Source organism: Setaria viridis, chromosome 2 (genome assembly GCF_005286985.2).
Source record: "Setaria viridis chromosome 2, Setaria_viridis_v4.0, whole genome shotgun sequence".
Classification (NCBI taxonomy): domain Eukaryota; kingdom Viridiplantae; phylum Streptophyta; class Magnoliopsida; order Poales; family Poaceae; genus Setaria; species Setaria viridis.
Genome location: NC_048264.2, coordinates 4,375,344 through 4,516,195, shown reverse-complemented (window position 1 = coordinate 4,516,195; position 140,852 = coordinate 4,375,344). Strand labels below are relative to the sequence as shown.

Below are 140,852 nucleotides of genomic sequence, written 5' to 3'. Positions count from 1 at the left end.
TAATTAGTTGTTTAGGTAAAGAAAAACGATAAAGCAGTCAAGGTCCGCAAGTACAGATCAAAGTTACCCGATTCTTCAGCTCAGAGACTCTAGTGGCTAGCTAGTAGCCTAGTACTAGTGATACTGGCGATCATCCCTTCAGCACGCAGTTTCACCCGATATCCATATTCCAAAGCGAATATAAATTCGGATCCCGAGATTATCAACAGTACAAAACACAAATTGGATACATTTACGTGAGATCAACGATTTTGGAGGGAAAAAAATCAATTCTACAGGTAGAGATTGAAATCAATGCATTCCTATACATAACGATTGCTCGTGTAATAAAAATATGCATTAGTCCTATTGACTATACATTGTGCACCAATAGTCTTATTAATTAAAAATACACAATAAGCCCTGTACATCGTTAGTAATATTAACTTATCATTAGAAATAGAAATAATTTTAAAATAATTTCACAACAGTTAATCATTAGTCACATGTATAAGGGTGTGGGTGATTTCATACCTGATGATGGGGGCGGGTGTGGGTGCACGCCCCCCACCGGGTTTCGTACCCGTTGCCTTCTCTAAGTAGCACTGCTGCTACGTAGATGAACATTCAAGAGAGTGAAGTCAAGCCTAGAGGCCACTTTGAATATAAATGATGTCGAATATTCATCCATACATTTGTATCACACACGGGTCAGAATTTGGATATTGAAAAATGATGAAAACCTGAATTCAAGTGCATCTGTATTATTAAGTATTTATTTTAGAATCATATTGTTAATGCCGAGATAGAACCCGGATCACACACCAGCAAGGCTAGCACGTCCGCGGTTACAATCAACCGTGATCGCAGCGAGAACGCAGCGAACCGAGGAAACTGATCCGGGATTGGTTAGGTTGATGTTGAACCTGTTCTTCGCGCAGTGGACTCCTGAACACCTCCCGGGAAGACCCGTCAGGGAGGAGCACGTGGAGGTTGTTCTAGCAAGACCACCTAGAACGTCACCATATCTCGCCGGGAGACATGACGAACAGCAAAAGAGAGAGAAGGGAAAATAGGGTAAATGTTGTGTTTTTTGAGGTTTGAAAGTTGGGATCCTCAATCTCAATCGGTCGTGATCCTCTCATATATATAGACGGGGTGGTATTATCCCAATAGGAAATCTTTACCTATTATTAAAGCAAGTAACGTTTCTGCCTGGATTTTTTTTGTCTGTCGGGCTATTTTTCAAAAAACCCCTGACATTTCATGATATCAACCCGCAGTCCCGGGGTCGGATGCGCCCGACCCCTTGAGGGTGGAACTCCGCCTCGCCCGACCCTTTTTCCCGGGGTCGGATGCGCCCGACCCCTTGGTCCCGGGGTCGGATGCGCCCGACCCCTTGAGGGTGGAACTCCGCCTCGCCCGACCCCGAGTGAAGCTCCGCCTCGCCCGACCCTGAGTCCTGGGGTCGGGAGTGTCCGACCCCTAAGCGGAACGTTGGAGTAGTCCGAGGCGAAGTCGAATCCGACGCGTAGTCGAACTTGAAATGGTTGACTTTGAACGTCTCCTCCTCCTCCACTTCCAGGAGGAGGCTCCCTCCCATCGAGAATGGCCACAGTCACGACAGCGCGGCCGTCACCTCCAGGAGGTCCTCATGTCCATCGACGACATCCCGCCATCCTCCGACGTCGACGCCATCATCCTCCGATTCTTACGCTACTTCAGGGACCCGCACGACGCCAGCCGTGTCGACCAGGTAATGGCCACCGCATCCTCGAGGCGGCAGCGAAGTGGGCAACGATTGGAGTGGAGGCCAGACTGCCAGGAGAGCTCGCTTCCGAATTGGATCGGAATCGAAGCTGACTCGGGGCCAGACTGCCAAGAGAGTTCGCTGCCGAACCGGATCGGAATCGAGGCCGACTCGGATAGAAATCTGTATAAATAGCTGCGGGGTTGTGGCCAGGAGCCCAGGACCTCCTCGCCATCGAGAAACTGCTCAGCAACACGCGCATAGATCACCTCCATCAACGCCAACACGTGAGCAAGTAATGACCCGTAGCAACGCACGGGCATTTCTGCTAGTAATCCTAAAACGCATTCTCCAAGTTTCCCACATCAAAAATAGAGTCAAAACCGATTTAGAAACCAAATCGGCTCGAACTCATTAGGAGAGTCGGCTAAGCTAGTTTTCGCGGGCTCAGGCACTGCGGCCAGGCCACAGACAGGGGCAGTTGGCTTAGCTAACTTGGAGACTCGGCTAAGCCGACTTGGGGCTGATGAACCGGCTTAGCCCACTTTGGGAATCGGCTAAGCCGACTTAGTCAGGGCAAGCACCATCTTCTTTCTTTTTGCTTGTTTGTTTCGTTGTTTGTCACTCCAAATAATTTCTAGCACGTCCTTGATGTCAGGAAGATGATGGTCCAGCCCACTCTTCATGTAGAGACATTTGTGTGTCAACATATGCCCCCTCTTTTTAGTGAATAAAGTATGAACCTGAAAACATAATAAAGCACCAAATAGCAACGATGCCCAACTCATCAGCTATCTAGCATCTAAGGGCAATGTATTATGTATATATCGGCCATATTTGTTCTAAGAGCGATCACGTAGGTACATCTGCTCCTGACCAATACGAGCAACAAGCACCACGTAGGTAGTATCCTCACAAATCTCCCACACCTGCGAGCCTATGCTCTGGAGGTACGCAGACATGCGTATCTTCCAATACGGGTAATTTGCCCATTAAAAAACAGCGTCTTGGCGAAACTGCGCTCCATGTCGCCTTCACGGATCAAGAAGCACTACTAGATAAACAGCTATCAGTATAGGTCCCAAAACTCCAAGGGCAACCGGCACTCCAAGGGCAACCGGTACTAGCCATCCGGTACTAAGGTACTAACAGGTACTAGAGGGTGTTAAAAAATTAAAAAAAATCAAAATCCCCCCAAACCTGCCGCCACCGGCCCCCGAAGCTGGCACAGCACCGGCCCCGCCGCCATCCACCGCCGCCCCTCCCCTCCAATCTCCTCCCCTCCACCACCTCCGCCTCCACCGCCCCCGCCGCCAAACACCGCCACCCCTCCCTTCCCTCCCATTCGCCTCTCCCCTCCCTTCTACCGGCTCCGCCTCCACTGCCCCCGCCGCCATCCGCTGCCTCGACCGCCTCCACCACCATCCGCCGCTACCCCTCCCCTCCGCCCCTCCCCTCCACCGCCTCCGCCTCCACCGCCCACACTGCCATCTTAGAGAGAGAGAGAGAGAGAGGCGTCGCTGCCGCCATCCGAGCCACCAAGCCGCTGGGCCTCGCCCCACCGAGGCTCCTTGCCCCGGGCAAGAGGTGAGGGGCGACCGGAGGGGGAGGTGTGGGGAGGCCGAGGGAGGACGCGTGAGAGGGAGAGGGAGGGAGGGAGCTGGTGGAAGGGAGGGAGGGAGAGGGACGCGGCACTGGTGGAGATTTAGAGACTAGAGGAGCGGGCCGGAGGGAGAAGGAGGGGGGAGCTAGGGAGAAGGAGAGGGAGGGGGCGTGGCTCTGGAGAGGATAAGGGCGCCACGCCGGTGGGATTTGAGGAGGGAGGGGTCGTGCACAGGAGAATAAGGGGGTATTCGATACACCCCGCTAAACTTTAGCACCTGTCACATCGGATGTTTGGATGGAGTATTAAACACAGTCTAATTATAAAACTAATTGCACAAATGGAGTTTAATTTGTGAGACGAATCTATTAAGCCTAATTAGTCCATGATTTGACAATGTGGTGCTACAGTAACCATTTGCTAATGATGGATTAAGTAGCCTTAATAGATTTATCTCGCGAATTAGACTCCATTTGTGCAATTAGTTTTGTAATTAGCTTATGTTTAGTCCTCCTAATTAGCATGCGAACATCCAATATGACCCTGCTAAAGTTTAGCACCTCGTATCAAACACCCACTAAATTAAAGAAGCACGCGTGGATCGAAGCTAACGGTAAAAAATCTAAATGGTGGTCGGTGTAACCCTCTAGGTTGGTGCGGTCACCCTGTACTAAATCCTCTAGTCCACCCGGTACTAGAGGTTTGGAACCCCCATCCAATACTAGAGGGGGTCCGCGAGATCTCAATTTTGGAACCAGTACTAATGCTAACATTAGTACCGGATCCAAAAACAACCGGTACTAAGGCTAGGGACGAGAGGTCATTTTTCTATTAGTGAACCCATTAAGGTGGATTGATCCTTAACCCGCTTTGATACCAATTGAAGGACTCCAGTTTTGGGAAGTCACGCAGAGTCATTTAGGGTACTTTAATTTAATGACTTTAATTTTTTTTGATACACTAGAGAATTATATGATAAAAAGGATACATGTGTCAACACATACTTCTTTGAATGAACTGTATACAACATTCCAAGTGATCCAGCGAATAAGACCATGGCAGAGTGCTTTTAACACTCTTACTGAAACTTTTTGAGTGATGTAATACATGCAGAGATAGTCTCGCTCACAAGAAAGAGGTGTTTTGAGACTATGATGCCAACGTCTCGAGTTATCTTCACTGTGGGATACAAAACTATTTAAGAATGGATTGAGAACAATGTGGTGGTGAGATACAAAGCAAGACTAGTAGCACAAGGGGTTTACACAAAGCCCATGTATTGATTTTCAATGCAAATTATTCTCCATAATAAGTGTTATAATTTTTTTATACTATATATCTTATGATGGGCAGTAAAAGCATCTTTCTTTGCAGTTGATAGATGTAGCGATCGAAAGGACCTAAATGGCTAGAGGGGGTGAATAGCCTATTAAAAAAATCCTACAGTTTACTGCTACTTTTAGGTTCAATACGTTTTTGCAAAACTCCGGTGGTGTCTTTTCACCCTCTTATTACTACTTGACTATCACATTTTGCAGCCACACCTTTTCTTCCAAATAGACCGAAAGAAAATATTACGAATATGAATTACAATCAGCACCCTATGCTACACCTGTAAGTAGGCAGTTTGTTTCGTGTTGCTTTCAATGGTTATATTTTGTTTGCTCCTTTTAAGAACTCTGTTTCTAAATGAGCAAATTATAATTAGCTTCGAAAAGTTAAGGTTATGCAGATTAAGAAAAACTGGCAACTGCCCACGTTTCTTTGAATCTAGGACCTTCTATAGCGTATAGTGAAACAATGACTGGTTCTTACGAGAAACGCATAATTGAGTTTAATTTATATGATAACATAGTGAATTTTCTAACAAATCATTACTAGGTACAATGGACCAGTGATCTGAATATCACACTACACTGGACTTGTTGATGCTAATATTCTCGCTGCACGGTAATGGTTAGTTTGTTTGTTCTGCAGTATGCAATGTCTTCCCTTCGCTCTTATTTGTTTGAAGCACAAATGAACACCCTCCACGGCTCCACTTATTTGAAGCACAAATAAACACCCTCCACTAGAGTAAGCAACACATCTCCACTTATTGGAAGAAAGGTGCATCTTAGGGCGTATGTATTGATTCTGTTTGTTCAGTTTCTTTTTTCAGCAGTGTGTTTAACACATGTACCAGCAGATCATTTTAGCCGTCGCTACCTTCTATTCTTTTATGTTTATGTTATGTTTATGGTGCCACAAGTGGATTACATTCATGGCACGCACCATGATCAGGTGCATTCGCCAAATGACGGCGGCGCGCGAGTGCGCGCCACAGCCACTAGTGGATATGTCCAAGAAAACATGGGGGTTCTTGACCTTGGACATGGTTGTGCCCCCACACCTTCTAGGTCACCTGCAGGCACAACCGCAAAATGCACAAGGACACTTCATCAACGTCCAAAAAGCAAGGCATTAATCCATCAAAAACTACTAGCAGACAAGTGCATCTCAAACTAAGCTTGCGATATTATGCGAAATTGTCTTAATTAGGCCCCTGGCGGCATCAGCAGGAAGGTCGAGGAGGAGTCTTACCGGGGAACGCGGATGGACCTCCACGGCCCCACACCCTGCAGGGAGACGGCGGGAGGAGGAAATCGCGAGGTGCGGTGGTGATGGTGGGTTGCGTCGTGCTTCGGCGGCGCAGGAAGGCGAGATGGACGACGAGGCGTCGGCCGGGAAGGGAAGGATTGCTTTGTTTCAAGGATGACGGCGGTGGCGTGGGTGGGCCGGACTAGTCTGACCGTGGGCCGTGGGCCGAGAAACTCGGGCCTCCAGGCCGAATTTGTTTCTGCTAATCAAGTAGCGGATGCTCCTGTCCAAGTCTGAATTCCTTTGCCTCCCCACCAAATTCTTCAGTGGAAGCCATGTATCCTTTTAAAATCGCAACAGTATAACCTTAAAAAAAATCGCAACTGTATACTCGAATTTCGTAAATCCGCTCAGCAGAGTGCCTTGTTTGAAATTCATATTTTTTTTTCGTGAAACTTCGTTTGGAGTAAAAAGTACATGTTTTTCTTTTATCAACGACGAATACCCTCATCTTGTGCAGCACCTTGTAGCCTAAATTGAGCTGTGTTTTCAGAATTATGTATGTAAATATATGCCTTTTGTCCTGTGAACGAATTAAAAAAAAATCAACTAACTTAACATTGCCACGCATTGCGTACATCATTATTCCAGCACCATCTATCTATCGATATCTTTGTTAGTTTCTTTCTCTCTCAGCGCCAGCACGCTTGACCTAGGCAGCTCCCACTGATCACCAGCTAATATGAGAACTAACTGTAATTAAGTTCGTCATGTGGGCAGGCTGCGGTTTCTTAGGGTCTCATGACATGCGGTAGCTAGGTCGCCATGCATGAGCCGAGCGCTGTGGCTGCATGACTACCTCATGATCACTTGTTGCTTTTTCCAAGTACAGTGTGTTGGCCTACTGTTCCATGCACATGCATGAAATTGAAACTACTCCCTCCATCCCAAATTACTTTTCATTTTAGCTTTTCTAGATTCAAAATTTTTGCTATGCACCTGAATATATGGTATGTCTGGATACATAGCAAAAATCATGAACTTAGAAAAACTAAAATGAATAGTAATTTGGGACGGACCTAATTTCAAACTGTGAGCAAGACATACATGCTGCGTTGTCACTTTCTTGTAGCCTGGAAGTTGAAAAATAAGGGCGATATCTTTGGTGAACGTGGCATCCCCCTAATTTGTGGAGTGTGGGTAATGTTATATCTTTAAGTAATATCTAGCATGTAAGAGGGGTTAATGTTCAGACTTTATATGATCTAGCACTAGCAGGGTATGGTTGGTTGCATCTGATGTAGGGATGAATTGGTTGAAGAAAACGACTAAGATCGAGGTGTATCATGCATGTGCATTATTGGCCGGCCCTTTATCACAAAAATTGCGTAGCATCCAGGCATGGTGATATTGAGATTTTTTTTTTTGCGGCTATATTAGTATATGAAGGACAACAAATATCTAACATGGACAGGCTCACAAGCACATGCCATGCTAATTGTGACATCAAATTTGGTCTCATCAGTGCACATTAATCAAATTAATTGCACTGTCAATTGTTAATCTCCCCCACAGACGATCGACTACACAGCATAGTACAATTTACAAAGCAAATTGCATCATTAGCTGATGAGATAGAATAAATAAACCCTACATTTGGTTGTTGATGACTTTCCGTTGTGTCCTCCTAGCTATATGTGGTGCATCACTTTTCAAGGACCAATGATTTCTGTAACCCAGATCAAGATTCGTGGCCTTGCAGGCCATGTACGTGTACGTCCCACATGCGCATGTATTGTACACACGCGCTCTCTTTCTCCAGCATCAGTACTGCACGCCACAGCTATACACAACAAACAAATTAGGTGTCCACATTACCTTTTGCAACATGCATGATATGATATATAGTATTTATATGTATGTATGTATGTATGTATGTATGTATGTATGTATGTACAACGCCAGCTATTGTACAGATGACAGAATTCAATCCACAAGCGTGCATCTCGCTTTCTCCAGAATGGTTTGCTTGTGACCAAAACTACCGCGACTACTTTGCGTGAAAAAGGAAAGAAACGGAGAAGGAAAAGATCACCACCACTTCCCCAGAATCCTACTTACCTCTTGACGTTGTTTGCGTTAATTTCATTGCTTTCGGAATTGAAAAGCTACGTTCATTTCTTTCAACAAGGCGTTTTTTTAGGGTTATCAACAAGGCCTTCCATAAGAACCATATATGCACACAATGCCTAGCTTAGCAATCCACAAGACAACAATCAACAAAATAACAAAAGGAACTTTTTTGATTTATAAAATATACTCCCTCGCTCCGTTCCAAATTGCAGGTCGTTTTGGCTTTTTAGGTTCATAGATGGAGCCTAAAAACTAAAACGACCTGCAATTGGAGCCGAGGGAGTAGTTGTTGGTTGGAAACTGATGGGAGACTCAAAAGGCTGTCCATAAGTCAGGTTATGATGCCCTATGTGCATATATATACTATAGCTAGGATCATAGAGCTAGCAGCTATAGTTAATGTGAACACTGTCTTTTAATTATGCATTTCTGTAGGTTGATTAGTAAGTGCAGCAAGTTAAATATTTTTTCACAAAGCCTAACAGAAAGGTGGTGGTTAGGGGGGGAGGGTTGAGAGTGACAGAATGTATGTAGTATATGCCGCCGTTGGGACCACCACATTAGTTAGTTGTTACATCAATCTAGCTAGAGCTAACTATAAGCAACAATCTGACCTTTCCTCCTACATGCATAACCACCAATATCAAAGATTGGCCAATCACATGAATTGGTGCCACTGCTATATATGCTACCCCCCTCTTCCCAGACTTCACCTCCTCGCATCCTCCTCCTCCTCCTCTCTTCTCCTCCTCCTCTCTCATCATGCATCTCTCTCCCTCTCTCATCATACACCTCTCTCTCTCTCTCTCATACATCTCTCTAGCTCTCTCTACAATTGTTGTGGTGCGTCCTCCAGGAGCTGAAGCTGCCAGCATGATCTGACGAGTGTTTAGCTAGTTGACGACTACAGCAATGATGACCGAAACTGCTAACGATCAGATCATGCTGCGCAGTTTCATCTGCTCGTGGATGCACGGAAGATACATACTTCGTCGGTTTGCAAGGGTAATTCACAAATTTGTCGCAGCATATGATTCTTTCGTGCTTTTCCGTAGTTTCTTGGAGGTTCATGGTTGTCGGTGAAGCATCAGTCGTCGGAGCACCAAAATGAACAGCTAGCTTCTTTTCCAATTTCGAATTCCTCCTCCCATGGCTTGCATTGTTGATGCATGATTAGTTTCCCGAGCTATTTTTTCTTGATTCACCTGTATATGATTTGGAGGCTTTGCAGTGGTCTTATTGTGCATCAGATTGTTCTGAAGGCGCTATACATGAGATCATTAATTGGAGTGGAACCTGTTCTTGGAGTTGGATGGATTGTCTACCCTGAGTCTCTGATGCAAGGAAGGATACTCAATTGAGAAGTGAATTGATTCATGATGAAGAAGTATTTCTTTTCAGCACATCATACTTTTCAATTTATATGTGTCACTCAAATTTTTGCATACATACTTTGTGATGTAAATGAACTTGTAACTTTTTGTATATATCTATATAGTACACACCTCTCCTTCCTTTCATCACTGACATCACTAATTTAATGTCACAGATATAAATCAGCTCGTTTTTGAATTAAATAGAGGATCTATGATAATTAAATAGCAATTAATTGAGGTTGATTGATTAGGCGGTTGATTGGTGTGTGTACAACATTAGATTCTCTGTCCCTTTCTACTACAGCCCAAAGTTTGGTGTACTCTTAATACCCCCATAATGCCAGTCCTACTCAGTGGCATGTGAAGGAGATCCGTGGCTGATTGGTAGCGTGGATTAATTAAAGATATAGAAATAAATGGAGAGGAGATCGACGGAAGCACTGATTGGTGATGAAAAGATCGAAGGGGGGGAAATCAAATGATTATTGTGGCAGCGGTAGCTCACGTACTGCATACGGCTACTAACTCCTTGCAATTATTTGTGTAGCGTCCTAATCATCGTCCAAGTCGAGTAAATGATTGCGCATGCGCCCTAATCTTTTCGCATTAAAGTTTGAAGAGAAACAATACATGAGAGTGTTGCCATTACACACCGTACTTTTCTCCATTGTCCAATCTCTATCTTCTGGAGATCGCAGCGAATTCTAATGATTGCAGTTCATTCTTTTTCCTAATTTTATGAACTCCGGGGGCTGCATTTGTCCCTTAAATTAAGTGGTAGTATTTTTTTTAAAAAAACATTTTTCAGATTTCTAGTGGAGTTTGTATGTTTCCTATGAAATTACCACATTTTGAACAGGCCCTAGGTAATTTAGGAAATTAAAGTTGCTAAGAGTCCCATATATATCATAAGCATAAGTAGCAATCTCGTATACATGAAGAAATTATTGTGGCAACCGTGGCTCACGTACTGCATACGAGTACTACCTGCTTGCAATTATTTGCAGTGTCTTAATCGTCCAAGTGAAGAAAATGATTGCCCATGCACCTTAATCTTTTTATACTAAATTTAAAGAGAAAATACACGAGAATACTGCCAGTACATAGTACTTTCCATTATTGTCCGATCTCTATATTCTAGAGAAAATAATACCAGTAATAGTTGCAGTTCATTCTTTTTTTTTGCGTAATAAAAGTATTTTCGGATTTCTACTACAGTCTACATCTTCGTTCATACGAAAATTTTGCGTTACTATAGATAACATAAGAAAAATTTCGAGAAGGCCCAGATATATCATCAATATAGCAATCTCATATGCTAGAAGACCGGTTAATATGTTCGAAGCACTTGAGTTTGAGTTGCTTTTAAGTTGTAAAACTTTACAGCCATCTCCATGGTGTCCCAAAAAGACTTTTTTTTGTATGGGGCCAGATCCACTTGAGTTCGATGTTGCTTTCATGGTGGCACGAGAGTCCAGCTTACTTTGTAGCGCGAGCAAGCATGTATGCTTGACCTTTCCCAAATATTGGAACCTAACCTTTTTCCCTATGCTCCATCCTTGTGTTTACGGCGACATTCATCCCTATTTTTGAGCATATGTAACCTAGTCAAGCAAGCAAGAATGTTCTATCGATTAACAAATCCCTCTCGCTTTGCGGCAATTAGGAATGCATGTTTAGTCTTTGCCTGCCATTAAGCCTGACGCTGATGGACATAATAGCTATTGTGCTAAGCTGATTGAGCTATCAATTCCATCTGTTTTTTTCGGCAATTAGGAACAAAGCTTCCTTTATGTAAAAACATGTCCTAGTGCACCAGTGTCTGGCAAGGTAAAGCTCCTATACCCTCACTCTTAACCTCAAACCAAGCAGCTTTCTTCAGGGGAAATATTTCACGCACAACCCATTTGCAGAAGGTGAAGTTGATAGCCCCAGTTACTCTATCAACCGAATTGTTCGGCACATCTTAATTCGATACGGCCAAGTGGTAGCCTTGGTGCTGCCTTTTACCAGTTCAATTGTTTTGTCTTTCATCATCACCACTAGCCAGGGCTATTTTGAGCAAAGTCTCATCCAAAAAGTTTTTGCGGTTCAGAGAGGTTATCCCAAGTTTCATCTCAATCCAAGTCTTCAAGAGGTCTCATCTTAGTTTCGGGGAGTTTTGATACAGGTTATGTTGCAGCAGGATGCTGTTCCATAGACTCCCCATTCAGCTGGTGGTATCTCCTCTGCAGCGACAATGACATGCTCATAAATAATCTGTAACGATAGAATGATAGATCAATCATCCAAGGTCCTCATCAAACAGTGTCCATGCATTCCTGCTGCTTAAGCTAAGGCACATGAGCACATTCAATCGATATCGGCAGTTTCATGTTTGTAGATATTGAAGCAGTGCCTTATAGCATGCCACATGCATGCAAGGTGTTCGTCCAAACGGCATAAAGTTTTGCCCATTTCAGTTCCTACAAACTACCACTGAATCCATGGTGATCTACCAAATTCAAGTAAAACAGAGTAAACAAATAAGTAACCATCTGGATTCTTTTAAAGTTGCCTGCACATTCTGCATTTGTTCTCAAAGTCTATACAAGACTACATGTAGCATCATCCTATCACCAAATGCCATCCAAAACTTCTCATCAACTCTTGATGGACTGAGGTTCAGAAAACAAAGAAACAGCGAACAAATCCATACAGTACATATTTGTCCCAGGTTAGAAGCTGGGTCCCACTAACGATCAACGACTCACATCGCAAAGCCCATGCTCGCAAATTATTGGAACAACCAAGAGGAATCGTATGCAAACATCCACAGCAACCCACCAGCATCAAGATGCATTAACACTTATACCTAACGCTATGTGCCAACAGTTATGCCCATGTCTGGCATGCAGCAGATTATCCTCAACTGGTGCTTCAGAATGGGCAGAGAAATCACACTTCTGCAAGAGAAGACGGCAGACGTTTAGTATCTAACTAGTGTCCTCAAGCATATAAGGTTATCTAGCAACAGTGACATATCAACTGTTATATATGATGAGGGCAAGCAAGGCTCCTTCACGAGGACTGAATTAAACCATAGGAGTTCTAGGCCTTGACCAGAATTAAATCTTTTATTCTTTAATCAGTTCAAGGGTAACAGAGTGCGATGAGAACAAATCAATGGGTTCAACTTCTGGTCTCTTAAGAAATATCCAGATTACCTCTGCATCAGCCTTGTAGGTTGCATAGCATGGATCTCACTTCGCTATTGAGTGTCAACCAGCCAGAATTACTTTCTTCATATCATCCAGGGGATGCCCAAACTCCAGAGATTGTACAAGGCAGAATAGGGACCAGGATCAAGGAAGCACTTTTCTGTTCCTGCTACATAATATGTTGTGTGCGCCTAAAGCACTGTGAGTACAAATGCCAATGTGGATACAGAAATAAACGGTACATTGCCAGACATGGTTAAACTATTGAGGCACTATTGCAAAAAAGGTTCTTAAAATTGCTTAGCTACTCCTATGTATTCTAAAATTTTAATCACTATAGTACCTAAAGTAGTTCATCTGTATTCGGATATTTTTCTTCATGCACTCCTAAATTTTTCAATGGTGATTCTAGCTATTGTGTGATACAATAATTAACTACCTCCAAGTTTAAAACCTAAGGTATAATTGACTACAAGAAAGGGTAAGTTCAATTTTTCTAATCAAGAGGCCCATAACAGAAGTGTTTTTCTTTTTCTGTTGAGAGAGGTTATACATGAAGCTCCAAACAATGATGAGGCAGATATTTGATCCAATCAAATCTGATTTTACTGAAGAGGTTATACAAACACATATATAATTGGTTACAAGACTAAAATCTCGGTTGTGGATATAGATAGATATACACTTTCTCATTGTAAAGAGTTTGTACATATATTTTCAATTTTCAACTATTTCAGTGTGTTTTCTAAGACTGAAAACTGGAGGGATGATAAATTGCTTCTGAATTTCTGATCATAGATTATGACCAAGTGTTTGAGAGTGGGGAACCAATAGCTCAAGTCAACTCCAGTTCTCATCATATCTTACAAACGTCTAACACATGGCGCAACAATTCAGCCTAGTATAATACTTGCTATGTGGGTTGGTCATGAAATATAATTCAAGGACCAATTCTGTAAGTGAATACCAAACAGAATAAGGAGGAAGGGGCAAAGAAGGCTTACTAAGTGAGAAGGCAGGAAACAGTGTACACAATACACTAATGATAAGCTAAGTTTTATTCACCTACACTCCATATTAGAGAATTTACATACTCCTGTTACTTACTTTGGTGCTATGCCACGTTCTGGGAAAGGGTGTTCTGCAGTTTGGCAAATAATAAAGTAACATGATGAGGTCCATCCATCTGTGTCCCCAGTATCTAGTAAACAGCACACTGGGTTTGGAACTTTGCTTGTCCCACAACCTTGCCCAGGTATGATTTTACAAATATCTGTCAACAATGATATGGTATTAGAACCTAATTAGTATAGTAACAATAGGAATCATTTAACAAAATTAATGAAGAGGTCCCATCATTATCACAGCTATGATAATTTCAATTAAATAGATCACCACACATTAATCCACCATTATATATGTGACCTCATCCATTTGTTAACGTTAATATATGCTTAGAAACATATCTAAAATCTCCATATGAATGAAAAAATATCAGTAAATACTTTCACCACCATGTATGCAACTTCACTACCCCTATAATGGCTTCAATGTTTCAAGTGATTATGAAATATCCATGGAAAACACAAAATACTGATCAAATGCATATTCCCTTTAACATAGTTATGTGATCACTGACTGTACAGGACACAACCAAGCAGATGAGGTAACTAAAGCCAACTTAATAAGTTCAGCTAGAGTTCTTGCAAGTGAACATCCAAAATTATCCAACCTTGTCATGTTTCCTAAATATCATTGACTTGTGTTATTAGGAGCATGTCAATACCTCAGATATGGACGTCCCATGGGTACCATACTACATGACATATAAAACCATGAATAAGTTGGAAATTTTTGAAAATTCAAGGCAAGCAATCACATATTCACTTGTAGAAGAACTAAGTTAAAAACATAGATGTGCATCTAACATTTAAAATTTGAAATCAGAAGTTAAGAGAAGCAGATTGTACCGAGTAAGTCCATAAATATTTCTTCAATCAATTCTGCTTCTCCATTTCATTTTTGATTCAAGGTCGAAAAGCTTCAACCCAGATATCACCAAGTCTGCAGTGACCTTCTTCAAGTGCTCGTTCAGCATGTCCTCATAGACAATAAAATTGGCTTCTGACAGGATATTTCGATCTCTCATAATAGTGAAAACCTGTCTCGCCTCGGTTGAACTTGCATACTTGCAGAAGCCATACATGATAGCAGAATAGATAATTTCGTCCATTGAACAGCCTACTTCAATAATCTCTTCCACCACACTGATGACTTTCTCTGGGCTTTTTGACCTGCAAGCTTCCAGAATAGTCAAGGTGTATTTGAATTCAGTTGGCCCGTTTTCTACATTTCCAAGGCAATCTTTAACAAGTGAAATAGCTGCATTGATTTCCCCAATCTTGCAAAGCCCTTTCACAAGAGCACAATAGGCTGGCATACTTGGTATCCAGTTTTCCTTCATCATGGAGTTGTAGCATGAGCAGGCCTCTTCAACATTTCCTTCATCCACAAAACATTGGATCATATGACTATATGTACAAGAGTCTGGCTTGAAGTGAACTGAACTTTGCATTTCTTCAAACAATAAAAGTGCTTTCTTCCTGTCCTGGATCTTCAGCAGATTTTCTATAACAATGTTATAAATGCCCACACTACAATACTGTTTTTGTCTCAAGGCATCAAACACTTCCAGAGCCTTTACTTCCCTACCATCCTTGCCTGCAAATAGCTTCATAAAGTCCACTAAGAATTCAACAACAGGCAAGTCCAGCTCAGCCAGTTTGTCGACCAATCCAAAAAACATAACCAGTTCACCCTTTTCAGCATAACAAGCTAGCAATGGCGAAACGGTATCAGAACTTGGCATGAGCTCCTCCTGAAGAACAATCTGAAACATCTTATGAGCCTTATCCTCCCTACCTATGCCACACAGACCACTAATAAGTGTGTTATAGATCTCCAGGTCAGCCCGGTAGCCAGCATCAATCATCTCCTTCAACACCCTACACCCATCCCCAACACTCCCAGCGGAAACATACCCATCAATGAGTGACGCGTACACCATCCTGTCCACCAGTAACCCCTTGCTCCTCATCTCCTTGAACAATTCTGCTGCCTCCTCCACCATCCCTGCCTTGCACAGCCCCCCAATCATCGTAGCATACGCCATTGTGTCCACCTCCACCCCATCCTTCTCCATTTCCTTCCACACCCAGATGCAACCATCCATATACCCCCTCCTCACCATTGTCTTCACCAGTGCGGTGTACACAAAGATGTCAGGCCGGCACACCTCGTCCCGCATCCTCCCAATCATCTCCAGAAGCCGCTCCGTCATCCCAGCGCGTGCCAGCGCACGCACCATGATCGCAAACGTCACCGGCATAGGCCGTGTTCCAGCCTCCGACATTTCATCAAACAGCTTGAGCGCGTCGTCGACGTGCCCCGCCGCAGCCAACGCACCAAGGACGCGGTTGCACGCGTGGACCTCGGGCTTGACGTCGAACTCGTGGTGGAATCGGCGGAGGGCGTGGAGAGCGCGGAGCGGGCGGCGCGCGGCGGTGTGGAGCCGGACGAGGAGCGTGAGCTGCGGGTGGGAGACGGGTCTTCCGTGGGCGCGCATGAGGTCGGGCAGCTGGTCGGCGGCGCCGGGGAGGCCCGCCGCCGAGAGCAGTGAGGCGAGGGCGTGGAATGCCGGGAAGCAGTGGCGGAAGCCCTTCTGGCGGCCGGCCCAGAGGAAGAACGGGAGCGCCAGCGGCGGCGGCGGGGGCGGGCGCGCGGTGAGGACCTCGGCGACGAGCGAGGGCGGCACGCGGCGGAGCTTGGTGAGGTCGGCGACGACGGGCGGGCCCCAGCGCTGGTGGCGCCGGAGCGCGTCGAGGAGGAAGCGCGCGAGCGGGGAGAGGCGGCGCGCGGACGCGGAGACGGATGCGGAGGCGGAAGGCGACGACGGGGAGGGAACGGATGACGACGACGAGGGCGAGTGTGGATCCCAGTCGGGGAGGCGGAAGGGGGTGGCGGTGGTGGAGGGGGAGGGGGAGGCACGGGGTCTCGGGGACGGGGAGTGGAGGTCGGTGAAGAGGCCGCCGCGGACGGTGGGGCGGTGCGGCGAGGCGCGACGGTGGCCGTGGTAGATGGTTTGTTTGCGGCGGCGGCCGGCGGGAGGGGACGGGGAGGCCATAGCGCCGGCTGGTGGTGTGTGAGGAGCGGCGCTGGTCCGCCGCAGTGGTGGAGGAAGAGAGCAGTGGTGAGGATGCCAACTCTTAATGGGCTGGGCTTCGCATGTACAACGGCCCAGACTTGGTCCGAAAGCTCTATTTGCATCCAACATCTTGCCATGCCTACTCTATTTGCACTATAATGGCAGCCATCGTTCATACAATCATACATGGGCAATCAGAATATAATGGTTTCAGAAACATCAACTCAAATGCAGCAAAAAGACTTAAACAGGTGGGTTCAGAAATATCGACTCCAAGTCTGAAACAAAGCAAATCCAGTTTCCAAACTATGGCTGGTGACATAGACAGGGTTCAGCAGAATTAAAAACATCTCCCGGCAAACACATGATCAGTTTGAAGAACTGATCATGCCATGCCTACTTTATTCCGGAGAGGGAACTCAGAGTCTTCCCCTCTCACTTACCTTTGCTTACTTGTACTAGTGCCGCATTGCTGCATGCGCTTCAGCAACTACTCGCGGGCATTGTTCCCGTTCCTGTCATACCAGAACAGGAAATCGCCCAGAAGATCATACGGAATCTTAAGGCCATCAAGGTTTCCCAAGCCATTCATGCTGCCACCTTCTTCGCTGGCGATAAGCGATGTCCCTGCATCATCATCATCTGCGGCGGCGGCACCGCCACCAGTTAAGCAACCCAGCATGGCGTCTAGATCAACGACGTCGTCAAACTCGAACATGGGACCGTGCAGGTCACCAAGAAGAGCTTCATCAGGAGGGAACGAGGTGTTGTCCTCGTACTGATCAGAAGGAAGCATAGCGTCATCCCCATCCATCACCGCGCCAGCGCCCTGGCCTTGAGACCCCATGACCGATCCATAGGTGTCGTCGTCCTGTGCTACCTGATCACCATTCGGCGCTGCGCTGAGATCCTGATCACGAGGCACCATACCATTCGGCGCTGCGCCGAGATCCTGAGGCGCCGCCATGAATGGTGCGGGACTAGCGTCGCCAAATGCTCCACCTGCCATTGTTAGGTCACTCACATCCAAAGCCATGAACGACGCGGCCTTGCTGCTGCCACCATTTGGCATCGATCCAAGATCCTGATGAGGCACCATGAACGATGCAGCATTGGTGGTGCCACAATCTGGTATTGCGACGAGATCCTCAGGCGCCATGGACGATGCAGCATTGGTGCTGGTGCTGCCATATGCACCTCCTGCCATTGTTGTTGGCTCATCCACATTTGAAGCCATGCCAATAACCTGATTATTAGGCGCAACCGCTGGTGATGATCCACCGACGTAGTCGTCGAAGTCATCGCTGAGCAACCACTCCATTGTCGCACTGTCTATTGCACTGCTGACGGGCTGGGGCGCCATGGGTGGATCGGCCATGCCGGCGTGCGTGTCCATGCCCACCGTGCCTGCAAGCTCTTCGCCGCCATCTTGTTCTGCACCAAGGTTCGGAGGCTGAAGAAATGACAAACTGACATCGTTGCCGTACGCTACTGCATCTATGGCAACTGCAGCTGAAGCTCCTCCAGCCATGCCGCCGGTGAAAAGATCACCTGCCGCTGCCGGTGCGAGCACGTCTTGCTGCATCACAGACGGCGGCGGCGGGGGGGGCCCTGGTATGGGAATGGCCCGAACATCAGTAGAGGATGGACATCCGGCGGCTGCTGGTTGCCGATAACTTGGGAGAACCGTGGCTCGTATGTGGCAGTGGCGGCGGCGGCCATGGTTGGTGCTGTTGCCGGTGGCATGTTGTTGCCGAAGACGATGCTGTGTGCCGCCGGAGGCAGTGGTGATGGCGCCGCTGAGTACACATGATGCTGTGCAGCTGGTAGAGCGGAAGCGTTGCCGGCGCCGGCGAAGGTGCCGGCATTGCTGCTCGCCCCGGCAGCGTCCGAGAAGAATTTGGACTTGTAGGGCAGCACGCCGAGCGTCCGGAAGACAGGATGCACGAACAGAGACGGCTTCGGCTGGTGTTGGTTGAGCTGCGGACCATTCATCATGGCTTTATTGGGTTGCAGAAGCTTGAACGCTTCACCGCCGCCGTTCTTCTGGGCTTTCTTGCCTCGGCCATGTTTCTGTTGTGCAGGCTGCAAAAGAAATGTAATTCAGTGATTTGTTAGTATTTAAATTAATTGTTAACAATGGAATACTAGGGAATTCACGGAAACGAGATGAAAGTAGTACAGTAACAAGTAACTATATTCCTCGCAGAAGAAAGTAACTATATGTGCCTTATTTTTGTAGTTCTTTATCTATGAAATTTAAGATCAAACGAGAAGTTCTCTATCTGTTGTGAGACTTGTGACCCTACATAATCCGGTAAAAAGAATTGGAGTTTTTGGACCTATGCAAGTATCCAAAACATAACTTTGACCAATCGATTTTGGACATAAATCTAGCAAACCGTGCAAAATTATAATTTTACATTATAAGCTTACTTTTCGAGGAAAATTCTATACATATGCCGATTATGACTTACTTTTTTAATAAAGGGAAAAGAGCTACCGGGGCCAATATAAAAAAAGAAAAGGTAATTCTAGATTGGACAGTAAAACAGCAGGTGCAAACGAAGCAGTGACAAAGGTAACAGCCGCACATCACTACAACAACATCATTTCAATATCCAGTGGTTGGTTGCTTTTTTTCTGGAGCAGCTTGTTGCCACAAGATTACTAGATGAACCAAGGATGCCTTGTTGGCACAAGTTTAATTACTAGGTAAACCAAGGGTCTCACCAGGGGTCGATCTAGAACCCTTCATAGTTTGTGGTGGTCAGTTGCAAGTCCAAAGATGTCAGCTAAAGAAACAACATGGTTCATCAGAAGGCCTGCACTAGCCCGGGCACATGATGTTCAAGCTGCTAAGCGGCTCGTTGGCTTCGTTCGCGTACTGTTCTTTTGCATACACACTGATATACCCAAGGCCAATCCTGGGCCCACCCCTGGATCTCATTGCATTAACCATAATAAGACAAGCCGGCCGGAGAGAGTCTTGCGTCACTGCCTACGTAAGAGTTTACCCAACGATTTTCATGTAAAATTACAATTTTATATTACCTAACTTCTATTCCTTAGATGAATAAGGTAAAAAAGAACTGTCCATCAAGGAGAAAAGGTCCAAACTAGGCAGTAAAAAGGGGGCAATAAAGCAACAAGCCACAACACTCGTTGCACGAGGCACACCAAGACCATTTTATATTCAACACTCTTGCACGAGGCACTAGCTCCAAACCACTGCTAGTCTTGACACAAGTCTAAAATCACTTTTTTTTACCCGACAATAAACTCGATTCAACCTGCCCAAAAATAGCCCAACTAATTTGTCGCAACTCCACCAAGTGCATTAGGGAGAAGATTTTTGGCCCATATGCCAAGCTCGGACCCATAATTCTGACCCAAAACCAAAGAAAACCCGAAAAATACTTTAGGCATGACCAGACCCCACCCAATCGTTAGGTAGGGCCTAGGCCAGGTTCGGGCTGGCAAAAACGTTGGGGGGGTTTTCTGGCTCAACCCGGCCCAGACTATGAGCAAGTCAAGAAAACCAATTAGGGTGCACCGAATTAAAAAAACTGTATTAGGAAGATCACAAGTTGAAGATAGTCTTGCATCATGCGCACTTCTAGAGCTTCCCAAACCATGCATTATGCATATATGCCTTCGGTAGCAGGAAGCAGAAACGGTATGAAAAATTACGTACTCTACGAGGAGGCCAAAATGAAAAATTCGAAGTCACTGCAGCCACATTCCAGAAATTTAATTTACCACTGTAAAATTGGTAAATGCTAGAGAACCCCAGCAGGAAGAAGAAATTGGCACCTGTTGCAGGCTAGCGGCGTTGTCCTTTTCCTCCCCCTTGGCCGCCGGGTGGCCTCCTGCTAATTAATGAAAATAAACATAAATGAAGGACAAGTTAATTATTAAAAATGTATAATACTAAAAAAAAGATATGTTCTTGGAGTTCTACTAGTAGGATACACAGGAAATTAAAACTATTTGGTGTTTCTAGTGCTCGTCACGAGATGGATCAACCAACCTGCGGCCGCGGTGGTGCCGGCGGAGGAGCCGCCGGGGTTGCTACTGCTGCCCTTCCTCTTCCGGCTTGCTCCCTTTATAACCTTGAAGTGGACGCGGTCTTCGTCCTCCCCTGCGACGTCCAGGCCTGCTTCGCCGCCGGTGCCGCCCCTTCTCGCCTGGGTCTCCAGCTCGCACTTGCGATACGCGATGACCTTCCACAGGAGGCTGCGCACCTCGTTGGTGTCCACTGGCCTCTTGATGACGTAGGTCCCCGCCTGCAGCGCCCGCAGCAGCTCGTCGGCCGCCTCGTCGCCGGTGGCCTCGTGATCCTGTGGGAGGACTGCCGCCAAATCATCAAGATCCATGGTTAATATTTTTGTATCCTACTTGAGATCCCATGCACGGAACGCAGCTTATCACGTACAGTAGATGACGGGGATGAGCAGGTTAGCCTCGACGATGGCACGGAAGTTGAAGCCGCAAGCGGCAGCCTTGGCAGCGTGAACGAGGATGACATCGAAGCCTTCGAGATTGCCATTCGTGAGGGACTTGAGGGCATAGGCGACGTTGCTGCATACCACCACTGCAACGCGCATGAAGATGCAAGTTAGTGAGATGGTGTTTTCAAGAACACCCACAAATTAGGACAAAATTATCTTTGTTAGCAAACAACTCTAGGACATGGAGAAAAATTGTCCAAAGGTGGTCTAAATTTCCAGAAACAAATACTTACATGGCAAAATTAAAAACTTTCCAAACAAATACTTACAAAAAAACATATGTTCACATGATTTATAAAAAGGGGGGATTTTGATTCACAAAGGCATGTATGCAACACTTGCAAATCTAGTGCAAAAATGATTTGCGGCCAACTGAAACATTGCTAATCGAGAAAGCACCAGAATGCACGTACCATCGAAATTCAGGATAGAGAGCAGCCTGGAAGCCGATTTCAGGAACTTGGCGTCATCGTCGACAATCAAGGTTCGTATGCCGTTGGGGAACATGGCGGCCATGTCATCCTCCATTGCGACAACACACGGGTGTCTTTGGTTTTTGAGTGGTAGACGACTGATGGGAGGAAAGGGACTGAGAGGCTATATTTATAGGCTAGAGATTTTGGAATGCACAGCTGTCTAATGTTTAGCCGGGCGGCGAGACTGCATGGCCTGCACGCTCTTCCTTCTTTATTAACTATTGAATGAGTAACATCACTCTATCTCCGTAGATCTCTCTTTCATTGATCGAAAACATCTCCCACCTACTTATTTTGGCCGATCTCGATTCCCGTGCAGCCTAGAGGGTATCTTTGACCTTCCTAGTAGTGTCGCAAGCATAGCCATAGTATTAATAGCTTGGGCCTCTTAGGAAGTGGCGGCGAGTTGTGGTGACACAACAAGGGCGCGGCAGTGCTCCTCTTCGTATCTGCAGTTTGGCAGGAATCCATTTATCGTTAGGATTTTTTTATAATTTACCCTAATTGTGTTCACCCAAGTGGTATAGTAACAGGGACACAAGCTGTCAAGGGTCTTGGTATAGGGGTATATTGAAGTACCATATACAAAGCATTACATATTTGTAAATTAAAGAAAGTATTTACTAGTATTTTGCTCAATCATCGATATAAATACACTTAACTTCATCGTAAATCAAACTTTTCTAACTTGGCCATCAATATCTAACACTTTATACAGTGACAAAACAAGATTGATAAATTCATTATGAAAGCTATGTTTTTTTAGAAAATATTACTATTTTCATTTTTAAATTATAGACACTGCTAATGAAAGTCAAAAAGTCTAACTTAGGATAAACATAAATGAACCTATATATTCGTGTAGCAAGTAAATGTTACTTGTATCACTTGAAGCCACTGGGCGCTTCATTTCCAAATAGATACTTAGAACATGAGAACTATGACATCCATGGCTCATTGTAACTAAAACTCACAAGTTCAAATTTTCCAGATGAATAAATTTCTATTTCAAATATTAAGTTAAGGTTGTGGCCTCTGTGTAGTGATGCATATTAGGTGCACGCAGTATGTTCATGTGTAAGAAGTAGACGATAAAGTGGACGTGGACTAATAATTAAATTTAGTTATAAAAAAACCCCTGAGCTTTGTTTCATTTCACCTTGAACTTAATTTCAGGGCAAAGGTTACCATCTGTATTGAGCCATGACACCCTCGTGACCTTCTACTACCAGTTCACGATATTTTACCAGCCGTGTGGGCTAATAGTTCATCTTGCATTTTACTCTTTTATGCCCTCCCTCTATTCAGGCATGTCATGACTTTTAGGAATTTTAGAATATCTTATGCATGGAGGGAAAAGACACGTGCACCGCTAAATCAAGCACATTCTGCTTGTGCCCCCACAAAGAGTGCTTTTTTATGATTTTCTATTAGTCATGAGAAATGACCAGAATACCCCTAATTAAAATAGTTAACCAGCCAAATCCTAAGGAACCAAACCTTGAAAGCAAAAATGGTCACACAATTAAATGTGCATGCACTTTGGGAAGAGAAAAATGCATTTGGAAAGGAAACAAATCCATCAATTAAATGTGCATGCACCTTGCTAAAAGAAAAAAAACTATGCAATTAAATTTGCATGCAATTAAATCTAGCTACTCCAAAAGCCACAAATGCATTCTTTGTGGGACAAATGTTTAATGGTAGAAATGCACTCATTGTGGGATCGAGGGAGTAGATCAAAGTGATGGAATGAATCCTGCCTATTCTAATAAATGCTGAAACATCATGTTAAATCTTGCATATTTAGGTAATAATCGATGCAATAAATGGCAATGTTAAATCCTATCTATTCTGCTGGATTTGCTGGAAATCCTTACATTTATGAAAAGATTTTGAAATCTAGAAGTCGATATCTTTGTGGAGAGAGTGAATATATTAATATTGATCAATCTTTTTAGATTCGATTGCATGTATATGTAAGCGTTATTTATTCGAGACCAAGTGCCTGTTTAGATCTCTAAACTCATTTTGGTTTCCAACAAAAAGAAAATATGAGCAATACGAAATATAATCCTAATTATTAAATGCCATCTTTAAAGAGATTTAGTTGTAGAAAAAATAATTTTAAATAACTTTATTAAAAGAATAACAACTTTTAGGATATAAAATTAATATTATGATGTCGATTATGATATAAATTTTCATGGCATTCATCTTTGATGTGGTAAATGTTCATATTCTTAGAAGATTTAATTGGAGCAAGTCCATAAATTTTAAGATCTAATAACCTCGTCCCTTAGATGTTCATGAAGGTACAGTGTTTTAAGAAAAATCAAAGCTTTGGACGATAATTATATGGTGGTAGCAGAGCCATTAAGCTACAACTTAACACGTAGAATATGAAGGCAGCTTCCGTATCGCAAAAAAAGTTCATTTCAAATTTACATGACTATTTAATAGAAATTTTTTGCAAAAAAACTCCACAGTTAAATTTTGTGAAAGGAGTCCTGCAATGTTTTTCCTGGGATGTTACAATATTTCCATACTGCTGTACTCTCTCCATCTCAAAAAATTATCCTTCTAGTTCTGTCCTAAGTCAAACTATCTTATGTTTGACCAAGTTTATATAAAAATTTGTTAATACTTTTGATGTCTAACAAGTTTCATTAGATTCGTTATGAAATATATTTTCCTAGCATACCTATTTAGTGTTATAAATATCGATACTTTTCATTGTAAACTTGATCAAATGTAAAACAGTTTGACTTAGGACAAACCTAAGAAGACACTCTTTCTTTGCAGGACGGAAGGAACACGTAACAGCTACACATACATACATTTCGTATACACAAACTCCTCGATTTACAGCTACACCCCGTAACATATCTGCTCTATTTACGCGTGGATGAAGGGCGTGCCGATGAGGTACTTAGTGGCCGCAAGCGTGACGAGCCCCAGCATCGCGAGGCGCCCGTTCCAGAGCTCGACGTCGGCGGTCATGAAGCCGCCGCTCCTGCCCTCGACGCTCTCCCCTTGGAGCAGCGGCGCCAGCGACACCGCGGACAGCACGACGGTGGTGTACGCGAACCACGTGAGGCCGCTGCTGTTGCCAGCCTGCGTGAGGAGGCCGTCGCCGCGAGCCGCCTCGACGGCGAGCGCGGACAGGAACCCCACCATGGCCAGCCGCCCGTTGATCCGCTCCGGCGCTGGCCCGCTGAACGCCAGCGCAGCCCAGAGCCCCGGGCTCCTCGCCGCCGGCTTGGGCATGGCGGCCGTGCTGCTTGTCTCCGCGTCCTCGGTCTGGGCGGCCCCAACGACGAGCGGCGCGTGCCGGCGCAGCGTGAGGCAGGCCGCCGGAAACCGGGCGGGGAAGCGGCCAGCGCGCGCGCAGGTGGTGGTGGAGGCGAGGGAGCTCGCGGCGGAGGCCATCACCGTGGTCGCCATTAGAAAGGATGCACGGGTTGATCACTTTAGGGGGTGCTTGGAACACCGTGCTAAACTTTAGCACCTGTCACATCAAATGTTTGGATGCTAATTAGGAATATTAAACATAATCTAATTATAAAACTAATTGCACAGATAGAGTCTAATTCGCGAGACGAATTTATTAAGCCTAATTAATCCATAATTTGACAATGTGGTGCTACAGTAACCATTTGCTAATGATGGATTAATTAGCTTTAATAGATTCATCTCGCGAATTAGACTCCATCTGTGCAATTAGTTTTGTAATTAGCTTATGTTTAATCCTTCTAATTAGCATTCGATGTGACCCTGCTAAAGTTTAGCACATCGTATCTAAACATCGTATCAAACACCCCTTAGTAGCTGTGAGACTGTGGCTTCATGACCTGCTTCTGTTGCTGTTGTGCTGTGATATGGCTGGGTGGGAGAGTGTTGGCGGCTTTATAGGGCAGGGTAGGCACCCCGACGAGGTTGGCGGCGGCGGCGGGGAAGTGGGCCACGTCGGCGGCCGATTCACGGCCGCAGATTTGAGCTGATTGAGCCAGAGGCACCAGCAGCCCAGCAGGCGACGTTCGTTACGTGGACGCTGCCTGCAGGTGCATTCAAAGGGGCCTGGGTGATTGTCGACGTGGACGGGCAGGCCGCCATGCACGCAGCTGCAGAGTTGCAGAGAGGCTGAGGGAAAGTTCCAGAACCACACGGGTACATCTATACACAGTCATGAACTCATGATCAATTCGTGTACAAGGCGACATGGAAATGGCCGGAGACGATCGATTTGTGGCTGGTAATAATTTGGCGTGTCAAATTTAACTACGCGAGGAATTTTGGCTCTCTGATCAACCTGCCGAGCTCATGCTCTCGGGCACTCTCACCTTGTACACGAATGATCATGACTTAAGGGAAAATTTGAAGGAATCCATTGACAAATTTTACATCTTGTGCAAAATTCTTCCATTAAACCGTCATGTAAATTGGAAAAAAAAATGTAAACGTGAAGTGAACTCTATTAGTAATACTAAAGCTGTCAAATGGCCTGATGCTAAGTATTCATTGAGTTGTCAAATTTGATACTTTTTTTTTTTCTTTTTGAAACACCCTGCCTCTATATGAGCACCCACAAGATATTGATAATGATTAATACCTTCGTTAGTTAGTGCAGTCCACCTATTTAGTAAATCACATCATTAAGATTGGAAAATTAGTTTTGACCACTTGATTAGACATGCAAGTTAATTAATTAAGTATGCCTCACCTGTTGTCAAAATTTACGTGTTGTGCAAAATCCTTTCATTAAATCTTCATGTAAATTGGAACGGACTGAATTCAAAAAAAAAAAAATTAAATGAACTTTACTCGTGAAGCTGTCAAATGGCCTGATGTTCGGTAATCGTTCAATGTTACCATCGTCAAGCAAAGTTTTATTTTTTTTTCCTTTTTAAACACCTCATCCCTCTATGATTACCCACAAGTATTGGACTGGTACATACTGAAATCGATGAAATGACAATGTTCAGTGTTCATCTCTGTACATTAAATGTTTGATGAACCATCATTTAGCTGGATATCATGTAAAAATATCAGTTAATCGAGCTAAAATTGATGTTTAAATAGACACAGCTGGCAACCGGCAGCGTACGTTTAAATATGCTAAACGGCCGGTAGGGCCGAATTATAGTCACAACAGGAATCATCGGTTAATGGGCACAACACCTATATCACTTAAAGAATAATTATGAGCACATCTTCAGTCAGAGACTTTAACGAGTGAATTAGCATGAACTTCAATTGCTAGGTGGTATTGATTTTCTAAACTGTGAGATTACAAATTTGAAACGAAAAGTGACACATTTAGATTTTCGTTTAAAGCTTCCTACTAGCTTAAAATGGCCTCTAAGACCTAAAATTCTAGTTAGGATATTTACAGTTAAGTCACATTAGAGTTGCAATGATCGTTTGTTGTAATTTCTGTGCAACTAAAAATTCGGGTGACCCTAAAAATAGCTGAAATTTACAACACCTTTTTATCTGGATGCTAAACAACTAAAATATACCTCGATTTTTTTTCTTTCTAAAAGGAAGTTGCATGGGTGGCACAAAATTCAGGTGTAGCTAATAGAAACCAATATCCAGCTTGGTGTAGACATAAATTGTTACAGATGAGGTAAGTGATGCTAGTGACTTAGTAAGAGTTGGCCCTAGACTCCCACGTTGCATCCAAAAATCGTCTTACCATGGCTACTCTACTTGCACTTGAATTTGTAATGGTAGCCAATCGTTCAAACATGGATCAAAATAAGATGGTTCACAAACATAGACTCAAACACAGCAAAAACTTAATCCGATGATTCAGAAATTGATATCAACTCAGACACAAACAAACCAGTTTACAAATTACGGTGGCATGCATAAACAGGTTCAGCAGAATTTAAAACATATCCCAGCAAACACATGATCACTTCAGAGACAGGGTCACTCTACAATCATACTGTTGAGAGCTGGCATTTATTTCAGAGAGGGAACTCAGTCTCTTCCTCTCCCTCACTAACCTTCTCAGTTACTTCTCCTAGTACCAAGTTGCTGCGCTTTAAGAATTACTCGCGGGCATTGTTCTTGTTCTTGGGCTGTGGGAACGGGAAATCATGCAGCTGCATGACATCATGCGGAATGTCAATGCCAGCAAGGTTGTCCAAGCCATTCTCCCTGCCACCTTCTTCCCCGGCGACAAGCGAGGTCCCTGCACCACCATCTGGAATGGCGTCTAGATCAGCGTCGTTGAACTCTAGCATGGGACCGTGCAGGTCACCAAGAAGAGCGTGAAGAGGGAATGAAGTGTCGTCATCCTCGTATTGATCAGAAGGAAGCATCGCCACCGTGAGGCCAGCATCGTCGTCCCCTTCCATCGCCGCGCCAGTGTCCTGAACTTGAGACCCCATGAGCGATCCATTGATGCCGTTGTCCAGTACTAGCTGATGAGGAGCCATGAACGCTGTATCGTTGCCCCTGCTGCCAAATGCTCCACCTGCCAATGCTGTTAGCTCATTCAGATTCGAAGCCATGCCAGGAGCCTGATCATCAGGCGCGACGAGTGACGATCCAGCGTTGCAGTCGTCGTTGAAGTCGTCGCTGAACAGCAAATCCAACATTTTTGCCTTGCCTGATGCATCATCGCTGATGTGCTGCGGCAGCATGGGTGGATGTGGATCGGCCATGCTGGCATACGACAGATCCATGGCCATCAGACCTGCAAGCTCGTCATCTCCATCTTGTTCTGCGATGATGTTCGGAGGCTGGAGAAATGATAAGCTGACGTCGTTGCCGTATGCTCCTGCCTCTGTAGCAGCTGCACTTGAAGATCCACCGGCTGTGTCGCCTCCGGCCATGCCGCCGGCAAAAAGATCACCTACCGCTGCCGGTGCAGCCGTGTCTTGCTGCGGCGAGCCCAGGTACGGGAACGACCCGAACATCAGCTGTGGTAGGACGTCCTGCTGCTGCTGGTCGCCATTGTCACCATCTCGCGCTGCGCCGGGATCTTGAGGCGCCATGAACGTTGCAGTGTTGCTGCTGCCACCATTTGGCGCTTCACTGAGACCCTGATGAGGCGCCGTCAATGATACAACGTTGTTGCTGCCTAATGCACCTCCTGCCATTGTTGTTAGCTCATTCAGATTTGAAACCATGCCAAGAACCTGATGATCCTCTGGCACGACGAATGACGATCCAGCGCTGTAGTTGTTGAAGCTGTCGCTCAACATCAACTCTAGCATTGCCACATCATCTAAGGCATTGTTGACGACGTGCTGGGGCGCCATGGGTGGAGCCATGCTGGCATACATGTCAGGCTCTTTGGCGCCATCTTGTTCTACACCAAGGTTTGGAGGCTGAAGAAATGGCAAATTGACTTCGTTGCCGTACGCTACTGCCTCTGCAGCAGCTGTAGCTGGAGCTCCGCCAGTCATGCCACCTCCAGCCATGCCGCCGGTGAAACGATCACCTGCCGCTGCCGGCGGTGCGAGCATGTCTTGCTGCGCCACAGGCGGCGGCGGCGGTGTCGGGCCCTGGTATAGGAATGGCCCGAACATCAGCAGGGGATGGACATCCTCCTCCTGCTGCTTGTTGCTAATGCCTTGGGAAAACTGCGGCGGCTCATATGCGGCGGCGGCCATGGTTGGTGCCGCCGCCGACGATGGCGCGATGTTGCCAAAGATGACATTGTTGTGCGCCGAAGGATGTTGCTGCTGGCGCGCCACCGGATGCAATGCTGGTGCTGCTGCTGAGTACAGAGTACGTGATGCTGCTGCTGGCGCGCCACTGGTGGTGGTGATGGTGTTGCCGAAGGCGGCGGCATTGCTGCTTGGCCCGGCAGCGTTCGAGAAGAACATGGGGTTGTAGGATGGCACGGTAGCATTGGTGAAGAACTTGGGGTTGTTGGGAGGCGCGGCGAGCATCCGGAGGACGGACTGCATGAACAGATCATCAGAGGGCTTCCGCTGGTGCTGGACATGCTGCTGTTGACCATTCGTCATGGTTGTGTTGGGTTGGGGAAGGTTGTACGCTTCACCGCCGCCATTCTTCTGGGCTTTGTTGGCTCGGCCGTCGTTTTGCTGTGCAGGACACAAAAAAAATAATAATTACTTTGATAATATCAAATCAATTGATAACAATGAGTAATAAGGAATTCCTGGAAACGAGATGAAACAGTACAATAACAAGTAACTATATAGTTTAGACTTTAGAGTATGAACAATGCAAGAACTATTTGGATAAACGTTTGCAAGAACAAATGCAAGTTCCTGTCGATCTGTTGTGAGAATTGTGACCTTACATCCTCATGTAAAAAAAGTGGCATTATTGAAGTAATGCAAGTATCCAAGACACAACTTTGACCAATCATTTGTGGACATAAAGCAAACAACAACCATGCAACGCCTTGCTCACTTATGCTTCAGCTGTTTTGCTGCAGCTAAACAGCGCAGCTGCTCGGCTGCCCAGCCAGGTGCATCCAAATAATACATGCCCGGCCTTATTTTGTGTTGTAAAAAAATTTGTACCCGCATGCTAGCTACAGCCGCTGTAGCAGCTGCTGGCTTCTACTGCAGCCGCAGCGCCGCTGCAGCTAGCTGTTCCGATCAGGACGAATCAGGACGAATCTTTTATATTATAGGGGTGTTTGTTACCTTTACTTATTTTTAGCACGTGTCACATCGAATATGTAGATACAAATTAGGAGTATTAAACGTAGACTATTTACAAAACTGAGGTTAAACGGCGAGACGAATCTATTAAGCCTAATTAATCCATCATTAGCAAATGTTACTGTAGCAACACATTGTCAAATCATGGATTAATTAGGCTTAATAGATTCGTCTCGCCGTTTAGCCTCCACTTATGTAATAGGTTTTATAAATAATCTACGTTTAATGCTTCTAATTAGTATCTAAACATTCGATGTGACGAGTGCTAAAAGTAAGAAAGAGGTTCCTAGCAAAATTCTATACATATACTGATTACGACTTTTTTTTTTCTAAAGGAACAAGGTAAACGAGCTGCCAATACCATATTAAAAATAAAAGTTTACTCCCAAATTAGTCAGTACACCACTCCCAAAGAGGGGCAACAAAGCAACAACCACCACCACAACTAAATATAACAACACCAACAGCAACAAAAAACAACATTTCAATCTACTTCTGTTGATTGAACAAGAGGCCACAACACGGGAAGCATATCTCACTACCTCCACACCACCACCGATCTTGATACATCTCTAACATGGTTTCTTTTTTTCTTTCTCAAGTAGATTATTGGTATAAGCTCACTATATGAACCAAGGATGCACTGCATTAACTACAATAAGACAAGCTAGAGATAGTATTACATCACGTCTATGTAAACATCACAACTGATGCAAAATATAATTTTATATTTTGAGCTTACTTCACAAGAAAAATTTTATACATATACCGATTATGACTTACTTTTACTCTAACAAAAAGCTGTCAATTACATTAAAAATAAATGCTTACTTCAGACTGGCCAATACGACATCCTAAAAAGGGGGCACAAGGCACTTCTATTCACTTAGCTCCAAACCACTGCTAGTCTTAGCACAAGCCTAAAATGACATTTTCATAACTTGGTGCAAGTTTACTAGATGAACCAAGTAGACTTCGTCAAAGGCTACCCGACCTAATAAACTCGATCCGACCTGCTCAAAAACACCTCGATTCGAAATCCAACCGCAAAGTACTGGGGGCTCCTATGCAACTTCCGTGTGTTAGAAACATCAGGCAACAAACAGCCCACCCACGGCCCAATTTGAAACCAGCAGCGCAATAAGCAGCCCACCCACGGCCCAATCTGCAACCAGCAGCGCATACCCCCCAACGGCCCAATCAGGCAGCACAGCAGCGTGACAGAGAAGAATAGGACGGACAGTTGTCACGCTGGTGGTAGGTTTTTTATTTTTATATATCCCGTATCAATGATTCAATAATTTTTGTAAAATATATTTGACCTAGTATTTTTAACATTTTCAGCTATCAGATTCAACATATATACAAACTTAGTTCAACAATTTCAATGAACTAATTCAACATTTTATATGCAAATGTTGAAATAGTATATCCAAATTGTTGAATACATATAGTCAAAATGTTGAAACAATACATTCTGAATGTTTGTTTTTTAAAAAATATTTGAAACATCAAAATATATTCATATTGGATCTTTTTTTTTTGCATAAATTCTAATTAAGACCATGGTTTAAACGGATTCCAAAAAGATGCATAGTTTGGAAGAAAAATGAGTTCAAAGGTCACACCTAAAAGGAATCTCGCCAATTCACTCATCCGATCAACCTCCCATGTGCAGACAGCTGTCCAATTGCACTTTTGCTTGCTCTCCACCGGTTTCAATCATGTCCGTTCATCCCACTTCGTACAAATCTCAAACAGTGGAAGTTGTAGAGATAAAAATTATGTGGAAGCTCAGCGCAAAGTACCGCACCGCAAAATACCTCGATTAGGCCGGCTGAGGCCGAGACCTTTAGCCCATATATATAGTGTTTACTGGGCCGAGCTCAGGCCCATAATTCCGACCCGAAACCCAAGAAAACCGCAAAGTACTTACCAATCATCGGGTAGGGCCAGCGGGCCAGATTTGGGCTGGCAAAAAAATGGGTCCAGCCTGGCCCGGCCCAGTCTACGAGCAAGTCAACAACCGTACTAGCAATACGACAAGTATCGCGTCATTGTGCACGTCAACAGTTTCCCAAACCACATGCATATTCGGTAGCAGTAAGCAGTAACGTATGACAAGTTACTGCGCCTGTTGCTACACGTACTCTACGCGGAGGCCAAGATGAAACAAGTTACTGCTAGCTGCTACATTCCAGAGATTTTGCAGTAACTGTCTCAAAATCATACTCATTCCAAAACAAATGTACCACTGTAAAATAGTCAAACGATAAAGAAATCAGGAAGAAAAATTGGCACCTGCTGCTGGCTACCCACTTTCTCCTTTTCCTTCCCCTTGGCCGATGGGTGACCTCCTGCTCGATTGACAAATGGAAGAAATTAAGTCAAATAAACATTGTAATTAACTGCATGATAAAGCTAAAACAATCTTGTCAGGAGATGGGATCTACCTGCGGCGGCCGCTTTGCCGGAGGAGCCGCCGTGTTTGCTGCTGCTGCTGCTGCCCTTCCTCTTCCGGCCTCTTCCCTTCATCACAACCTTGAAGTGGACGCGATCTTCGTCCTTCCCTCCGACGCCCAAGCCTGCCACGCCGCCCCTGCTCGCCTTGGTCTCCAGGTCGCACTTGCGAAACGCGATGACCGTCCACAGGCGGGTGCGCACCTCGTCGATGTCCAGCGGCTTCTTGATGATGTAGCTCCCGGCCGCCTGCAGCGTGCGAAGTAGCTCATCCGCCTCGTCGCCGGTGGCCTCGTAATCCTCCTCGAGGACTGCCGCCATAGCATCAAGATGCACGATTAGTTATCTGTATCCTGCTCGAGATGCAATTCATATATGATAGCTTATCACGTACAGTAGATGACGGGGATGAGCAGGTCGGTCTCGACGATGGCACGGAAGTCGAAGCCGCAGGCGGCGGCATTCGCGGCGTGAACGAGGATGACGTCGAAGCCTTCGAGGTCGCCACTTGTGAGGGACTTGAGGGCATAGGCGACGCTGCTGCATCTCACCACTGCAAGCGCGAGAAGAGCCAAAGAGGTGGTGTTCGAGAACACCCACGAGTTAGGGCAAAGTTTTTTCATCACAAAATAACGGCGAGATATTGAGAAATTCATCCAGACGTGACCCAACTTTCCATGAACAAATACTTACATTAAAAAATTAAAAACTTTCAAAACGAATGCTCACAAAAACACATGTTTACATAGATGATTCATATAACAAAAACTAATGAAATAGTAAATTCAAAATGCACGTACCGTCGAAATTCAGGATAGAAAGCAGCGTGGTAGCCGATTTCAGAAACTTGGTGTCGTCGTCGATCATCAAGGCCCGGATGCCGTTGGGGAACATGGCAACCATATCGGCATTCATTGCGACGACTTAGGAATATCTCTGGTCGACGAGTGGTAGATGACTGATAAGAGGAAGGGGACTGAGAGGCTGTATTTATAGGCTAGGGATCCTAGGATGCACGGCTTGACTAGCCGGCCGAGACTGCATGACCTGCTCTCTCTCTAATGAACAATTGAATAAGTAACATCATTCTATCTTTAGTCATATCTTATTCATTGACTTTAATCATCTGCCACCTACCTATTTTGGCCGATCTTGGTTCCCGTGCAGCCCAAAGGGTGATATTTGACCCATTCTTCTTATTAGTGTCGTAAGCATAGCCATAGTATTAATAGCTGGCATGGCCGAGGGAGCAGCCCAGTGTGGCGGCACATCCAAAGATGCGACGACGATTTTGATATCCGTGATTCGGCTACCCATTTATAGTTATAGTAGTTGGGCTAGTCTCTTCCTAGGATTCCAATCATAAGGAATTCCCTCACTTTGCAATGTTGGTATTATAGATTTATTATGAAAGCTATGACTTTTTTAAAAAAAATACAACTATTATTTCATTTAAGTTATACATACCGCCAGTCAAAGTAAAAAAATTCTAACTTAGTACTAACCTAAATGAAGTTTTATTTGTGATCAAAGCAAGTAAATGCTACTCCTATCACTTGAAGCCATTCGTCGCTTCATTCCCAAATACTAGAGACTTAGGACATACAAACTACGACAACACCCAAGGCTCGATGTAAATAGAACTATCACAAGAAGAGCATGCATTAGCTAGTACGCACATCATCTTCTAGATGAAAGAGCGAGTATCTATTTTAAATATTAAGTTAAGGCCGTGGCTTTTGCACAGTCACCCAGATTACTCCGTCAACACATGTAAATACCTTTGCGACTTTTAGGACAACTTAAGAAGAGAGGGAAAAGATGCATGCACCCCTCAGTAAAGCACATAGTAGATCACAATGAGTCAATGATGCAATGGAATCCTGCCTATTGGGATAAATGATTCAATATATAAGCAACAACCTTAAAGCGTTCCTATTCTGCTGGACTATGCCGGAAGTCCTTACATTTATTCAAACAGATTTGAAATCTAGAAGTACTTACATTTGGGGACAGAGGGAGTTCATTAATATTGGTCAATGTTTTCAGATTTGATATCGCACGTACACATGTAAGCATCATTTATTTGAGACTACGTGGTTGTTTGGATATGTAAAATATAAAATCAATTAGTAAAAAACTAGTTTAATCAGGTTTTAGAAACCTAGTTTTAGATTGGTTAGGTAGCATGAGTTTTACAAAAAAAAAACTCTGTTTGGATTGAGTTGGCGGTGACATACATTTGAGTAAAACCATACTTGGTTTGGCAAAGTTGAAACATGTGTTACCATTGGTCATAGAGTTCACTCCCTCTATGCAACTAAACATAGCTTAGGTTCCTTATGGTGGAATCTACCCACCCGATTTGAGTCCTTAAGTCGGTACAAGTGCTCATGTTTCCTAAATTTATTCTAGGAATTAGCGACGGTATACTTTCAATGGTAGACGACGTGTCCATCGATAGTGATGTGACTGTGGCGATTTTGCTAACCTAAAGATCTGTCGGCTCAGTCTCTCAGAGGTGCTCACAGGGGTGAGTGTGCGTGCATGTTCGCGAGCGTCTGCGTGTGTACTATGGTTGTAGAAAAAAAGGTTCACTCCATCTATCCCTCTTCTCCATTTCCCTCCCTGTCGGTCCAAATCAAGCAATAAGGCAGTCCCAACCTCCGTCGCCGCTTATGTGATGCTTCAAGGCTAAGACATGTACCGTCATTTGTTCAGCTATCTACATGTCAACATAGTCTATCTAATTTCTAACATCGAAATTCCTATCTAAAACCTTGCAAGATTGCTGCTACATTGGAATTTGTACTTGCATATCCTAATAAGAATGCATTATCATACAATTACTGATGAAAATATGATTTCATTGATTTGGTTTCTAATGTACATCTCTTAACAAATTATCCTGATTTTACACTTATTACTTTATTAGTAATTTATAGGGCTATTGTGAAGATGAGAAACCAATGGACTGGAGATTTACTCTCTTTGTGATGAGCGATTAACAACACGAGTGCTTTGATGTATCTGTTGGATTGTTATGTGTAGGTGTTGAATGCATGCAGTGGTGATCGATGACAAGAGGTTAAGGTCAAGTGAGTGTTTATACTGAGGGACTGTGCACGACGAGGGATGACCAAGGGATTGGGACCAAGGACTCGATGATTCTGTGCGAGGCCATGGTGGTCTACATCATGCATCTTCATACATGTACATGGTAATGGAAACGGCGTCGACCAAGTCAAGGAAGAAGAATAAGGTGGCAAGATTGAGTAGGCAGCTTGTGCGCGTGAGCGTGAAAAAGTTGAAGGCGTCAAGACTTGGTGGGAGGTTGAACATGTATCTACATTGTGGATGATGCATGCATAACGGTTATGTGAAAATGGATGGTTTGATGGTTTGGGCCTCAAAGTTTTACGGTTCAGATAACAAAACCAGTAGGGACACGTCCATTGAGCCGGAAGTCCCAGTTGGAGGACGTGTGGCACCATCGCAAAGCTTCCGTCAAGGTGAAGCAAAGTTTTGGTGATGGTGACGAGTCCGTGTGATGCATCTGGATTGAGTTGACCAAAATACCCCTACTCGTGTAGTTATCCTAGTTTTAGACTTAGGTGTAGTTTCATTTATCGCCATGAACCTACAGAAATGGATTGGATGGCTGGTTGGAGAGCTAGTTCTCTTTCCACTTCCAAACCCTAGTTCATTTGGTAGTTGTTCTCCCAAGTAAGAGAGAGAGGAGATGAGAGGGTGAGCATGTCTATTTTCTTGTTCTTCCACTTCTAGAGGGATGATGGATCTTGTAGAAGTTTGTACAGGTGAATTCCTTGTGATGCTAGTGAAGTTTGTTTGGACCTCGTACTCCAAATTCATATCCTTCTAGTTTCTTGCTTCTTTGTATTTTTGCTATTTTTGGAGCTATTTCTTCTAGAATTTTGTTCTTGCGATTCAAGGCATTTTGGTGTAATTGTCCTAGGGAAAACAAATATAGTACATGTGCAACAACATCAAGGGTGATCCCTTACAATATTTGGCACGAGCTAATAGGATTTTGGAGTTCATAAAAAATCCCAAATTTCTAGGGTTTTATTGATCAAATTCATGAAATTAATTGTGAAATCCTGATCTTCTCGTATATATACTTTGGACAAAATTTTACTATGTGTATATGGAGCTACGGAGGAACTTTTGTTGGATTTGGATCTCGTTTGATTGGATTTCAAGTTTTGGAACTTGAGGTTGTTATTGAGTTCATCACTTGTTTTCTTGCCTCTTTTAAAAAATTATGAATCTATTGGTGAATTATAGATCTTTTTGAGGAGATGTTTAGTGGAGAGATTCACCATGTTGCTGAGAGCCTACAGCTCAAATTACAAGATTTTTGGAGGTCATTTTGCTAGATTTCAAAATTTGGATCTTGAGGCTAAGATTGCGACTCGTTGTTCGAGCGTACATTTCTCCCTTATACCCCCAGACAATCCGCCATTCATTCTGTTGACACCTTCATTATATTTCTGGTCTTTTTGAGGTTTGTGAGGCGGACAGTCCGCAAGTCATTTTGTTGATCGGCTTTGGTTTTGTTGGTTTTAACTTTTGTGAAGTGGACAATCTGCGCTTCAAGGCTGGACAGTCTGCCATTCATTTCGAGTTTCCATCCTGGTTCAGGTGAGTTTATATACTTGTGTCTTCTCCATAGATATCTGGACAGTTTGCCACCAAGATAACGTGCACATCACCTTCGGATAATTCGCAAGTCACTAGGGGGCCCATTTGGATACTGCAAGATTTTGAGAATCTGGAAGCTAGAAGCTGACCTGCTTCCAATCAGGTCGGATTCTGGAGAAGATTTCAGAATCCAGATTCTAGGATTCTCAAAATTCCAGAATCTTCTTGTCAATGAAGCGGTGCTAATAACTATTTAGGCAACGAGGATGTCGATATGAATGCGTTTCGAGATTTTATAGCAAATGCTTTGTTTGCTAACGAAAAGTAGAGTTATTGTGAGAGGGTGTTTGTATTGACAAATATTCATATTCAGTCGTGACGCATGAGTATTTGGCCTGAAAATGAAAGTATGCATGAAGTTGTATGCCGTTGCATATTCATGAACTGTGGATTGTGTTTTTTTGTCTTGTTCAGTGATGTTGAGCAGAGTAATGTTGAGCAGTGCTCGTTCCGGAAACAACTGGTAGCAAGGGCATAATAGGCATGTATCAACAATCAACCATAAAATCTGACTCTGGAATCTGGGATCCAAACAGGTCCATCCAGATTTTGGAAATCCAATCGAAATCCAGATTTTGAAAATCTATGTAGAAAGTGCTGGTTGGTCCATTTTGTTGCGATCTTTGCTTGAGTTTGCTTCTACTCTTTGTGCATTTGCTTCCTAGCCTGATTCATCGTAGCTACATGGTCTTGATCTTACCAAAAGAAAAGGTTATAGGAGTTGCTTTGTTGTGTAGGCCGAGTTTCTTTGAAGAAATTTTGATCTGCTCCCATTAATCCCCCTGGAAAGGGTTACGTGGGTTGCTTGGCTCCCACAAGGTAGATTCATGCGAGACCCAAAATTCCTTGCGTAATTAAAATTTGAAACCCCAAATTACCAGCCACAAATCGATCGTCTCCTCCCATTTCCAATGTCGCCTTGTACACAAATTTGATCATGACTGTGTATCGATGTACCCGTGTGGTTCTGGAACTTTCCCTCAACCACTCTCCAAGTACTCTGCATCTTCGTGCATGGCTGCCTGGCCGTCCACGTAACGAACGTCACCTGTTGGCTGCTGCTTCCCCTGGCTCAATCATCTCAAATCTGCGGCCGTGAATCGCCCGCCGACGTGGCCCACTTCACCGCCGCCGCCGCCAACCTCATCGGGCTGCCTCCCCTGCCCTATAAAGCCGCCACCACTCTCCCAACCAACCATATCACAGCACAACAGCAACGAAGCCAGTCACAGTCTCACAGCTACTACAACAAACAAAGCGATCAATCCTTGCTCACTAGCCCGTGCATCATTTCCCATGGCAACCACGGTGATGGCCTCCGCCACGAGCTCCCTCGCCTTCGCCGCCGCCGGCGGCTTCCCTGCCCGGCTCCCAGCGGCCAGCCTAGCGCCGCGCCGGCGCGCGCCGCTCATCGTCAGGGCAGCCCAGAACGAGGATGCCGAGACAAGCAGCGCAGCGGCCAAGCCCAAGCCGGCGGCGAGGAGCCCGGGGCTCTGGGACGCACTGGCGTTCAGCGGGCCGGCGCCGGAGCGGATCAATGGGCGGCTGGCGATGGTGGGCTTCGTGTCGGCGCTCGCCGTCGAGGCGGCCCGCGGGGACGGCCTCCTCGCGCAGGCCGGCAACAGCGCCGGGCTCACGTGGTTCGCCTACACCGCCATCGTGCTGTCCGCAGCGTCGCTGGCGCCGCTGCTCCAGGGGGAGAGCGTCGAGGGCAGGAGCGGCGGCTTCATGACCGCCGACGCCGAGCTCTGGAACGGGCGCCTCGCCATGCTCGGGCTCGTCGCGCTCGCGGCCACCGAGTACCTCACCGGCTCGCCCTTCGTCCACGTGTAGTGTAAATACGGCGTATACTATACGGGTGTAGTTGTAGAGGTGCTAGTATATACGAAATGTATGTACGTGTAGCTGTTAAGTACTTAAGTACAGTAGTGGAAACATTGTAACATCCCCTGAAAAAGAAAATATATTGCAGGATTCGTTTGACAAAATTTAACTGTTATTTCAAAACAAAAAACTTCCGTTAGACGGTTATATAAATTTGAAATGAACTTTCTTCGCCACACATAAATTGCCTTCGTATTAAGGTGTACTCCTTCCATTCCAAATTGTAGGTCATTTTAGCATTTCTAAATTCATAGCTTTTGCTATACATCTACATATATATTATGTCTAGGTACATAGCAAAAGCTATAGGTCTAGAAATACTAAAACGACCTACAATTTGGGACGGAGGGAGTAACTTATTAACAGCTCTACCACCACATAATTTTCATGCAAACTTTTAATTTTTCTTAAACACCCTAACTCTATGAGGGCTTAAGAGTGATGTCCATACAAATTATAGTAACACACGCTTTTCACACAAATTTGCAAATAATGATGATGTTAATACAATTTAGTTGGTATCTTAGTTGGTATCTACACAAGGTACGCTGCAAACCACGAGTCAGGCGACTTTTCATGCGAAATAATATAACATATGATATATAAGATTCGAACCGAGGATCACGCATGAAGTTGCCTTACCATATAATTTACAACATGCATCTTTAACCATATAATTTACAACATACACCTTACCTATATAACAGATCATTTCCCGTAAGATACGTTTTTCCAATCTTCATTCCCTCGCTCATTTAATAGAGCACCACATCACCTAAAATTACGTTGTGCCACTGCAATTAATAGTAAAGAATCATCCTAGTTGGAGGATTGCGATGGTAGTTTAGTTAGAAAAATATATGTATATCTACAGCATTAAATTTGCTTCAATGAATACACTATGAGAATAGTTTATAGAAAATACATCATCTATAGCATTAAATTAGTTTCATCGAATATAGCATATGAAATGTTTTTTAGCAGTGCATTTATTTAATATTGTACATGTTATATATTTTTTATACACTTAGTCAAAAGTTAGATAAGTTTGACTTATGAACAATATGAAAATATATATTATAATGGATGCAATAGTATTAGTATTATATCATAAATGTTAGTTTTTTTTACAATAGACTACTCCTCGTGTCTCATGAAGAGTGCATTCTAATTTTTTCAGATAAATTAGTGGTGGCGTGAAAAGACACCTATACCTTAATTTGATGGCCACATGTTGTTAGTTTTGGAATGCAAATTAAATCTAACCACTTAATCGAGCAGATGTTAGATCTAATTCGTAGAATTGCACTATTTTTATTCTTTTCAAATGTTAGGATTGTACTTTTTGTGGTATAACTTAACTTACGATAAACTATATATATATATACATATATATATTAAATGGAGAGAGTATTTTTAATTATAGAATAGGGTGAGTAGGGATTTCTCAGAACTGCTAGAAGGAGGTCAAACACATAAACACGAGTTCTTCTGGTCCATGGTGAAATGAGATCCTCGAATTAGAATACACGAAAAACTCATCGGACAGCCGTAACTTGATCAAGTTTTAGAAGTTTGATAACCTCACTCTCAATCCGGTTCTCATTCGTTAAACCATGCAAATTACCTTCATCTCGAATCCTCGACTGAAATCAGTGGCGTAGGGGGCGGCTGGCGGGGCCCATGCCCCCCACCCAAAAAAAAAGTTTGAGCAAACACTAAGCATGTACTTAGTGCTAATGTATTTTTAGTAGGTAAGAACACACAAACTAATGATTGATTGAATGATTATTGGTTGTTGATCTACTTGTGACTTGTGAAACTGGTATTAGCCATTTTGTGCACAAGATAAAAAATAAGTAACGCATTAAGTATTGAAGTTAGCCTCTCATCATATGTTGTTTACGTGACTCCCCTACGCCAAAATCCTGGCTACGCCACCGACTGAAATCGCATTAGCCACACACGACAGACACCTCCCCTTTGTCGTCCTTTTCCTATGTCGCCACTCGCCGCCACTGACCCTCGCAACTCACACGTCTCGCGCGCTCCCTCCGTGCGTTGTCCTGGAATCTTATGCCACTTTTCGGCGGCAGAGCGGACCACCTCACCATCCCCAACCCTGCGCGGCGGCCTGTCCGTCCACGTCGACGGCGACGTGGCCGCCCGGCTCGCTGTGAACCTGCCTCCCTCCACGACTCCACGTCGCGCGAATGTACACGGCCCCTCGTGCTCTCACCAGCAACTCTATCGTCAGCTCGGTCTACGGCGGTGAATCTCCCGCCGACGTGGCCTTTGCCACCGCCACCACCGTCAACCTCTTTACGGGCAGCCTCGCCACCTCGCCGGCGCCTATATATAAAGCCGCCATGTCGCTCACATATCCAAGCACAACAGCAACAGAAGCAAGCGATCGATCCCTGCCCACAGTCCCCAGCTACCTCTAGACACTTCTCCCAGCGATCGGCATCCTAGTTCACTGGCCCGTGCATCATTTCCCATGGCAACCACTGTGATGGCCTCTGCCGCGAGCTCCCTCGCCTTCACCGCCGCCGGCGAGCGCGCCGGCCGTTTCCCTGCCCGGCTCCCGGCGGCCAGCCTCGCGCCACGCCGGCGCGCGCCGCTCGTCGTCAGGGCCGCCCAGAACGAGGATGCCGAGACAAGCAGCGCAGCCGCTACGCCCAAGCCCGCGGAGGCGAAGCCGGCGAGCATCTGGGACACGCTTGCGTTCAGCGGGCCGGCGCCGGAGCGGATCAACGGGCGGCTGGCGATGGTGGGCTTCGTGTCGGCGCTCGCCGTCGAGGCGGCCCGTGGGGACGGCCTCCTCGCGCAGGTCGGCAACGGCGCCGGACTCACGTGGTTTGCGTACACCGCCGTCGTGCTGTCCGCGGCGTCGCTGGCGCCCCTGCTCCAGGGGGAGAGCGTCGAGGGGAGGAGCGGCGGCTTCATGACCGCCGACGCCGAACTCTGGAACGGACGCCTGGCTATGCTGGGGCTCGTCGCGCTCGCGGCCACCGAGTACCTCACCGGCACGCCCTTCGTCCACGTGTAGTGTAAATACGGCGTATATTATACGCGTGGCGTGTAGCTGTAGAGGTGCTAGTGGTATGTACGTGTAGCTGTCTGTTAAGTACAGTAGTGGAAACACTGTAACGTTCCTTGATTAAAAAAGAAAAATATTGCAGGATTCCTTTGACAAAATTTAACTGTTTTTCCAAAAAAAATCAAATGAACTGTCTTCGCCACACAGAAGTCGCCTTCGTATTCTAAATTGTAGCTTATTAACATGCAAAATTTTGATTTTTCTTAAACACCCTAACTCTATGAGGTCCTAAGAGTGATGCCAATACAAATTATAGTAACACATGTTTTCACACAAATTTGCAAATAGTCATGATGTCAATATAGTTTAGTCGGGATCTACACAAGACACGCTTCAAGCCACGAGTCAGGCGGCTTTTCATGCGGAAATATATGATATATAAGATTTGAACTTGTAATCACTCTTCATGCGTAGTTGCCTTACCATATAATTTACAACATACATCTTACCTGTTATGATATTCTTTTTAACTTGTTTGAATTTTGTACCAATACAAAATTTTGATAGTATCTAGTGTATTAGTTTTCTCATTAAAACCATTTCTGTAAGATACATCTTTTTCCTATCTGGCTCATTTAATAGAGTGTCACATCACCTAAAAGTAACTGCAATTAATACTAAAGAATCATCCTATTTCGAGGATTGCGATAATAGTTTAGTTTAGAAAATATATCTATATGTATTGTATTAAATTAGCTTCAATAATACACTATGAGAAATAGTTTATAGAAAAAATACATCAACATCTATATCATTAAATTAGTTTTTTTAATATATGTAGCATATGGAATATCTTTTAGCGGTGCATTTATTTAATATTGTAGATGTCAATATTTTTTTTATACACTTAGTCAAAAGTTAGATAAGTTTGACTTAGAAACAATATAAAAATATATATTATAGTGGATCCAATAATATTTGTATTATATCATACATGTTATTTTTTTTTACAATAGACTACTCACTAAGTCCTTCAGACAAATGTGGTGGCGTGACACCTGTATACCTTAATTAGTTAGTTTCGTATGCAAATTATATCTGACCACTTAATCGGGTAGGTAGTTATATTAGATCTAATCCGTAGAATTGCAATTTTTATTGGATTCTTTTCAAACGTTAGGAGTGTACTTTTCATGGTATAGCTTACTTATGATAAACTAGAAATATTTATATTTTTTATGGAGAAAGTATTTTTTAATTACAGAATAGGGTGGGTAGGGATTTGTCTTAACTGCTAAAAGGATGTCAAACACAGAAACACGAGTTCTTCTGGTTCATGGTGGAACGAGATCCCCGAATCAGAATACACGATAAACTCGTCGGACGGCCGTAACTTTGACCAAAGTTTGATAACCTCACTCGTCACTCATTCGTTAAACCACGCAAACAACCTTCACATCGAAGTCCTCGACTGAAATCGCATTAGCCCCACACGACAGACACCTCACCTTTGTTGTCCTCTTCCTAGCTATGTCGCCACTCGCCACGGACCAACGTCTCGCGCGCTCCCTCCGTGCGTTGTCCTGGAATCTTATGCCACTTTTCGGCGGCCGAGCGGACCACCTCGCCATCGCCAGCCCTGCGCGGCGGCCTAGCCGTCCACGTCGACGGCGACGTGGCCGCCCAGCTCGCTGTGATCCTGCCTCCCTCCACGTCGCGCGCATGTACACGCCCCTCGTACTCTCACCTGCATCTCTATCAGCTTGGTCTACGGCGCCGGCGGTGAATCACCTGCATCTCTATCACCTGCATGTATGAGTACCTCACCGGCGCGCCCTTCGTCCACGTGTAAAAAAACTAAAATTACAGCGTATATTGTACGCCTGTAGCTGTGTAGTGGAGATGTGTATACAAAATGTATGTAGCTGTTAATTACAGTAGTATGGAAACATTGTAACATTCCCTGGGAAAAAAAAGAGAAAAAATATTGCAGGACTCCTGCGACAAAATTTAACTGTTTTTCAAAACTTCCATTATACGGTCATGTAAATTGAAAATGAACTTTCTTCACGACACACAAGCTGCTTTCGTATTCTATGAATCTATGTATTAAGTTGTAGCTTAACGGCATTGCCAGCACGTAATTGTCATGCAAAGTTTGATTTTTCTTAAACAGCCTAACTCCATGAGGGTCTAAGAGCGATGTCAATACAAATTAGTAGCACATATTTTCACACAAATTTGCGAAGAGTGATGTGAATACATCTTGGTAGGTATACACACGCCGCACGCTGCAATCATCCGATTTTTCGTACGAAATATGTGAGCATATAAAATATAGGCTTGGGAACCTCTTTTCATGAGTAGTTCTTTACATTTACTCTCTCCGTCCAAAATTATAGATCGTTTTAGCATTTTTAAATATAGCAAATATCTAGATGCATAATAAAAATTATGAATCCCAAAAGGCTAAAATGACTTGCAATTTGAAACGGAAGGAGTAATTTAGGCCAGTCTCAGTGGGAGTTTTGTGAAGAGTTTCATGGATATTAAATTCCATACCACATTATTAATTTTGTTGACTTGGCAATATCTTTACGAGGAGAGAGAAGGGAGAGTTTCATCATATGTGAGAGGGGTTTCATCCCCATGACACTGAATATGCACAGCTACCTAGTTCCTAATCTTGGTAACAGTACAATGAAACTGTGTACCGAAACTACCCTTACAAAGCACATCTTTGTGGATGATATTATTTTGACCACAATTTTTGAATATTGTATTGCATATTTGGTAATCTTTCCTAATAAAAAATTGCTAATATCCGGTGCATTGGATTTTTCACCAAAATCATTTTCTTGCATGATACGATTTTTGTATGATCTCTCCCTCATTTAATATAGCTCCACATCACTTAAAAGTACATTGTAATTAATACTAAAGAATCTTCCTAGTTCGATGATTGTGACGGTCCTTTGGTTGATAGAAAAATACATCAATATCTGCAGCATTAAATTAGCTTCATTGAATACATACATGCAGTGCATTTATTAAATACTATAGATGTTAATATATTTTTATACGCTTGATCAAATTTAGATAAGTTTAACTTAAAATAAAAATTAAACATGGTCCTTCTAGGAATGTATTTTATATTTTTATCCTAGTCAAAATATATTACATTTGAGCAAGTTTTTATAGAAAGAAGATCAACGTCTACCGCATTAAAGATGTACACTGTAAAAATATATCTTAATGGATCTAACCTCTAGTACTAATACAAGCTTTGTTATAATGGTGGTGAGGTACCAATTATATCATAAATGTTATTATTTTTATTATATATTTATTTAAGTTTAGAATAGTTTGACTTATGATACAATTAGAAATATTTAAATTTAAATAGAGAAATTACTATGTTTTAAAATGGAGTGAGTAGGGCATCTCGTAACTGCTAGAAGGAAGGTTGTCAAAGCAAAGATCGGCATAAACATAAGTGTTGGGGTACGCCTTAGGTGGACTAAGGCTATAAACCCCTTGTGTGTAAAGGAGGCCCAAAACGGGATCTAAGAACTTATTTGTAAGGGTTAGAGACTCGGTTGCAGCATCCAGGAGCCTTAATGTAATATTTTAGGAATCTTGTTGTAATATTCAACCCCACCAATGGAAAAATTATAAACAACCTCCTCCTGCTCCTCCCCCTCCCTATAAAAGAAACCAAGAGGTGAGAGGAGAGGACTCTTGACCATTTGCTTATTTTGATTACTCGGCTCACCTGGTTCCATCTCTCTCACTGTTCCGAAGCCAAGGAAGAATGTTGCTCGTCTGTTGTTGTGGTCCAGCTTCTCTCGAGGACAAACCCTAACATTTGGCGCCCACGTGGTTTCGGTACGAAATAAAATTCACAATCATCATAAGAGACAAAGAGCTATAAGCAATCCAAGTGAAGCTGGCGGTCCGGTTTGTGTTTTGCCCGAAGCTACCCGGGACATCCGAACAGCCGAGCAAAGCTAACAAGAACAGCGAGCGAGCGAAGCTATTTGTTACTATCACCCAGCATACAACTGCATGTCACGGACACGGTGAGAGCAAGTATAGTAGCGAACTTCGCAGCCTGTGTCTAGAGCAACAACGAAGCTAACAACAACGAAGATGCTGAACAACAACGAAGCAGACAACAACGAAGGTGCTGAAAACTCATCACTGAATAACAACTGCATGTCCTGCATACAACGAAGCTAACAACTGCATGTCCGAAGCTAACAACAATGAAGGTGCTGAAAACTCAAATCAATAGCGAAGCTAGCCTCGACAGCAACCGTGCCTGGGTCTTCCTCAAGCCGCTCCGCTACGACCTCTGGCTCGTCAGCTTCGTCTTCCTCATCTTCACCGGCTTCGTCGTCCGGGCAGTTCCGTGGCCCCATGCCTTTCTTGTAGTGCCTCCTGCAGATGACGCGCATACCATGCAAGCGCGTGATCACGAGTCATGGGCGCGCGCCATACAGCTTCGCGGAGAAAAGAAAGAAATAAAGAGCCTGGTCCTCACCGACGAGGACGACGACGTGCTGTGGCGGACCCTGAACACCATCGGCGACGTCGTCGTGCTCCTCAACTCCCCCACTCCAACCTCGTCCTCCGGCGGTACTCGAAGCCCATGCCGGCGTGGCAGAGCTTCGACAACGCATCCGACACGCTGGTCCTCGACCAGAACTTCACCGCCTCGTCGCCGCCGCTCGTCTCCAGCAACCGCCGGTTCGCGTTCCGGCTCGGCAAGGCGTTATAAACAATCGAAACGAAGATACAAACCCTCCCGAAGCTACTAGGTGCCTTTACCGAACGAAGCTATTATATTAACCAGCGGCAACCGAAGCTATTTGTTACCCCGACATGCAACCGAAGCTGTTCATCACCTCAACATGCAACCGAAGCTGTTCATCACCTCAACATGCAACCGCATGGCAATATGGCATGGAAGCACCCAAACCTATTATAAGGATCAGCGGCAAACGAAGCTATTTGTTATCCTGCATGCAACACGAAGTCACCGTAGCCTCGCGGCCTACGACAACCTCAACGGCAAGCCTGCCCGAGGTCAAGAGCTGGTACCCGTCAATCACACTCCCGAGGCCACAAGCATTACCGGCCGCATGCAATTACACGGCACCGCACAGGCCCTACCTTCGCAGGCAACATGTGCATGCAGCGGGCATACAACACCTTACTACAACTCACATGCATGTGCATCCCCGAAGCCAGCTGCCCACCAAAACTGCTGGGCTGCTCCCCCTCGCAGCAGCAGCAGCTACCGAAAGCCAAAGGAGAAAAATATATAGAGCGAAGCACATTTTTTTTCTCCCCAAGATAAATTATTTGATCACGTCACCTTCGTTCATTTCCATCTTGTATTACAAGCAAAAAAAAAAACATCACCTGCTTTGGCAAGAGGAAATAAAGCTATGATGACCGTCGCTAATTTCTGGCTAATGACAACCAACAAATCCAATCCAAGCTCACCCATGATATCAAAACAAAGAAAAAGCTTACAACTTTACCCTCCATCCTTCAAGACATCATGACATATTGACAGGATAACTAAAAGCTGCTGATCAAGCAACTTAACGACGCGAGGCTTGAGCACAAAGCCACCTGGCGCGCAGTAGCGAAGCTACCAAGCAACAAAGCGGCCATCGATCGGCCACAGAAGCCGCATGCAGTGACGTTGTATCTACACATGCACTACGGGACACAGGCAAATTGCCGAGTGCCAGGGGCACTCGGTGAAGGGCAGAATACCCTCGGCGAACCGTTTGCCGAGTGTAACACTCGGCAAACGGCACACGGCAAATATCGAGTCGGCAAACACTAGTTCGCCGAGTGTTTTGTGTCGGGCACTCGGCAAAGACTTTGCCGAGTGCCCAGAAAACACTCGGCGAACGATTATTGAAAAAATAAAAAAAAACATGTTCCAAACCATCCGCCGCCGCCACCTGCTCCTGCTCCGCCACCGCCGCCACCTGCTCCGCCGCCGCCACCTGCTCCGCCGCCGCCGCCACCATCCACACCGCCGCCAGCCACCGCCACTGCTTCCCGCCGCCACGCCATGAAGCAGATCCGGTGGAGGGGCGTCGGGCGGCGGCGGATCCGGGGCTGGGGGCGTCGGGCGGCGCCGGGCGGCGGCGGATCCGGGGCCGGGGGCGTCGGGCGGCGGCGGGGCCGGGTGCGCCGGGCGGCGGCGGATCCAAGGCCGGGGGCGTCGGGCGGCGGCGGATCCGGGGGCGGCGGCACCGGGCGGCGGGGGGCTCCGGGCGGCACTGGGCGGCGGGGCCGGGGGCGCCGGGCGGCGCTGGCGGCGGGGCCGGGGGAAGGTGTGGCGGCGGGGCCGGAGGAGAGGAGAGGGGAGGGGGCCCGCCGAATCCGGCCTCGAGGCGGCGGCAGGAGGCATCCGGCCTCGAGGCGCGTGCGGCGGCTGCGGCGGCGGCCGGAGGCGTGCGGCGGCGGCGGCAGGAGGCGTGCGGCGGCGGCGGCGGCAGGAGGCAGGAGGGGAAGAGAGGAGAGTGGGGGGAGGGGGCCGGCCAGGGGGGGTGTTTTAATTGGGAAGAGAGGAGAGTGGGGGGAGGGGGCCGGCCGGGGGGGTGTTTTAATTTCTTGTGGGTGTCTATTTGCCGAGTGTCCTACGTGGACACTCGGTAAACGGTTGATTTGCCGAGTGTCCACCATAGGACACTCGGCAAATGTTTTTTGAAAAAAATTTAAAAAATATCCAACAGTTTCAAAAAAATACCAAATTTTCACACGAACCAATATAGGTTCTCTACTGACTATACAAAAAGTTTTGTAGTCAAACCGAACTCGACCGTCACTTCGACTCTAAATTTAATCGAATCCTTCTCAAAGTTACTATTCTTCTTCTGAGATGCTTCGGTTTGTAATCATCGTACATGATGAAATGTGCAAAACCTTCTCAATTTTTTTCCACAGCCTCCACGTATTATATCATCACATCATGGCAAATCTCATAATTTTCAGACTTTGATTGTTTTTTTTACAATTTAAAAATACTACTGCCACACGTTCATGGTCGTGTTTCCTGAACAAGATGTTCGAAATTTCTTTTCATTTCATGGGTCAGGTCTCAAATTGGTCCAAATAACATGAATATCATTTTTCTACTCATTTTATTCCATAATTTGAATCACTTGCAGTTCAAATTTGACTTATACCAAAAATTCCCTTGAAATGCAATTAATTAAATAAATATAGAAAATAAATTCAAAAATATACCAAATTTTAACATGGAGTACCACATGTTGTATGTGGGGAGTAGAAAAAATTTCATGGTGAAAAGAGAAAAAAAATTATTTTTTTGCCGAGTGTAAAAAAACACTAGGCAAACCCCCCTCTTTGCCGAGTGTTTTTTTTGACACTCGGCAAAGAGGGGGCTTTGCCGAGTGCTTTTTATTTGACACTCGGCAAAGCCCTGATTTGCCGAGTGTTTTTTTTTTTGCCGAGTGTTTTTGGCTTGGCACTCGGCAAAGAGCTTGTTTGCCGAGTGTCCGAGAAAAAACACTCGGCAAAAAGAAAACACTCGGCAAATTTAAGGTTTCCCGTAGTGATGCAAGCGTGAATTATCCCCCGCGGCGAGCATGAATATCTGCAGCAACCCTCGCAACGAGCGTCGACCTTCACAGCAAACGCCGATATCCGCGACAAGAGCACCCATCACCGTCGATCGTCTTTAGCAGATATATAAAGAACAGAACATGCTTGTCACCCTCGCAGCTGCCGGCCATCGCGTCCATGGCACCCGTGCCGAGCGACACATCAAAATGCAGGATCGAAGCTGCCTGGCAAGGTCAAACTGCAAATGGGTGCTGTCTCCCTCAAAAATTCGCGAGGTTGGCTGTCCCCCTCAAGAAAGCAAAGGCCGACAACCTCCAAAAGCTGCATCAACACCTCTACTCAGCCCCGAAGCTGCCCATCATCAACTACTGATCACTACCGCAAGCAGTCAACACCAGCTCTACTCACACCCTCGCAAGAAGCAAGCAGAACCTCGCAGGCTCAAACCTCCGTGGTGACAGCTCAAACCTCCATGACAAAATGTTTCATATTTTATTCAACAAGATTTGATCAGTCCAAATGAAGTCTATTTGATGGTTTGTGCTCGAGATACCACAAGACTTTTTCCACGTACTCCACATTAACTCCAAATTGCACACTTTAATTGTTTAATAGCTTCCAGATATCAACCTACAGATTTGACCTTTCAGAATTCCATATTTTGTTTTTAAAACGAGTCAGAGAAACAATCACAGTTTTTTTAACACGCCCATGATATTGCATATTTCAAAACACTGGACATGTCGTATGTATTTGCATTGTGCGACTACAGGTATACACCACAGTTAATCCTGCACCATAATCAAAATAGATCCTAAAGGGCACACCCATGTGTATTTTTATTGTGAAGAAGACAAAGCGGAATGGGTTCTGATGCCTGAATCCATGAACTCAAGAATGTGCAGAAGCCGATGATTTCAGACCAGCTATATCTTCAGGTCAGTGTTCACTTCCTCCTCGGCCTCTCCATGATTTTCTTTCATGCTCTTTGGCCCATCTTCGGAGGCCCCCCATGGCTGTTCTGTGTCCCCAGACGGGGCTTTGTCTCGTGCGTAAACCGCAGTGGAAGGGTCCATTTGAGCAGGCACTGGCAGTACCTCTCCGCAAGGGTAAGGCATTGCTGCTGCACTCTCCACCCTGCAAGAAGCAAAATCAAAGTGCAACAATTTCCCGAGACGGATTCAGCACGAGACAATCTGATTGTCCCATTCATCGGATCGGGAACAAGATTACTAGTAGCGATTTGTTTTCAGCAAACCAAGGCTGCAAAATTACTAAAGTTTTGAGATAATAAAGATTGAAAAATAATGACATGAACTAGCAGTGCTGAGTGGTGTGCTCTTGCCTTTGCTTGCGTTTATGCAGGAAGCGGGCAAGGGACGCCGCCCTCTTCGGTAGAAGACCTGGAGCAATCAGATCATCCCGGCATAATTAAGATGCACATCCATACAGTGTATAGTATACACCGCTGCAATCTTCAGAGGCAGGGAAATTGCTTACTATCATTGGCATTAGCCAAACCCAAGAGCATCATCATCTGCGCTGCACTAGTACTTGGGATTGGGAGTGCAGCAGCTGGTTCTGGCTGTTGGAAGGCCGGGGTTTCTGCAGCTTGAGCCTCTTTTGCAGTCATATACAGAATCTTCTTAGCCTGCAGGTAATGTCATATGATCACAACCACACACTACTTGGCCACCAACGTGTCGTCAGAGTTAGGGCTGACATCGTACCTGTTCCATCGGCACACTGTCAAATGCGCGCACGGAGCCAGCGTAGATTATCGTTAATGGCGCGGTGGAATGATCTGTATTGCTGCTGGGCGCCGCCGCGGAACCCTCAAAGATCGGCCATGCGGCGAACGGCGGTGGCCTGCCAAACCCGTTCGCGGCGGGAGCGCTGACGCCATGCAGCGGCGGCGGCGCAATCGTGGCCATGTCGTGCACCTGGGCGTGGCCGGCGGCGGCCAGATCACCTGGCGCCGATGGAAATATCCCCCTGAAAAAACCGAGCTGAGAGGCTCGTGGAGATCTTGTTAGTTTGATCTCCATTGGATTTGGCCAATGGCCAAGTCCGACCTTGATCCGCGTTCTGATCGGGGATGCACAACCAACTCATTGTTGGTGGGCTCCCGTCGCGCAGCGCATATAAAGCAGAGGTGGGAGTCGGGGGTACGAACGCCTAAGTGCGACGCCGTGCCCATCAGACCCACCAACAACTTTAGTATGCAATCTACTTGCGCTGTCAGCAGCGGGAAGCTCTGCCAACTCCTCGTGCCGCCGCCGCCGCCCCTGCGTCAACGCAACATCATCTTCACCGCTATGGCGACCTCAAGTGTTAAGCCTGATGGTTGGTGACCCTCTCATTCTCTAACCCTATCTCTCCCTCTCGGTTGTATCTCTGTTTAGATTCTAGCACACTGATTTAATCTGAAGAATGAGTTAGTTACCTACCAGTTGAGCTCCTACTGTTCCTGTAAATCTATCAGATCTGTCTCCAGCGGCGCCCGGAACACGAACCTGCGGGGACGGCGCCATCGACGGGGGATTCGGTCGTCTGTTCGCCGGAGGTGCATGGACGTCGTCAGCGTCAGCGTCCACGGGGCGCCCGCGCATGCGCGAGCGCACCAGTGGAGGGGTCTCGGCCGTGGCGGCAGCCAGACGCAGGGGCTCGTCGGAGCCCGCCTTCTCGAGATCAGGCCGCTGCACCGCTGAATCTAAAACGCACAGCGATCAGCGAACACCTCACGCTCCTGCTGCACAACAATCACGTCTCTGACGAGAGCCAATAGGGGCCGAACGCCGTGCTTGATCTGCTCTGGAACTGATGTGAGTGACGGCCGGTGTGCATGGTAATGGTATGGTTACCTCCGTGGCCGGCCGTCGCCGGCGGCAAGCCGAGTCCAAGAAGGTCTAGCTCCATATATCCTCGATCCTCGATCCCCGGAGCAGCCGGGGATCTCTTCGCGCTCAGTCGCTCACAGGGTCTCGTGCGGCTGGGTACTCGTCGAACCGAACGACGCCGGCCTGTGCCCTGTGCCTTGTGCTGCTGGTTAGGGACGATGTCGGAGTCGGAGTCGGAGGCGTGGCTAGGCTGGCTGCGCGCCTGTATAAATACGCGCGGCTGTCACACCCCCGACACCTCGCGCTCGCGCCGGTGCCGGGCGGCCAGCCGGCCAACGTTTTCCCGCGAGAGGCTAGGAATTTTTCACACCCCCGGGCCCCGGCCGCGTGCGCGGACTCGCCACCGCACGAGGCCGAAATCCAGAGGAGGAGGGCGGCCGGCCGGGCGGTTCGCGGATCGATCGATTGGGAGGCCGGCCGGGCACCACGGGTAGGCCCAAATCGGATCGGATCGGCGTGGAATGGAGTGGCCAAGCGCAGTGCCAGGAAATATCGACCCCGAACAATCCATTGCCGCATGCATAACCCAAACGTGATGGTAAGCGTGACGCTGTTTGGATTTCTTTTCTTTCTTTTTTCCGTCAGTAGCAGGTCATTTGTCAGGTTGGCGTTCGCCAAGTCAGGATGGTAGCTACTGCTCTACCGGATTTACCGGCCGGTGGGTGCTGCCATGATGTTTGAGCTCTGACCTTATTATCCCATTTATGAAGCAATTGAAACTAGCTACACGTACTCACCTGTCCATGAGAATTGCACATATCAGATCTAGAAGGGATATGAGGCCTGGACAATAATCTTTTGTTCGAATAATCTGAACAATAGTACTAGTACGCTGGAATAATTTCTTGCCATCATGTAACGGCCAACTGGTGTCTGGTGGTGCCAAACGAAATTGTTCATTAAGGTCAACAAATAGAAACAATGAATAGCTGCGCTGGGTTAGTAGAAGTTCTGGCCTTCTGAGGGCCTGAAACGAACTATGCATTATTGCATTACGAGGGCGGCGGGGAGTGAGATTCAGAGAACATCCCTGAGCCTGAAGGCTCAAGCAGTCGCACGGAGTACAGAAGATGTTCGAGGTCGTCTTGTTGGTTCTTCTGACTTGGGCGGATTGTATATACGAGGGTAGTAGGGTAGGTCTAGGTCAGATACTCAGATCCTTCTGCATGTGCAGGTTTACCGGTGATTGGCGGCGATAATCTTTATCCGAATCCGGATGATCGGTGGCTGATAAGAAATGCTCACGGTGCAGCGACGCACGACTTTGCATTGCAAATGATGCTCTTGCACGTGCTGAGGAATGCAGTTGAGCAACGCCTCCCAATAATTCCTCAACAGACGATCGACCAATTCAACTCAACGGACCATTATGCGTAGAGAGATTGTTGTGCATTATGATCCCTAATTCTCGTTCCAAAATCATGCAGGAAATGGATGAGATGATGGCCGGGCATAATGCAGAGAACAGATTGGCATCTCTAATCCGTGTAGTGATGTATGGATGCAGATGCACATGTTGATGCTGCCCTGTGTCTAAGATGAAACTACCCAGCGGCAACCATAGTCGACCTGAACAATTGGCTTACAAATGACAGGCCATATTGGGCGAATAACAAACCACCAAAGAGAAGCCAGCAATAGGAACACGCAGAGATTCGAGAAGGCGGAAGGAAACATACTAGCAGTCAAACACGGTGTCAGATCATTGGATCAAGGTGAATTGGGAGCCATCGGCGGCTTCTCATCTTCAAACCATAGCTGTTTCGCTCAAATGAGCAATGGAAGAACAAGTACAGCCCCGCCTGAAGATAAGTTTACAATTCCTTATCTCCTGGCCTGACAATCACCAAACACTGGAGTAGATGAACACGAACCAAATGCGCAACGCGATCTAAGTACAAATGGGCATTTTGGTGCATTCTCCAATCGTGAGTTTAGGGATTTCTTTTTTGTGTTGAGCATTGCACGTAACAAGAGATGGGATGGATCGCAAATCACGTTCCTCTGTCGCAGCGTACGTGCGAATCTTGCTGTGCTCGTGCCGGCATGGGAACAAACAATAATGCAATGCACGTGGGGGATGGGGTTAAATCTGTGAGCGAATGAATTACCTCCTTGGTGCGTGGCAGCGTACGTGGGCCACCGCCGCGGCGTCTTCGCCGGCGCCGGCGGCGGGAGCATGAACCCGGCGCCCCACTCGGGCGTCTTGGCGAACCGCGGGCTCCGCAGTATCCCTGGCGGGCGCTCCGGTGTCACCCTGGCGCTCATCATATTGCATATTTTTCCACTCCACATTAACTCCAGATTGCACACTTTAATTGTTTAATAGCTTCCAGATATCAACCTGCAGATTTGACCTTTCAGAATTCCATATTTTGTTTTTAAAACGAGTCAGAGAAACAATCACAGTTTTTTTAACACGCCCATCATATTGCATATTTCAAAACACTGGACATGTCGTATGTATTTGCATTGTGCGACTACAGGTATACACCACAGTTAATCCTGCACCATAATCAAAATAGATCCTAAAGGGCACGAGACGACACCAAAGCTTATAGGCACCACAATCGCGAAGCTAGAGCCCAGCTAGTTACCTGCGAGTGCATGCTCAAACAACTACCGTCCATCACCTCAACTCTCAAGTGCCAAACAAGCATGTGCCAACATACCACGAAGCCGCCAAGACAAGCACAGCTCGAAGCTGCCGGCAAGACCGTAGCAGCGAAGATGCCACGAAGCCGCCACGCTGTCATGGCAGCCACAGGGTACATGTGCCAACTCCGCAAGCCAGAACCCTCGCTTAGGCCACCCCGTGCCATCTCAGAGCAACACCGAAGGTGCTAAGCAACTCAAGTCGATAGCAAAGCTACTACCCAGCAAGCTCTCCCGAAGTGCCCGAGCGATCGAAGCTGTAACCTCTCCCGAAGTGCCCGAAGCTGTAAGCTCTCGTGAAGTGCCCGAAGCTAACCTCGAGTTCCCAGCCACTGGCCGAAGTTGCTCATATGAGAGAACCCTCGCTCACAGAGCCCGCGAGGTTGCGGTACCTTCGCGGCAAAATCGCCCCTCGTGGAAGCAAGCCTCGTGATGGTTCCTTTTAACCTCGTCATACTGCCAAAATAGCATGCATCTTGTTATAATTACGTCGCCACTAGCATGGCCAACGAAGCTGAGCCTATCCTGCCTGCTTGAAACAAGCGAAGCCATGTGTTACCTTCGATGCCTTTAAATTAGCCTCGGTAAAAAACTGACAGAAGCTAAGTCTTATATTAACCTCTAATCAAACTCCAATTCAGCGAGGTTGCAAAACACCAGCTGAGCCACCAATGCAAGCTTTTGCAAGTATCAAAGCTGCTAGCAGGTAGGCAAACTGTAACCTCCGAAATAGGGAAAATTGGCAAACTCTCCTAAAGCTGCCCGGCGCCTCCAGTAGCTACGATCAAGTTAAGCACGAAGTTGCCCGTCATGCCCCAGATAAGCATTTCGGCACCACTTTAAGCCTGCAAGAGTTCTGCTTTCGCAGTAACCTGCAAGCTGCAGTTAAGTTTTTTGCAGTTATGTTAACTCTGCATACTCTGCCTAGATTCTTAGAGGGGTTACAATTAGAAACTCATTTCTTCTCCTTAGAAATCCTTCTAACTTGCAGGACTTCGCTAATCTCATTTTCAATACAATGTCTTATCCCTCACGAGACTAAGTTCAAATTGATAGTCGAAGCAACCAAGAGTTGGTATATCGACTAGAGCTTGACGCTTGAGAAGTAAGTCCACAAAAGCTTGAGCACGAGCAATCTTTTATCGACTTATCTGTTTACTTGTATTACTACTATCTCACGGACCTTTATCATACAGGTTACAACTCATATATTGAAATTCCTTTTGTCTAACATGCAGGTTCTCACCATTGTAAATAGTTTGTCCGTTTAAGTTAACCCTTGTATACCATACCCTTGTATCTTTTTATAGGAATATTGGTTTTCACCTGGTAATCAAAATTAAAAATTGGGGGCATGCTATATTGGTTTCATTGGCGCGTTGGTTTTCATCAAGCGACATATCTCATGGACATTTGGCTCTCATCAACTATTGGAATTATCTTTATTGGCTTTCATCAGCCATTGACCTTCCACCATAAGTGGTTTTCAAAGCATCAAGTCACAACCTTCAGAGGTTGATCAAGACAGTTTAGAGAACCACTCTATCACGTGCTCAAGTTCTATCGAAACTACCTTCTCTTATAGGGCTGATGATATGATAACTACGATATATACCCTCGCATATGCAAGCATTTCATTCATATGCATCAAAGCATGCATCAAATCATCGCATTGCATGGACGCATTACTTTTATCCATGAATCGCATCAACAACAAGTTGCGTAACCTCGCGCTGGTATGCGGAGGAGAGTGTAAATTTCCATGATTAAGTGCAATAACAAGTTGCGTAACCTCGCGCTGGTATGCGGAGGAGAGTGTGAATTCCCATGATTAAGTGCAACAACAAGTTGTGAAGCCTCGCGCTAGTATGCGGAGGAGAGCGTCAATTCCCATGATTAAGTGCAGCAACAAGTTGCGTAACCTCGCGCTGGTATGCGGAGGAGAGTGTGAATTTCCATGATTAAGTGCAACAATAAGTTGTGTACCTTCGCGCCTTTATGCGGAGGAGAAAAGTGTGATTCCATCAAAAATTCAGTGCAACAACAAGTTGCATAGCCTCGCGTTTTCACGCGGAGGAAAGATAGCAGCTCCGGGAGAGCCTAGCAATAATAATATATACTATACTACAGACCAAAGCACGCTATATGCGCACGAAGGCATAGTTTTCACACCCGTTTTTCTCTTTTACAAGAAGAGTCAGCCTCGACTACCGGAGATGGCATCGAGCACGAAGCAACCTTCGGGCTGAGCATCCTGTCGCGCGAAGCGGCAGGAGGGGGGTGACATTTTTTCAGAAAACAGTTCACTTTCTACCTACGAGTGCATGGCCGCGTGCCCAAGCAATTAAACGGTGCTCCATCCATCACCTTAACCCTCGGCTGCCAAGCCTTGTAACCTCGCAGCAACCTCACTAGTGTTACCCTCGCAGCTAGGCAGCTAGCAGTAACCTCCGTGGCAAGCTCTACCCTTGCTGCAAGAGCCGACCCTCGTGGCAAGCGCGGACGTCCACCACAAGCCAACTTATCCGAGTTCCGGAAGCTGGCGAACCTTCGTGTAGCAATAGTGCACGTGGGAGACACAAAGTGCCCAGGCTCGCCACCCACATGCGTATGCTAAAAATGCATCAGCAGGCATGCATACGCGCATGTATATTTTACCTTCGCATGTGTCACCCTCGCATACAGCCACAAGTGTTGTTACCCTTGCATGCGTACAGGCGTAAGCCAAGCTAGGCGTCACGGCCAAGCTGTTCCCTGGAAACTCAGTCGCATGGAACAAGAAGCTAGTGTGCCCAAGGATAAGACAAGTAAAATAAGTGACAAAGAGGTTAACCTCGAGGCTCCTAAACCTTGGGGTACTTTGCACGTTTATGTATCTTTAAAGTGTTTCAGTTGCTACTAACCTTTAACATATTTGCATCCAGGTATTGCATCAAGCCAACCTCGCTCAGGCCGGCCTCGCAGCTCGCGGCAATCTCTCTCACGCCGACTTCACGGCATCCTCGCGTTCACAAACGGGTTAAGAAGCCCGCGAGCTGATCCCTCAAGCTCGCGGACATCGTGGACCTCGATAAATGGCTCAAACTTCTGAAGCCAGCTGAACACCCGAGCCTCCTCAACTACATGGCAATGTACCTTTGCGTGCATTAAAGCAAAAAACTTTCGCACTTGTAGAAACTCTACATGCATGCGCTAAAGCTACCACTGCCCGAGTAATTCAGCTAACTCTCCCGAAGCTAAAGCTACCACTGCCCGATTAATTCAGCTAACTCTCCCGAAGCCAATAGCAGCCTGCTGAACCGGCCAAAGCAAGTACATACGCAATTATGTTACCTTCGATGGTTAAAATCCTATTCCACACCAGCAATTGCCAAGCACTGTTGTGCTAATCTTTTTTACCCTTGATCGAAGGTATCTAAAGGCATCAGGATGCAGCCAACATGCTAAGTTAATTTGTCACCATGACATGCGAAACCGATCAGCCAACCCGCTATTATTGATATCCTTGCTATACTAACCTATCTCAAAGGTTTGAGTTTTCCGAAAAGGTTAGGTCTATCAAGGGGCTCAACCTCGGCACCATCTGCTACATCGGCTTGAGGAAGACCTACCTCTACAATGTCCGAGACTTCGCGTCCTGCCGCTACGTCAGCTCGAAGGGCTCAACCTTGGCATCACACTCGACTTCGCCTCCGCTACATCGACTTGAGGGGCTCACCCTCGGCATCGCCGTCAGCATTGAGGTCATCACCGACTTCACGTGCAACTCAACCTCGGCCACCGCTACTGCATCGACTACTTCGACTACTTCCACTCCATGCGGAGCTTCTCCCGCGAACACATGCAAAAGGGGGCTTGGGCGTACTGGAGGACCGGTCTATCCTAGTTGCCTGGTGCCCGCGAGAGAAGGTCCGAAGGTGTTGCAACTACCATCGATGACGACTACTTCGACTACCTCAGCTTCTGAAGCAAGTCCCGATGATCGAGACTCAAGAGTGAAGCCACATGCAGATCAAAGCTCATCGCAGCCAAGAGTCTAGGTTGTAATTGGGCCTCTTTTAACAGGAGCAACTATTAGGTCTTGTTGTGTCGGCCAAGAATGAATAGTTGAGGGGCTACTGTTGGGGGTACGCCTTAGATGGACTAAGGCTATAAACCCCCTGTGTGTAAAAGAGGCCCAAAACGGGATCTAAGGACTTATTTGTAAGGGTTATGGACTCGGTTGCAGCATCTAGGGGCCTTATTGTAATATTATAGGAATCTTGTTGTAATATTCAACCCCACCAATGGAAAAATTATTAACAACCTCCTCCTCCTCCCCCCTCCCTATAAAAGAAATCAGGGGTGAGAGGAGAGGACTCTTGGGCCATTTGCTTATTTTGATTACTCGTTCCATCTCTCTCACTGTTCCGAAGCTAAGGAAGAATGTTGCTCGTCTGGTATTGTGGTCCAGGTTCTCTCGAGGACAAACTCCAACAACGAGCTCTTCTGGTCGATGGTGGAACGAGATCGCCGCAGAACAAACGAGAAACTCAACGGACGGCCGTAACTCGACCAAGTTCTAGAAGTCTGATGATCTCACTCCCAAGTCCCAAGCCGGTTCACTTCATCGTTAAACCACGCAAAAATCACAGTAGCCACACGACAGCCACCTCCCCCTTTGTCGCCACTCGCCACTGACGCTCGCAACTCACACGTCGTCTCCCGCGCGCTCCCTCCCTGGTCCCTGCGTGGTTCTGGAATCTTCTGCCACTTTTCGGCGACGGAGCGCGGCCACCTCGCCACCGCCAGCCCTGCGCGGCGGCCTGGCCGTCCACGTCGACGGCGACGTGGCCGCCCAGCTCGCTGTGTTCCTGCCTCCCTCCACGTCGCGCGCATGTACTTTTGGCGCGCGGCGGCCTTGGCGTCCACGTCGACGGCGACGAAGTAACCGAGCTCGCTGCGATGCTGCCCCCCTCCACGTCCCGCGGATGTACTCCCACCTCCGCGGGTCGATCAGCTCGGTCTGCGGCCGTGAATCTCCCGGCGACGTGGCCCCCGCTGCCGCCACCATCGCCGGCCACGTCGCCGACCACGTCACGGGCGGGCTAGCAACCGCCGCCTACCCCTATAAAAGGCCGGCACCCTCCTCGCTTCCATAGCACAGCTCGAAAGCGAGAAAAGGCGAAGGAAAGCAACAGAGACATCGACACTGCAGCGAGCATCTTGCTGCTAGCGAGCCTACACCTGCATCTCCGATCCACCGCACCCGAGCACCACCAACTCCGATGGCAGCCACGGTGATGTCCTCCATGGGCTCCATCGCCTTCGCCGCCGCCGGCGGGTTCCCCGTTCGGGTTCCGGCGTCCGCGCTCGCGCCGCGGCGACGCGCGCTGGTAGTCCGGGCCCAGGCCGAGGACGCTGAGCCAAAAACGGAGGAGCCCAAGGCGGCGAAGAAGCCGGCGAGCCCGGGGCTGTGGGACGCGCTGGCGTTCAGCGGCCCGGCCCCCGAGCGCATCAACGGCCGGCTCGCCATGGTGGGCTTCGTGTCCGCGCTCGCCGTCGAGGCGTCCCGCGGCGGGGGCCTCCTCTCGCAGGCCGGGAGCGGGTCCGGGCTCGCCTGGTTCGCGGCCACGGCCGCCGTCCTCTCCGTGGCGTCGCTGGTACCTCTCCTCAAGGGGGACAGCGCCGAAGCCAGGAGCGGCGGCTTCATGAGCGCCGACGCCGAGCTCTGGAACGGCCGCTTCGCCATGCTGGGCCTCGTCGCGCTCGCCTTCACCGAGTACCTCACCGGCGCCCCGTTCATCAACGCGTAGACGCGTACGGATACGTGTAGCTGTGCAGAGGAGCTAGTCTGACATTGTGTAGGATCTAGTCCTGGAAAAAATATTTAGGACAAACATTGCAGGACTCCTTTGTAATATCTCTCCGTTAAATGGTCATGTAAGTTTGAAATGATAACTTTCAAATGGCCCAAATGTTTCGGTTTTTTGGTTTTCCAAACACCAGATCGACGCGAACCCTCTAAGAGGTCCGGTCAGCAGATTTTAGAACTAATGGTCTTGCTGTTTAGACATCCAATTCTAAGTACTCCCGGTGCTTGAGGTGCTTCCATGCGCCTGCCAATTTGCATCCATGGCAGATACATCATCTGCGGTGGAGGTGAAGGAGCGGTGCATCATGTGACACTTTGCATCTTACCCCTCATGTTTGTTGGAAATCGAGTCCAGTCCAAGCGTAGGCTTCACATGCGCCATGGATGACATATCCGATGGATGCAAGTGGGCGGGTATGCCAACTCCCAGTAAAAAAATAATTAGCCATCATCAGTAAAAACTTCTTGCCGTCAATGGGTATGTCAAATCCAACTAAAAAAAATAATTAGCCATAAACATGAGGTCTTACTTAGTCAAGGACTTGGAAGGGATGAACTGCAGGTTCCATCATAGAGGGGTCATTTTGTGTATTGTAATGTATTGGTTTTGCAGCATGTAATAATCCCAAATTTTGTATTGGGGGCACCATTCTTTGCACGTCAATACGAGATAAAAGGAATTGTAACATTATAAGTGCGTGTTTGAAGTATCTCCTGTATAATAGTAGTTAGACAATCCGATTTTATACTTTTCTTTTTATTTTCGAATTACTAACTTTATATGAAACACGCTGCATTTAGCTTTGGTTCAAAGCATAGAACAAAGAACGTACGGACCACATCATCGGATGGACTAGAAAAAATTGTGAACCGATCGATGACCCTACCGGTTTAGTTTACATAAAAAAATCAGTTGCTAAAAACCAAATCTGGAGAGTATATTCTCGGTGCTTTTAGGGTTAAAACTGGCCTTCAGCTGGCTAATAATGAAGCAAATAGAGGCCCAAAGCCATCTCACCAAGATTTCTTATATGAACGGGGAGAGTATACAGCCTATTTGAACCGGGTTGAACTGATCGACCCACTAGTCGAACCAGTGAACCAGAGTCTCATCGGTTCGATGACGGTCCAACTTTTCTTCTACGGTTCAAAGCTTCCTACTAACTTTGCAAACATGTTTAGACCTTGGCTAGCTAAGATGTTAGCGAACATAGCTAACTTACTTTGTTAGGTGCTGTAGTTAAGTGGAAGTGACACTGTTTTGTAACTGTACATTTTTATTCTACGCAGCTGGTTCTAATGAGTACATGTTTGCTCCAAATTTGAACTTTGTTACAAACGGAGTACTCAAAAACAATGTGTTGAATGGGGCTTCTCGAACCTGGAGACCAATCTAACGTAAATTGTTAAGATGTATGGTTGTCGAAGAGGAGGAGTTTTTGCTTTGCCTTGAACCATCTTTTGTTAGTATGCTGATCCATTGCTTTGTGCAAACTTGGCGGCTTCTTCGTTGTCGCCACTCGCCACTGATGCTCGCAACTCGCACGTCTCCCTGCGCGGTCCTGGAATCTTCTGCCACTTTTGTCACGCGGCGGTCTTGGCGTCCACGTCGACGGCGATGCAGTAACCCAGCTCGCTGTGATGCTGCCTCCCTCCACGTCGCGCGCATGCGCTCCCACCTGCGCGGGTCGATCAGGTCGGTCTGCGGCCGTGAATCTCCCGGCGACGTGGCCCCCGCCGCCGCCAGCAGCGCCCACTCCGCTCACGGGCGGGCTACCAAATGCCAACCGCCCCTCCCACTATAAAATGCCGGCACCCTCCTCGCTGCCATCACACAGCTCGAAAGCAACAGAGAGACACGGACACTGCAGCGAGCATCTTGCTGCTCCGCGAGCTTACAATTCGATCTCCGATCCACCGCACCCGTGCACCACCAACTCCGATGGCAGCCACGGTGATGGCATCCATGGGCTCCCTATCCTTCGCCGCCGCCGGCGCTCGTGCCGGCGGGTTCCCCGTTCGGGTTCCGGCGTCCGCGCTCGCGCCGCGGCGACGCGCCCTGCAGCTGCAGGTCGTCAGGGCCCAGGCCGAGGACGCTGAGCCAACAACGGAGGAGACGAGCGCGGCGTCCTCCACCTCGCCTTCTCCGACCACCCCATCGGCGGCCACCCCGACGCCGAAGCCCAAGGCGGCGAAGAAGCCGGCGAGCCCGGGGCTGTGGGACGCGCTAGCGTTCAGCGGCCCTGCGCCCGAGCGCATCAACGGCCGCCTCGCCATGGTGGGCTTCGTGTCCGCGCTCGCCGTCGAGGCATCTCGCGGCGGGGGCCTCCTCTCGCAGGCCGGGAGCGGGTCCGGGCTCGCCTGGTTCGCCGCCACCGCCGCGGTGCTCTCCGTGGCGTCACTGGTACCTCTCCTAAAGGGGGACAGCGCCGAAGCTAGGAGCGGCGGCGTCATGAGCGCCGACGCCGAGCTCTGGAACGGCCGCTTCGCCATGCTCGGGCTCGTCGCGCTCGCCTTCACCGAGTACCTCACCGGCGCGCCCTTCATCAACGCGTAGACGCGTACGTACGTGCGTAGGGTCGGACCCCGTACGTGCTGTGTACATTGAATCTGTACCTTAACAACTGTAGGAATGCAGTACTGAGCATGGTAGGAGTCCTTTTTTTTTCAATACATCTCATCTACATACAGCTGTGTACAGTGGCGGGCGCAGGATATGAATATGGTATTCAAAATCGGAGATGGTAAGAAAAAAAATTAAAATTGACAGACTGAATTATAGTTTTATAACACAGAATTAAGTGGTACTATCATTGATTAATAAAATTGATCATAAATTGAATTTTTCCAGCTACTAATCAGCTACTAATGATCAACATATCAAAGTGGCAACACGTGAAATAAATAGAGGCTAAAACAGCAAAATGGTAAAAAAGATTACAACTTACAAGCTATAGGACAACTTTCTGTTTTGCAATGCTTTGAAAATAAGCGATGATGTCCTTGTCCTTAGCTTGCATGAAGAATTCCCTTTCAATCAATGTGACCGAGCAACCATTCAAATATTTCTGCCCCATCTTACTTCTTCTCTTATTCTTTATCAAATTCATTATAGAAAAGACTTCTCAACACCAGCAGTTGCAACAGGGAGAACAAGCACCAATTTGAGAAGTTTATAAACAATTTCATACCGAAAAACCTTTCCTTCTTTAACTAGCATCATAGACAATTCTGCTAGACTTCTCAAATTTTTGAAGTTTTCATCATTTCTGACATCATTGATATAGTGGTGCAACTGAAAATGAAGCTGGTTTATTTCTTGAAATTCAAAGTCATGTGGATAGAACCCAGCAAGCTTAACCAAGTTCTCAACATTAAAAGCAGAAAAGGAATTGGCTGGACTGAATGATGCCATGTATCTAAGTAGCTCTGTGTTTACCTCATCAAACCACCTCTTGAACGTGACCTCTTGGACGGGCGACCGCTGCGATACTGACTATTGCACTCGAGGCAATTATCGGCCGACGGTAACCTGAGGTTGTTTTCCCAGCAGTGGATGAAGAACGGGCACCGCCAGTGATCTTCATGTCGGCGCATCATCTCTTCGCGGTGTCTCGAACTTTCTTGCTGCTGCTGATACTTGCTGAGTAAGTATTTGGAGGTGATAGGTCTACGTGATCTCTCTGATCTTTTGCCTTCGTCCTCGATCCGTCCTTTTCCTTTGACTTCCTCGACCGTGGCCTGATTTCTAGGGTCCACAGTGCCACTTCTCCTGGCCGATTCTGACGTCAGCACTTTGGTTTTGAGCGTGTTTCTTCCTGCATCGACCATGTTGGTGGGGAAAGGATGTTGATCGATCTTCATTGGTTTAACTGGATTTGTCGGAACTTTAAACTTGAGTCTCCCTTGTTCGATTGCGGATTGTATTTACTGTCGGAAGATCTTACATTCGTTCGTGTCGTGGGATGTGGTATTATGCCATTTGCAATATTTCATCTTTTTGAGCTGTTCGACCGACGGAATCGTGTGATAAGGCGAAAGCTTGATCTGCCCTTCTTGGAGAAGTAAATCGAAGATTTTGTCGGCCTTCGACGTATCAAAGCCGAATGCTTCTGGTTCTTTCTTTCCAAACATGCACGGTATCAGCTTTTTTTTTCCTTTTACCCACTCTGCCAGGCCGATTTCTGCCTCTTCCTCCGATTCAGACCCCTTCAGGTATGCCACCTTTTTCTGAAAATTCCTCCATTGGTCGAAGGGGCGCACCTCTTGGTCGGACAATCGGTGGACGATCTGACTTAAGCTTTCGAATTCCTGGGAGGCGTACTTCTCTTTGATGTGTGGCAGGAGACCTTGGAAAGCGATATCGGCTAGCTGAGCGTCAGTCGGGACTAGAGTGTAACACTTGTTCCTGATCTCTCTGAACCTCTGTACGTAACTGGTTACTGGTTCATCGCTTCTCTGCCTAAGGCTGGTCAGATCTAAGAGCTTCATCTCGTGGACTCCCGCGTAGAAGTACTTATGGAACTGCTTCTCCAAATCGGCCCAGGTAACGATGGAATTGGGCGGCAGCATAGTGAATCACTGGAAGGCCGATCCGGATAGGGATGCCGAGAATAATCGCACTCGCAGAGCATCTTGCGTAGCGGCTTCTCCGCACTGGATAATGAATCTATTCATGTGTTCCACAGTTGACGTGTCATCCAGTCCTGAGAACTTGGTGAAATCAGGAGCCTTATACCGATGGGGAAATGGCAACAGGTCGTAGCCAGGTGGGTATGGTGTATTGTACGTATAGGTTTGCACCTTTGGTTTCAACCCGAACTGATTTTGAATGACTTCTGCTATCCTTGCGGTCCAATCCACCTGCTGCTGATGTATGACCGGTTGAGGAATCGGTACTTGCTGCTGGACCGGGGGTGCCATGGCTGGGTGATGGATCAAAGCGTGCTGCAGATATTGCGGTTGCATAATCGGCTGAGCAGCCGATAGTTGATGGCGTAGGGGATCTACCGCTCCATTGTACAGTATCATCAGAGTCGCACCCCTAAGTGTTTCTGCAGCGTCTGCCCCCTGCTGATTTCTAACGTAGCCGGCTGATATTGTGGGGCCGTCGACCGGGTCGCCGATTGGAATGATACTTGGACTGGAGAGTTTCCGTAATTGGTTGACTGATCCAGCCCGATCGTGGTTGTTGGTGCCCCCCAAGGCACTAAGTTTAGGGGCAGCGATTGTATGGAGGAAATTTGAGCAGACCGCGACGGCACTTGCGATTAGTAGCATGGCGCACCGTTGTACCCCAGGGGTATTGAAGTTTTGTACCCTCCATGTTGCATCGGTATCGGCTGAGGAGCCGAGTGAGACGCGCTTGGTATCGCTGAGGAGCCTCTGATTGGAGCTACGATGGGCGGGGCATACGCTAGTCCTTGATACCCCTGAGCTACTCCGCTAACCAAGGAACTGATGACGGTGTTGTATACCGTGTTGGTCATTACTGTGGACTGGTCGATCATAGCCTGGTAGACAGACTGTTGAATCATGTCAGACATCTTCCCCGAGTCCTCAGCGATGGTGATGTGGCGAGGGGTTGGAAGAGGAGCATTCTTGACGGTCTCCCCGCTTCTGGTACAACTAAAGGATTGCAAGCATGTCTATCTGTACTCTTCCAGGTGTCTTGCTAATTCTTCCTTCTGGTCGTCCTTGAGATATGATTCAGTAATCTCGATGATGTTGTCTTCGGAGATCTCGGCCGCCTTCAACATGCTGGATGTTGTTTCGGTCCCACCGGGCATGCCAAAAGTGTGTTGGTGCTAAAAATTGGCCGATGATCCTTAGCGTCGGACACACGACCCGCGAGAATCTGCTTAACTCCTATTCAGGTTATTGCCATGGTGCGGTTCGCGCGACGTGCCAGTCAATCTGACCTGTTGATTGACAAGGAAATAACAGTATTAAATTCCAAGGGTTGCGATCGGCTAGAGTTCTGATCTATCTTCAAAGCGTGTCGGCGAATCGGCCGATTCACTGTAGAGGTAATCAGCTATAAAACAGTTGATACCGCGTAGCGATTGTGAAGAAAAACTACTAGAGTAAACTAAACAATGCTAGAAAAACAACATTTGGGATGAATCTAATCGGTTGTATGATAGCGAAGAACGAGAGCAATAAAAGCCGATAGTTCGTATCTCAAGTTGGATAACTGGTGATAAAAACTAAAACAATAGGTATAACCTACGATTCTAGTTAATATCGATAACTGGTGAATAAATCTAAACGAAATAACAGCGATGCGCCCAAAGTTAAAGCTTAAATATTACTCGATAAGCGGAACTTACAGAATCGGCCGAAGATCGTGTCGATGCAGCCCTGCCAACCTGTACGAACTCGTGAAAGAAAAAGGTATATTGGCGAAGTCGCCAACTTGAAAGTAAAGTACGAAGAAAAAGTAGATTGGTTGTATTGGTTGATGTATATTTTTTACAAATCCCTAGAGGTGGCTATTTATAGCCCGTTACAACTGATTTCCTAATCGACTAGGATCTATCTTTAATTTTAAATGATAACAAATATTCACAAACACAACTCGTATCAGAGTTGGTTATCATATCCCCACGGGCCAATCTCTTTCTTTAGCTATCCTTCTCTCTGGCCCACCTTAGGCCCATACTAGCCAAGCCGCTCTAGCTTACAACCGGCCGACCTTTACCGACCTCGTTTGTCAATCGGCCGAAACACTGTAGCGTCAACCGGCCGATTCCCAACTGTAGCTTTTAGCTTGCCGCATCGGCCAATCTTTTCCTCCCTCGACGCCGATTCAAAACACGTGTGAAAATCCGACATCAACAAATACTGTGGCGGATCCACTTCGGATTTACTTGGTTAAACATGATTTAGCCGTCTGATATGCGACGCTCATGCCTAAGCCGAGTTAACACGAAGTGCCGTCGGATTTTCCTCCGATTTAACCACTTGAACAGGACCGATTTAGCAGACTCACACGAAGGTGAGCGGTTCCAGAGAGTACAACAAGTCCACCGAGTTAACCACTTAACCATTGGATTTAGTTGCGAAGTAAACATCAGAGTTTTACAGGATTTTGGAAAACAACAGAAGGTAAAACACTAGCGGAAGCCATCGTCGGGGGTCGGACGTCCTGGTGAGGCCAGCCGGGACATCACTGATCTCTCTCCTCGCCGTCCGAGGAGGGATCCCACTCGACCGTCCAACCCGGAGGGAGCTGGGGCGGCCAAGTGCCAACAGAAGAGGGGTCGGGGGCAGCGACTTCACCTGAAAAACAGGAGCCACAACAAGGCTGAGCTACTAAGCTCAACAAGACTTAACCAACAGGAGAACTGCTCCACACTTCTAGACATGCAGGACTTTTTGGCTGAGGGGTTTGTTTGCCAAAAGCACTGAGTAAACCCTATTTTCAAGTTTTAGCTCCGATTCTAAGTTCTTTAACCAGTCTAGGTTTTGCAACCTATTCTAAGCAATCATAGAGCCAAACAAGCTATGTATCAACAAATCCATGTCATCATCAGATTCCTCATTTACTCAGGGTGACATAGCGATCAAGCAATCTCAAACTGTGAGAGGCAGACGAATCGATTCGAGTTCTTTAACCATGCATGGTGAACCTAGCCTCACAACATCCGCGCACCCGGAGGTCGCTTCCTGTGTCGGCCTTCCCCATCAATCCCCTAACCCGTGTCGGGCCCATTTCCTTTGGTGCAAGGTTCCACAGACCCGGCCTCTGCCGTTCTGTGACCACGCATGCCACCACGTGCGACAACCAGCAGGGGAAACTCCGTTCCAAGAACAATGGGGCAACCGCTCATGTCTAGGTTCAATCCGGTACTAGGCTTCCTCATCCCATACTAAGTATGAGGCTAGTAGTTTCAAACACTTGATCACGAACACCACCACTGTCGGGCCTTAGCAAGTTTTCATAGACAGACGGGGCAACCATCCAACCACCAAAGAGTTACCCAAACCCTGGCCCCGTCCATCGTCCTTATAGTTGTAACAAGAGGGTAGACATCCAACTCCTACATCTCGCGAGTGACAGGGAATCACTCGGCTTTTACCGTCTCCTAATTAAGCAAGGCAACTATTCGGTCCAACAGCTAGTGTTCAGATCAGAGGAAACTAGGTCATGCATCTAGGGTTTCAAACAACTCCTATACGTAAATGCACAAGCATGTTACAGAAGGCATGTGCAAGTCTGGTAAAACACACAGGGTTTTCATGCAACCGGGGCTTGCCTTCGAGCAAAGAGGAAGAGAACTGCTCGACTTCGGGGGCGGCTTCGGTTTCTGGGAGCAGGAGCTCAACTACAGCGTCGTCTTCTGGCACCGGGTGTAGCTCGTAGAAGCCGTCGGCGAGGCGCAGCTCTACACGAATGCAATGCAAGAGTTAGCATAGACGGTTATTTCAACAACAACACTTGCTCGCCTGAGCCCAGAAACTCGCGACAAAGAGCAGGAGGGTGGGGAGGTTCAAAGGAGCTGGTGGAGATCAAGAGGTGAGGGTTGGAAAGGAACTTGTGATCTGATCTTGGAACTAGAGGATGTGGTACACTAGGGATCCTCAGACGCAAGCGCTGAAGGGTTCCTAAGTTTTACACATACACCCTCGGGTTGAAGAAAAAGATCACAGCCGAGCCCTCGGGCGAGGCGGATAAGGGTCGGTGGAACAGATAGGGTTGGGCGAGACGGAACCGGGGTCGGGTGGACAAGAGGGGTCGGGCGAAGCGGACTGGGGTCGGCAGCTTACCTTCTTCCTACAAGGAAAGCTTGGGGTCGGGAAGAAGCAGACTTGGGCGGAGTGACTAAGGCTTTGAACAACGGCTAAGACCGGCAGTGCTCCGGCGGCGGTGGTGCTTCTTGTGGATCACAAGTGAGCTTTTACGCAGCACGGAGGAGCAAGCGGCTGGGTGGCTTGGGGAAAACGGAGGGGAGCTGAGGGGAGAGTTCCTCAAGAACTTTAGGGTGTGGTGCTAGGAGCTTGAGCAGGGAGCAAGAGAGGTGGCGGAAGGCAACAATGGCGGAGGGAACTCCGGCGGGCTTGCGCATTCCCTTTTATAGCTGCTGGGACGGGGAAGGGAAGCGGCGCGGGAGAGAGAGAAGGGGAGCGGCGCGAAGACCGGGGAGAAGCAATGGAGTGCTCTGCCTGGGCGGCGATTGAGCGACGGGGGCGGTGGTGCAAGACTTCGGAGATGATGCCAGCGGTCATTGGGTTCTGGCGTCAGGGCGACGCAGGAGCGGGTATGCCGGTGGTTGAGATTTGGCGGAGGCGGGCGTCGCCGTGCGGAAGATTTGATGGATGCGACCGGGTTAACGGCGCTAGAATCGAGGGCGCACAGGTGAGAAGACAAGCAGCCGCGGGCGCGCGGGCGAGCGCGGAGCAACAAATTGTCGGGCGGCTTCTGACAAGGCGGGGAAAACGAGCTGTCACTGCCGTGGTCGGGGTTGGCGATGGAGGAATCGTCGTGTAGCGGAGACCAGGCGGCGCGACTGTGTTCGAAGTGACGGAAAAGACGGGCGACATTGGGCTCTGCGGCCGGGATCTGGCGGTGTGATGATGGGCGCGGGAGGTGAGGCGTGGCAGAAAGGTTGCAGAGGGGCTTCCGCTGCCATTGGGGAAGGGGGCGCGAGAATCCATTCGGTCGCGAGCCAGAGACAAAACTGAGCGGCGGGCGTTGGAGAAGATGAGCCACGCGGCGGGGAGACTCTGAAGCGGGCATGCAACTCGAGTGCGCCTGTCGCGGAAGATCTGGGGGAAAAGATCTCAAGGGTCCACCGGTCAGATAGAACGGACGTTGGGGAAAGACTTAGAAGGATCTGACGGTGAGCTGGGTTTGGCGGGGTCGGGATCGGAGCGAAGCGGGGAGGGGTCGGGTCTCAGGGGTCGGGATCGGGCGGAGGTTGAACTTTCAGGTGCGGCAAACAAGACAGATGACTATGATCAAGGGCTAGGATAAGATTAACCCGGAAAGATTAGGGGCCGGTCGTCACACATACCTACTGGAACAATTGGCTCTTTGTTTGCGTTTTGTCAATAAAAAAGGAGAACCAGTTGAGCGGTTTCTAGGTCTTGTCCAAGTTGAAGATACTACATCATTCACTCTTAAAGAAGCAATTCAGTCCTTGCTTATCAAATATCAATTGCCCCTATCCAAGGTACGTGGTTAAGGGTATGATGGAGCTAGTAATATGAAGGGTCATGTTAATGGTTTGAAGAAACTAATTATGGATGAGTGCCCTTCTACTTATTATGTTCATTGCTTCGCCCATCAACTTCAACTAACACTTGTAGCAGTTGCTAAGGAGAATACTAATTGTGATTGGTTCTTTGGGCAACTTGCTTATTTGTTGAATGTTCTAGGGATGTCTTGTAAAAAGATCCGCATGCTTCGCATTTCTCAAGCTGAATACATGATTGAAGCATTGAAATTGGGTGAAATTGAAACCGGGCAAGGATTGAATCAAGAGATGGGCTTAGCAAGACCAGGTGATACACGATGGGGATCTCACTACAGAATTGTAATGCATGTTATGGTCTTGTATCCTTCAATCAAGAAAGTTCTCTTTAGGATTGGGAATGAAAGTAAAGGGGCTGAGGCTAATGGAGCTCAAACTATGCTCACAGTATTTAAGTCCTTTGAGTTTGTTTTCCTGCTACACTTGATGAATGAAATATTTGGATACACAAATGACTTGTGCAATGCTTTGCAAAAGAGGGAGCAAGATATCGTAAATGCAATGGATCTTCTGGAGTTCACAAAGGTAGAACTGGATGTTTTGAGACAAGATTCTGGATGGCAAGAATTTCTTACCAAGGTCACTTCTTTTTGTGAGAAGCACATTGTTAAAGTTGTTGACATGAATGGGAAGTATATTCCTATGCAAAGATCAAGGCAGTTCTGCAGAGGCGCCATTAATTATCACCAATTTAATGCTGATATGTTTTTGGGTATCATTGATAGACAAGTTCAAGAGCTCAATAATAGGTTTGATGAGGTAAACACAGAGCTACTTAGATACATGGCATCATTCAGTCCAGCCAATTCCTTTTCTGTTTTTAATGTTAAGAACTTGATTAAGCTTGCTGGGTTCTATCCACGTGACTTTGAATTTTAAGAAATAAACCAGCTTCATTTTCAGTTGCACCACTATATCAATGATGTCAGAAATGATGAAAACTTCAAAAATTTGAGAAGTCTAGCAGAGTTGTTTATGATGCTAGTTAAAGAAGGAAAGGTTTCTCGGTATGAAATTGTTTATAAACTTCTCAAATTGGTGCTTGTTCTCCCTGTTGCAACTGCTGGTGTTGAGAGGTCTTTTCTATTATGAATTTGATAAAGAACAAGAGAAGAATTAAGATGGGGCAGAAATATTTGAATGGTTGCTTGGTCACATTGATTGAAAGGGAATTCTTCATGCAAGCTAAGGATAAGGACATCCTCGCTCATTTTCAAAGCATTGCAAAACGAAAAGTTGTCCTATAGCTTGTAAGTTGTAATCTTTGTTACCATTTCGCTGTTTTAGCCTCTATTTATTTCACATATTGCTACTTTGATACGTTGATCATTAGTAGCTGGACAATTTCAATTTGTGATCAATTTTATTAATCAATGATGGTACCATTTAATTCTATGTTAAAAAATTATAATTTAGTGTGTCAATTTTTTTCTTACCATCTCCAATTTTGAATAACCATACTTCATATCCTGCGCGCGCCACTGGCCCAGGCCGAGGACACGCTGAACCAACAACGGAGGAGACGAGCCCCGCGTCCTCCTCCTCCACCTCTCCGACCACCCCATCGGCGGCCACCCGGACGCCGAAGCCCAAGGCGGCGAAGAAGCCGCCGAGCCCGAGGCTGTGGGACGCGCTGGCATTCAGCGGCCCGGCCCCCGAGCGCATCAACGGCCGCCTCGCCATGGTGGGCTTCGTGTCCGCGCTTGCCGTGGAGGCGTCCCGCGGCGGGGCCTACTGTCGCAGGCCGGCAGCGGGTCCGGGCTGGCCTGGTTCGCGGCCACGGCCGCCGTCCTCTCCGTGGCGTCGCTGGTGCCGCTCCTCAAGGGGGACGGAGCGGCGGCGTCATGAGCGCCGACGCCGAGCTCTGGAACGGCCGGTTCGCCATGCTGGGCCTCGTCGCGCTCGCCTTCACCGAGTACCTCACCGGCGCGCCCTTCATCAACGCGTAGAGATGCCGGCGATCGTTCGTAGAGTTGTACCCCGGCCGTGTGGTGTACACTGAATTTGTGTGCCGGCCTGGAACTGCACGTCTGCAGTATGTAGCTTGGTAGGAGGACTGTGTATGGTAATGCTAATATTATGTCCTGTCCTGATGCATCAATTAGCTAGGAAACATATTACCCCAAAACAGTTAATCTGTTCACTAATGAATTCTGTACGATCTGGGAATGTTAATATAAGTGTTGGTCTCTGAATGTACAGTTAACCTGATGTATAAGCAGACAAGTTTCAGTAACTGGTACTACGGCGAGCACGTAAGCAGTAGCACCGGTGGTCAGGGAAACAGAAGAGAATCCAGAATTTTCAGAAGGGGAAGGAACAAGAGAAACAAGAGAAAATTCAGAAGAAAGAAACATCACATCATATCGTCAGTCATGTACTCATGTATGCAGCGAGCTTAATCCAGAATTTTGATGCTCCCCCTCTTGTGTACTCGCGCCGTGCGCCGGCGTTGTGAAAACTCGAGGTTTGCCCCGGTCAATTTGAGTTCAGGTGGACGATCTCCGGCCACCGTTGCCGCCTCAAAAAAAAAAAGAAAAGAAAAAGACCAGCCTTCTATTATTCTCCCAATGCTCTCCTCTGTCGCAAAACTGATTGCCTGAACACACTGAAGGCAGGCCTCTGCCTGTACCAGCTCCCTTTCTTTCCCAAGGACAAGGATGAATTTGTCGGCCTGGCGTTCTGCACCGGCACAGACCCTTTGATCAGAGCGAAACGCAGCAGTAGATGCACAGCACAGGAAAAACCAAGGCCCGTATGAAAGAAAAGCTGAAGAAAGTTATGCTACTTCCTGCATCAAGCCCTCCCACTGAAGTAGTTGCCAACAGTTTTTTTTTTCTGTTTTGCATTTCGATCAGGAACACATGCCCTCCGTCTTCATCAAACCATGGAAAATTCAAGTGAAGAGGGAGCCTCTGCTATGGAATATTTGAATTTTGTTTGGGCAAATGGGCATCGCACCTTCCACAGGTTACTCCAATTCAGTTGCGATTTGTCAATCTATTGTCAGGCCGATAATACCACTCACAGTGGCACCGTACGCCAAAAAAAGAGAGAGGAATTAACAAGCTCTACATGAGATTATCAAAACTGTTGGTTATCAGATTATATCCTCTCCCAGAAAACAAGGTCTACATCATATTTTCAAAACTGTTGGTTATCAGACTATCCTCCTATATAACTAAACATATAAAGGCATCATAATTTCAAAAATATGATGAACTTGTGATTTCTGCAGGTATCATCAATGCTGGAAAAAAAAGACAGATAATACGATTTCGCTTATGTGCATTCTATTGTTTCTTGTATATACAGAACAATATCTACTGAAACTTTTTGTAATCCCTGAAATTTGAAGTATCTTATGGTGAAGTTGTAGATTTAACTAAACATAAAGAAACTAGTGATCAACACGACAACACCTGTAAGTTGTTAAGTATTAAAAAAGAAAGATAACTTTTTTGTCTATAGGATGTGAACAACGGGGAAGGGGGGGTAGAAGAGAAACTGTGGGCTGAAGGGATACATCATGAACGACATCAACCAACTTAATTTTTCTACACAATTTAGTATAGCACAAATGAATACGCAAAATTGAACCACGCATAAATGTAAATCTGACACGACGATCCCTAGCAAATCATAAGAAGATCATAGAAACATATCATGTATTCCCTTTATTTGTTGAGTTGGTGAATTAGAACCAAAAATTTACTGAAGTGACCATGTTTACTAACATTCTTAAACTGCACAACAAAAAAAGCGCTTAAAACATCTGCTCCTGCAGATTCCAAAATCTGAAGGTTGTTCCTGCAGATTCCACAAGGAGATGGCAAACAGCCCGGAGCACATGCTGAAAAGATATATATTAGATTAAACCATGCTATAGTTAGGGACAATAAATAAGACACTCTAAATATTTACAGAAAAACAGGCACAAGGTAAGGTATAGCACCTGGAGCACAAAAGCTCATGTAGGGACCTCCCTTGCCTACCTTCTTCGTCTTCCTTGACTTGATCTCGAGGGTGAAAATGGCAACATCTGTTTTCACGCTTGCCCAGGTGATACACTCGTGGTCGTCGGTGCCCACGACGAAGACCACCCGGAAGGGGCCGAGGGTGCAGTCGAGGTGATCACATCCTGCCACCGCGCTCACCGCACCGGTGTAGTAGCTGAGCGGGTAGAGGGGGCTCCGGCAGCTGCTGCCGCTCGCCGGTGACGGGATCCCACAGAACGAGGTCGTCAGGCCCGAACCGGTGGACGAGCACCCGGCCGTGGCGGGAGTCGAGCGCCGGCTGCGAGCAGGGAGAGGCGGCGGTGGAGACGAAGCGGGGGATCGGGCCCTTCTCGTGGAGGTAGAGGTTGTGGATGAAACCAAGGAGGGACAGCCTGCGGTGGCGCTCGCGGTAGCCGCGGTGGAGACGGGGTCGGAAAGGACCCGGAGCCAGGGCTTGCAGAGGAGGGCGGCATGGACGAGGTGTGCGGGCTCGTCCGGTGGGATCCGGAAGAGGATCTCGCCCAGGAGCTCATCCATCAGCTCCGGCGGTGCGGGCGGGCGGCGCGGCTGCGGCGACATTGGATTTGAGTGGCAGCGGCGGCGGAGTGGGGTTTGGATTTGGAAAATAGCAGCGAAAGATTACGACTTCTGAAAAATACCATTGAAAGAGCTTGTCCCCGTAAAATAGTACTGAAAGCTGCAAACTTTAACTGAAACAACTATACCAGTTAGATTTGTTCATCCAAAAACTTAGTTCATATTCTTTTATATAACCATATATAATATGGACATAAGGTGACGCTTGTACCCCCAGGCTCAAAAGACCAACAAAAACCAAGGTTCCCTCGCCTCCCTGGGCTAAGCTCGATGGGCCTTTGGTCTGCGACTATCCAGGGCATGCCATTATCTATCGGAATTGCTAAAGATCTGTTTAATTTTCTACTACTAACCCTTATCCTCCCAAAAATGAACCCACTTCGATGATTGCAAGGCACCGTGTTGCCACCATCTCGCCCAGTGATGCGTCAGAAGCTCAGAACAAGGGAGCAGAAAAGCGGCAACCGATTGGAGCTCCTGTCTTTAACTTGCATGCGAGGGGATGCATCAACCTTTGTAGCTGTACAAAACAGGCATAGAATGGCTACCAATGTTCAGACTTTGGCCCTTGCTTTGCTGGACTTCCGTAAGATCAATTCCAGAGTTCGCACTGCAAGTTTGCAATCATGCCTGCAACACCAAAAGGCTTTCAGACTTTTGATGAGATGGTGCTAACCTGCTAGCTCGGCTACCCGGCTACCGCTTTATCCCAGGAGTAGCAACACGGCAACACCCAATCGACCGGGAACGTAGCTGGTGTCCCCAGGTCGGCGCCCTCCACCCGGCGTCCCCCGATTCCCAGGCAGCCGCTTTCTAGCACTGCGTACCAGGCTGCTGCTTGCAGCCAAGCATGAACACCGAGGTTGGAGATCAATGTTTTAAATAGCGGTGCGGTAGGATGCTAAAACAGCTTATATTCAGCTATAGCGGGATATAGCAGCTAAACTGTAGGTAAATAGCGGTACAATGACTTAAATAACCTTAGTGAGCTATAGCGGCAGCTATAGCGGGAGATTTAAAACCTTGTTGGAGATGCACAATTTGAGGTATTTTTGTCCAAGTTAACAGAGGTAGCAGCAAAACCTAATGGAATGTTCTAATTAACTGTTATAACTTTTAGTGGTATTTTATAGCGATGAATTTTTTTAATAGTATTTTTCGGAAGTCGTGATCTTTCAGGACTACGGAATTAATTTTCCCAAAATGGAAAGAGAGCTAGGCTATGTGACCGCTGGCGGGGCCAACTACTCAGGAAAGGAGAAGAAAAAGGAATGGAAGGAGAGAAACGCCTGAAAATGGGCACCTATTCCGGCCCAGTAAGATGCGCGTTGGGCTTTCTTGCTCACACCCACTTCTCTGGAACTCTAAACTTGTTCATCAGTACGTCAGGTGCCGTCCTCCCCTCTTCCTCTTTGATGCTGCAGCAGCTTGGTTCATGACAAACGGGTATACTATTGCAAGCACGTAGGCCGTAACACCAATGCTCAGGGAAACAAAAGAGAATTCAGACATTCCAAAAAGAATAGTGAAAAAGAGAAAGAAGAGAGAATATTTCCCATTATTTCAGCTAGGTATGCAGCGAGCTTGATCTAACTAAATTCAAGAGTGAGTTCATGTTTACATACTGAAAAATAAGACCGACCAATATATCTCGACTTCTATAGCTGCGCTGATAGTAGAATGCAAACTTTTAGTAACTCTGTAAAATACTTTGTATGAGCATTGACTAATCTGTCGTTCGGAAGGGAAAAAAACTACTGAAGTTTTTAGGTTGCATACTAAACATTTTGAGTTTAAGATCTTACAAAAATGCAAAAAAACCAGTATATTTGGTGTCCCGAAAAGAATGCCTGAAGGGCTAATTTGCTCTGGTATTCAGATTTTCTGCACAAGCACGCAGCCTCAATTTGTCTCATGGTAAGTTGGTAGTAACTGAAAAGAATTATATATATATGCCGACAACGGTCAGGCTCTTTCCCAAAAAAAAAAAAACTGACGGACCTCCATTGTTGGAGGGGGCGCGGCAAGCCTAGGTGATATCAGAACACTTTTAAAGGATCATATATGAAATTGAGTGAAGTAGCAAACTACCACAACCTAATTAAAACTAAGTGGTTTTAAGTTGTCTCTTTTGGATTAATTGGGTTAGGCCCATTTATTTCAATTAATCAAACATTTATTTCAATTAATCAAATAAGAATTAAAATGCCCATGATAAATGCTAATTGGTCAATTTTGAAAGGGAAGTTGAGGAGAGGTGATTACTGTTGTTTATGATAATTGAATTACTCAGTTAACATAACCAATAAAATGCTGAGAGTTACTAGTGCTTGATGGCCAGATTACACCTGGTCTGCCCGGCGCCTCCGGCTACTGAACGTGGAGGACTACAAGGGATGGATAGGGCTATCACCACCTGCCGCTTACCACCTCTCAAACTGTGGGGAAAGGTAGCAAACAAAGTTAACCTCAAGTCTAGACATGTCTCGATTACTATTCTAGCTTCAGCAAGAATTCGTCTTAGACTCAAGTCCTTAAGCTAGAGCACCCATCACAAGAACGAACGATGAACCCGCAAGAAAATAAAGGATAGAACTTATCTTACCAAGAGACTCACCAACATAGGAGATCACGAACACTTACTTGAATAAGGAAGCATCCGGTCGAGGTACAAGTGCGGGGAAAACTGCTGACAGGCCGGCACTTCCCCGAACTACCCCTCACTCTCTCCCTATTTTCTAAGCACTATAGAGGTAGGGCTTTGCCTTGAAATGGTGGAGCTCTTCTTCTCTTGTGTTATTGTTTGTTGAATGGAGAAGAGGGGGTCTTTTATAGTGGAGAGGGAGTCTTGGGGGAGTGGATATGCCAAAGATCCCATAGAATATTACCTCCATCCCCTCCACTTGTGAAGGATCCCACGCCCAGGTTCGTTGCTTCGTGCTAACCACCCACAACTGCCTCCAGTAAGGCGGTGGGATATTCCACGCGAAAGATGGGCTCGATCGGGCCCAATGGTGGATCAGCCGAACCATGGGTTCAACCGAACCCCTACTGGTTCCGTTTGGGCCCAAATTTGATTGGTGCATCCTTGTGGGCTCCTCATGTGGGTCCAGGGTGGCCTGCATCAAGATAAGACGGTTTGGTATGTCATGTGGGCCCTTCTTGTCTCATGCTCTATTAGGATAGGCTGAAGCATGTGTTTCTTCATGGGTTTGAGCATGTTTTCGCCCGTATGGAGATGCGATTCCTGTAAATAGTGATTCATCAAAGCTTGTGGAAATGATTAGAGTTAAACCCCTATCTCTAGTTTGGTTCTTGTTATTTCACTGTTCTTTATTAGAGTTGATGGTCGGATATGACATTTAAGGACCGTCAAAAGCTACCAAGTTCTGGAGGAATATGCCCCGTGAAGTTATTGTGTGACATGTTAAGCATATTGAAGGTCAAGAGGAGCATATGGAAAGAAATGAAAAGAAAAGGATCCGCACACCTGAAATAAAGAAGAATGGGCTCAAAAGAAAAATAAGCTGCAATTGGAAAAGAAAAGAAAATGAAGAAAAAAAAGAAGAAACATCTAAAATGAAGAATCCCCACGCTTCGATGTCAAATTTTAATGGAAGAAGTCGGGAGGGGAGACTATACCTAAATTTTACTGGTCATGCAAAGCTGTACACATGAGAATCGAAAAAAAAAATAAAAAGAGAACGAAAAGGAGAGTGCTACACAACTTTCTTTGAGTCCTAGGTGATATCACAACTTTTTTTTTATTACCTCAAAAAAAACTCTATTTGAAAACCACTAATGAAATTCAGTAACTATTACCAATTGGAGGCTCCTTTAAAATCTCAGGTGAAGCAACTTAGAACCTTAAATGGACACTTGAAAAAAAAGAGAAATAGTATAAGAGAAATGCTCCGGTGGTCTTTTTTTTTTTTAAATTAGCACACGTTTCAAAGCAACAAGATTAGTTTTTTCTTAATTATTTTAGCAATGGGATAATCTTGGGCCTCGCCTCGCCCACTCCTACCCAGCCAATACAATTGGATTGGATTGGATACAGACAATATCATTGGCCGACAGAATCAATAATGGAGGTGGACCCTGCTCGTCTTGTTTCCCATCGCTGTGGGCAACGGGCGGCGTGGAGCTGCCCGACTTTTTTTTATTTTAGCCCTTTTCGTGAAATTTTTTTATAAATAGGTTCCTGTCGAAACCAATTTCAAAAATGGACCCTTAACTTGGCGCCAGGATGGCTGGCGTCAAGCTATAACATCTTGGCGCCAGCCTCCATGGCACCAAGGTCCCCACCATGGCGTGCCCACGTGGCATGGCATGGATTACGTGGCGTGTCATCGATTACATGGCGAGCGGGCGGGAGCTTGGCGCCAAGATCGGTGGCGCCAAGCCGTGGCGCCACAGATCTTGGCGCCAAGCCGTGGCGCCAGGGAGACTGGCGCCAAGCCTTTTACCACAGCTCCGGGTCTTTTTCCTTTTGCGCGTCCGTTTCAATTCCCAATCTTGTTTAAAAGTCGCGCCGCCGCCCTCGGAGCCCGCCGCCGCCGCCGCCGCCCTCGGAGCCCGCCGCCGCCGCCGCCGCCCTCGGAGCCCGCCGTCGCCGCCCGGAGGCCGCCCGCCCCCGCCCGGCGCCCGCTCGCCCCCTCCCGGCGCCCGCTCGCCCGGAGCTGCCCCGCGCCCGGTCGCCCGGAGCCGCCCGGCGCCCGCGCCCGGCCGAAGGCCACCCGGCGCCAGGAGCCGCCCCGCCCGGCGCCCGCTTGCCCGGAGCCGCCCCGCGCCCGGTCGCCCGGAGCCGCCTGGCGCCCGCGCCCGGCCGAAGGCCGCCCGGCGCCAGGAGCCGCCCCGCCCGGCGCCACCCGCCCCCAGCCCGGGCGCCCGCAGCCGCCCCCGCCGATGGCCCACGGCCCGACGCCCGCGCCCTCCACGGCCAGAGGTTGCCCGACCCCCGCCCGGTGCCCGCCCCCACCCCTTGCCGCTGGTGTGCACCAGTGAGGTAAAACTGTAAGAAGAGTTATAGTCAAATAGATAGATAAAGAAGGTAGAATTTAGATAGGTAGGTAGAATTGTTAGATAAAATAATTAGATAGATAAATTGACAGATATATAGAATTGTTAGATATGAAAACTAATATAATGTGGTAGTTTTTCTTGTATGAATTGCAATGATAGAAGGAATAGAGAACACTGATGACACTTTTTAACTAAGTGGATGTGCAATTTTGTTTACGTAGTTAGATGTATAGTTACATAGTAAAGTAGTTATTATGATATTTACGATATTTTGCCTTACGAAGGAGAGGACGCACTTCCTTTTGCCGTTAGCTTCATGTGTGCGGCCGACGACGATCTATGCACGATGAAGTGCCCTCTCATATGTTTCTATGCTGTCGAGTACCACCTGCCAGATCGAGTAGCACGTCAGTTTGGGATCAGGCAGATTTGGCCAACACCTGCGACCTCGACTAGTGTGGAGTTACACAGGTAAGTCTTTTCCTATTTGAATTATTTCCAATACCATTAACTAAATTTTGCCTAGCAGTAACATCTAACGTGACGTGCAGCGTGGATCGTAAGAAGAAACGAAAGCTCTCTGAGTGGCACGCGTTCCACCAGGCGTACATTAAGGAATGGGAGCAGGTCGACGAGAACGTGGACGAGAACGACGAGCCGCATACAAACAGTGAGTATTGGCAATACCAGACTTGGTACCAAGGTGCGACACGTCACAGGCTGAGGGTACAATGGATGCAAGATGACTACGCCGACATCCACTCGTCTGACGATGAAGACACGGTGTACGATTAGAGTACTCGTGCTGGAAGGCACTCGTGCTGGAAGGCAGGTGGAGACAGGACCAATCCTGGATAGGATGGTAAGACAATTCCTTCACTTTTCTATAGAAAGTTCTATGTTAAGTTACTTAGTGATTTAGATAGTTAGATAAGGACTTAGTGACTTACTGACTTAATCATTTAGTCATTTAGTGACTTAGTGTGTAAGTAAGTTAATGACTTAATCATTTATTGCTTTAGTGACTACTGACTTCTGAAAATTTGTTGTAGGGTCGTACCCTCCAAAGCTCGGTTAGAGATATTGAGCATTTCCGTCCTAGAGTTACGGACCCCGAGATGCGAAGCTTTCTAGACGTAAGACTCAAATTATTCTTTCAAATACTTTATTAATATGTTACATTCTTTCGTGTAACTAGTTTTTTCACAACAGCGACTGTCAAGTCGGCTTCGCCGTGCAGCTGCTCATTGTGGTTGTAGGACTGCCACGACGCGAGACGTGCACGTTCTATCCCCACGCGAAGGAGGCGTCGGCACGTCTAGGAAAGGCCCCTCAGGTTCGAAAGCAATTGCATCTGAGGATGAGGACGACGACGACGACGACGATGAGCAGAGGCCCGAGGAGCTTGGCCCGTCTCAGCTCCATGAGGCTCCCTTGAGTCAGCCTACATAGGTTGTAGGCACTAGACTACGTCGCCCACGTTCTCCTTACACTCCAGGCACCGACGCCCTTGGTCACAAGGGTAAGGGTAAGACTAGGAGGCACTGAGGGTACTTATTGCGAACTATGTGGTATATGGACTTTGTGTTATATGGAATATTTGTGTATATGGACTTTCATTCTGAACTATTGTGGATTTTATTATGAATGTGTCATATGCTTTTATGTTTGTATTTATGTTCACTATTTATCTCGTAATTTTGTATGGATTGCATCAAAAAATAGGGGAAATTCTGCCGAAATTTCACTAACAAGTACCTTTTTATTTTCTGCGAAAATTTTAATAGAGTACAACTTTGAAGTGCATTACATTGCAAAATAAACATAGGTCGTCTACCACTTGCATATCCATACTTAAAATGCATCATTACATGACAACATAATAAAAGTCTCATAGTAAAAAATATTGTTCATAAATAAACTATAGAACTAGAAACTAGTTATGACTACTGAGTGCAATGAGGCCACTTTCCCTTCCTCAAGGCATCGGGATTCTCCTCAATCGCTGCTTTCGCTCGGCGTGCATGCTCAAGCTTCTTCTCCCTCTCCTCCCTATTCGCAGCAACACGCCTCCTTTCCTCCTCTTCCTTGTGCTCCTTTTCCGCAGCCTCCTCTTTGAGCCTCTTCTCGTACATCTCCTTCCTCTCTGCATCCCAACGCAACATATACTCCAAAAACTCCTTGTCTTCAGGATTGATCTCAGTGTCGATCCACTGCTCAAAATCACATAGCGGTGGAGGGGTATACAACAAATGCAATTGTTATAAAACAAAAAAAATATGGTCAATAATTATAAGACAACAACAATTCCTTACCAACATGTTAATGCGGTGCTGACGAAGTGTAGGTTCAAACGCAAAGTTGGAACACATCCAATACCTCTGCCTATACGTGGCATGTTCATCGGACTTGGCTACCTTGCAAGGATCGCCGCAAAAGCACATAGGCACTGGAACACCACTAGGCAGAGGCAATGGATCGAAGACATTTCCGGTCATCTTGACGCCATAACTACAATTTAGTTTGTTTCGTTGTAAGAACCAAATGCACTTAACAATAAACCTACAATTAAGGTTTTTTCATTTGATCCACAACAATGAGCACATAACATAACTACGTGCGTTGGGGTTACCTTAGTTTCTTAGCTTTTCTACGCCTCGGCATCCTACATTTGCATGAAACCCTAAGTTCAAAAATGCAACAAATACATAGCGAATCGATGTGAAAAAAAGCTACGAGGGAGAGAGGTTACCTTGCTCTTCAAGATCCACGGATCAAATGAAAGTTTCTAAGCTAAAATATCGATTCGTAGTATAGGGTGAAGTAGGGAGAGTAAAAACTCGAGAGAGTGAAGAAGAATGAGGAGGAAGTTTTGGGCAGGAAGAAGGGTCGGCGCCTTATGTAGGAGGCTTGGCGCCAAGCCTTGGCGCCACGTCAGATGCCCGGTCAGCGGCCATGGCGGGGACCTTGGCGCCATGGAGGCTGGCGCCAAGACGTTGTACATCCTGGCGCCAAGCTAAGGGTTCATTTTTGAAATTGGTTCCGTCAGGGGCCTATTTGTGAGAATTTTTCACGAAAAGGGCCAAAATAAAAAAAAGTCGGTGGAGCTGCGCTGCCCGTCTCGGTGTTGGATAGGAAGTGTTAAACTTTAGTCGTGTTATATTGGATGTTCAGATGCTAATTAGGAGGATTAAATATGAGCTAATTATAAAACTAATTGCAAAACGTCTGTGCTAATTCGCGATACGAATCTATTAAAGCTAATTAATCTATCATTAGCAAATGATTACTGTAGCACCACATTATCAAATCATGGACTAATTAGGCTTAATAGATTCGTCTCGCGAATTAAACTCCATCTGTGCAATTAGTTTTATAATTAACTTATGTTTAATACTTTTAATTAATATCCAAACATCCGATACGATAGGTGCTAAATTTTAACATCTTTGCCTGTTGGTTTCGTTTCATGGTGAGGGAAACGGCTGCACGGAGAGAGAGTCGATCGCCTCGACAGCTCGACGTCCTTAGCACATGTAGCGGGGCACTGTCTCCTCTCGTCAGGCAGGTGTAATTGTGCTACCGGACGAGATGGACTGTAGTGACACCGGACTTCCCAAATCCCAACCTGCTCTACATATATACGGCGCCCGCACATTGCTACTTGGTGCATTATTCCTGACCGTTTTGCGGACGTCGTGTCCGGCGGCTCATTCCACACATTCATGAGAAACACTGCAGATGTTGTACCTTATTCGCGAGAAACACGTTCACCTGTCCGGTGTCTCGTTCCTATCACATCTAATGTTTATATACTAATTAAAAATATTAAACATAGGCTAATTACAAAACTAATTGCACAGGTGGAGGCTAATTCGCGATATGTATCTATCAAGCCTAATTAGTACATAATTTGATAATGTGATGCTACAGTAAATATGTGCTAATCATGGATTAATTAGGCTTAATAGATTCGTCTCGCGAATTAGCCTCCATCTGTATAATTAGTTTTATAATTAACTCATGTTTAGTTCTACTAATTAGCCTCCGAACATTTGATGTGACATGAATTTTAGTCTGGACAAAAAACCAAACACCCCTTCACAGAAGGAATAATCATGAAAATGTTTCAGTTCAACCACATGTTGGATGCTTCCACCGCCTTTATGATGTGCCACTGCCATGGAGCACCGCCACAAGCCATCGTCGCTCTGTTTTTTTCGCGAGGATTATGAGCTGCCGTTCAGAGCGACTAAGGGATTGTTTGGATATCAGGGGCTAAACTTTAACTCTTGTCATATCGAATGTTCGGATGCTAATTAAAAGAACTAAACATGAGCTAATTATAAAACTAATTGCAGAAGCCTTAGGCTAATTCGTGAGACGAATCTATTAAGTCTAATTAATCGATTAATAGATTCGTGTTACGAATTAGTCTCCATATGTGCAATTAGTTTTGTAATTAGCCTATATTTAATACTCTTAATTAGTATCAAACATCTAATATGATAGGGGCTAAAATTTAACCCCTGTGAGCCAAACAGGCCTTAAAACAGATCGGGAGGAAACAGACTCATCTGGGCATGGGATGGACATGGACTGGGCTGGCCCAGAAGAGATCCAGCATAAAGATAAATAAAAAAAATTTAATTAATAAGTTTGTCTCGTGCAAATTTTATAGAGAGGACCACCAGAGCATTTCTCATCATAGAAATTCTAAAAAGAGCAAAATATTTGACCATCAATCTGTTGTAGACTCAACTCGTCATAGCCACTAGATCTATTATGTGTTCTAAAAAATTACACACCTATACCATTATCAAAATAGCTTAAAGTAACCCCTAAATTTATATCTAAAATACCCACCTCTGCCATTATATAAACTAAACTAAAGTACCCCTAATCTTTATCAAAATTACCCACTTATACCATTATAAATAATATTTAAAATAACCCCCTAAATTTGTAGCTAAATTGCCCAACACTAATACTTAAAAAATAACTTAACATGACCTCTTAAATTTGCATCTATATTACCCACATATGCTATTATTAAAAATAACATGAGATAACCCTACATTTGAATCCAAATCACCTTAATTAAAAATATACACCAATATATGATTCTAAATCATCTATTTCTTACACTATAGGTATATGATATAATAATTAAGGTATAGGCAATGATGTGTGCAACCATTTGTAAAGATATAGAGAAAGTGATGGGAATATAAATTTCTATGTTAAAATGATATCTCAAAGTTAGGATCCATTAAACAAATTCAAGTGCATATTTGCAATGAAAAGTGAAAAATTAAAAATTATAAATGTGGATGAAAATGTTAAAGAGAAATTACCAACTAAAACCTATCGCAATTGGGTGAAGATAATAATTATATATCTATATAAGTATTGTGTTTGGATATTTAACAAATGAGAAGTAACTCAAGGTAATAGATTTGTAGCAATGTGGCCTCATTTTTTTTTCATTTGAGACTCTGCATTAGTTCTCAAGAGATACGCTAAAAAACAAAAATCCTATAAATTCTCACAAAAATCATAAATTTCAAATATAAATCACGCAAACTATATTAATCATAATCATTGGTCTATTATATTTTCTAAAAAGTTACCCACCACTATCATTACAAACCCTAAACCTATATCTCAATTACCGAGCTCTGCTATTATAAAAAATAATGTAAATAACCTCACAATCTTCATCCAATTTACTCCTGCCTATCATTATAAAGCATAACTTAAAATGCCATTCTAAATTTGTATCTAAGTTACCCAGGTATGTTGTTTTTAAAAATCACCTAAAGTAAACACCTAATTCTTAATCTAATTATCTTCGTGCATGTGCATCATATAGAAATGTTCAAAAATAAACTAATATATGATTCTAAATTACCAGTTTATGTCATTGTTAATATAGAAATATTAAGTTAAGGTATATAGACATGATGAGTGTCACCATGTAGACCATTTATACATGTATGTTTGGAAGTGATGAAAAATATTAATTTTGTTGCTAAACACAATGTATGGAGGTGCAATATAAAATGAAAAGGTGTCAATATGGATGAAAAAGTGTATAGAGTAATTACTAATTAAAAATCAATTACAACTGGACAAAGATAAATACATATCTATATGAGTACTACGTTGAAGTATTGCAAAAATGAGAGAGTAATAAGTAAAAAAATTTGATTATTAGCTAGGAGTTTAATTTCTAAATAATTTTCAAATACACCAACTTTTAAAAATATTGGCATGTGCGGAAGTACGGGCGTAATTACAACTGAGTGGATTTAAGTTGTCTCATCTAATAACGAGTACAACACAAACATACAAAATTATTCTTGTTGAAAACTTATATTACTATTACAAATGCTTGCAAAACCATTCTTCTATGTGGTAAAAGGGACCGAATATGATTGCCAATGCAAAACCCACGCCAAAGCCCAAGCCAGCACAGAGGAACAAAATGATGGCATCAAGTCTATCCTGCCACAAAGTATTGCGTTCTGGAGCCAATGTGCTTGAGTTGGTTGAATCTGGACGAGTGTCACATTCCTTGGAAAGTTGAACTCCACATAGGCCAGCATTGCCTTCAAACGAACTGCTGGGAAATGACAAGAATTGGTTTCCCTGCAGTAATCTTCCTGTCAAGTTGTTGTACGAAAGGTTCAACCAGGAAAGAGAAGTTAGAGAGGTAAACTCCATTGGAATTTCTCCTGAGAGATGGTTGCATGAGAGATCCATTGATTCCAACCTTGTTAGGTTCCCAAGTTGTGATGGAATTTCTCCCGTGAAGTTATTGTGCGACATGTTAAGTCCGTGAAGTGAAGCAAGCCTTCCAATTGAACTTGGAATGGAACCCTCAAATGAGTTATTTGAGAAATCAATTATTTTGAAAGAAGTAAGGATTTTGGTGAAGCTTAAGGCAGCATATTTGAATGTGATAGTGACAGTATCTTGATAGAATGATGCCGTTGTTACATTTGTATGGTGCTCTAATATCTGCCCCTCATCATTGCTGTGATTCATCATTGAACTAAAATTCTCAAACCATTCACAATGCAAGTCACCAGAGAAATGGTTGGAGGCCAAATCAATTATTTGCAAACTTGTGAAGTGTTGGTAGCCCCTGTGAAGATCCCTTATAGTGCCATAGAGTTGGTTAGATCTCAACACAAGAATTCGAAGCTTCAGAAGAGTACCCATCCATGATGGAAATGAATCTACAATATGATTACTGCCAACATCAAGAACCTCTAAGTCTTGGCAATTTGCTAGTGATCTAGGTAGCGCACCTTCAATTTGATTTTCATTGAAATCAATTGTCTGAAGCTTACATCCTTCTCTAATATTTTCAGGTAGCACGCCATGTAATTTGTTTCCTCTTAACTTCAATATGCTAAGGTCAACTCTTTCCATAAGACATGATGGAATTGGTCCGCTAAAGTTATTGTAAGATAGGTCCATGAGCCAAAGTTTGTTTAAACTACAAAATGAAAGTGGTACATGGCCACTTAATTTATTTTTTGACAAATTGATGTAGATGGCATTTGTAAGATACCTGCCAAAGTTAGGTTCAATGGTAGAGAAGTTATTATTTGAGTAATCCAACAGAATCAGGTCGGATGGAGTTGATGGTATTGGTATGCTTCCTTGAATTCTATTAGGACTGAGATCAAGAAAAGCTAAATGTGCCATCTGAACAGTAGGAGACTTCTCTAAAGTAGTAAACATGTTGTGTGAGAGGTTCAACCTAACCAGGGGTTTCTCCCACACCCAACTTGGTATGACCCCTTCGATTTGGTTATTAGAAAGGTCGAGATATTTAATAGTGTCAAGATATTTTAATGGTTCCGGAAATTTTGTAAGGTTGCAAGATGCAAGGTATAAGGTCTGAATTTTAAGGGAATACGAGAATATCGTATCACCTTCTTTTTCTACGAGTGATATCATATTGTTGCCCAGGTTGAGATAAGTGAGATTTTTCAACCTCCATATAGAGCCAAGTTCTATTGTGCCTGTCAATTTATTCGAGCCAAGACCGAGTAGCTCAAGATTCGTGAGCTGAAAAAGTGATTTTGGTATTGGGCCTGTCAATTGATTACCACTTAAATCGATGGAGCACAATGGTGACGATAAAGGAGCAGGAATGTCTTCTAGTGAGCCAACAAGCTGATTCCCAATTAGAAGAAGCTGCTGCAGGACTGGAAGAGCGAACAAAGACTTCGGAATTTTTCCTGCATGTTAGGGTAGAATACCAACAGTCAGAATGTTGCAGACTAAAAGTTAGAAGGTAGCAGACTTTATTAATGCTTTTTTACACTGAAAGCGCCAGTATGAAATTGAAACAAATTAGCATCTCATTACATTGGGGCTAAACATATCAGAATGTTGCTGCAATCTAAGGCCAGTCTCAGTGGGAGTTTTATGAAAAGTTTAATCAGCATTAATTTCTATACCACATCAGTAATTTTTCTGATTTGACAAGCTCTTTATGAGGAGAGAGAGGATGGAGTTTCATGAAATGAGAGACAAGTTTCATCCCCATAAAATCTAACAGGCACAGTTACCAAGTTTGCAGCTTTGATAACAGTGCAATAAAATTGTGCATTGAGACTAGCCTAAAGAAGCAACCACACTGACGGGGCAAGGACACTGAAGTACCTGTGTTCCGGAGGAAAGGAAAGTACTGTTTGGATTTTGGAATTTGGGAATGCACCATCCAATTCCAATTCCACAAGAAAGGGTCCACTTCCTTCACAAATCATAACAAGTAGAAAATCCAGACCACGCTTAGGTTTGAGACACTACCAGAATTTGGAAGTTTGCCGTGTGTCCACGTCACACGGTAAAGGCCAAAAAACACTCGGCGAAGCCTTTGCTGAGTGTTACACTCGGCATACAGCACACGGCGTACACAGTGCTGGCAAAAGTTTCTTTGCTGAGTGTTTTTTATTGGGCACTTGGCAAAGACTTTGCCAAGTGCGAAAACCGACGCTCAGCCAAAAAAAAAAAGCAATGTGACGGCGCGAACATGGTCACAGAGAGGGAGAGAGAGACCACGCTCAGGTTTTTCAAAACCTAGTCCTTTCTTTTGTTGTTCCTTTGTTCCAAAGAGGTCTTAGACCGGAGAAAGTCGAACAACGTTAACACAACATATTCAATATATATTTTACAGATCCAGTGTTTCGATCTACAAATGATATATACTAAAGTTGATTTCTCGTTAGAGAACATTTACATGTAAATCTGGTCAAAATAATAAAAAAGGCCTGTCCGAAAAAAAAATTAATATTCCTTGGTATATTTATAAACGGACCAATACTGTATTATATAGTATCTGAAATGAATCATGTCAAGAGAGAAAAAAAGAAGGAAAAGAAGACCTGAGTCGTGACTCGTGTGTACTAGTGTTAAAGGCATCTAACCTTCCAAACTGCTAAACTATGGAAATTTGGTCATAGACGCAAAGTGAAAATATCAGGGTTTTTCTTTTCTCAACATTGCCGAAAATTAGTAGCCAAAGCCTTTTTCTTGTTTTCTGAAGGTCACTCTGTTGATTTGGTAGTGTTAAATTTTCTTCTTCACTTAAATTCATTTTTATTTTTTTAACGGTGTATGCATGACGTGTCATATAGTAGGTGTATGATCTGTCTACAGTTGCAAAATAAAAGGAGGTATCTAGAAAGAAAGTAACTGGGACATAGTCTCACCGCTGATGTCAGTATGCCAGAACGCCAACTCTTCAAGTTGGATCAGGTTCCCAATTGTTGAGGGTATTGGCCCAGATAAACTGCAACGTCCAATGATCAAAGAAGTCAACTTTGTAAGATTGCCTATCCATGATGGCATTCTTTGCTCCGAGAAGTCGCAACTATAGAACTCCAGCGCTGCCAATTTAGTAAGATTTCTAATCTGGTATGGTATTGGCACGGAGAAACTGGAATCCCGTATCGTCAAACTTTCCAGCCTTGTCAATTTGCCGATCCAAGTGGGAACCGATTTAGAGAAGTCATAACCATCAAGCAGCAGGTTTGTCAATTGGGTAAGATTGCTGACCCAAGATAATACCGGGTTCTCCAAACCTGACCCAAAGAGTCGCAGGTCATCCAATGCTGGAAGCTCAGATATCAAAGAGGCGAGTTCATTATCAATGCCCATCGTGCTAAGCCCCAATGTCTTTAAAGACTCCAGATTGCCAAACGAGGATGACGTGTCATAAGAGAAATTGGTCTCTACTAGATTTAATCTCACAGAAAGCATGGGGTTACCGGACAAATCAAGCGTCCTCAAACTTTTTAGCTGGAATATTTTTGTTGGAAATTGCCCTTCAAATTGATTTCCTGATATGTCTAAAATGGTCAAGGAAGATAGTTCAGAAAAGTACTCCGGGACTTTGCCGGTGAGTCCATCATTGTATCTGAGGTTGATCACCGTAAGTGAGCGAAGCCTTGAGAATGAAGGGTGGATCGAACCTGATATATCACAGCGGGACAAGCTAAGAATCTGTAGCTGGGGAACAGAGTCTGCTAAAACAGTGGACCAATTCGATCCGATGTTCTGTAAACCCACACCATCAAGATAAAGCTCCCTCAGATTGCTCATATTTGCCATGATGGTTTGGAAACTTGGCCGTTCAAAATACAATTCGTAATCATAAGACAAGTCAATGGTCACAAGGTTCTTGAGGCACGCAATTCCAATTGGGATCTTACCCGTAAAATAGGTATTAGAGAGGTTGAGGTAAATGATATCCGTGAGCCGCTCAAACCCGAAGGCCGGGAGCGAGATTCCAATGAAGTAAACAGTTGCAAGGCTGAGGTTCCTGAGAGAGGTGAGGTTGAAGAGCGCAGGATCAAGACGCCTGCTCACTAGTTGGAACTCACTGTCACTGAGGTCAAGAGAAATGACTCTTCCAAAGGCCATGTCGCAGGTGACGCCCTCCCAGTGGCAACAATCTGTTGCAGCTTGCCATGATGGTAGGTTGTCACCGATGAAGGAAGCTTTTAGCCGGAGGAGGGAAGAAGCTTGATCCGGGAGGCAAGGCGCTGTGGTGTTAGGCTTGGCGGCAGCATCTATGAAGAGGCAACCTATGAACAAGAGCAGGACCAGAAGGTTGTGGAGGCGATCCTTGGCAGGAGCCATTGCGCTACTGGTATGCAGTTTCCAAATTCCAATCAATCGTGTGTAGATATTCTGTTCTCTGGTTGCTCTGAACGTCCACACATTCCGGTCGTTGACTCGAGAGGAAGACCAGCGAACTGGGATATCTGCCCCCAACCATAGGTCCCGTTTTCTTCCACTGACTTATTTTTAGCACCCGTCACATCAAATGTTTAGATACTAATTAGGAGTATTAAACGTAGACTATTTACAAAACCTATTACATAAGACGAATCTAAACGGCGAGACGAATCTATTAAGCCTAATTAGTCCATGATTTGACAATGTGTTGCTACAGTAAATATTTGCTAATGATGGATTAATTAGGTTTAATAGATTCGTCTCGCCATTTAGATTCGTCTTATGTAATGGGTTTTGTAAATAGTCTACATTTAATACTCCTAATTAGTATCTAAACATTCGATGTGACACATGCTAAAAATAAGTCAGTGGAAGAAAACGCCCCCATAGTTACGGAATCTTCAATTGTTATTACAATTTGTTCTCCTTTATGGTCAGTCAACTACAGTTTGCTCTCCTTTATGGTCAGTCAACTACAGTTTGCTCTCCTTTATGGTCAGTCAACTACAGTTTGCTCTCCTTTATGGTCAGTCAACTACAACTTGTTCTCCTTTATGGTCTATAATTTGTTCTCCTTTATGATCAGTCAACTTCTACAGAAAACATGATAGGATGTCACAACCTCTCATCGGTCACGCCAAGCTGTATGAGAGTCAAAAAAAATATATGCGAGTCAAAAAAAACTGCAAAATTCCTCCAAGAATTGGTCGGCATTGGCCCAGATACCAAGTTTCAACGTGCTTTATCAGCCAGGAGAAGAATATCAAATTAAATATCAATAAATACAATATACGAGCTTAATTCTCTGAACGAATATGGCTGCTCCCCGTCATACAGAAGTAGCTACAAATCAATACTTACAACAACCATTTGTGCAACCCAAGATTTTGTCATAGGAAGAAGAAGAAATCAAAGGAAAAATAGAAACAACAAACCATGCACAGGAGGCTTCTTTCCTCTTCGATCTCCACTTCTCGCCACCACCATCGTTGGCACCCTTATATCTCCTCTATCTTCAGACACTTTATGTTTAAATTAGCTTAGGTCTCACGTTGGTATGAGATTATAACAAAGCATCATGTATGCCTAGTGTGCTTTGCTTCCAATAGAGGATGCTGATAGCCACAATGATTTTTACCAATTTTTCCTGCCAAAATCACCATTTGGAACATCACACAGTTCACAATGAAGATGGAATCACAGTTTCTTGGGCCTTGGTTCCCTTCGGCCTCCACATGGTCCGGGCTTTCACCATGGTCGGACCTGATTCAAGGCTCACCAGATGCTCACAGTGCAAGGTTGTTTCTCCAGACTCGGCCTCCACATGGTCCGGGCTTTCACCATGGTCGGACCTGATTCAAGGCTCACCAGATGCTCACAGTGCAAGGTTGTTTCTCCAGACTCGCTGTTGCAATCAGTGCGCACGGTAGTGTGTGACTGCAGCACACTATCCCGGCCACACTCCCTTTTGTAATCCAGCACAATGCTCGCCAGTTCATGGTTCTCAAGAATGGAGATCGGTGCACTCTGATAAAGGTGAATGTAAAGTTAACTGGTGTATGTGAAAACACTTGTGTGCTAGGGACTTGTATACTAAACTGTCTTCTTTTTTTCGTTTCTTTACCAATCCTATCAGTTCCATATCAACTTTATTTTACCCCTTAATACATACAAGAAGGCTGCCAACTAATTAAGCAGGAAGGAAATCCGAATGATAAGTTTGTCATAAAAATTTGTGCCCACCAATAAGTGCATGGGACCAGCCAAGAATATATAGCATATCACCAATCAAGCAAATAAGAACACGTATCAGTAGAATCCAGATGGAAGGGGCTGCCTTAATATAACCCCTGCAGCAGAATAGACAAGCAAACTCAGAACACGTATCAGTAGAATCCAGATGGAAGGGGCTGCCTTAAGCTCACAAAACACAAACTTATAATATCTTTTAGGAAACATGAGAAAATATATTAAGAGGTTCAATGAGGGTATCCGTATCAATTATTAAAGTCTGCAAACTGCCTGAAGTGACATATAACCACGCTCCTCCAAAAAGTTATTGTCAAACAGCACAAAAGACCAGGGACCTTTCCTTTCACATTTATTGTCAAACAACTTGAAAACTCCATTCAACTGATTACTCAATACCCAGCACCAAGGAAACAAGCTGTAATCAAAATCATTATGTGCCCCCACACTGTTGGCATGTCTCCGAGAGTAGCCACATGATGTCAAAAGCTAGGGGGTACATCTTAATTCAAGCTCAAATGACAATTAGAAAACTGAAATAACAACATGCAATTCTGCAAACCATACCAGCATGGATAACGCTCGACAATGGCCTGCTTTGGCTAACCACCCAGAACAAGTTTCGTTTACTCATCTCTGGTGTGGAGCCGAATCCATCACCTAGCAGCCCAGCAGTCTTCACATGGTTAAGTGCAGTTTCCTGCATCAAATGCAGACTGTTTCATTGCCCGATACTAATTCACAACAATCACGCCTGAAAAGTAACAAATTCTCACCTGCAAATGGTTCATCAGTGTCTCTATAGACGCCATCCTATCCGCCTCAATCTCATAGGACCTAATGGAGAAGTTCTGCCTGAACATGAGCACATGAAAAATAAACTCAACATCACAAATATAGCCAGTAAATGAGATGTAGATACAGAAGCTGCAAAGTGAAAGAAAGATGGCCTGTTCGTTGAATATATCTATGGAGGTTTAGGCTAGAAATTTCAAATTAACAGCCTAATATACTCGTCAGCTTTAATTATATTTATTATTTCCTCATTTTCTATTCGAAGGACCAAGCTAGAACCATTTTCCTCCCTCCCATGCAGGGTAATAAGCGTGCTTGTAATATAAGTGTAGGATCAGATATTTCACCTTTTATACAAATAACAGAATCTATTGGATGGGAGAATATACATAGAACCATCTAGGATGCAAAAGTTAATGGTAAAAATGCTTCATTTACATACTAAAAGCTCTGAATCTAAAATAAGAGGAAAACACAAACTCACCTGATGTATGTAAGAACTTGGTTGTTTGTAGCCAGTACCTTCATAGTGGTGCTGAGATACAACCAGCACCTTGGCCGACTTTCAGTTTCAGTTGCTATCAAGTTGGAGTGCTGTCAAAACACCAATGGCTAATAGCGGCTGATGTGTTGGTCAGTCCACAATCCAAACCACATGGATGTATGAGAGGTATGGTATGACGATTTCAGCATACAGTTCTAGGTGAAGGACTTTTACTTCGTAGAGCTAATAACGTCAAGTACCTGAAATGCATGTGTGAGTATGGTGGTAGTGCAAAATGTATCCTTATGGCTGTGGTCCATATGCATCGCAATCTACCTGATCTTATAGCTACATAATGTTCTGAGTGCACGTGGGACACACACTTGTTTTTGAAAAACAGTAGATAAGAATTTTATATTCATATTAAATTTAGATGGATGCACAATTACTTTCATCCCTTTTAAGTTCTCGCGAAGAAAATAAGATGCAGCTCTGGTGCTTTTGTCTTTTTTACCTTTGCTAATCTTCCCCTCTAATGCGGCCCGAGTGTCTTCTCCTTTGTCCCCCCGAGTGTCTTCTCCATTGTCCTTTTTCACCCTCGTTTTGTACATTATTATTATTATTATTATTATATTATCCATAAGTGATAAAGATGGATGCACCACATATAAACCTACATTATTTGAATCAAAAAGCCAAACTCAATCAAATTAACCTTAGAGTTATGTCAGGCACGTTTTTATAAGTAACTTAGTAAATAAGAATTCTATATTCATATTAGATTTAGCAAAGTGCAATACATAGATATATAAAAGAACTTCAAATTTTCAAGAAGTCAATTCCAATTAAATTTCCTTGATCCATACATATGAGCCATTAGCTCTACAGTCATGAAACAACGAAATTAATGGCATCTGTCTTCACAGAGCTAGCTAGAGCATTGCAAGAGATCAGAATCCTTAATGTGAAAATTAAATTTCCGAGATATAGTGGAACACAGCTGGCTGTCATTATTGTTGACAAGACTTATTTTCCTGAAAATCGTTCTCTTCAAACACCCAAAAGAGGAAAGTACCACATGGGTAAAGAGAAAAAAAGGCATGTAATCAGTGGCAAAAGTTTACTTCAAGATAAAGAAATAAGGCAAACCAAAAAAAGAAACCAACTGTTGTACCAAACCCCAACACATCATATAGCATTCTTTAAAAAAAAGCACTCAAGTTCACCACCATGTATCTAGCATCTCATATCCGTATGTTAAATAGAATACGTGTATCTATCTTCCCATATTTAACAATAAAAAGTCATACAGATAAGAAGTTACAGTATTATCATGAACAGACCTGAAGCGGTCATTTGTCGGCAGTGGAGCAGCATGGGTTCTTTAGAAACGCCTCCATATTTTAAGGCTACATGAATCTGTTTGCACAACTGCAAATTATCTAACGCTGGGCTTACTTACCAAAAACAAAGAAATTGATCCAATTGACAAGCTGACACAATCTGTCGAACACAACACGGGCATCGCTGGCAGCACCCTCACCTTGCTGCGTGGTGGCCAGCATGAACGCGGAGGCGGAATCAGCCCTGGTGAGGATGACCAGCAGCACCGCCCCTTGTGGGATTGATGGCACCTCTGTAGAGAATTATTTACTATGTTATCACATATGAAAACGAGAAAGAACCAAGAAAATGAAATCTGATAGGCAGATGCATACCCTTGCCAACAATATTGTTTTCGAGGAGTTTGGCTCAGTTGGATTCTGTCTAGGAGTACCACCTGAACCTCCAACTTCAGAGAAAGCCACCATGATTATGAAGTGACAATAAATTGTCAAAAGCAGCATAATATGGACTGTTCGGTGTTGACACCAACTAATACGCAGAATCAAGCTGCGAGTAGACATATCTATGGAATTGTAGAAACTTACCACATAAGAATAAAATCTTTTATTGCTTATTCGTCTTCCTAAGTATCAGATATGATAGCTCCAGCTCCAACAGATGGACAGGAATATAATTAGAAAATTAGCACAGAGTGTGTGCATTCAGCAGCTACCATTGATAACATACTGGAGCCGCATCGTCAGTTAGTGTCAGTTAGTGTGTGCCTCCAGCAGATACATAGAATTAACAAATTAATAAGGAACCCAAAAGCTACCAAGTGGAAGTCATGAGTGCAGGAGACAAAATTGCAATAGCATTGTGGTACTCAAATAATTCATATGGAGAAGAGATATTATAAAAGTTCCAGTTCCCTGTGAAACAACAAAATAGTCAAAAACTCAAAATTGTAGTCATTAAATCTTCATTAAAAATGCATAGCATGTAGCTCCCTTGATTAATCTGATTAATTAACAATTTAGATATCACAAAGGTGATGAAATGGTAGTGAGAATAAATGAATACACTACAGCTAATCCAACAATGTAACCTAGCACAATATGAGGAGATTCTGGCTGAATTCTATCAACAATGTTTTCCAGTTAATATCTACATTGCGATTGCATACCATGTTGCTTCCCAAAAAAAGCAAGATATATAAGTCAAGTAAAACACTGAGAATTAGTAGAATCGATTAAGACATCAACAGCCATACTACCAAAAGAAAATTATGCAAGCTGGAGATACCATTTCATGGAGGCACTCCTATGTATTGAATCGAAGTTACAACATTCTGGGGGAAGTTCTCTTAAAACCATTTCTTCCCCCTTAACTGATAGCAATCTAAACCACAAGTCACAAAATATTCCGAGTCAAGTAAATTTCTAATGCAAGAATTTTGAGTCTGCATACCCTAAACTTTACGTCTTTACCAATATTATGAATTTGAGGCCAAAGATTTATTTTAAAGAGAAAAGCCTAAACCTTGAAGCTTTTAAACCTGAAATCCTCACATCTGAAGATTTTTCATCACTACTATGTGGAAGACTTCATCATAATTCAATCATCCAAAAAATACAGATTATCAAAATATGACTGCCACACTTGACAATTGTTGTTCTTACATGCAATAATGTATACCTCGAGTCTGAGAAGCAGGGGATTCTAGGTTCAGACAACCCAACCTGATTCATATATGTGCCAATATCCAATCTGATATATTGCAGAGAAATAAGGTTAACTTGAGTCTCCTGATGCTCTTTAAATCTCCATGCCGATCAAAGTAATCCTTGGAATTATTTCCTGAGCACGCAATCTGGAAAGACAGCAAAATGAGTTTCAGAACAGAAAAGTTGTACATGCAATTAATTATTTGTCAGCTCATCGGTACTTCAGTTTGTGCTTGCCTGCTTGACATACATTTGGCAACAAGAATAATATAGTTCAATCTTGCCTGTCTATTGGAGGACAAACATGATAAGAAAAGGTCCGTACAAACAGAACAGCTCACAAGTTCAAGCCTGTATATTGGAGGAGAGGGTCACCTGTGCTATTGGCGGTTAAGGAAGAAGGGGGTGACGAATCAGCTGGACGGAGGGGTGCTGCCGTCAACTTTCCCCACATGTTCTCCATCCTCGACGCGCCCGCGGCGACCACCCTTGCGCGGATGCCGTCATACCATAGGTTGGGGCATGCGGAAGCAGAGGCGGTGGCGATGACCTGATGGTGCCATGTGATGCCTGATGGTGAGATGTGAGGATCTGGCTGCCATGTGAAACCCGTACCTGGATCTTCACCGTACTCAGGTCGACTTGACCCAGACCTTGAGGGCGCGTGCTTGCGGCGATGGAGGCCTCCGTGTTGTTGCCTCTCCCATCTTTCCTATGGATGCCGACGGCTTGGCACGAGTGGCTGGGCCGAAAGCACTGGTGGATGGGGTCGGGAGCGGCGGCTCGGGCCAGACGGCAGAGGACGGCACGCGGTGTCGGGCGGCGGCGCAAGCGAAGCAGCGGAGGCGGATCCGGCGTGGCGGCGCATGGCGGCGGCGGGGATGGAGTCCACTGGCGGAGGGCGGAGGAGAGGGAGGAGGAGGACGGGCGGCCCCGGGCGCGGGAGGAGAGTAGGAGGGCGGGTGGCGGCGGCGGCGCAGGCGCGCGACGAGAGGAGGATGCGGACGGACGGCGCAGGGCGAGTGAGCGGAGGGATTTTTTCGTAGGCCGTGCGAGGGGAGGAGCGGAGGGACGGCTGGAAGGAAATCAGCTGTATCGCACGGAAGAAAACTCTCGCGGCAGCGAGGGTCATCGAGCGGACCGGAAGGAGAACCACGAAAAAAAATCTCCCTTTTGGTTTTTAAGGGGGTGTTTGAGAGATAGCACGTCATATCGGATGTTTGACACTAATTAAGGGTATTAAACATAAATTAATTATAAAATTAATTGCACAACCCCTAGGTCAAATCGCAAGATGAATCTATTAAATCTAATTAGTCCATGATTTGACAATGTGGTGCTACAGTAACTATTCGTTAATGATGGATTAATTAGACTTAATAGATTTGTCTCGTGATTTAGCCTAGGGGTTCTGCTATTAGTTTTGTAATTAGCTTATATTTAGTCCTCCTAATTAACATCCGAACATCCGATGTGACAGGGTTAAAGTTTAGTCCCTGGTATCCAAACGCCCCCTAAGTTACAGTAGATAGCATAAGTATTCAAGAAACCTCTCCAATATGCTAATAGGTAGAAACAGCACAAAGTGTCGAAGGAACCATTTTAACGTGCTGAGCTGGATATCGTTTTAGAGACGAAGATAGATCAAAAGTCGAATCTGAATCCACGGATAGCAAGAATTTAATCCAAAGCCCTTAGGGTACAATATCTAGTTCAAGATCTAAAGGGTAGAACATGTTCTATTCATTATTCATAAGGTAGTGGGTACATCAAAATCAAGTTACAAACTCGAGGCTTGCCTCTATTTATAGGCTCATAAGTCTTACACAACTCACTCACAACTAATATGACAACTAGATAACAACTCATATATGACAACTATCACAACTAATATGACAACTAGATAACAACTCATATATGACAACTAGGTAACAAGTCATGTATAACTAATAGATAACTAAGCTTCAAGATACTTCTTGATCACACTAGTGTAGTAATATTGTAGTAGTAAAAACCAAGAGGTCAAGAGAAGCATATGGAAAGAAAAAGAAAAGAAAAGAATCCGAATCCGCACACCTGAAATAAAAAAGAATGGGCCCGCGTCAAGTTAAGGCAGTTTGGTATGTCATGTGGACCCTTCTTGTCACGTGTTGTTCTATCAGGATAGGCTGAAGTGTGTGTTTCTTCATGGGTTTAGTATGTTTTCCCCCATGGAGACGCGATCTCCTGTCAATAGTGATTCACACAAGCTTGTGGAAATGATGAGAGTTAAATCTCTATCTCTAGTTTGATTCTTGTTATTTTATTGTTGTTTATTAGAGTTGACGATCGGATAAGAACCGTCAACGGTTACCAAGTTCTGGTGGAATATGTCCCATGAAGTTATTGTGTGACATGTTAGGCATATTGAAGGTCAAGAGGAGCATACGGGAAGAAAGAGAAAAGAAAAGAATCCGCACACCTAAAATAAAGAAGAATGGGCTGAAAAGAAAATTAAGCTGCAATTGGAAAAGAAAAGAAAACGAACAAAAATGAGAAGAAACGCTTGAAATGAAGAATCCGCACCCTTCGATGTCAAATTTTAAAGGAAGAAGTCGGGAGGGAGACCATACCTAAATTTTATTGCTCATGCAGTACACATGAGAAACAAAAAAAAATATAAAGAAAACTAGAAGGAGAGTGGTATCACAACTTTCTTTGAGGCCTAAGTGATATCACAACTTTTTCTTATTACCTCAATAAAAACTCTCTTTGAAAATCGCTGATAAAATTCAGTAACTATTACTAATTGGAGGCTCCTTTTAAAGTCTCCAGGTAAAACTACCTAAGAGTCCACTTATAAGAGAAATGCTCATGTGGTCCTTTTTAAAAATTAGGACGCGTTGCAAAGCAACAAGATTAGTTTTTTCTTAATTATTTTAGCAGTGGGATAATCTTGGGCCACGGCTCGCCCACTCCTACTACCCAGCCAATATGATTGGATTTGATTGGATACAGACACTACTAGAAAACTGAGAATTCATCCCGACTCAGTACTGGTTGCATTTTGACCTGGTACTAATGTGATCATTAATACCAGGTCTATCGGATAATCCCCGAGAAACTCTCCGTGACCCACTTTAGTACCAGATGGGAGCTCCACCCGGTACTAAAGGGGGTTAGTACCGGGTGGACCTTCCACCCTGTACTAAAAGGTTCCGTCCACCACCTTATCCACCGCTCCCCCCCCCCCCGACTACCGGCCGCGCCTTATCCTCCCATCTCCTCTCATAGCTTGTCACAACTCTCACAGCTTATCCTCTCTCTCTCAGCGGCGGCGATGGCGGGCGGGCAGGCGGGCGAGAGCGGTAGTGGCGGCGGGAGTGGAGGAGGGGAACGGTAGGGGGCAGGCGGAGGGCGACGGGAGGCCGGGGCTGGCGGGGGCCGATGGTGGGGGGTTCAATTTTTTTATTTTTTAATATCCCTAGTACCGAACTATCGGTACCAGTTGCGAAACCGATACTAAAGGGGTGTTCCCAACCGATACTAATGGCGTTTTCCCTAGTAGTGAGAGAATATCAGTGGCTGACAGAATCAATAATGGAGGTGCCCTCTTCCCTGCTCGTCTTGTTTCCCATCACTGTGGGCAGCGGGCGGAATGGCGGCATGGAGCTGCACCGGTGGGTGAGATCACCACTGCCCGGAGAGGGAAACGACTGGTGAGGGAAACAGCTGCACGGAGAGAGAGTCGCGTGTCTAGCCGGGACCTCGACAACTCGACGTCCTTAGCACATGTAGCGGCACCATCTCCTCGTCAGGCAGGTGTAATCGTGCTACCGGACGAGGTGGACTGCAGTGACACCGGACTTTCCAAATCCCAATGTGGTGAAACCGCCCAAATTAACACTCAAGGTGTTACACCCAACCTGCTCTATATACGACGCCCGCACATTGCTACTTGGTGCATTATTCCTGACCGTTTTGTGGACATCGTGTCCGGCGGCCCATTCCACACATTCATGAGAAACACTGCAGATGTTGTACCTTATTATGCTTGCAATGATATTGTTTCTAGCTTGCAAATTGCAAGGTGACTAACTTCACAGAGAGGAATAATCATGAAAATGTTTCAGTTCAACCCCATGTTGGTTGCTTCCTCCACCTTTACGATGTGCCACTGCCATGGAGCGCCGCCACGAGCCATCGTCGCTCCGTTCTTTTCGCGAGGAACATGAGCTGCCGTTCAGGCGACTAAAACGGATCGGGAGGAAACGGACTCATCTGGGCATGGGATGGACTCATCTGGGCATGGGTAACTTATACAATTACAAATAATATTTAAAATACCCTCCTAAATTTGCAACTAAATTGTCCACCACTAATACTTAAAAAATAACTTAACATGACCCCTTTAAATTTGCATCTATATTACACACATGTGCTATTATAAAAAAAATAACATGAGGTAACCCTACATTTGAGTCCAAATCACTTAATTAAAATATACACCGATATATGATTCTAAATCGTCTATTTCTTACACTATAGGTATATGATATAATAATTAAGGTATATAGGTATGATGTGTATCACCATTTATAAAGATATAGAGAAAATGATGAGAATATAAATTTCTATGTTAAAATGATAGCTCAAACTTAGAATCCATTAAAAAAATTCAAGAGCATATCTGCGATGCAAAGTGAAAAATTAAAAATTATAGATGTTGATGAAAATGTTAAAGAGAAATTACCAACTAAATTCTATCGCAATCGGGTGAAAATAATAATTATATATCTATATAAGTATTGTGTGTGAATATTTAACAAATGAGAAGTAGCTAAAGGTAATAGTTTTGTAGCAATGTGGTCATATTTTTTCAATTGGAGACTCTGCATTAATTCTCAAGAGATACGCTAAAAAAACACAAATCCTAGAAATTCTCACAAAAATCATAAATATCAAATATCAATCATGCAAACTATATTAATCATAGTCATTGGTTTATTATATTTTCTAAAACAGTTACCCACCACTATCATTATAAACTCTAAACCTATATCTAAATTACTAAGCTCTGCCATTATAAAAATAAAGTAAAGTAAACGCATGATCTTCATCCAATTTAATCATGCCTATCATTATAAAGCATTACTTAAAATGTCATTCTAAATTTGTATCTAAGTTACCCATATATGTCGTTTTTAAAAATAATCTAAAGTAAACACCTCATTCTTAATCTAATTATCGTCATGCATGTGCATCATGTAGAAATGTCCAAAAATAAACTAATATATGATTCTAAATCACCAGTTTACGTCATTGTTAATATAGAATTACTAAGTTAATGTATATAGACATGATGAGTGTCACCATGTAGACCATTTATACATGTATGTGAGAAAGTGATGAAAACTATTAATTTTGATGCTAGACACAATGTATGGAGGTGCTATATAAATGAAAAAGTGTGAATGTGGATGAAAACGTGCATAGAGTAGTTCCTAATTAAAAATCAATCATAACTGGACAAACATAAGTACACATCTATATGAGTATTATGTTGAAGTATTGAAAAAATAAGAGAGTAATAAGTAAACTTATATTACTATTATAAATGCTTGCAAAGCCATTCTTCTATGTGGCAAAAGGAACCGAATATGATTGCCAATGCAAAACCCACGCCAAAGCCCAAGCCAGCACAGAGGAACAAAATGATGGCATCAAGTCTATCCAGCCACAAAGTATTGCGTTCTGGAGCCAATGTGCTTGGGGTGGTTGAATCTGGACGAGTGTCACATTCCTTGGAAAGCTGAATTCCACATAGGCCAGCATTACCTTCAAACGAACCGCTAGGAAATGACAAGAATTGGTTTCCCTGCGGTATTCTTCCTGTCAAGTTGTTGTACGAAAGGTTCAACCAGGAAAGAGAAGTTAGAGAGGCAAACTCCTGTGGAATTTCTCCCGAGAGATGGTTGCAAGAGAGATCCATTGATTCCAACCTTGTTAAGTTCCCAAGTTGTGATGGAATTTCTCCCGTGAAGTTATTGTGCGACATGTTAAGTCCGTGAAGTGAAGCAAGCCTTCCAATTGAACTTGGAATGGAACCCTCAAATGAGTTATTTGACAAATCAATTACTTTGAAAGCAGGAAGGATTTTGGTGATGCTTAAAGCAGCATCTTTGAATGTGATAGTGACAGTATCTTGATACAATGGTGCCATTGTAGCATTTGTTTGGTGCTCTAATATCTGCCCCTCATCATTGCTGTTATTCATCATTGAAATAAAATTCTCAAACCATTCGGAATGTAAATCACCAGAGAAATGGTTGGAGGCCAAATCAATTATTTGCAAACTTGTGAAGTGTTGGTAGCTCCTGGGAAGATCCCTTATAGTGCCATAGAGTTGGTTAGATCTCAACACAAGAATTCGAAGCTTCAGAAGAGTACCCATCCATGATGGAAATGAATCTACAATATGATTACTGCCAACATCAAGAACCTCTAAGTCTTGGCAATTTGCTAGTGATCTAGGTAGCGCACCTTCAATTTGATTTTCATTGAAATCAATTGTCTGAAACTTACATCCTTCTCTAATATTTTCAGGTAGCACGCCATGTAATTTATTTCCTCTTATTTTCAATATGCTCAGGTCAACTCTTTCCATAAGACATGATGGAATTGGTCCACTAAAGTTATTGTAAGATAAGTCCATGAGCTCAAGTTTGTTTAAACTACAAAATGAAAGTGGTACATGGCCACTTAATTTATTTTTTGACAAATTGATGTAGATGGCACTTCTAAGATACCTGCCAAAGTTAGGTTCCATGGTAGAGAAGTCATTATTTGAGTAATCCAACAGAACCAGGTCAGATGGAGTTGATGGCATTGGTATGCTTCCTTGAATTCTATTAAAACTGAGATCAAGAGAATCTAAATCTGTCATCTGAACAGTAGGAGACTTCTCTAAAGTAGTAAACATGTTGTGTGAGAGGTTCAACTCAACAAGGCGGTTCTCCCACATCCAACTTGGTATGGCCCCTTCAATTTGGTTATTAGAAAGGTCGAGATATTGAATAGTGTCAAGATATTTTAATGGTTCCGGAAATTTTGTAAGGTTGCAAGATGCAAGGTTTAAGGTCTGGATTTTAAGGGAATAAGAGAATATTGTATCACCTTCTTTTTCTGCGAGTGATATCATATTGTTACCCAGGTCGAGATAAGTGAGATTTTTCAACCTCCATATAGAGCCAAGTTCTATTGTGCCTGTCAATTTATTCGAGCCAAGACCGAGATACTCAAGATTTGTGAGCTGAAAAAGTGATTTTGGTATTGGGCCTGTCAATTGATTATCTCGTAAATCGATCTCCCGCAATGGTGACGATAAAGGAGCAGGAATGTCTTCTAGTGAGCCAACAAGCTGATTCCCGACTAGACAAAGCTGCTGCAGGACTGGAAGAGCGAACAAAGACTTCGGAATTTTTCCTGCATGCAAGGGTAGAATACCAGCAGTCAGAATGTTGCAGACTTTATTAATGCTTTTTCACATTGAAAGCGCCAGTATGAAATTGAACCAAATTAGCATCTCATTACATTGGAGCTAAACATATCCAAATGTTGCTGCAATCTAAGGTCAGTTTCAGTACAGAGTTTTATAAAAAGTTCCATCGGCATTAATTTCTATACCACATCCGCAATTTTGCTAATTTGGCAAGGTCTTTATGAGGAGAGAGAGGATGGAGTTTAGAGAGGTGTTTCATTCCCATGAAATCCAACAGGCACAGTTACCAACTTTGCAGCTTTGGCAACAATGCAATGAAATTGTACATTGAGACTGGCCTAAAGAAGCGATGACACTGACAGGGGCAAGGACACTGAAGTAAATGCTTTCCGGAGGAAAGGAAAGTACCGTTTGGATTTTGGAATTTGGAAATGCACCATCCAATGCCAATTCCACAAGGAAGGGTCCTCTTCCTTCACAAATCATAACAAGTAGAAAATCCAGACCACGCTCAGGTTTAAGAGAGGGAGGGAGAGAGAAAACCTAGTGCTTCCTTTTGTTGTTCCTTTGTTTCAAAGAGGCCTTAGACCGGAGAAAGTCGAACAACGTTAACACAGCATATTCAATACAACATATTCAATATATATTTTACAGATCCAGTGTTTCGATCTACAAATGATATATATTAAAGTTGATTTCTCGTTAGAGGACATTACATGTAAATCTGGTCAAAATAATAAAAAAGGCTTGTTCTAAAAAATTATTATTCATTGGTATATTTGTAAACAGACCAATACTGTATTGTTAGAAAGACTCCTGTGTTTGTACGGCCAGCCTGTGTTTAGTATGTTTCGGTTAGAGAGGGATATGGGAAGGAGTCCAGATCCTGTAGGTTTCCTTTTGTCTCATATCCTCCTTCCCTATATATGTAAATGTATTGTCTCTCAATTAATCAATCTACTATTCCGCGCATCCCTACTGCTTTCATGGTATCACGAGTTTAGGGTTTCATACCTAAACCACGCTTCCGCACCAGCGCACCTCTTCCCGACACTACTCCATGGCCGGCGTCCCCTCTGGCGCCGCCACCGTCGACCCTGGGAAGGTCCAGGATCCCGACGCCGATGCCAACGTTGCTGCAGATCGCAAGCGCGCTGAAAAACTTCGCGCTGCTGAAGAGGACCGCGAACGCGTGGCCCAGGCTAATCACGAGGCTGCTCTAGCCCGTGCGGCCGAAGTAGATCGCGAGGCTGCCCTTGCGCAATAAGAGCGCAACGTGGCACGCGTGCGCACCGCCCAGGAGCGTGCCGCTCGCGAGCGCGCGACGCCTGCGCTTTCCCCGCCCGAGGATGATTCCGCCTCTTCCTGCATCGCGGACGACGACGTCCCTGATTCGCTCCTTGATGCTGCCCTTCTTCAACATGAAGCTGCGACGCTGCTCAACCTGCACGCTCAAGCCATCGCCGTGCAGAACATCCGGGCTCTTGTGCCACTCCTCCTCGACGTCAACTCCACCTTCTACGCTCGGTGGCACGAATCCTTCATGCTCACCCTCACCAAGTTCTCCTTGGAGCGCCATGTCCTCTCTGACGCTGTCATGCCTGCCTCACTGGATTGGGTGCGCATGAACGCCGTCGTTCGCACCTGGATCCTCAGCACCATCAGCGACGATCTCGCCGACACGGTGTCCCAGTGCGGTGTCTCCGCCCACGTCTTGTGGCTCGCCATCGAGTCGCAGTTCCTTAGGAACCGCACAACCCGTGCCCTCTACACCGAGCAAGAGTTCTGGTCCTTCTCTTAGGGGGATCTTCCCGTCGTTGAGTACTGCCGCCGCTACAAGAAGCTTGCCTAGGATCTTTGTGACCTTGGCGACCCATCTCCGACAGGACTCTCGTAGAGTCCTCAACACCGTTAGGGACCTCAACAAGCACTTTCTCACGCTCGGTCTTCACCTCCGCCGCACCAATCCCCTTCCAAGCTTTCTGCAGGTCCGCGACGATCTGGCTCTCGAGGAGCTCACCATGGCGAAGGCTACCCAGGCCGCCGCCCTCGCCGCCGTCCCAAGAACTAGCGGTTCTGGTGGATCTAAGCCGCCAGCTCCGTAGCAGACCTCCCAGCGCCCTCCCCAGCAGCCACCCCAGCGTCTTCCCCAGCAGCAGTCCGGGGACGGCTCCAACTCCGGCCAGCCGCAGCAGCGCTGGAAACGGGGCAAGCGCGGCGGCCAGAACTCCAGCGGCGGCAGCAACAACTCCGGCTTCGGCACCCCCAACTTTTCCACGGGCCAACCCCGTTCCGGCTATAGCTACGTCAACCCCTGGACTGGGGCCATATACATGTGGCCGGGCCAGCATCAACCCTCTGTTCCGCATCCCCCTGCTGGGCCGGCCCAGCAGCCTTAGGCCTTCATTGCTGGGTCACCAGGGCAATGGGTGGGGCCGGCCTCTAGCTACGTCGGCCCGTCTTCGACTCCTCCTGGCTGGGATCAGCAAGCGTTGGCTGCCAATTTTCAAACCATGGCACTGCAGCAACCGCAACAACAAGAGTGGTTTTTTGATATTGGAGCTTCTAGTCATATGACCTCCGATGCTAGTATAATCTCTCCCACATCTTCCTCACATCATCTTCCATCTAACATTGTTGTCGGTAATGGGAATCTCATCCCCGTTACCTCCACCGGCACTGCTCAGCTACCCCATAATTTTTGCCTTAATAATGTTCTGGTTTCTCCATCTCTTATTAAAGATTTGATTTATGTTCACCAATTTACCACTGACAACAATTGTATTGTGAAATTTGACCCCTTTGGCTGCTCTGTGAAAGATCTTCCCACTCGGAGCATGATCGTCAGGATGTGACAACTCTGGACCACTCTAACCCTTGCGGCTATCTACTTTTGCTCTTCATGCATCCACTTCATCCCTTTGGCACCAGCGGCTTGGGCATCCGGGTCATGAGGCCCTCTCCAAATTAGAACATTCTTCTGCTATTTCATGTAATAAAAGTGATCGCAACACTCTATGTCATGCTTGCCAGTTAGGTCGTCATGTTCGTTTGCCTTTTCATGTGTCATCCTCTCGTGTTACTCGCCCTTTTCAGCTAATACATTGTGATCTTTGGACATCTCCCGTTGTTAGTGTCTCTGGTCACAAATATTATCTGGCTATTTTGGATGATTACTCTCATTACTTGTGGACGTTTCCTTTACAACTGAAGTCTGACACTTACTCTACGTTCACTAATTTCTTTGCCTATGTCCGCACACAGTTTGGAGCCACCATCCAGGGAATTCAGTGCGACAATGGCCACAAGTTCGATAATCTCCACACCCGCACGTTCTTCCTATCCCATGGGATCCATCTGCATATGTCGTGTCCATACACATCCGCCCAGAACGGTAAAGCTGAGCTCATCAGTCGTTCCATCAACAATGTTGTTCGCACCTTGCTGATTCAGGTGAGTATTCCTCCTAACTATTGGGCCGCGGCCTGCTACATATCTACTCAACATTTGACCAACCAAAACTCTTTCTTTTTCCACGCCACACTTCACTTTACTAGGGTCTCCACCCTTATATGAGCACCTTCATGTTTTTGGTTGTAAATGTTATCCTAACCTCGCCGCCACAGCCCCCCATAAGCTTTCACCTTGTTCTGCCCTGAGTGTTTTCCTTGGCTATTCTCCACAGGTTATCTTTGCCTTGACCATTACTCCAACCTTATCATCATATCACGCCACGTGGTCTTCGATGAATCCTCCTTTCCGTTTTCAGAGGTTTCTTCTCCCCCCACGCGTGCGGCTTTTGATTTTTTGGATGATTTGCCTAACATGGTTTCAGTTCCCTTTGAGCTGTCACCGATTTTTTCTTCTACAGGATATGTGGGTGTCTCTCCTACATCTGGCCCCTCGCCAGCACCGGGACAGTCGCCTAGCCAAGACCCGGCTGCTCTCACATCGGCCGCCGCTGCCGCCGGGTGCCCGGGTTGCCTAGACGCTTGGCGCCCACAGGCTCGGCCACACGTGGGCCGCCCCCAGGCTTCGCCCCCACGCCCTCACCTCCCACGCCTGGCGGGCTGTTGCGGCCACCGCCATTGTCAGATGCCGTCATCGCCGGGTCGCCTGGACGCTCGGCGCCCGTGGGCTCGCCCACACACGGGCCGCCTCCAGGATTCACCCCCGCGCCCTCACCTCCCACTGGCTCCTCGTCACCACTAGCCAGTGGGGGTCGACCGCCCCCAGCCATGTCTCGCGGCTCTCTTGGGCTGCTGCGGCCATCGCCCTCGATGGATGTCGCCAGTGGGGGTCGATTCCGCGGTCACGTGTACTCGCATCGACACCCTGCTCCTACTTCGGTCTTGCCAGCCTCGACACCCGCCTCTCCTGCACCAGCGCCCATAGTATCACCGCCCCACCTTGTCCCTGTAGGTGCCATGGTGATTCCTCCTGTGGCGAACCAGCATGGCATGATTACCTGTGGCAAGCGCGGAATTCGGGTCCCGACGCTGTTTGAGGCTTAAGCATTGTCTCCAATGCCCCAGAGCTATCGTGCTGCTCTCGGCGATCCGAATTGGCGCGCCACCATGGAACAAGAGTACTCTACTCTTCTTGCCAACAACACTTGGGATCTTATTCCTCGACCGTCGGGGTCCAATGTTGTGACAGGCAAGTGGGTGTTCAAGCACAAGTTCAAAGCTGACAGTTCGCTTGAGCGATCTAAAGCGTGTTGGGTGCTTTGCGGCTTCACTCAACATCTTGGTATTGATTTTTCAGAAACTTTCAGTCCAGTTGTCAAGCCTGCCACAGTTCGGACAGTTCTCTCGTTGGCACTTTCGCGTGGTTGGCCTATCCATCAACTTGATGTCAACAATGCTTTTCTCCATGGCCATCTGTCTGAAACAGTTCATTGTGTTCATCCTGCTGGGTTTGAAGATTCTGCTCATCCTGACTATGTATGTTGTCTCAACAGATCCCTTTATGGTCTCAAGCAGGCTCCTCGTGCTTGGTACAGCAGGTTCGCCTCTCATCTTCTTCAGCTTGGTTTTGTTGAAGCTAAGTTAGACACGTCCCTGTTCATCTACCGCCAGGGTGAGGATATGATGTATCTTCTCCTTTACGTTGATGATATTGTGCTCACTGCCTCCTCCGTGTCCCTGCTTCAACGAACCATCATTGCTTTGCAGCATGAGTTTTCCATGAAGGACCTTGACAGGTTGCATCATTTTCTCGGAATGCACGTTCAGCACACTGCTTCTGGCATTTTCCTCTCTCAGCGCCAATATATGATTGACATCCTTGAGCGCGCTGGAATGAGTGACTGCGAACCATGTACTACTCCTGTTGATGTGAATCCCAAGCTTTCTGTCGATGGCGCGCCTATGTTCGAGGCACACTGCATTTGGGCCTTTTTGTGCACCCCTATTCCCAGTCTGAGTTGGTGGTTTACTCTGATGCTGATTGGGCTGGTTGTCCGGATACTCGCAAGTCCACATCTGGCTATATTGTGTTTCTCGGTGACAATCTTGTCTCTTGGTCGTCCAAGCGTTAGAATACCGTGTCTCGCTCTAGTACTGAGGCTGAGTATCGCGCTATCGCCAATGCAGTTGCTGAATCTACTTGGATTCGTCAGTTGTTGTCTGAGATGCACACTCCTTTGCGCAAGACAACATTGGTTTACTGCGACAACATAAGCACAGTTTACATGTCTTCTAATCCTGTCCAGCATCAGCGTACCAAGCATGTGGAGATTGATCTTCATTTTGTTCGAGAGCGTGTTGCCCTTGGTGATGTCCGCGTTCTTCATGTCCCGACGACATCTCAGTTTGCCGACGTCTTCACCAAAGGACCGCCCTCTTCGGTGTTCACTGAATTTCGGTCCAGTCTCAACGTTCGCTCCACGGATGCTTCAACTGCCGGGGGGGGTTAGAAAGACTCCTGTGTTTGTACGGCTCAGAGCCTGGCTTCCAGCCGGCCAGCCTGTGTTTAGTATGTTTAGGTTAGAGAGGGATACCGGGAGGAGTCCAGATCCTGTAGGTTTCCTTTCACCTCAGATCCTCCTCCCCTATATACATGTAAATGTATTGTCTCTCAATTAATCAATCTACTATTCCGCGCATCCCTACTGCTTTCATGTATTATGGTATCTGAAATGTATCATGTCAAGAGAGAAAAAAAAAAGGAGACGAAGACCTGAGTCGTGACTCGTGTGTACTAGTGTTAAAGGCATCTAACCTTCCAAACTACTAAACTATGGAAATTTGATCATAGACTCAAAGTGAAAATATTAGGGTTTTTCTTTTCTCAACATTGCCGAAAATTACTAGCCAAAGCCTTTTTCTTGTTTTCTGAAGGTCGCTCTGTTGATTTGGTAGTGTTAAATTTTCTTCTTCACTTAAATTCATTATTATTTTATTAACGGTGTATGCATGGCGTGTCATACAGTAGGTGTATGATCTGTCTACAGTTCCAAAATAAAAGGAGGTATCTAGAAAGAAAGTAACTGGGACATAGTCTCACCGCTGATGTCAGTAAACAAGAACGCCAACTCTTCAAGTTGGATCAGGTTCCGAATTGTTGAGGGTATTGGCCCAGATAAACTGCAATCATAAATACACAAAGAAGTCAACTTTGTAAGATTGCCTATCCATGATGGCATTCTTTGCTCAGAGAAGTCGCAATGCATGAACTCCAGCGCTGCCAATTTAGTAAGATTTCTAATCTGGTATAGTATTGGCACGGAGAAACTGCAATGTGCTACAATCAAACTTTCCAGCCCTGTCAATTTGCCGATCCAAGTGGGAACCGATGTAGAGAAGTCATAACCATCAAGCCGCAGGTTTGTCAATTGGGTAAGATTGCTGACCCAAGATAATACCGGGTTCTCCAAATCTGATCCAATCGTGCTAAGCCCCAATGTCTTTAAAGACTCAAGATTGGCAAATGAGGATGGCGTGTCATAAGAGAAATTGGTCCCTTCTAGATTTAGTACTTCCAAATTGTTTCCAGCTGGGAAATATGTTAATCTCACAGAAAGCATGGGGTTCCAGGACAAATCAAGGGTCCTCAAACTTTTTAGCTGGAATATTTTTGTTGGAAATTGCCCTTCAAATTGATTTCCTGGTATATATAAAATGGTCAAGGAAGATAGTTCAGAAAAGTACTCCGGGACTTTGCCGGTGAGTCTCCAATTGAATCCGAGGTTGATCGCTGTAAGTGAGCGAAGCCTTGAGAATGAAGGGTGGATAGAACCTGATATATCACAGCAGGACAAGCTAAGAATCTGTAGCTGGGGAACGGAGTCTGCTAAAACAGTGGACCAATCCGATCCGATGTTCTGTAAACCCACTCCATCAAGATAAAGCTCCCTCAGATTGCTCATATTTGCCATGATGGTTTGGAAACTTGGCCGTTCAAAATACAATTTGTCATTATCAGACAAGTCAATGGTCACAAGGTTCTTGAGGCACGCAATTCCAATTGGGATCTTACCCTCAAAATGGGCATAAGAGAGGTTGAGGTAAATGATATCCGTGAGCCGCTCAAACCCAAAAGCCGGGAGCGAGAATCCTCTGAAGTCAACAGATGCAAGGCTGAGGTTCCTGAGAAAGGTGAGGTTGAAGAGCGCAGGATCAAGACGCCTGCTCACTAGTTGGAACTCACTGAGGTCAAGAGAAATGACTCTTCCAAAGGCCATGTCGCAGTTGACGCCCTCCCAGTGGCAACAATCTGTTGCAGCTTGCCATGATGGTAGGTTGTCACCGATGAAGGAAGCTTTTAGCCGGAGGAGGGAAGAAGCTTGATCCGGGAGGCAAGGGGCTGTGGTGTCAAGCTTGGCGGCAGCATCTATGAAGAGGCAACCTATGAACAAGAGCAGGACCAGAAGGTTGTGGAGGTGATCCTTGGCAGGAGCCATTGCGCTACTGGTTTGCAGTTTCCAAATTCCAATCAATCGTGTGTAGATATTCTGTTCTCTGGTTGCTCTCAACCACACATTCCGGGTCGCTGACTCGAGAGGAAGACCAGCGAACTGGGGCCATGGAAGTAAATATCTGCCCCCAACCATAGTTACGGAATCTTCAATTGTTATTTTAATAAGGCAAAGCTAAGAGAAAACAAGTCTCCGTATTGACTATAAAAATATCATATTAATAAAATAGAAAAAAATACAATCGTCCCCCTGTTCTTAAAGAAAAGAAGGCGTTTTGGATAACATAGCTGTGTGGCCACTATTTTCAGTAAGAAGATATTATATAAACATAAAAAAATATTATATTATGACTTTCAGTAGTATTCTAAATTTTCAAACTGAATATTCTAAAAGCTGTCAATAGTGGTTAGATTTTCAAAAGGTTGATTGGAATCTTGTTCAAAATATCATCTTGACATGGAAGTAATAGAAAACTAAAACTACGAATGATAAAAATAAAATAAAAGTTTGATTTACATACAATTCGTAAGCAAAATATATAATAAAGAGAGCAAATAGATATGAGCCATAAAAATTACAATTCATTTTCTAATAAATTCCTCATAAAATGAAGTATAGGATATTATAGGATAAAAATATCAAATTAATTTTGACAGGAATTTAGAAGCAATAGATAATCAAAATTTATATTAAATTCATTTTAAAATATAAACAGGAATTTAGAAGCAATAGATACCAAATGCCATATATGTTGACTTGCATGAGAGGTGGTGCTTGGTTGGAGCAGATCGTACCGAAGTATCGACATGCATGGGCACTCATCGGCAGGGGAGGTGAAACAGCCACACAGGTAACAAAAAAGGGCGGCCCATGCTTTGGAGATTATAAAGTAGGGAGGATGGAAGGGGCTCACATGTGGGACCCGCACGTATGTGCAATTGGAGGAGAAGCACACACTGATAGGCATCTGGACCGCACGACAACAGGAAAGGGGAGGAAAAAATCAAGGTACCAGTGACTGTCACTGTCTAAGGTCAATAATTCGAGTCAATCGAGACTTGTCATAAGACCTATCGAGTTCCCTGGAGTACTCAACAGTGAAGTGGATGTATCAGCCAAGTCAGTCAATGCTAGTTGTCTAGATGTTTGCCGTGTCGACACAATTGAGAGTGTTCAAGACCACATCTCTCCTGGTGCGGTTTCCCGTTCAATCGCCATCGATGGATAATTTAGCTTCATCAAGAATCACTTTTTACTGTTGTTCTTTGTTTCTGGGGAATGGCACGGCGTTGTTTCTTTTATTTCTTTCTGCCCCCTTTAGAGCAATGAGACGAGAGTGTTTTATTTGCGTTATACTTAAAAACTCGGTTTGCAGATATAATCATATAAAGATAGTGTTGGCTACACCACACACAGAAAATTCCATACTCTTAAAATTCTGTAGTTTTCGATGGATGCCATGTGTTGCGGCTCGTTGCGCTCGCCTTCACCGAGTACTCACTTAGCCGGTGCGCTGTTCATAATCGAGTACCTAGTTACAGAGCAATGGCGAAGGACAGTGAAGGTCAATAATTCAAGTCAGTCGAGGCTGGTCATAAGACCTATCGAGTTCCCTGGAGTGCTCAACAGGCCAAGTTAGTCAATGCTAGCTGTCTGGATGTTTGCCGTGTCGATACAATCGCCATCGATGGTTAATTTAGCTTCATCTAAAACCACTTTTTACAGTTGTTCTTTGTTTCTGGGGCATGGCACGGCTTTGTTTCTGTTATTCCTTTCTCCCCCTTTACAGCAATGACACGAGAGTGTTTTATTTACGGTGTTACTTAAAAACTCGGTTTGCAGATATAATCATATAAAGAGTGTGTTGGCCACACCGCACACTGAAAATTCTACAGTTTTTTTTATGGATGTCATGTGCTGGCGCTGTTGCACTCGCCTTCACCGAGTACTCACTTAGCCGGCACGCTGTTCATAATCGAGTATCTAGGTTTGAGAGCAATGACGAAGGACAGTGAAGGCAACTGTAACACGGCGAGGTACCCCGAGTCGCGAATAGAAGGTACCTGGCGAGAAATCTTGCCGGAGCTCCCTCAGCGGCTCACCGGAGCCCGCAGGTTCAGGTTCCAAGGAAGAATACTGTGGTGTGGAGTGGGGCCGTCTGGCGCTGCAAAGGTCCTGGTGCGGTGAGCGATGACGCCTGGTGCGCAAACAGAAGAGCGAAATTAGAGGGACCGAACGACGAAAGGAGAGGAGGCCTCGGTTGGACCTGATGACCTGAAACGCGAGAGAGAGAGAGAGAGAGAGAGAGAGAGAGAGAGAGAGAGAGAGAGAGAGAGAGAGAGAGAGAGAGAGGGAGGGAGAGCGAGAGAGAGAGAGAGAGAGAGAGAGAGAGCAGACCTGCTGGCCGAGATGGATCCGTAAGTTGGGGGAAATAGTTGACCAGAAAAAAAAGAACAGCCCATATTGAGATAGGAGGTTAGAGAAACAATTTCAGGATTTCATTTTAAGATCGGGAGTTCACCAGGATTCTTGGAACTAAATAAAGCCATAGAGAAAATCCACCAGAACATAATTTTGCCAGCCCATTAGTCTATTTTCCCCCCTTGATTTGAGCCTGAAACATAATTTTACCAGCCCATTAATCCACCGGAACATAATTTTACCAGAACATAATTGATTTGAGCCATGCATAAACATACGCACCAATAATATTCCAACAAAACACTCCTCTCTTCTCAAATGAAGAGGAGACATTCCACATTCCTGAAATAACCTGAAGCAGATGGTGTAACCTAACCCTAACCGGTCTGCAAGAAAGGCGGCAACGAGAAACGAAACATCAACAGAGAAGCGCTGACAACAGTTTGTGCTTGGCTCTTGCAGGAATTCCATCCATGATCTGCCAATGCAAACAACAGTGATAGTGAACCATTACATAGTAATTTTAACCATATAATTTTAAAGTAATTTTAACCATATAAATATGATGAAACTAACCTTCTATTTGAATTGTCTTGCAGCATTCCTATTCCAAGATCATACTGTTGCACAAAAACAAAGAGAACATGAAGGCAAATATTGAAGAGAATTCAAACGATTGATCTAAAAGTTTAACAAAAATAAATTGAAAAAAAACGAAGTCTTATACAGCCAACTAAAGAACATTTCACCTAGCTATGCCCTTCTTTTCATGCATATGCAGAACACAAAGAGATGTTAAATGAGAAGAACCTGTCTTCCTCTCTATAGCAGTACTTCACAGGATCAAGTGTGTGCTATAAATATCCAAGAAGAAAAGAAAACTATATTAAAGAAACATGCCTCAAGTTTCGAGTAAGCAGACTGTCCTGACAACTAGCCAAATTAGAGTGAGATAGCTAATGCAGGGTTGTAGATAAGACCTGTACTAACTAGCAACTACCACTGGTGGAGGGCTTCTCCAGTGAACCGTACATGATATTTATCTTAAGTGCAGTAAAGCCGAAGTTGTGGGCCATCAGGTCCGGAAGCCCAACGTTATCCTTGTTGGGCCTGAATGGCTAAGGTAGTTAAGATAGGCTCATGAACGGGCATCGCTGCAGCGTAGCTGGCGCAGCATGTAAGAGGATTAAATAGTCATCGTGAGGGAAAGAAGAACTGGATTTGGGACTCATCGGCTCTGCGGCGGCGAGCTTCGACTCGAGAACACTAGGGAGTTCCTCATCCATGTGTATCCAAATTCTAGAATACTCCATATACATTACGTAGTTCATTGTTGGGAGATAATTTGTTCTGTGAGTTGCATCTAGGGTGTGACATTTGGTTCACAGCTATTTCGATCCAAAAACCACCACTACCACCGCATCGGAATACGAGTGAACGTGATGGAGGAGATGTGTGCTGTGATACTGGCCAAGCTCGAGGAACTAGATCAGACGTGGGATGACATGAATCGGAAGATCGAGGAAAGGAATGCTCAGTTGTGCCACCGTGCTGAGCCACCGGCATCTTCAACCCCCCCTTCACTGACCTCCTTTCCACCACAGGATGCCTCTGTTGTCATTCTCGTCACGGCCACAGAGCTTCAACTAGTGGCGCCCACCAGGTGTTCGATGGTGGGTCCTAGCCAGGCCACCTGCTTTCAAGTGCCTACAGCCATGACCTCAGCATCACCAACAGCTTTCTGCGTCGTTCTGTGAGGGCCACCGAGGTTCTAGAGATGGTGCCCACAAGGTGTCCAAAGACTTCCCTTTACCATGACACCTGCATTCTTGTGTCCAAGACCGCATCCTCGGCACTTCCCTCTACCTCAACCAATACTTTGACCAGGATGCCGCCTTAGCCATCTCTATCACCACTTTGGAGAGCTAATCCGTGATGCCCACTAGGTGTTCAATGCCCAGTCATATCCACATTGCTTGTGTTCCACCGACCGCAAGTACTCTAGCCACCACCGCAACTTTGTTCACCACAATCAACAACAACAACGTCTGCGACTTCCAAAGCGAGAGCCCGGCTCCAACAGATGACGTGTTTCTGTTGTGTATTGGCACTGGTGTCTACAATGCCCGCAAGGTGTTCAGGGTAGTGCCAGTATTCCTGTTCCTGCAACATGCTATACTGCATGGAGTTTGCACAGTGCAGATGATCTAAGGCCAATATTATGGATGCCATTCAGCCAAGTAGAGATGGTGAGCTTCTGAAGCATCCATGGCCACCGCTAATACAAGTGGAGATTGTGGATAGTGGTGCTGAGATACAACCAGCACCTTGGCCGGCTTTCAGTTTCAGTTGCTATCAAGTTGGAATGCTGTCAAAACACCAATGGCTAATAGCGGCTGATGTGTTGATCAGTCCACAGTCCAAACCACATGGATGTGTGAGAGGTATGGTATGACGACTTCAGCATACAGTTCTGGGTGAAGGACTTTTACTTCGTAGAGCTAATAACGTCAAGTATCTGAAATGCATGTGTGAGTATGCTGTTAGTGCAAAATATATCCTTATGGCTGTGATCCATATTGACTGCCAATTCTACTAGAGTCAAGGTGAGAAAGCAGTGGTAGAAAGATTACCTTCATTCAACTAGTGATGTGCAGCCTACGATTCTAGGATCATCAGTGGTAAGAATTGTGAAGTGGCTGTCTTAGGAACCATGGCATCAGAGATAAAATCTTCTTGCGTACAAATTTGCCTAGTGAGCATGTGCATAGTGAGGCCTTTACATTTTCAAATCAGGATGGAGTGTGGGAATCAATTTGATGTTTGCTACAGGCGAGGACTTGGTTTGTTTCAGTCATACCTTCATGCTATTTTATTTGATCATGAAGCTTGCAAGTTGAACTATGGATGGATGGTTACAGCTGAGCTGTCTGGTTAACCTAATGGCCAAGAAATGAATGTATCTACATACCAATAGAACTATTCCAGTCATTTCTCTTGTGTAGCTGCATGCCCATTTAACTGGTTAATTCTCGAGTGGCGAGTGGCGACAAACACTGAATAAGCTGTTACAAATAGCTATGCAAGGATATATGTTAGCTAAAGGTCTGGAGATGATGCTACTGTCACAACCAGCATATCAAGAATTCTGCTATTTTGGGAATACAAACTGGAAAGCGCATGACAAATATATGGTGCATAAATGGATGATTGCGGAACTGGCCTTATTTCTATGGTGGAATTACAACAGTGCAGTTCAGTATGATGTCTCCTATTTATGCCTCTTGTGATGCAGCACACTAATGTGGAGGAACAGCTCCACGTTGCTGCTACAAATAGATAAATATAGCACAAGTATTGGAGGAACCTCTCCAATGTGCTAATAGGTAGAAACAGCACAAAGTGTTGAAGGAACCATTTTAACGTGCTGAGCTACATATCGTTCTAGAGACGAAGATAGATCAAAAGGTCGAATCCGAATCCACGGATAGCAAGAGCTTAATCCAAAGCCCTTAGGGTACAAGATCTAGTCCAGGATCTAAAGGGTAGAACATGTTCTGTTCATAAGGTAGTGGGTACATCAAAACCAAGTTACAAACTTGAGGCTTGGCTCTATTTATAGGCTCATAAGCCTTACACAACTCACAACTAATATGACAGCTAGATAACAACAACTCATGTATAGCTAATAGACAGCTAAGCTTCAAGATACTTCTTGATCACACTAGTGTAGTAGTATTGTAGTAGTAAAAACCAAAATTGCAACTAATTTTTGAAGTGTCTAGAGATGGGTCATGGGTGTATCTTTTCAGAGCAGAAGAGTGGGACTTGTCTTCTAACTCTTGATAGCAAAATTCAGTTTGGACTTTGACACACTGGAATGTTCATGAACCATTTGGCTATATTTGGTGTCCCTCATCATCTTGGCTTAACATAGTCAGAATATGCTGGTACTGTAATATATGGTGGAAGCAAGGAATAAAGTTGTGCAGTTAGATCATGATGGAATAAATCAAAAAGTCACAAAATCAGTCACAGAGGACTATAAACACCCGAGAGTATGTTAGCATTTTCGTAACTTAAATGCATGCTATAGTAGACACAATAGGTAACTACAAATGTTTACAGAAAAATAGAGACAAGGTAAGGCTTATTACCTGGAGCATAGAAGCTCATGTAGGGTAGGACAGCGTAGTAGCTGCCTCTCTCACCTAACTTCTTTATCTTCTGACTTGATCTCAAGTGTGAATACTCCAGCTTCTGTCTCCAAGAAGATGGTATATGTGCTTTCAGCAAAGCCAATCAGTTCAGACGGAAATGATTTGTTCCGAGCTGGAGAAGACTCTGAAGTTGAATGACTCCGTGTAGCGTCCATCCTGCAGATGAGTTGCCAGTCAGCCATGACCACAGGTGGAGGTTGTCACACTCGATGGCGGCAAATCCCAACCCTCCATCCTCTACAGCCATGAGGATACCCATCTGCTCGGACACTTCTGGTGCATCAATCACCGAGAGGCCCTGCCCCCCCAGGTCGTATTTGAGGATAGCCTTCCCTAGCTGAACAGTAAAATAGAGTGCATTGCCGATGAGGATGCTGGGCTTCGTCTCAATGTAGGAGTGGAGGTCCACCATGGTGGAGGCTCTGAAATCAGCGGTGGTGATCGCGCTCCAGCCACGGGTCTCCGACGAGTACATGCTTGCCCAAGTGACGGCCTCCTCATCGTCGGTGCCCACGAAGACCACGAGAAAGGGGCCGCTGCTGCAGTCAAGGTGATCACAGTTTGCCGCCGCGCACAGCACTGCTCCGGTGTCGTACGCGTGCGAGTAGGGGGGCGGGGGCAGGTGCTGCTGGTCGCCACTGACGGGGTCCCAGACGACGAGGTCGGACGGTTCGAACCTGTGGACGAGGACGCGGCCGTGGCGGGAGTCGAGAGCCCACCAGTTCTGGCAGTTGAACACCGGTGAGGAGCAGCGGGAGGCGGTGGTGGGGACGAAGCGGGGGATCGCACCGTTCTCGTAGAGGTTGTGGACGAAGCCGAGGAGGGGCGGCCTGCGGTGGCGCTCGCGGTAGCCGCGGCGGAAGGCGGGGTCGGAGAGGACCCGGAGCCAGGGCTTGCAGACGAGCGCGAAGCGGACGAGGTGCGCGGGCTCCTCCGGCGGGATCCGGAGGAGGATCTCGCCCAGGATCTCTTCCATCAGATCCGGCGGCACGGGCGGGCGGCGCTGCGGCGGCGACATGGGGGATTTTGGGCGGCGGCGGCGCGGCGTGGGGTTTGGATTTGGTCGGGAGCGGCGCGCCGGCGGCGCGCGACAACAGGAAAGGGATAGAGGAATGGGCTGGGTGACCGCTGGCTGGGCCCGGCGAAAGGAATGGGTCAGGCCGAAAGCAAGAGAAAGATTAGGCCCGCGAAGGCAAGAGAAAGATTAGGAGAGAGATTGGACCCAAATGTTTAAAGGATTAAAGTGATTTTTTTGCGGGTAGGATTAAAGTGAATTGAATTTAGGGGAATATATGAACTAACTAAACCTAGTTCGCAACTTAAATCTACACAAAAAAAACCATAAAAATCCTGAATGGCTCATGAAAATTTTTAATGCTTTTTTCCTAATCCAAATGTAAATTTTTTTTAAACGAGTAAAATAAATTGAAACGAGAATCCAAATGTATTTTTGGAGTGAATTTGAAATGCTTAGCTCAAACTAAACCGTGTATTCTAATTATTTCAAAAAAATCAAAATTTAAGTGTTTTGCACGTGGTTCCAAATGGTTAAACTCAAGGTGTCGCAGAGGTGAAGCACGGACCTCAGTAATCATCCTAAGGTCAATATTGCAACAGATTTAGGCTAAATCCGTTGGCAGATATGCACAACACACTTGTTACAGATTTAGGCTGAAAGTTATGAATCTTAAGTTAAAACGACTCATAGTTTGGTACAGAGGGAGTAGCTAGGAAACATATTGTTCCAATAACAGTGCAAGCCTCTCCTATCCTATAAGTTTCATTTCCCTGTTTTCGCATACAGAAAAAAAAAATTCCCCGCGGAAAATCTATGCTAGTTCTTGCGTTCCAAACTGGCACTGGCAGCCATGTAATATAAAGCTGGCTCTCTCAGTTTCAGGATAAGGCGCGCTACATGGAGATTCGAGCATGTTGATTCTTGGCCATTGAATGTACAGGTTATAAGCAGACAAGTTTCAATAACTGGTACCATATGCGAGCACGTAGAGGTTTCGGACCCGTTCGCTTCAGCTTATAAGCCGGCTGAAAAGTTGAAACGGCTGATTTGTTGTGAGAGGAAAATACTGTTTGGTGACTGATAAGCCGGCTGTATAAGCTGAAGCGAACAGGCCCGAGCCCTTGTTTAGTTCACCCTAACTCCTAACTTTGGCACTATGCAAAAAGAAGATTCTCCATCACATCAAACTTGCGGTACATGCATGGAGTACTAAATGTAGACGAAATTAAAAACTAATTGCATAGTTTTGTTGTACTTTGCGAGACGAATCTTTTGAGCCTAATTAATCAATGTTTGGACAATAATTCATAAATACAAACGAAACGCTACAGTGTGCTACAGTGCTAGCACAGTAATTTTGGCACTCCAAATTTTGGCAATTAAATAAGGCCTAGTAACCACAGTGCAAGATTATATCGCATGAAGCTTTTGCACTTGACAGTGACAGTGACACATGACCTAAGACGTCACTGTTAACATGATCACAAATAGCTTCAAACAGCTGGAACGCAACAGCATTCCAGCTGCTCTTAGTTCAGGGAAAGGAGTCCGCTTCTTGTCTCTGAGATTTTAAGACATGCTCTACAAGCACTGTCGACATCACAACCCTCCTCTTGGCTCTTATCCTCTATTATCTGGCGGCAACTCTTTTTTCGAAATGTCTTTCAAGTTTTCGTGTGAAATGCGATACTATTACCAACAAGGACATCGCACAAGCAAACTGAATATACTGAACCGAGAACTTTCAAGATACAAGAGAAACAAGGACATTACATAAGCAAACGGAATGTATTACTGGAAGTCAATGATGACACCAGAGAAATTAGGATTGCACCTAGCAAAGCTGCTGTTATAGTGAGATATTGTGAGTCCATTTACAAGTCTACACCTTTTAAGTAACATCAGAATATCGACAGAACAAAGTATGCTACTGCATAAACAAAAGACAATCAGCACATCACCGCCTACCAGAGTACCAGAACATGCAGGGATCAACAGCATTACCCGTTGCACATTCTGATAGACAAAAAGCTGTAAGCAACCAACAGATCACTTGTTGTCTAAAAAAAACAGAGCAATGCCGGTGGCAATCAGCAATCACCAGAGTCAATCAGATCAGATGAACTTGGCGTTCTATGGTGCTTTTCATGGAAGTAAGCTCTCCCTTGACAAGGAGTTCAGCAGGCATAGAAACCCCAAGCCACGAACAATTGCCATCTTGCTATCACAGTATAACTCAGAAAGCTGCAGATTGTGATACGATGAAAATGACAAAAGGTGATGGCAATGTGATGCAATGAAACAAAAACTATTCCCTGGACGTCGGGCCATCTGAGTTGAGATAGCCCATCTTCTCGGACAGCACATTCATATCATCCTCGATAACAGGGTTGTCATTCTCCTCACCAAGTCCTTCATTCAGCAATTGCTCCCAGAAGTTGTCAGTCAAGTCCTCCTGGGGCATGTCAGGCTGCTGCTCAGAGGTACCAAGATCAATATCCTGTGGCTCAGCCAGGCCTTGGCCATCGAAAGCTGGACTCTCAAGATCAGTTGGGATCCCATCAACGAGGAATTCGACCGACTCCTGGGGGTTAAATAGCACTGGTGAACCTTGCTCTAGGCTGCTACCAGCCCCCAATTCATCAACCTCAGGTCCCTGATCAATGCGGCGTCTTCTTTTCTTTGAAATAGCATCTTGGAGCTCCTTTCTCATCTCATTCTGGGAAACCAGGTGCTTTAAGAATTCAGGGTTCCGCATGACACGTGCCAAGAATGCCATCATCTGCTGTTGCTTTTGCTCAGTGCCTTGCAGCCTATCCTCCATAGCCTTGAGATTTGCCTTTGTGTTCTGCTGCTCCTGCCTTAGCTTCAACACTTCTGCCATCAATAGTTGCTTGTCTCTCTTCAGCTGGTCAATCTCTGCATCATATCCAAAGTGCCCCACCTCAAGATATGGCCCAAGAGACTGTTGGTTTGAGGCATTCTGAGCAGGAGGTTTTCGACGCCTGATGTTCTTCAGGAGGTGCCTCTGTCCCCGTAAAAAACCCTCATTTGCAAATTCCCACCGATCAGGATCCACCTTCCTGAAACCCTGAATTATCAGGCATGGGTTAGCTTCAAAAAACCTCAATGCAGGAAGACATGACTGGTTTATTGGCAGTAAAAAAGGTCAATTTTTCTTTATATCAGTGTTAACAGTTAATGTGTAATACTGTAATTACACAAAAAATATGTCCTATATTTACCTCATTCAGATATGTTCCAGTTCACTTTGCATAATGTCAGTTTGCATGTTTTCAGTTCTTTCTCCATTTTATTTGTTAATTTTCTGCTTCAATCATCATCCTTATCTACTATTTTGAAGGCCACTCATTTCTCTCTCATTCAAAAGCAAACACGTGGATAGTAAAGCCTAACAAAAAGATTTGAGGTCAGGATTATAAAAATATTGTTGCAATCGAAATATTGACTTTATTCAGAGAGAAGCGTGCCCAAGAGAGGAAGAATGCAGTAATGCACAGTGCAAGATTGCATGAAGTTTTTCAGTTGACAATGACACATGACCTAAGACATCACTGTTGCACCATGCACATGATCACAAATAGCTTCAAAGAGGTGGCACGCGACAGTATTCCAGCTGTTCTTAATTCAAGGAAAGGAGCTCTGACATCAATACATGAAGTACAGCACATGTAGGGCAATGTTTGTTGTTGACTGCCTTAAAGAAAAAAAAATAATCCAAAGACATATTGTTGCTTATAGATAAATGTGTGCTCGAAACACAGCAGCAATATTTTCCCAAATGCCAACAAGACTTTCTTCTCTATTTTCTTCCTTTAAGGACAATTGAGCCAATGTGGCGAGCTGTGCGTGCCTATGTTCCTCATGATTTAATTTAAGTTAACTGGTCTGGGATTTCTATGCACTTGTACAGAGAAACCTGAAATATGCCGCAACTTAGACTTGCTTGTTTAGTTGATTGTCAATGTCATTCTGAAGTACAAAATGTCCTTATCACGAAGAACAAGAAATGAGATTCCCACTAGGCCACTACTCGATCAGGGAAGTTAAGAGTGCTCTTGAGTGCTTTATTTGTCCTCTCTGCTGTTCTATTGCTTACCAACAAAATAAAAAAAATGCTAATTTCGAGGATTACACCAACTACTTACAAAATAGCCAACAGCATTGCATTTGGGAGCTTTGAGCAAGGGAAAAATAAGCTACAATCATGATTCATCGCTCAAAAACTCAAGCAACACAGACCGCGCAGCACTGCACCGTAAGGGGAATTGGGAAACGAGCACTTACATAGGTGTTGAGCTGCCTGACAAAGCTGGAGAAGTTGTTGTGCTTGAAGTGCCTGGGCAGCAGCACGGTGGCGAAGGCGTGCGGATCCCACACCACGAAGCTGTTGTTGGTGCCGCTCCACGACACAATCGGGTCGGTGGCCGGGTCATCGACCATGTCGTAGGTCTTGGTCAGGAACGGCGGCGGCCCGGCGTCGTGCAGCCCCTCCATCGGCCTCGGCGCCGCAGCCGCGGCAGTGGACGGTCCATCCCCAGCGGCCGCACCGGGCACCAAACCACCATCCCCATGGCTCTCCTCCTTCACCGGGTTCAGCATTGGGTCCAAGGCCAAATCCTACCCTCCCAGCCAAGAAACAACACTAGAATCTCTACTCTGACTCCGGAATGGAATGGATAGTTTGTCACAGTGTCTGTAAGCCCCCTTCTAAGCCAAGCACAGTAACAAGCAGCTGCAACTAATGTGCCAAACACACATACACCCACGCGCGCGGGAGCGCATCGATCTAGCACGGGGATGGGGAACAGGATAAGGTGTTATCCTGGCAAGAACACCTCACCATCTTCTTCCCCACCCTGCAAGCACATGTAGAAACTAGAAAGGCAGCCGAGCCGACAAACTGGGGACCAAAGCACCACGCGCCAGGGGGAAATCAAAGGCGCCGGGGAGCCTGAAACGAACACACCAAAGAGTGAGCTTTTACCGAGCCAAAACCAGAAGCGCGGAGGAGAAATTTTGAGAGGAAAAGGCGGGAGCTTTTGGGCGAGAGAGAGACCTCGCGGTCGCCACCAAGGGGGATCTTTTCTTGGCGCCCCGAGCGCAGCAGCGGGCGGCGGTGGTCACGAGCGCGCGTGGGGTGGCGGCGGCATGCTAGATGTGGCTCGGGGACGGTGTGGGTAGGGATGGCTATTTCGGGAAAGGAAGGTTCTGGAAGGCGGAGGGCCGTGAAGCGGCGGGGACCGGTGGGGGAAGGCGACTAGTGAGTGGGGAGGGACACGGGGTCTGCGGCGCTTGTCGGTTCGGCTAGGGAGGGAGGGCCACGTGGCGAAGATGGGCCTGGGCCTGGGTGTTAGGGTACTAGATAGGTTTGGATTTCACGGTTACAGCTAAAGAAGCTATACAAGCGACGAGCAAGCTCGACGCCAATTTCTCCGTCAAGCAGGCCAAGTTCGATTTCTTACAGCCTCTCATTATTGAGATGAAGCACGGTTGTGTTTATAGTTTTCTTAGTTGGCTTCCTATCCATCAACGAGTCCAATCTAGGTCGACAGACTTTGAGTTGAGCTATCTCTCCCTAGACTTCACGAGACCTACTTGCATCTTCTGCATTGCTACGCCTTCTTCTTTAGAACACGCTTTCTGAGCTGGCGCCTTCTCAGAATCCGTAACATCCACCCTTATTTAGAACTAGCTTGTCCCGCCCGAAACCATTGTCTCAGAACTTCTTCATCCTCCCAAGTAGATAGTGATGGTGGCCAAGATGACCACTGTACCAATACTTGTGCTACATCTCTATCACCTTGGCGGCCAATTCTTCTCTCCAACACATTGACTGGAAATTGAAATGAATAAGTGAGAATTGGCACTCCAGCGCTTACTTGATATGTAGGCCCCACAGCTTGCTTCAGTAAGGATACATGGAACACAACGTGAATGGATGTGGTTGATGGTAACAGTAACTTGTAAGCTACTTACTCAATCTTAACCACTATTTTGTATGGCCCAAAATACTTGAAGGATAACTTGTGATTTGCTTTCTTGTGGAGAGAAGACTATACATAAGGTTGTATTTTCAGATAGACAAAATCTCCCACTTCACTTTCAGTCCTCTTCTTATCAGCTTGGTGCTTTTGCCTTTGTTGAACTCTCACTAGATGTTGTTGCAGCGGTTGTACCATCATTTTTCTCTACTTTAGCCATTCTTGCAAGTCTGGTGTAGCATAAGAATTTACCACATCAATGCCCAAATGCCTAGGGTGTTGTCCATACAAAATCGCAAATGGTGTCTTGTTCAAACTTGAATGGTAACTGATGTTGTACCAAAACTCTACTAAAGATAACCAATCTTTCCATTTGGTGGGGCAGGAGTGAACAAAACATCTGAGATAATCTTCCAGGCACTAATTTACTCATTCCGATTGTCCATCAATCTGTGGATGATAAGCTGAGCTCATTTTCATGTCAGTGCCAGCTAGCTTGAAAAGCTCTTGCCACAATGTGCTGGTAAATATTCTGTCCCTATTTGAAACAATAGCTTCAGGCAATCCATATAGTTTACAGATATGATCCATATATACTTCAACCACCTTGAAAGCAGTGAATGGGTGGGACAATGGTATGAAATGTGCATATTTAGAGAATTTATCCACAACCATCAGAACGCAGTTATATTTTTGGAATTTTGGCAAACCTTTTATGAAGTCCATGGTCACAATCTGCCAAGCAAACTTAGGAACGAGTAAAGGTTGTAGAAGGCCAGGATACTTGACTCTTTCAGATTTGATTTGTTGGTAGACTTGACAAGAGGCTACAAAATCTTTGATCATCTGCTTCATTTTATACCACCTGAACAACTGAAGAGTATCTTGGCCCCCTTAAGTGGGTTTTGTTGATTTAATGACACAAGCTTAAGTGTCTACCAAAGTTTCCAGTGCATAAGCAGGTTTAAAAGGATTATTGGTCAAGGAGCACTTGTGATGGACCCTTCAAAAGGAAATGAAATGATAAACGGCATACTCTCAAGTCTAAATTTATTTTTGGTTTAAATTTGAGTATAGGAATGCCGCACTATTAAGAGGGATGTGTGATCTCTGGTCTTTACGTTGAAAAAGGTGCTCAATATGACCTAACAAACCAATGAGAGACACCCTTTGCACCTGCACATCACATGAGGATACTTAGAGTGGTGCTAACTTGAGAGTTCCAAAAATTTTCGGAGGTTTTTCCGAAATATTTTGGAGGTTCAAAGTTTCCGGAGAAGTTCCGGAGGTCCGGATTTTTTCGAAAAATTCCGGAGGTTCCGGAAGTTTCCGAAGAGAGTTACGGAAATTTTTGGAACTCAACCCCCAACGGCTAGTTTCAGGGTGAAGAAGCTCTCTTGGCTCTGCACTGTGTTGAACTTCAGAAAACCTTCTAACTTCCCTCTTGGCTCCCTTTTGGCTTTCTTTGAGAGATTTGGTGGGGATTCAAGAGAAAGTAAAGGAGAGTGCTAGTGAGCTGAATCTTCATCTCTTGAACACCTTATTCTTCGTCAAGCCGGTGGTTCCGCGTTTGTTACTCTTGGAACTTCAAGCTCCTAGCCGGTTAGGCGTTGCCCGGTTGAGCACCACTAGCCTGCCTCAGGAAGTTTGTATTATCCCGACGATTGAGTAAGTGACTCTAGCTCGACCTTTGTGGTCGCTAGAGGGAGGAAAGTGGCTTAGGAGTGAAAAGCCCACCTTTCGTGGGTCCTCAACGGAGACGTAGACTTTAAGGTGTGAAGGTGAACTCCGGGAAATAAATTCTTGTATCTCTTGTGCTTGTTGTTTTTAATTTCGTTCATTTCAAGCATAGAACTTATTTCTAGGGTTTGAGCTTGATCTACTTTTCTAGTAAGTTTGGAGCTGTGCTATCTTGTGTCAAAGGCTTAGAATAATCTGTTGAACAACCTATGTTCATTGATTTACTTTTTAGCTAGTTTATCTTGAGGTTGTAGTTCAAATCTGTCACTGTCCGGAAAAATCTAAAAATTTCTCCGAAAATTTCTAAAAGTTTCTGAAATTTTCGGAACAATCTCGGGAAATTTCAGGAAGTCACTGATTAACTTGTTGAAAGTTGTAAAAATTTTCAGGTTCGACTATTTACCCCCCTCCCCCGTCTAGTCGACATCCTAGATCTTTTCAACAACTGTTTGATCCTATGGTATGGGACTTGATATCCAGAGTGCCCTCCCACTGGGCTGGAATGTAATGCAGTAATAATTTTGGCCTGCATATTTGTGTCATTAGGCATCAGAATTCTTCCCTTGTATCTGATAATTCCATCTTTCAATGCATAATCACCTAAAGGAGATGTTATAGCTAGAGAGGCCAAAAGTTTTGCACTGTCAGGGAAGTTGAGGTAGCCTTGCATTACCTCCTCTAACCAAATTAGTTGATTTACTGACAGAGCTAATATTTCAAGTTGGTCCTAGGTTGTACTCTGGATAATGCATTAGCAGCTATATTTTCAGTCCCTTTCTTATAGCATAACTTGTATTGCAAGCCCAACACCTTTGTCAGAGTTTTCTGTTACCGTGGAGTAGAGAGTCTCTGATCATCTAAATGGACCAATGAACTTTCATAGGACTGTAATCTCTAGTCAGTCCAAACCCACAATTATATCATAACACTTGAGGGGTAAAATTTTCAAGTTCATGGAAAAGCAGTGCCCCTGAATAATGACTTCACAATTCTGCAGTACATGTGTACAACTGAGAATTTGCCCATTGGCCACTTTCACTTGCACAGTTTCTGAAGTTGCACCTAGTTTGGGATAGACAGCCATATCTGCACTGATAAAATTGCTGGAACTACCAGAATCAATTAATATGAGTGGTTTCTTGCTATAAAGATTTCCCACAATTGTGATTGTTTAGGTGCTTCACTCCCATTGACTGCATGTGCAGAGATACACATGAGATCATCCCCAGAGTCACGGTTAGGATCAGCATGTGCCTGAGGAATTGACTCAAGGTCTTGTAGTAGTTGCCAGAGTTCTTCCACTACATGAATTGCCACTGTGGGAGCACATTTGTGACCCGAAGCCCATTTCACACCACATTTATAGCATAACCCCTTTTCTCTATGATATGCTTTGGCTGACAATTTTGTCTTCTAGTGATTGCAGCTTCAAAGCTTCCACATATTTCTATTCCTCAGAACTGCCATATGTAGGAGATTTTGCTTGACTTAATGGTGTAGCAGATGGTGCCAAAGCTTGCTTGAAGGTATGCCTTGGATTGAAGATTGTATCACTTATTTTCACTTCTCTTCTAAAGATATCCATTGTTAGCTCCTCCTGTAACATAGCAAGAGAACTAACAGATCGACAGGCTTTAGTATCATAATAGCAGCTTTAATATTATCTTCCAAGCCATCTAAAAACCTATTGGTAACAACAACTTGACTAAAAGATGGGTCATGAGCTTTGATTTGATGCACCAACTCATCAAATTGCTCAATATACTTAGCTACGCTAGCATGTTTTTTAATATGGAAAAACTGCCTAACAAGAGAATTATACTGATCTCTTTAAAATCTAGCACGCACAGCTGCACATAATTCCTTCCAAGTGATCCCTAATATCATGGAATCTACTAATTTAAGCCAAAACGCAGCCATGCCTCCAAAATTCATAGTTGCCATTTTCACCCACATATGCATAGGAATAGAGAAAAGCTCAAAATATGATTCACAGCGCATCTGCCACATTTTTGGGTTTCTACCATTGAAATGAGGGAAATCCATAGGAGGAATAGTAGATCCCCAAGCATTGTATGGAACATTAGAAGAACTGGGATGAGACTTGTGGTCAGAGGTGTATTGCGCACCTGTGACCGAAGGCAACATGTAAGTGGTGACCACTCCACAGCCAGACCTTCGGTGTAGCATGTCAACACCGTGGCTAAATTGCCTAGAAGCCTCCTCTTGCAAGGTCGGTGCCAGATGGGCAGCACCTGGCTTCGGCAGGTCCAAAGACTCGATGCTGAACACCTTGTAAGCAGGGTCTTGTGATTGTTGGTGAAGGAGGATGTGATCAATCTTCACACGCAACTCATCAACGGAAGAGTTGAGGGAGACCACCTTGGTGTTCATATCTTGCACCTTGTTGTCGACGACTTCGACCTGGGTGTCAACGTCCCTCTTCCACCCCGTCAACTCCTTGAGTGTGTCCCTGATCTCGCTCAAAGCATCAGCAATCTCCGAAACTTGTTTGTCCATCTCCATCACCTATTTCTGAACTCTTGTCTAGTACTGGGGGCGCTTGAGGTAGTCGGGTATGTTCGCGAGGATGTCATGGCGGTTGAGCTCGGCGGTGGCGGCGGCGGACCTAGATTTGCATGTTGTTGTTGTTGTTGGTGGTGAGAACTTGAATCTGATACCAGGTGTTATGGTACTAGATTGATGGGTTTGGATTTCACGGTTACAACGAAAGGTCCGATATAAACGACGAGCAAGCTGGACACCAATTTCTCCGGCAAGCTGGCCAAGTTTGATTTCTTGCAGCCTCTCACTATCGAGATGAAGCACAGTAGTATTTATGGCCTCCTTGGCATCGCTGGCTTCCCATCCATCAGCGAGTCCAATCTGGGCTGAAAGACTTTGGGTTGGGCCGCCTCTCCCTGGGCTTCACGAGGCCTGCTTGCATCTTCTGCGTCGCTGCGCCTTCTTCTTTAGAACATGCCTTCTGAGTTGGCGCCTTCTCAGGGTCCGTGATACTGGGCCGCATATGGGCCGCCGGGGACTCGAGTTGCTTATGCACGCACGAGGGCGAGCGAGCTTGCTACTAGCCTACACCGGCGGCTAGTGGAAGATAGTCAAGCGTTGCGAAGGACTACGTACTCACCGTACAAAAAATTGAACGTAGTTTTTACTAAGGATGTGTTTGGATTGTATAGTGCGCAAGTTAGGCAAGCCACGGACTTAAAATGCCCATTAATTTACGGTGGCTTTAGGAAACCCGCACCAGTACCTCTAATCGATGCAATTTGTTATGCCACACAACATGCTAGGATCCACCATTTGAATTTGAATTTTGAATAACCACTTTAACACAGGATGACTGGATACAAGGGCATGTGCTTCTAGAGACAAAATCCATACTCCACGGCAAACCTTCTTTCATTTATTTATTATAATCCTTTTTTAACTCAGCAGGCCTGACCAAATGATCTTTGAGAACAAGACGTGTGCAAAGGGGTTTCACTCAAGAAAAAGAGAGGGTTTTACCTGTGTGCCATTATGAAAGTTGTGTCTAACCTCCATACCCCTAAAAAGTTCGTCGACACCTGTATGCCCAAGTGCATCTTGGTTTGTCCCTCCATGCCATTCCGTCCCTATTCCGTTCGGTTTTGGCCGTTTGAGAGCTCTTACAAGCGGGCCCCGGGCATCGAAAATGTTCACTGTACCCTTAGTCTGCATATGCGCGGAGACCGTGTTGACCAATTTTGACCGGCATCTCTCACTCTCCTCCGTGCCCCTCAACGCCACCGCGCCGCCGCCGAGCGCCGCCCCGGCCGCGGCCGCCGCGCTCTCCGCGGACGAGGCCACGCGCGACATCGAGGACCTCGGCTGGCGCGAGTGCCCCGTCGGCTCCCTCCTCTCCGTCCGCGCCGGGGTGCGGTCGCTCGACGCCGCCGCAACCCCCGTGCCCATCTCCGCCATCGCCCGCATCTCCCCGCCGAGCCTGCTCAGCGCCTCGTCGCCCCTGCCCCCCGCGCCGCCGGCAGCGGCCAGGAAGAAGCGCTCCCCGACGGGCAGGGGGAAGGCCGCGACCAAGACGAGGCGGCGGCACGTGGTGGAGCTGCTCACGCTCCCGTCCGTCGAGATGGCCACCTCCGCGTAGTTCGTCGATGCAGGCACCGGGTCTCGGGGAAGTTCGAGGCGCACCTGTGGGACAGGCATGCCCGGAGTCCGGCCAAGAACAAGAAGGGCAAGCAAGGTGAAGCCTTTATGTGCCCAGCGGATGAACAAATGCGATTCTTTTGTTTCTTCTCTGGTTTCTCTCCATTTATTTGATCATTTGAGTTCTCACGCTGTAGCAAAATTCACTGACATTCTTCTCTGTTTCTTCTGAATTTTTTGTTTGGGTTTGTGCTCGGCTGCCTCGGCATTCGTGTGATGTGCGGATGTTTCATGTCTGATGATCTGCTGTGCTCGCTTCCAACAGTTTATCTTGGTGAGTTGGAGATCCTCTCAAATCCAGAAAAAGCTCACTGACTTTTCCATGCAATGATTCTCAAATTATTTGCAACTGCATTGTTCTGCGAATGAACTGCATTGTGCTGTTCGGATTGATTTCGATTTTCGAATCTGCAACTGCTTTCTCCCTTCTTTTCAACAAAAAGAGAGATCGAGTGTGGACGGGGAAAAGTGCTTTTGGGTAAAGTTGAAAGGAGTGCATTGTGCTTGTCTCCAAGTATACTCTTCATTCAGAAATATAACGTTTGCACAAAACGATCAGACACTTGCATACAAATGCAAGAACATAGGAATACATGAGTTAAGATCCTAATCTTGTTTCTTTGCAGGAGCTTTTGACAGTGAGGAGGCAGCAGCCCACACCTACGATCTTGCAGCGCTCAAGTACTGGGGCTCAGACTGCAAACTCAACTTCACAGTAAGTTCAGAGAGTTCAGTATGCGCATGTCCTTGTTTCAGTACTGTGATTGCTGCCCGACGACGACCATCACCAGCTGCGTGCCCTGCCGCTGCCGGACGCCGGGCGCTTCGAGGACGACATCGAGACCCTGTTCGACGCGCCCGGCTCGGCTGGCCCTGGCCAGGGCGAGGTCGTCCACGTCCAACTCCCCGACTCCGTCGAGCCTGACGCTTCCGGAGCCGACGCCGTCTCCTACGCGGCCGCCACGATCAGCTCGCTGGCGTCCGGGCGCTGGTGGCAGACCTCTAAGTTCAACAGACCTCCTTTGTCTAAGGGTATTTGAGTCCATTCTCAGCGCAGTTAACGACCGTTAGCACAAAATAGGGACGGAATGGCATGGAGGGACAAACCAAGATGCACTTGGGCATACAGGTGTCGACGAACTTTTTAGAGGTATGGAGGTTAGACCAACTTTCATAATGGCACACAGGCAAAACCCTCAGAAAAAGACGCGTGCAAAGGGACTGACTACAATCTACTGGTGAGCTTAACTGCCCGGAGGTGGTTGCACTTGCAGCGGTTGGTTTGGTGACTCGCACACCGCAAAAAACTGAAACCAGCCACAAAACCATTAACAAGCTTATCATGAAACTCTTGTTGTTTAAACACTGTCATCAGCTAGGCAGACAGACAAGACCTGCTAAACAGTAGCATACACTGCATGCCTGCGTGATCAGCACGCCGTCTCCATCATTCCCAGCGTGCAAACCGGCTGCTGCATCGCCATCAACAGTTCAACACAGCAGCTAGAAAACAAGTGGTTGGAAGGTCGAAGGTGTCAGGCACACACTGTCAAATGTAACAGTATACTACCCATGTCAGAAGATCCTGTTGCCGGTCAATGCGCTGTTTGGTTCAGCGGTTAAACTTTAGACGTGTCACGTCGGATATTTAAGATACTAATTAGGAGTATTAAATATAGTTTAATTACAAAACTAATTACATAAATGGAGGGTAAATTGTGAGACGAATCTATTAAGCCTAATTAGTCCATGATTTGATAATGTGATGCTACAGTAACCATTTTCTAACGATGGATTAATTAAGCTTAATAGATTCGTCTCGCGAATTAGCCAGGGGTTCTGCAATTAGTTTTATAATTAGCTCATATTTAGTCCTTCTAGTTAGCATCCAAACATCCGATATGACAGGGCTAAACTTTAACCCTTGGTATCCAAACATGCTCTCGATGTTCGAAGATCTATCCTGACATCATGTCAGATCAGTTCTTTTTTTTATCGTTCAGATCATTTAAAGGGGGTGTTTGATACCCTTTCTGTCACATAGGGCTAATTCGTGAGACGAATCTATTAAGCCTAATTAGTCCATGATTAGCTCATGTGATGCTATAGTAAACATGTGCTAATTATGGATTAATTAGACTTAATAGATTCATCTCGCGAACTAGCCCTCGTTTATGCAATTAGTTTTATCATTAGCCTATATTAGCCCTCGTTTATGCAATTAGTTTTATCATTAGCCTATATTTAATACTTCTAATTAGTGGCCAAACATCTGATGTGACGGGACTAAACTTTAGTCCCTAGCATCCAAACACCCCAAAGTCGTAGCAGTAGCAGATTATTCAGATCATTTGTTTCATGGAAGCTGTATTTTTAGTTTACCTGCTATTAAGATGTGTACAACTTGTTGTCTAGGTTCAGCACAGCTAGAGCTACAATGGATGTGTAAAGAGAAAGTGTACTTACTGTGTTCAAGGGAGCTGTGTTCATCGAAAAGGTGAATACAAGTTGCAGATTCAAACTCAATGCATAAGTTTATGTCACTATGAATGAATGAACATACCCTACACCTGAAACTGCGATCACGCAGTTACAACTCCAAGCAGGGTTTTTCAAAAAATCCCTGAATAAGATACACCATGTAACACAGAAGTTATATACACACTCAAAGCCACTAACAGCACATGCAGGTAGATCTTCAGATGGATCATAATTTACTTTCATGATTAATTTCAGTAAAAACTTGATACAGAGAACAGAACTTGGAAATTACATTATGCACGAAATCACTTTATCAGGATGCAGTTCAGTGATTAGCACATTACTTTTACAGAAGCCGCAGGCATCGAGTGTAAAAGCTTTATCGATGCCGGCTTTCATAGAACTAGTTCTCTCTCTTCCTTTTTTTTACTTTCTTGCTGAAAACATCATGTTACCAAGAAAAAATGAATCAGGTCAAGGCTGTCATGAGGGGCACCTACGTGGTATACAATACATGATATAGCACCACAATGTGTCAGGGCTCTTGGCTGTTCACACGTTTCTGAAGCTCTAGCATTTCCTGGTGATTCGGGTCCAAGGAGAGGGCGGCTCTACAATCACGGAGAGCGCTTGGGACATCCCCGATGTGCTCGTGGAATGCCGCCCGGAGATGCAGCAAGTGGAGGTCGGCTTTGAAGGTGATGGCACGGCTGAGCTCTGCTATTGCATCGTTCTCCTTGTGGCTATCCATCAGCACTGTGAAAATCAAAACCAACAAAATGTTTTAATTACATTGATATTCTGTGCAGAGCGATTACATTACATGAAAAAATGAATAAGATGTAGTTTCACTGTACTTTTCACAAAGGTGAGTTTCTTTACATCTGCGCATATTTTCATGCTATCAGAGTGGTTCTCATTCTAGCAACAGCCTATTCAATTCTCATCGGCTCCACTAACTGAAGTGGTGCAGGGTCCAAAACTAGACTAAATGTTAAGAGGAATTCTGTGAAGCGATACTATCCAGGAAAAGGGACAAGTGTTTGTAGGTATAGTCCATGAAAAAAGAGTATAGTTGAACTTGATGTTGAACAATATGAGATATGGTAATCCACCAGGGCAAACAGAGTAATTCAGTACACTGCCTAAAACAAAATTTCAGTATTGAGCAATGGATACAGTATCGGACAATAAGAAGCATGGTGTTTCCATTTCAGACAATATTTACACCCTAAACCCACGTAGCAACAGCTAACAGTTACTCAAAAAGGAAGACAGCTAGTGAAAAAATGTACAGAGAAACACTAATATTGCATAATGCTGCATCTCAAAGCACGATTTACTGGTTTTCAATGCTGAACCCAAGAAGAAACCATTAAGAGAAGTTTCAGTTTGATCTAACCTGCTGCTCGATATCTGTACGGATAAACACGTAAAGGATCCAATTGGGTCACTGTTTGCAAATCTGTCATAGTTTGTTCTCGCTCACAATATTCTGAGCGTTTCTCATAAGCTGAAGCATTGTTTTTAGCTTTCGCTATCAACTTTGTCATTTCCTCATATGCAGCATCCCTGTTGTTCCTGAGGAAATGAACACGAGCAAGACCTTGATGGGCCCTAGTGTGTCGAATCTTCAGGGCACTTGTATAGCAATCAGCTGCTGAGTCTAATTTTCCACAATCAACATAGACACCACCAAGGTTATTCAAAGCCTGCAGGTAAAATAATGCACAGAAAGTGTTAATGACCCCTGGTACCACAATGAGCAAAATGGACAGACGTGGTGGACACAATACCAACCACACATGCATAATCTCAAATGTTCTTGTAACTCTTAAACATCATGCAACATTCTGGTTGCTACTGTGCATGTACTTGGTGGATCAATGTCAGTCAAGATGAAGTTAGGAATGCATTCCTTAGCCACAAGTTCAGGAATAAGTATATCAACACCTTTCATGTTCAAATTCCTGAAGTTTTCTTAATTCTGTTTAAATTCATACATGCATTGCAGTGATCACACCACACTACCAAGAAGAAACATGTGATTCATGACAGCCATCATAGATACTATAATTTTTTTTTCTCCCTCAACTCCCATTTCTCCATGGCAGCTAATACACCAGCAAGCACCATGCTACATGCTTATATATTGAGAGTGTGTTTGGATCACTTAGTGTATAGCAAAGCATAGAAATCTTAAAAAATTCATGACAATATTGGATGAACCAAGTTGCCCTTGACTTAACCAAGTTTAATATATGGGAGATGCTAAACTAAAGTTCAAAGACAATAAATTACCAAAAGTAAAGAATATCAGGAATCATTTTTGCATTGGTAAATGGCAGCACGAACCTGACCCTTCCGAAGCCGGTCTGAAGGGCATTTCAATGCATCTTCAAGAAGCGAGATAACAGTCGCAGAATAAGAAGGATCAACTCCCGAGTCAGCCAAAACGTAGGCTTTCAGAAAGAAAGCCTCAAATGACCTTTGAATAGAAATAGATTCTTCTGCTTTTTGAAGGGCCTCCTCACAGTGTCCAGTGTCATACAAAAGCCACCCCTCATATACTAGTCGTTCATGCTCAGTTGCAGCATGATGTCTTGCCAATTGCAAACTGCGCATCGCTGCCTCAGGACAGTTCAACCTGGAAGCACAAATATCAAGCACCACCTGTCATTAAATTGGAGGCCGAAACAATCATAACAGAATCATCTGAGATGTGCTAGTAGAATTTACCTAAGGAGCAGCAAAGATTGCCTAAAGTACAGAACACCTTTTGCAGCATCTGACTCAAGCATCCGGTAGATCACTGAAAGGGAACCAATATCATCCACTGATGACCAACGCTCATACAGTTGGAGCCAACACTCAGCTGTATTCCACTGCTCGACATGTGCGCCGAGAAGAGTGCCAATTTTGGAAGCAGCTACACGTCCTTCCAACATCCGATACTCAGGTGAAAGAGTAAGAATCGCATGGATATCACAGATGGCAGATTTGTAGTCTTCTAGAGCCAAGTATAGACAAATCCGGAGCTCCAGGCACTCCAATGCTAACTTGAAACCCAAGAGCCGGTTAATTTCCTCCAAGGCAAGTTTAGCATCTTTCTTTCTCATCAAGGATGCAGCTCGATACATGTAAGGGTAAGTAAGAGTAGGATCCAGCTCAGTTGCTTTGTCAAGGTCCGCCAACTTTCTATCACCTTCAGAATACAAAGATCTCTCCAGATACATCCACCCTAGTGGCAGATTAGATGCTATGACTGAACTGAGTTTCTCATAAGCCAAAGCCTTTTGGCCTTGCATACCAGCGATTCTAGCAAGACCAGCAACAGAATACACGTGACCAGCAGAGAAGGCAACCTCAAATCTGCGTTCAGCTTCATTATATTCCTTTCGTAAAAGTCTAATGCATCCAAGCTGATGAAAAGCTATTTGCTTCTGAGTAGGGGTAACTGCCAACTGAACAAGCTTCTCTGATAAGCATACCGTTGTATCTGTTCTTGGATCAATATTCATTGCAGCTTCACTAAGCAAGCAGTATAACAAAAAGGAGGCTTGTCCGACCATGATAAGTTGTTGCTGTGCAGTCGCACCCAAGAAGAGGCTAATTACTAGATCGTCAGTTAGACAATCAGGAAGCTCCTGTAAAAGCATTTGCAAGCAAGAAGCAGCAAGAACTGGTGCATTTTCTTCAAATGCCAACGCCATGAGCTCAACAGCATCCTGCCTTGATGAAACAAACGAAGCCAGTTTCCTATCACAAGCATCTTTTAGCCTGTCACAACAAAATGTGCTTGCAAACACCAGGATCTCCAACAAGATTTCCAAAGGCAAATCCCCTAAGCTATAAGTAGAACTGAACTCAGAAACAGCTCTCATGCCCTCCAATGAGATACCATTCTCCGACAGATCAACAAGCTCAAGCTGTGACTCAGTAAATGGTCCATTAAGCATGGAGAAAAATGGGATCGACAAAGATGCAATCTTGCACCTATCACATGTCACCCTCCCATCTCTTATTTGAAATGTCACCGTGGAAGAAACTCGAGATGAGGAGCCCATCTCACATGAACCATATATCTCAAAATTGCCCACAGGCATCTCAGAAGCAATATCGAGTGGGCCAAACTCTCGGCAGCACTTCCTACATGATGCAAGTACGTCTGATATGATCTCCTCACCCCGCTTCTCGTACCGCAGCCATGCCCCAAATATGACCTTCTCGTGCACAGTGGTTGCACAGCGCCACGCAGAGTGCAGGCTCCTCTGGCGCAATTTCGCCTCCCCAAGGCCCCTAAACACCTGGGACTGGACCAGATACAGCCCTGGCCGCTCGCTCGGCATGCATTGCTCGAGCTCCTCGTGGATCCTGGACAGCACCTCGACATAATCCAAAGGCTTATACAATGGCACTACCGGCGGCTCAGCAATCTTGATGAGCGACTCACTGCACATAGCAACGAACTTAAGTTAATCAGGAAACCCAATTCAGCAGAATCACAGTGAAAAGT

The 140,852-nt window shown here is 45.4% G+C and overlaps 14 protein-coding genes, 1 long non-coding RNA gene and 1 pseudogene across 22 annotated transcripts in view; 6 read left to right on the top strand and 10 right to left on the bottom strand.

Annotated features, from left to right (window-relative positions):
* Positions 1-11,939: 11,939 nt before the first annotated feature.
* LOC117845405 (pentatricopeptide repeat-containing protein At4g20740) lies at positions 11,940-16,852 on the bottom strand. 4 transcript variants are annotated; one of them, XM_034726437.2, is made up of 5 exons: positions 14,592-16,852; positions 14,408-14,437; positions 13,729-13,894; positions 12,628-12,812; positions 11,940-12,366 (listed from the first exon to the last, which is right to left on the bottom strand). In XM_034726437.2, the coding sequence occupies exon 1, from the start codon at positions 16,802-16,804 to the stop codon at positions 14,615-14,617; it is 2,190 nt and encodes a 729-aa protein (XP_034582328.1). In that variant the 5' UTR covers positions 16,805-16,852; the 3' UTR covers positions 11,940-12,366; positions 12,628-12,812; positions 13,729-13,894; positions 14,408-14,437; positions 14,592-14,614. The 4 variants fall into 4 exon arrangements, with proteins under 4 accessions (XP_034582328.1, XP_034582327.1, XP_034582329.1 ...); XM_034726436.2 differs by lacking the exon at positions 14,408-14,437 and having other exon boundaries at positions 14,592-16,850; XM_034726438.2 differs by lacking the exon at positions 14,408-14,437 and having other exon boundaries at positions 12,628-12,790; positions 14,592-16,850.
* A 7,861-nt stretch (positions 16,853-24,713) lies between these two features.
* Positions 24,714-25,247, bottom strand: LOC117843982 (low molecular mass early light-inducible protein HV60, chloroplastic). Its single transcript, XM_034724771.1, has one exon. It carries the CDS (start codon positions 25,245-25,247, stop codon positions 24,714-24,716), a length of 534 nt encoding a protein of 177 aa, XP_034580662.1.
* Positions 25,248-38,840: 13,593 nt separating this feature from the next.
* On the top strand, positions 38,841-39,651 carry LOC117845372 (low molecular mass early light-inducible protein HV60, chloroplastic). Its single transcript, XM_034726398.2, has one exon. It carries the CDS (start codon positions 38,960-38,962, stop codon positions 39,494-39,496), a length of 537 nt encoding a protein of 178 aa, XP_034582289.1. The 5' UTR covers positions 38,841-38,959; the 3' UTR covers positions 39,497-39,651.
* Positions 39,652-41,779: 2,128 nt separating this feature from the next.
* Positions 41,780-42,776, top strand: LOC117845445 (low molecular mass early light-inducible protein HV90, chloroplastic). The gene has a single exon (XM_034726495.2). The coding sequence runs from the start codon at positions 42,048-42,050 to the stop codon at positions 42,597-42,599; it is 552 nt and encodes a 183-aa protein (XP_034582386.1). The 5' UTR covers positions 41,780-42,047; the 3' UTR covers positions 42,600-42,776.
* An 8,146-nt stretch (positions 42,777-50,922) lies between these two features.
* Positions 50,923-53,534, bottom strand: LOC117846041 (uncharacterized). Its single transcript, XM_072291827.1, has 3 exons — positions 51,941-53,534; positions 51,711-51,861; positions 50,923-51,613 (listed from the first exon to the last, which is right to left on the bottom strand). The coding sequence occupies exons 1-3, from the start codon at positions 52,256-52,258 to the stop codon at positions 51,528-51,530; spliced, it is 555 nt and encodes a 184-aa protein (XP_072147928.1). The 5' UTR covers positions 52,259-53,534; the 3' UTR covers positions 50,923-51,527.
* A 7,356-nt stretch (positions 53,535-60,890) lies between these two features.
* LOC117842870 (low molecular mass early light-inducible protein HV60, chloroplastic) lies at positions 60,891-61,732 on the top strand. Its single transcript, XM_034723394.2, has one exon. The coding sequence runs from the start codon at positions 61,033-61,035 to the stop codon at positions 61,558-61,560; it is 528 nt and encodes a 175-aa protein (XP_034579285.1). The 5' UTR covers positions 60,891-61,032; the 3' UTR covers positions 61,561-61,732.
* A 1,708-nt stretch (positions 61,733-63,440) lies between these two features.
* Positions 63,441-64,307, top strand: LOC117842780 (low molecular mass early light-inducible protein HV60, chloroplastic). The gene has a single exon (XM_034723290.2). The coding sequence runs from the start codon at positions 63,562-63,564 to the stop codon at positions 64,174-64,176; it is 615 nt and encodes a 204-aa protein (XP_034579181.1). The 5' UTR covers positions 63,441-63,561; the 3' UTR covers positions 64,177-64,307.
* Positions 64,308-72,004: 7,697 nt separating this feature from the next.
* LOC117843979 (low molecular mass early light-inducible protein HV60, chloroplastic-like) lies at positions 72,005-73,827 on the top strand (annotated as a pseudogene).
* Positions 73,828-75,529: 1,702 nt separating this feature from the next.
* On the bottom strand, positions 75,530-79,384 carry LOC117843009 (uncharacterized). The gene is made up of 2 exons (XR_011897529.1): positions 75,834-79,384; positions 75,530-75,731 (listed from the first exon to the last, which is right to left on the bottom strand). It is a non-coding gene; the product is annotated as an uncharacterized lncRNA (long non-coding RNA).
* Positions 79,385-87,635: 8,251 nt separating this feature from the next.
* Positions 87,636-92,852, bottom strand: LOC117842141 (receptor like protein 24). Of its 3 annotated transcripts, none has more exons than XM_034722503.2 (3): positions 91,236-92,852; positions 88,277-89,759; positions 87,964-88,166 (listed from the first exon to the last, which is right to left on the bottom strand). In XM_034722503.2, exons 1-3 carry the CDS (start codon positions 92,665-92,667, stop codon positions 88,115-88,117), a joined length of 2,967 nt encoding a protein of 988 aa, XP_034578394.1. In that variant the 5' UTR covers positions 92,668-92,852; the 3' UTR covers positions 87,964-88,114. The 3 variants fall into 3 exon arrangements, with proteins under 3 accessions (XP_034578393.1, XP_034578394.1, XP_034578396.1); XM_034722505.2 differs by having other exon boundaries at positions 87,964-88,152; positions 89,628-89,759; positions 91,236-92,851; XM_034722502.2 differs by having other exon boundaries at positions 87,636-89,759; positions 91,236-92,851.
* Positions 92,853-93,489: 637 nt separating this feature from the next.
* On the bottom strand, positions 93,490-99,919 carry LOC117846548 (palmitoyl-acyl carrier protein thioesterase, chloroplastic-like). 3 transcript variants are annotated; one of them, XR_004638333.2, is made up of 9 exons: positions 99,223-99,919; positions 97,726-98,993; positions 97,513-97,586; positions 96,309-97,430; positions 95,795-96,054; positions 95,292-95,370; positions 95,083-95,215; positions 94,510-94,616; positions 93,490-94,293 (listed from the first exon to the last, which is right to left on the bottom strand). XR_004638333.2 is itself a non-coding variant. In XM_072292048.1 (8 exons), exons 5-8 carry the CDS (start codon positions 95,836-95,838, stop codon positions 94,576-94,578), a joined length of 297 nt encoding a protein of 98 aa, XP_072148149.1. In that variant the 5' UTR covers positions 95,839-96,054; positions 96,309-97,430; positions 97,513-97,586; positions 97,726-98,993; positions 99,223-99,919; the 3' UTR covers positions 93,490-94,575. The 3 variants fall into 3 exon arrangements, 2 of the variants coding, with proteins under 2 accessions (XP_072148149.1, XP_072148150.1); XM_072292048.1 differs by having other exon boundaries at positions 93,490-94,616; XM_072292049.1 differs by lacking the exon at positions 94,510-94,616 and having other exon boundaries at positions 99,223-99,918.
* Positions 99,920-104,595: 4,676 nt separating this feature from the next.
* Positions 104,596-114,358, bottom strand: LOC117846142 (uncharacterized). The gene is given in 3 exon segments (XM_034727259.2): positions 104,596-104,786; positions 104,789-106,311; positions 112,838-114,358. Coding segments are annotated over 3 exon segments (3,027 nt in total). The 5' UTR covers positions 114,234-114,358; the 3' UTR covers positions 104,596-104,678.
* A 1,952-nt stretch (positions 114,359-116,310) lies between these two features.
* On the bottom strand, positions 116,311-122,010 carry LOC117846144 (uncharacterized). The gene is made up of 6 exons (XM_072292047.1): positions 121,567-122,010; positions 120,827-121,045; positions 117,246-117,289; positions 116,952-117,147; positions 116,770-116,862; positions 116,311-116,445 (listed from the first exon to the last, which is right to left on the bottom strand). Exons 1-2 carry the CDS (start codon positions 121,905-121,907, stop codon positions 120,877-120,879), a joined length of 510 nt encoding a protein of 169 aa, XP_072148148.1. The 5' UTR covers positions 121,908-122,010; the 3' UTR covers positions 116,311-116,445; positions 116,770-116,862; positions 116,952-117,147; positions 117,246-117,289; positions 120,827-120,876.
* Positions 122,011-123,729: 1,719 nt separating this feature from the next.
* LOC117842350 (heat stress transcription factor A-2b) lies at positions 123,730-127,184 on the bottom strand. Its single transcript, XM_034722762.2, has 3 exons — positions 126,988-127,184; positions 126,216-126,882; positions 123,730-124,998 (listed from the first exon to the last, which is right to left on the bottom strand). The coding sequence occupies exons 2-3, from the start codon at positions 126,528-126,530 to the stop codon at positions 124,216-124,218; spliced, it is 1,098 nt and encodes a 365-aa protein (XP_034578653.1). The 5' UTR covers positions 126,531-126,882; positions 126,988-127,184; the 3' UTR covers positions 123,730-124,215.
* A 6,060-nt stretch (positions 127,185-133,244) lies between these two features.
* On the top strand, positions 133,245-136,376 carry LOC117843978 (uncharacterized). The gene is made up of 2 exons (XM_072292046.1): positions 133,245-134,129; positions 134,482-136,376. The coding sequence occupies exon 1, from the start codon at positions 133,347-133,349 to the stop codon at positions 133,794-133,796; it is 450 nt and encodes a 149-aa protein (XP_072148147.1). The 5' UTR covers positions 133,245-133,346; the 3' UTR covers positions 133,797-134,129; positions 134,482-136,376.
* A 182-nt stretch (positions 136,377-136,558) lies between these two features.
* The window catches only part of LOC117843571 (ETO1-like protein 1), a 5,066-nt gene continuing 772 nt past the window's right edge, over positions 136,559-140,852 (bottom strand). Inside the window, exons 2-5 of the mRNA XM_034724216.2 lie at positions 139,076-140,788; positions 138,692-138,983; positions 137,739-138,048; positions 136,559-137,092 (exon numbers count right to left, since the gene is read on the bottom strand). Of these exons, the coding sequence (XP_034580107.1) occupies positions 136,872-137,092; positions 137,739-138,048; positions 138,692-138,983; positions 139,076-140,788 (2,536 nt within the window). The 3' untranslated portion in view covers positions 136,559-136,871. The remainder of the gene's footprint in view (positions 137,093-137,738; positions 138,049-138,691; positions 138,984-139,075; positions 140,789-140,852) is intronic.

Coding starts and splice junctions, on each gene's coding strand:
- LOC117842141 (XM_034722502.2), bottom strand. CDS start 92,667: ATGGCTCCTGCCAAGGATCGCCTCCACAACCTTCTGGTCCTGCTCTTG. Junction 89,760..91,235: donor CTGGCATACTGACATCAGCG/GTGAGACTATGT, acceptor CCTAACATGCAG/GAAAAATTCCGAAGTCTTTG.
- LOC117842780 (XM_034723290.2), top strand. CDS start 63,562: ATGGCAGCCACGGTGATGGCATCCATGGGCTCCCTATCCTTCGCCGCC.
- LOC117845405 (XM_034726437.2), bottom strand. CDS start 16,804: ATGGCCTCCCCGTCCCCTCCCGCCGGCCGCCGCCGCAAACAAACCATC.
- LOC117845445 (XM_034726495.2), top strand. CDS start 42,048: ATGGCAACCACTGTGATGGCCTCTGCCGCGAGCTCCCTCGCCTTCACC.
- LOC117842870 (XM_034723394.2), top strand. CDS start 61,033: ATGGCAGCCACGGTGATGTCCTCCATGGGCTCCATCGCCTTCGCCGCC.
- LOC117843982 (XM_034724771.1), bottom strand. CDS start 25,247: ATGGCCTCCGCCGCGAGCTCCCTCGCCTCCACCACCACCTGCGCGCGC.
- LOC117845372 (XM_034726398.2), top strand. CDS start 38,960: ATGGCAACCACGGTGATGGCCTCCGCCACGAGCTCCCTCGCCTTCGCC.
- LOC117846548 (XM_072292048.1), bottom strand. CDS start 95,838: ATGAAGGTACTGGCTACAAACAACCAAGTTCTTACATACATCAG. Junction 95,371..95,794: donor CAAGTTCTTACATACATCAG/GTGAGTTTGTGT, acceptor GCTCATGTTCAG/GCAGAACTTCTCCATTAGGT. Junction 95,216..95,291: donor CACTGATGAACCATTTGCAG/GTGAGAATTTGT, acceptor CATTTGATGCAG/GAAACTGCACTTAACCATGT.
- LOC117846144 (XM_072292047.1), bottom strand. CDS start 121,907: ATGTCGCCGCCGCAGCGCCGCCCGCCCGTGCCGCCGGATCTGATGGAA. Junction 121,046..121,566: donor GGCCGCGTCCTCGTCCACAG/GTTCGAACCGTC, acceptor ACTCATCTGCAG/GATGGACGCTACACGGAGTC.
- LOC117842350 (XM_034722762.2), bottom strand. CDS start 126,530: ATGCTGAACCCGGTGAAGGAGGAGAGCCATGGGGATGGTGGTTTGGTG. Junction 124,999..126,215: donor TCAGGCAGCTCAACACCTAT/GTAAGTGCTCGT, acceptor CTGATAATTCAG/GGTTTCAGGAAGGTGGATCC.
- LOC117843978 (XM_072292046.1), top strand. CDS start 133,347: ATGTTCACTGTACCCTTAGTCTGCATATGCGCGGAGACCGTGTTGACC.
- LOC117846041 (XM_072291827.1), bottom strand. CDS start 52,258: ATGGAGATCAAACTAACAAGATCTCCACGAGCCTCTCAGCTCGGTTTT. Junction 51,862..51,940: donor ACAGTGTGCCGATGGAACAG/GTACGATGTCAG, acceptor CATTACCTGCAG/GCTAAGAAGATTCTGTATAT. Junction 51,614..51,710: donor TTTGGCTAATGCCAATGATA/GTAAGCAATTTC, acceptor TGATTGCTCCAG/GTCTTCTACCGAAGAGGGCG.